The 133,506-nt window shown below is 48.6% G+C and overlaps 48 protein-coding genes across 48 annotated transcripts; 26 read left to right on the top strand and 22 right to left on the bottom strand.

The window, feature by feature from the left end:
- Positions 1-134: 134 nt before the first annotated feature.
- TRV_00712 (uncharacterized protein) lies at positions 135-4,371 on the top strand (the record flags this gene model as incomplete). The annotated part of the gene is made up of 3 exons (XM_003025008.1): positions 135-192; positions 237-4,205; positions 4,268-4,371. Coding segments are annotated over 3 exons (4,131 nt in total), but the record flags the coding sequence as incomplete, so codon positions are not given.
- Positions 4,372-5,228: 857 nt separating this feature from the next.
- TRV_00713 (uncharacterized protein) lies at positions 5,229-5,812 on the bottom strand (the record flags this gene model as incomplete). Its single annotated transcript, XM_003025009.1, has 3 exons — positions 5,229-5,263; positions 5,368-5,557; positions 5,627-5,812. The coding sequence occupies 3 exons, from the start codon at positions 5,810-5,812 to the stop codon at positions 5,229-5,231; spliced, it is 411 nt and encodes a 136-aa protein (XP_003025055.1).
- Positions 5,813-6,173: 361 nt separating this feature from the next.
- On the bottom strand, positions 6,174-7,743 carry TRV_00714 (uncharacterized protein; the record flags this gene model as incomplete). Its single annotated transcript, XM_003025010.1, has 2 exons — positions 6,174-7,681; positions 7,731-7,743. The coding sequence occupies 2 exons, from the start codon at positions 7,741-7,743 to the stop codon at positions 6,174-6,176; spliced, it is 1,521 nt and encodes a 506-aa protein (XP_003025056.1).
- A 357-nt stretch (positions 7,744-8,100) lies between these two features.
- TRV_00715 (small nuclear ribonucleoprotein SmF, putative) lies at positions 8,101-8,441 on the top strand (the record flags this gene model as incomplete). The annotated part of the gene is made up of 2 exons (XM_003025011.1): positions 8,101-8,206; positions 8,287-8,441. The coding sequence occupies 2 exons, from the start codon at positions 8,101-8,103 to the stop codon at positions 8,439-8,441; spliced, it is 261 nt and encodes an 86-aa protein (XP_003025057.1).
- A 703-nt stretch (positions 8,442-9,144) lies between these two features.
- On the top strand, positions 9,145-11,000 carry TRV_00716 (uncharacterized protein; the record flags this gene model as incomplete). The annotated part of the gene is made up of 4 exons (XM_003025012.1): positions 9,145-9,641; positions 9,725-10,336; positions 10,394-10,524; positions 10,684-11,000. 4 exons carry the CDS (start codon positions 9,145-9,147, stop codon positions 10,998-11,000), a joined length of 1,557 nt encoding a protein of 518 aa, XP_003025058.1.
- Positions 11,001-11,298: 298 nt separating this feature from the next.
- Positions 11,299-12,589, bottom strand: TRV_00717 (uncharacterized protein; the record flags this gene model as incomplete). The annotated part of the gene is made up of 3 exons (XM_003025013.1): positions 11,299-11,408; positions 11,542-11,594; positions 11,793-12,589. The coding sequence occupies 3 exons, from the start codon at positions 12,587-12,589 to the stop codon at positions 11,299-11,301; spliced, it is 960 nt and encodes a 319-aa protein (XP_003025059.1).
- A 1,910-nt stretch (positions 12,590-14,499) lies between these two features.
- On the top strand, positions 14,500-15,294 carry TRV_00718 (glutathione S-transferase, putative; the record flags this gene model as incomplete). The annotated part of the gene is made up of 2 exons (XM_003025014.1): positions 14,500-14,860; positions 14,942-15,294. 2 exons carry the CDS (start codon positions 14,500-14,502, stop codon positions 15,292-15,294), a joined length of 714 nt encoding a protein of 237 aa, XP_003025060.1.
- A 2,414-nt stretch (positions 15,295-17,708) lies between these two features.
- Positions 17,709-20,773, bottom strand: TRV_00719 (AP-3 complex subunit delta, putative; the record flags this gene model as incomplete). The annotated part of the gene is made up of 4 exons (XM_003025015.1): positions 17,709-19,837; positions 19,890-20,118; positions 20,178-20,561; positions 20,618-20,773. 4 exons carry the CDS (start codon positions 20,771-20,773, stop codon positions 17,709-17,711), a joined length of 2,898 nt encoding a protein of 965 aa, XP_003025061.1.
- A 743-nt stretch (positions 20,774-21,516) lies between these two features.
- TRV_00720 (uncharacterized protein) lies at positions 21,517-22,664 on the top strand (the record flags this gene model as incomplete). Its single annotated transcript, XM_003025016.1, has 4 exons — positions 21,517-21,900; positions 21,959-22,165; positions 22,231-22,386; positions 22,449-22,664. The coding sequence occupies 4 exons, from the start codon at positions 21,517-21,519 to the stop codon at positions 22,662-22,664; spliced, it is 963 nt and encodes a 320-aa protein (XP_003025062.1).
- Positions 22,665-23,685: 1,021 nt separating this feature from the next.
- Positions 23,686-24,120, top strand: TRV_00721 (uncharacterized protein; the record flags this gene model as incomplete). The annotated part of the gene is made up of 1 exon (XM_003025017.1): positions 23,686-24,120. The coding sequence occupies one exon, from the start codon at positions 23,686-23,688 to the stop codon at positions 24,118-24,120; it is 435 nt and encodes a 144-aa protein (XP_003025063.1).
- Positions 24,121-25,152: 1,032 nt separating this feature from the next.
- On the top strand, positions 25,153-27,498 carry TRV_00722 (uncharacterized protein; the record flags this gene model as incomplete). The annotated part of the gene is made up of 3 exons (XM_003025018.1): positions 25,153-25,157; positions 25,277-26,404; positions 26,460-27,498. The coding sequence occupies 3 exons, from the start codon at positions 25,153-25,155 to the stop codon at positions 27,496-27,498; spliced, it is 2,172 nt and encodes a 723-aa protein (XP_003025064.1).
- A 3,151-nt stretch (positions 27,499-30,649) lies between these two features.
- Positions 30,650-31,197, bottom strand: TRV_00723 (uncharacterized protein; the record flags this gene model as incomplete). The annotated part of the gene is made up of 2 exons (XM_003025019.1): positions 30,650-30,806; positions 30,965-31,197. The coding sequence occupies 2 exons, from the start codon at positions 31,195-31,197 to the stop codon at positions 30,650-30,652; spliced, it is 390 nt and encodes a 129-aa protein (XP_003025065.1).
- Positions 31,198-31,514: 317 nt separating this feature from the next.
- TRV_00724 (uncharacterized protein) lies at positions 31,515-34,873 on the top strand (the record flags this gene model as incomplete). Its single annotated transcript, XM_003025020.1, has 2 exons — positions 31,515-32,370; positions 32,439-34,873. The coding sequence occupies 2 exons, from the start codon at positions 31,515-31,517 to the stop codon at positions 34,871-34,873; spliced, it is 3,291 nt and encodes a 1,096-aa protein (XP_003025066.1).
- Positions 34,874-35,740: 867 nt separating this feature from the next.
- TRV_00725 (F-box domain and ankyrin repeat protein) lies at positions 35,741-37,117 on the bottom strand (the record flags this gene model as incomplete). The annotated part of the gene is made up of 1 exon (XM_003025021.1): positions 35,741-37,117. One exon carries the CDS (start codon positions 37,115-37,117, stop codon positions 35,741-35,743), a length of 1,377 nt encoding a protein of 458 aa, XP_003025067.1.
- Positions 37,118-39,244: 2,127 nt separating this feature from the next.
- On the top strand, positions 39,245-41,098 carry TRV_00726 (uncharacterized protein; the record flags this gene model as incomplete). Its single annotated transcript, XM_003025022.1, has 1 exon — positions 39,245-41,098. The coding sequence occupies one exon, from the start codon at positions 39,245-39,247 to the stop codon at positions 41,096-41,098; it is 1,854 nt and encodes a 617-aa protein (XP_003025068.1).
- Positions 41,099-41,882: 784 nt separating this feature from the next.
- On the bottom strand, positions 41,883-42,818 carry TRV_00727 (Diacylglycerol acyltransferase family; the record flags this gene model as incomplete). The annotated part of the gene is made up of 1 exon (XM_003025023.1): positions 41,883-42,818. One exon carries the CDS (start codon positions 42,816-42,818, stop codon positions 41,883-41,885), a length of 936 nt encoding a protein of 311 aa, XP_003025069.1.
- Positions 42,819-43,729: 911 nt separating this feature from the next.
- Positions 43,730-44,600, bottom strand: TRV_00728 (uncharacterized protein; the record flags this gene model as incomplete). Its single annotated transcript, XM_003025024.1, has 2 exons — positions 43,730-44,467; positions 44,556-44,600. The coding sequence occupies 2 exons, from the start codon at positions 44,598-44,600 to the stop codon at positions 43,730-43,732; spliced, it is 783 nt and encodes a 260-aa protein (XP_003025070.1).
- Positions 44,601-45,309: 709 nt separating this feature from the next.
- Positions 45,310-46,233, bottom strand: TRV_00729 (G-patch RNA maturation protein (Gno1), putative; the record flags this gene model as incomplete). Its single annotated transcript, XM_003025025.1, has 1 exon — positions 45,310-46,233. The coding sequence occupies one exon, from the start codon at positions 46,231-46,233 to the stop codon at positions 45,310-45,312; it is 924 nt and encodes a 307-aa protein (XP_003025071.1).
- Positions 46,234-46,918: 685 nt separating this feature from the next.
- On the top strand, positions 46,919-47,572 carry TRV_00730 (uncharacterized protein; the record flags this gene model as incomplete). The annotated part of the gene is made up of 3 exons (XM_003025026.1): positions 46,919-47,065; positions 47,168-47,286; positions 47,401-47,572. 3 exons carry the CDS (start codon positions 46,919-46,921, stop codon positions 47,570-47,572), a joined length of 438 nt encoding a protein of 145 aa, XP_003025072.1.
- Positions 47,573-48,333: 761 nt separating this feature from the next.
- Positions 48,334-52,202, top strand: TRV_00731 (uncharacterized protein; the record flags this gene model as incomplete). The annotated part of the gene is made up of 7 exons (XM_003025027.1): positions 48,334-48,695; positions 48,749-48,928; positions 49,001-50,648; positions 50,708-51,007; positions 51,061-51,170; positions 51,228-51,553; positions 51,619-52,202. The coding sequence occupies 7 exons, from the start codon at positions 48,334-48,336 to the stop codon at positions 52,200-52,202; spliced, it is 3,510 nt and encodes a 1,169-aa protein (XP_003025073.1).
- Positions 52,203-52,817: 615 nt separating this feature from the next.
- On the bottom strand, positions 52,818-54,104 carry TRV_00732 (uncharacterized protein; the record flags this gene model as incomplete). The annotated part of the gene is made up of 2 exons (XM_003025028.1): positions 52,818-53,839; positions 53,906-54,104. The coding sequence occupies 2 exons, from the start codon at positions 54,102-54,104 to the stop codon at positions 52,818-52,820; spliced, it is 1,221 nt and encodes a 406-aa protein (XP_003025074.1).
- Positions 54,105-54,586: 482 nt separating this feature from the next.
- On the top strand, positions 54,587-55,366 carry TRV_00733 (uncharacterized protein; the record flags this gene model as incomplete). Its single annotated transcript, XM_003025029.1, has 1 exon — positions 54,587-55,366. One exon carries the CDS (start codon positions 54,587-54,589, stop codon positions 55,364-55,366), a length of 780 nt encoding a protein of 259 aa, XP_003025075.1.
- Positions 55,367-55,793: 427 nt separating this feature from the next.
- TRV_00734 (uncharacterized protein) lies at positions 55,794-57,585 on the bottom strand (the record flags this gene model as incomplete). The annotated part of the gene is made up of 4 exons (XM_003025030.1): positions 55,794-55,865; positions 55,926-56,993; positions 57,063-57,260; positions 57,340-57,585. The coding sequence occupies 4 exons, from the start codon at positions 57,583-57,585 to the stop codon at positions 55,794-55,796; spliced, it is 1,584 nt and encodes a 527-aa protein (XP_003025076.1).
- Positions 57,586-58,409: 824 nt separating this feature from the next.
- Positions 58,410-60,733, bottom strand: TRV_00735 (uncharacterized protein; the record flags this gene model as incomplete). The annotated part of the gene is made up of 4 exons (XM_003025031.1): positions 58,410-59,079; positions 59,272-59,402; positions 59,467-60,059; positions 60,130-60,733. The coding sequence occupies 4 exons, from the start codon at positions 60,731-60,733 to the stop codon at positions 58,410-58,412; spliced, it is 1,998 nt and encodes a 665-aa protein (XP_003025077.1).
- Positions 60,734-61,969: 1,236 nt separating this feature from the next.
- TRV_00736 (uncharacterized protein) lies at positions 61,970-68,378 on the top strand (the record flags this gene model as incomplete). Its single annotated transcript, XM_003025032.1, has 10 exons — positions 61,970-61,990; positions 62,105-63,715; positions 63,782-64,879; positions 64,937-65,045; positions 65,103-65,652; positions 65,706-66,077; positions 66,133-66,388; positions 66,444-66,650; positions 66,706-66,993; positions 67,044-68,378. 10 exons carry the CDS (start codon positions 61,970-61,972, stop codon positions 68,376-68,378), a joined length of 5,847 nt encoding a protein of 1,948 aa, XP_003025078.1.
- Positions 68,379-69,351: 973 nt separating this feature from the next.
- TRV_00737 (uncharacterized protein) lies at positions 69,352-69,840 on the top strand (the record flags this gene model as incomplete). Its single annotated transcript, XM_003025033.1, has 1 exon — positions 69,352-69,840. The coding sequence occupies one exon, from the start codon at positions 69,352-69,354 to the stop codon at positions 69,838-69,840; it is 489 nt and encodes a 162-aa protein (XP_003025079.1).
- A 938-nt stretch (positions 69,841-70,778) lies between these two features.
- On the bottom strand, positions 70,779-71,329 carry TRV_00738 (uncharacterized protein; the record flags this gene model as incomplete). The annotated part of the gene is made up of 2 exons (XM_003025034.1): positions 70,779-70,896; positions 70,950-71,329. The coding sequence occupies 2 exons, from the start codon at positions 71,327-71,329 to the stop codon at positions 70,779-70,781; spliced, it is 498 nt and encodes a 165-aa protein (XP_003025080.1).
- Positions 71,330-72,705: 1,376 nt separating this feature from the next.
- TRV_00739 (uncharacterized protein) lies at positions 72,706-73,857 on the bottom strand (the record flags this gene model as incomplete). Its single annotated transcript, XM_003025035.1, has 2 exons — positions 72,706-73,112; positions 73,266-73,857. The coding sequence occupies 2 exons, from the start codon at positions 73,855-73,857 to the stop codon at positions 72,706-72,708; spliced, it is 999 nt and encodes a 332-aa protein (XP_003025081.1).
- A 1,393-nt stretch (positions 73,858-75,250) lies between these two features.
- On the bottom strand, positions 75,251-78,951 carry TRV_00740 (uncharacterized protein; the record flags this gene model as incomplete). The annotated part of the gene is made up of 3 exons (XM_003025036.1): positions 75,251-78,583; positions 78,691-78,824; positions 78,882-78,951. 3 exons carry the CDS (start codon positions 78,949-78,951, stop codon positions 75,251-75,253), a joined length of 3,537 nt encoding a protein of 1,178 aa, XP_003025082.1.
- A 3,979-nt stretch (positions 78,952-82,930) lies between these two features.
- Positions 82,931-83,550, top strand: TRV_00741 (uncharacterized protein; the record flags this gene model as incomplete). Its single annotated transcript, XM_003025037.1, has 2 exons — positions 82,931-83,210; positions 83,306-83,550. The coding sequence occupies 2 exons, from the start codon at positions 82,931-82,933 to the stop codon at positions 83,548-83,550; spliced, it is 525 nt and encodes a 174-aa protein (XP_003025083.1).
- Positions 83,551-85,748: 2,198 nt separating this feature from the next.
- TRV_00742 (Pfs, NACHT, and Ankyrin domain protein) lies at positions 85,749-87,364 on the bottom strand (the record flags this gene model as incomplete). The annotated part of the gene is made up of 3 exons (XM_003025038.1): positions 85,749-86,221; positions 86,297-86,798; positions 86,891-87,364. 3 exons carry the CDS (start codon positions 87,362-87,364, stop codon positions 85,749-85,751), a joined length of 1,449 nt encoding a protein of 482 aa, XP_003025084.1.
- Positions 87,365-87,435: 71 nt separating this feature from the next.
- TRV_00743 (uncharacterized protein) lies at positions 87,436-88,537 on the top strand (the record flags this gene model as incomplete). The annotated part of the gene is made up of 4 exons (XM_003025039.1): positions 87,436-87,515; positions 87,581-87,919; positions 88,043-88,368; positions 88,443-88,537. The coding sequence occupies 4 exons, from the start codon at positions 87,436-87,438 to the stop codon at positions 88,535-88,537; spliced, it is 840 nt and encodes a 279-aa protein (XP_003025085.1).
- A 2,428-nt stretch (positions 88,538-90,965) lies between these two features.
- TRV_00744 (C6 finger domain protein, putative) lies at positions 90,966-92,472 on the top strand (the record flags this gene model as incomplete). Its single annotated transcript, XM_003025040.1, has 2 exons — positions 90,966-91,631; positions 91,708-92,472. The coding sequence occupies 2 exons, from the start codon at positions 90,966-90,968 to the stop codon at positions 92,470-92,472; spliced, it is 1,431 nt and encodes a 476-aa protein (XP_003025086.1).
- A 2,534-nt stretch (positions 92,473-95,006) lies between these two features.
- TRV_00745 (uncharacterized protein) lies at positions 95,007-97,021 on the top strand (the record flags this gene model as incomplete). Its single annotated transcript, XM_003025041.1, has 3 exons — positions 95,007-95,406; positions 95,477-95,894; positions 95,950-97,021. The coding sequence occupies 3 exons, from the start codon at positions 95,007-95,009 to the stop codon at positions 97,019-97,021; spliced, it is 1,890 nt and encodes a 629-aa protein (XP_003025087.1).
- A 248-nt stretch (positions 97,022-97,269) lies between these two features.
- On the bottom strand, positions 97,270-98,922 carry TRV_00746 (uncharacterized protein; the record flags this gene model as incomplete). Its single annotated transcript, XM_003025042.1, has 3 exons — positions 97,270-98,138; positions 98,241-98,579; positions 98,646-98,922. The coding sequence occupies 3 exons, from the start codon at positions 98,920-98,922 to the stop codon at positions 97,270-97,272; spliced, it is 1,485 nt and encodes a 494-aa protein (XP_003025088.1).
- Positions 98,923-100,369: 1,447 nt separating this feature from the next.
- On the top strand, positions 100,370-100,750 carry TRV_00747 (uncharacterized protein; the record flags this gene model as incomplete). The annotated part of the gene is made up of 1 exon (XM_003025043.1): positions 100,370-100,750. One exon carries the CDS (start codon positions 100,370-100,372, stop codon positions 100,748-100,750), a length of 381 nt encoding a protein of 126 aa, XP_003025089.1.
- A 1,247-nt stretch (positions 100,751-101,997) lies between these two features.
- TRV_00748 (uncharacterized protein) lies at positions 101,998-104,939 on the top strand (the record flags this gene model as incomplete). The annotated part of the gene is made up of 5 exons (XM_003025044.1): positions 101,998-102,243; positions 102,295-103,495; positions 103,561-103,659; positions 103,723-103,941; positions 103,993-104,939. The coding sequence occupies 5 exons, from the start codon at positions 101,998-102,000 to the stop codon at positions 104,937-104,939; spliced, it is 2,712 nt and encodes a 903-aa protein (XP_003025090.1).
- A 532-nt stretch (positions 104,940-105,471) lies between these two features.
- TRV_00749 (RTA1 domain protein, putative) lies at positions 105,472-106,650 on the bottom strand (the record flags this gene model as incomplete). Its single annotated transcript, XM_003025045.1, has 3 exons — positions 105,472-105,808; positions 105,944-106,450; positions 106,532-106,650. The coding sequence occupies 3 exons, from the start codon at positions 106,648-106,650 to the stop codon at positions 105,472-105,474; spliced, it is 963 nt and encodes a 320-aa protein (XP_003025091.1).
- A 619-nt stretch (positions 106,651-107,269) lies between these two features.
- On the bottom strand, positions 107,270-109,295 carry TRV_00750 (uncharacterized protein; the record flags this gene model as incomplete). The annotated part of the gene is made up of 3 exons (XM_003025046.1): positions 107,270-108,870; positions 108,944-109,174; positions 109,244-109,295. The coding sequence occupies 3 exons, from the start codon at positions 109,293-109,295 to the stop codon at positions 107,270-107,272; spliced, it is 1,884 nt and encodes a 627-aa protein (XP_003025092.1).
- Positions 109,296-110,206: 911 nt separating this feature from the next.
- TRV_00751 (uncharacterized protein) lies at positions 110,207-111,843 on the top strand (the record flags this gene model as incomplete). Its single annotated transcript, XM_003025047.1, has 2 exons — positions 110,207-110,687; positions 110,744-111,843. 2 exons carry the CDS (start codon positions 110,207-110,209, stop codon positions 111,841-111,843), a joined length of 1,581 nt encoding a protein of 526 aa, XP_003025093.1.
- A 769-nt stretch (positions 111,844-112,612) lies between these two features.
- TRV_00752 (uncharacterized protein) lies at positions 112,613-113,299 on the top strand (the record flags this gene model as incomplete). The annotated part of the gene is made up of 1 exon (XM_003025048.1): positions 112,613-113,299. One exon carries the CDS (start codon positions 112,613-112,615, stop codon positions 113,297-113,299), a length of 687 nt encoding a protein of 228 aa, XP_003025094.1.
- Positions 113,300-114,172: 873 nt separating this feature from the next.
- TRV_00753 (Ste20-like serine/threonine protein kinase, putative) lies at positions 114,173-116,472 on the top strand (the record flags this gene model as incomplete). Its single annotated transcript, XM_003025049.1, has 3 exons — positions 114,173-114,279; positions 114,400-114,716; positions 114,776-116,472. The coding sequence occupies 3 exons, from the start codon at positions 114,173-114,175 to the stop codon at positions 116,470-116,472; spliced, it is 2,121 nt and encodes a 706-aa protein (XP_003025095.1).
- A 521-nt stretch (positions 116,473-116,993) lies between these two features.
- Positions 116,994-119,016, top strand: TRV_00754 (uncharacterized protein; the record flags this gene model as incomplete). Its single annotated transcript, XM_003025050.1, has 4 exons — positions 116,994-117,742; positions 117,827-118,019; positions 118,083-118,674; positions 118,733-119,016. 4 exons carry the CDS (start codon positions 116,994-116,996, stop codon positions 119,014-119,016), a joined length of 1,818 nt encoding a protein of 605 aa, XP_003025096.1.
- Positions 119,017-119,341: 325 nt separating this feature from the next.
- On the bottom strand, positions 119,342-122,010 carry TRV_00755 (C6 transcription factor, putative; the record flags this gene model as incomplete). The annotated part of the gene is made up of 6 exons (XM_003025051.1): positions 119,342-120,245; positions 120,297-120,964; positions 121,024-121,273; positions 121,346-121,700; positions 121,872-121,896; positions 121,978-122,010. 6 exons carry the CDS (start codon positions 122,008-122,010, stop codon positions 119,342-119,344), a joined length of 2,235 nt encoding a protein of 744 aa, XP_003025097.1.
- A 2,971-nt stretch (positions 122,011-124,981) lies between these two features.
- On the top strand, positions 124,982-126,424 carry TRV_00756 (uncharacterized protein; the record flags this gene model as incomplete). Its single annotated transcript, XM_003025052.1, has 2 exons — positions 124,982-125,345; positions 125,514-126,424. 2 exons carry the CDS (start codon positions 124,982-124,984, stop codon positions 126,422-126,424), a joined length of 1,275 nt encoding a protein of 424 aa, XP_003025098.1.
- A 334-nt stretch (positions 126,425-126,758) lies between these two features.
- Positions 126,759-128,700, bottom strand: TRV_00757 (beta-lactamase, putative; the record flags this gene model as incomplete). Its single annotated transcript, XM_003025053.1, has 4 exons — positions 126,759-127,644; positions 127,697-127,955; positions 128,005-128,100; positions 128,181-128,700. 4 exons carry the CDS (start codon positions 128,698-128,700, stop codon positions 126,759-126,761), a joined length of 1,761 nt encoding a protein of 586 aa, XP_003025099.1.
- A 49-nt stretch (positions 128,701-128,749) lies between these two features.
- Positions 128,750-130,175, top strand: TRV_00758 (oxidoreductase, short-chain dehydrogenase/reductase family, putative; the record flags this gene model as incomplete). The annotated part of the gene is made up of 5 exons (XM_003025054.1): positions 128,750-129,085; positions 129,113-129,188; positions 129,354-129,597; positions 129,653-130,070; positions 130,137-130,175. The coding sequence occupies 5 exons, from the start codon at positions 128,750-128,752 to the stop codon at positions 130,173-130,175; spliced, it is 1,113 nt and encodes a 370-aa protein (XP_003025100.1).
- Positions 130,176-130,703: 528 nt separating this feature from the next.
- Positions 130,704-131,804, bottom strand: TRV_00759 (uncharacterized protein; the record flags this gene model as incomplete). The annotated part of the gene is made up of 1 exon (XM_003025055.1): positions 130,704-131,804. The coding sequence occupies one exon, from the start codon at positions 131,802-131,804 to the stop codon at positions 130,704-130,706; it is 1,101 nt and encodes a 366-aa protein (XP_003025101.1).
- Between the last annotated feature and the right edge of the window lie 1,702 nt (positions 131,805-133,506).

Here is a 133,506-nt window from a genome sequence, read left to right on the forward strand (position 1 = left end):
TTTTTTATTCTTCTCTTCTCGTCTCTGGGCCCGGCCGGCGTGCTTCTATCTCTCGAGACTCCCCCAAACCTGCGCCTCGCCACAGCCAGACCACCGCGTCCAGGAGGACACTGAAGATAAGGATTAACAAATAGAAGAACGACGGCGAGGACACTGCATGGCTCTATGAGAAGGCTGCCGTGCTCAAGGATGGTGCTTGCTCGCCCTCGCCCGTCTCTCTCAGGCTCCTAGGCCAGCGTCTTCGTCTTCTGCTCGATACATATCTCTGCCTCCCATCATGTCACGCGCCTCCGCCGGCTTTGCAGACTTCTTCCCAACGGCGCCCTCGGTCCTGCAGAAGAAGCGCAGCAGCAAGGCCGCTGCCGGCCAGGACGCGGGCAGCAGGCTCAAGGGCAGGTCGGCCGCCGCAGACTTCTTCGCGGAGGAGCATCATCATCATCATCACGACGACGGCGGCCAGCTTCTGGACGACGAGGAGCATGCTGCGGGAGGGGAGGCCTCATCAGCATCCTCCTCTTCCACCGCAGAGCAGACGGAGACAGCTACGCCCATCGATCCCTACTCTGCTGGTTCTGCTGGTTCTACTGCTGCTGCTGCTGCTGCGAATGGCGGCGCCGTTGCGAGAGTAGGCTCCTCCAGCTCGACGGCCACAGAGTCCTCCTCCTCGGCCGCGGCCACCACGACGCTCAACGGCATGTCCGCCTGCGCCCTCACGCCCCTGACAAACACCGACTCCTCGCCGCCGCGCAAGTCCGGCAGCCCCATGCTCTCTTCCTCGCGGCTGGCCGACTCTGAGCAGTCTTCCATCTCCACCGCTACCTCTGCCTCTGCCTCTGCCTCCGCCGTGGAATATGAGAAATACCACCATCACCAGGACCATGACCACCATGCCAAGGCCGTCGTTGCTAGCAGTAGGCTGCCTCCTCCCAGGGGCTACAAGCTCGTCTACGACCCGGACCTGGACAAGAGGCCTCCTGCGTCCAGGGACAAGCGCCGGAAACCTCAGTACGTCGCCTTCGGTGAAGGTGAGCCCGCCTCAGACGCTGCCGTGGCCGCCGCTGCTGAACCCGAGTTGGGCCAGAACCTTGACCCGGTATCACCAGTAGTAGTATCAGACCCCCGGAGAGCTATCCCAAACTACACCCGCGGCGCCGCCAGCAAGCAAAAGACAAAGTACAGACCGGCTCCCTACACCCTCAAGCCATGGGCCTACGATCCAGCTACCTCTATAGGACCCGGACCGCCCACCCAGATCGTCGTCACCGGCTACGACCCCCTCACCACCGTGGCCCCCATCAGCGCCCTCTTCTCTAGCTTCGGCGAGATCGCGGAGATAGACAACAGAACGGATCCCACCACGGGCCGCTTCCTCGGTGTCTGCTCCATCACCTACAAGGACACCAGGTCTCTGCGTGGCGGCTCCCCGCTCACAGCTGCCCAGTCAGCCCGGAGAGCGTACCTCGAGTGCAAGAAGGAACAGCGCATCGGTACTCGGCGCATCAGAGTAGAGCTCGACCGGAACTCCGCTGCTTGCAACCGTATCGTCGCAAAGCTCATTGCTCTGCAGAAGCAGGAACAGCTGGCTGTCTTTGAACAACAGAACAGTGATGCTGCTGCGTCTAAGAAATCCGACATTCCCCCTCCTCCTCCACCTCTACCTCTATTACCTACCGGGCCTAAAGCAGAAACCGAACCATCATCTCAATCACAATCACAACCAAAGGATAATGTACCGCCCCCTACAGCCCCCAAGGGACCATCTGGTAAATCCTCTCTACACCCGGCCCTACAGCTCCAACCACCAGACGGACCTCGCGCGGCACCAAAACCGCCCTCTCTCGTCGAAGAGACCCCCATCTTAGACCAGATCAAACGAGACCCTTACATCTTCATTGCACACTGCTACGTTCCCGTCCTCAGCACCACCGTACCCCATCTAGAACGACGCCTGAAGCTATACGACTGGAAGTCCGTCCGATGCGACAACACAGGTTACTATGTCTTGTTCGAAAACTCCCGTCGAGGAGAGCTCGAGTGCGAACGCTGCTTTCGGGGCTGCCACATGACTGCTCTGTTCACCTATGTCATGAACATGGAGTGCCAGCAGTACGGCAACCCATCCTACGAACGAAGTCCCAGCCCCGAACGAGTCAAGGCCGAGCAGCGCGAGAAATCCGAAAAGGCACGGCTCAAGCGGGAGACCGAGCTGGACGTGGAAGAGGAGAAGCGTCTACGGGCTGAAAACGTCGATCCAACCACTGAGGTCGTTGCCATTGCCATCCGTGAGCTCAGGGATAAGCTTCTGGAAGATATCAAGACTCGCATTGCAGCTCCGGCACTATACGACTTTCTGGATCCGGACCGGCACCGCGCAAAGAGACAGAAGCTAGGCATCGCTGACCCGCAGGGCATCAAGAAGCCGGCTTTCTACCTCGATACCGGGCTGGGAGAAAGCACCACGGACTCACGAAACAGTCCTGCACCGCCTGGTGCGCAGTCGAAGAACGTCCTCGCCTTACCGCGTATCAGAAAAGCGCGAGACTTTGAACGCAACAACTCCGCCTTTGTCGACGAACGCAGACGCCGTCCCACTGTGCGCAGGAGGGAGTTCAGACCGCTCTATCACCGGCTTCAACAGCTTCATGACGAAGATGACTCCGACGACGAGCACCAGACTTCCTTCACCCGCGATACCGAAGACCAGGAGTCTCGGCCGCTCTCCCGCCTGTCCAGTGAGGCAGACAACGACGACGACGAGAATCTACGGGGCTCCCTTGTGCCCAGCGTGTCTGGCTTTGGAGACTCCGGTCTCGACTCGGCTGGTATCAAGGATGAGCTGGATGACCTCGACCGTGAATTGCTCGGAGAACCAGGTGACTATGAACGTGTCTCGAAGAAACGGAAACGACTCAGCCTGGAGCTGCTGGAGATGGAGAAGCGGCGGAAGACAGTGGACGAACTATTCGGTGTCGATACGTCTCATCTCGGCCAGGAACCAGACGACGACCTGTCTGCTCTCGTTGACTCGCAGGCCCAACGACTCGGCAAAGAAAAGGGCAAGAAACCGAAGAAGAAGACCAAGAAGCAGCTCCTCGAGGAGAAGAAGGCTCTGAAACTTGCTGAGCTCCAGGCTGCTGCGGACCAGGGCCTGATTCCCAAAGTTGACGATCTCGATCTCGCCGTCACGCCTATTGAAGGGGAACTTGACATCGAGGCCAAGGAGGAAGAGTATGAGGAAGAAGAGGAGGAAGACGGATACGTCAAGCCAGAGGTTGAATGGGGATTGTCAACTACCGAACCCAAGCCCACGGTCGAAGACGACGAAGGCATCGTTCTCGATCTCGACGGATGGCAGAACATAGTCAAGGACACAGAAGACCTTCGATTCCTCCGAGAAGCTCTAGAATCCACCTCGCTCCAATCCGAACCCGACACCCCCATCATCACCAACGTCACAGCCTGGGCCTGGAACCAGAAACAAATCAAGGCCATCAACAGCCACGGCGCCCGCGGTCCCGTCCACTCCGAAATAAAGATAGACGGCTACTACGTCCCCAACCCAAGTGGTTCCGCCCGCACCGACGGCCGCAAACGTATCCTCGAGTCCGAAAAATCCAAATACCTCCCTCACCGCATCAAGGTCCAAAAGGCCCGAGAAGAACGCGAAGCCCTAGCCAAAAGCGATCCTACCGCCGCCGCAGACGCAGCTCGAGTCATCGCCGCCAAAACCCTCTCCAAATCAACCCTTACCTCCTCCCGCTCCAACCGCGTCAACAACCGCCGTCTAATAGCCGACATCAATGCGCAGAAACAAGCTCTGCCCACCCAAAGCGGCGAGGGAGACGTGCTGCGCTTCAACCAGCTGAAGAAACGCAAGAAGCCCGTCCGTTTCGCTCGCTCGGCAATCCACAATTGGGGTCTGTATGCCGAGGAAAATATCACTGCGAACGACATGATTATCGAATACGTTGGTGAGAAGGTCCGGCAGCAGGTGGCTGATATGCGTGAGCGACGGTACCTCAAGTCCGGCATTGGAAGCAGTTACTTGTTTCGCATTGATGAGAATACCGTCATCGACGCTACGAAGCATGGTGGCATTGCGCGCTTTATCAATCATAGCTGCACGCCCAACTGCACGGCGAAGATCATCAAGGTCGACGGAAGTAAGCGTATCGTCATTTATGCCCTTAGGGACATTGAGAGAGGTGAGTTGTTCCATTCAAAGCTATTGTTGTTTAATTATTATAGATTGCTGACTTCTGCGTAGATGAGGAATTGACGTACGACTACAAGTTCGAGCGAGAGTGGGATAGCGATGACCGTATCCCGTGTCTCTGCGGCTCGACGGGCTGCAAGGGATTCCTCAATTAAGCCATTACCATTAATATTGGTTGTGATACTGAAGCACCAACGTTGTCACCGGCGTTGTTACTGGTGTTGAATACCCCTGACTCTTCTACCCGCGCTCGCAAGCACATCACAAAATGCATGCTCTTGTGCGCCGCCGCCTTCAACAAAAGCACCCGACCAGAACTCTGGGCATCTCATCCCTACAAAGCTATAGATATACAGTGTATAGCCATGGGAATAATATCAACTACTTTAAAACAGGGAAGGGCGTTTGATTACACTGACTTCTCCCTTTTACCCTTTAACGATTGGCGTTCCTTGACTTCTTTCTCATCAGTATATTTCTTCCCATACTGCATTTCCTTTCATCCCACTTACTTGCTGCAATTAATGCTTTTTAAGAAAAAAACCAACCCCATCCTTTCTTCGCCCTGTAATAATTCCCATCTTTCTCCTTCTCTGCCTCCTATTATCTGTCTGTCTGCTTCTATTACATGTGTATATTAGCTGGATGGTTTGCTTCTGCTTGCTTGCTTGCCTGGTTGGATGGGATAGATATGGGTCTGTTTGCTCTGCCATGTTCTCTTTTATGCCGCGCTGTGTTTTTTTTTCTTTCCTTTCATGCCGGGAGCAAATGTATCATGGCGCTGACCAAGTGTTTGTTTGTTGGTTGGTCGGGGAGGGGAAAAGGCTGATAAATAGTTTAAAGAAATCAATACATGATGAGAAGCTTTATCTTTCATTCAGTTTTGGCCGCTGATGGGCGTGTTTTGTACCTTTCTCCGGTATGAGCCCTTTGTTAAAGGCAAGGGAGCTAGTTATAAGTTTGAAAAGCGTAGGGTTGTTATATTGCTATAACAAACACCCCTACAGCCTGGTTAGAACCAGGTGCTGGTATCCCGGGTATATCCATCTATCTCCATCCATCAACCAAATTTCAACCCCACATCAATCATACTGCAAATCACCCCGTTAGCGTTTGAAACATTCAAGCATATCCTCAAAAACCCAACATACCAAGATGACTCGGGAGCAAGAAATTCGCAATCCCTTCTTTTATCTTATACTCGTGCCCGCAGTTCCCACACACCAGCTCCCCTTCCACCACATGCGTTTCAAGTAACAACTTATGCAGATCCCGCAGCAATTGCTCATTATTCAACTCTTCGCCTTCAGGCTTCGACTCGCTTATCGATGGGAACCCAAGCTACACCCGTTGCAAAGACCCAATTAGCGTCTGCGCACTACTCAACGGTACAGAGATGGCCTAACTCACTTCACTAGCACTTATTTTGAGAGCAACCCAGTCTATCCGGGGCAGAATATTTCGGATAAAATCAGGCTGGAAGTCGAGTTCTTCTTCCTCGAGCTCTGCGTTGCGGAAGTGTAGTGGGTATGAGGCGGAGGAGGATTTGCATGCCTTGACGGCGCAGGTGACGAAGTTTGAGGCAAGGATTTTCATTCTTGGGAAGTGTATTTATTCCTGTATAGCTTTAATGGTTTCGTAGATGTCGTTTGTATTCGTTGTGAGCCTTGTTAATGGTATGTCAAGTTGATCGATTTGCGGTCGTGGAATGATTTTTAGCTCCAGTAAGTAGAAAAAAATTGCTTATCGCGGGGAGGGAAGAAGCTTATCGATAAGAGATCGACCCCCTATAGTAGGCGTATTATAACCAGCTAGTTAGACTACGCCGTGAGTAAGAGACGGGCAGTGATAGAAGACGGAGAATCTTATGAGATAGTTCTATCTGAATGTCTACTTTTGACAAAAAGTACCGAGTATTAGGGTTACTGTGTAAAAGCCTGCCGCTGCCAATAGCTAGTTATTTCATGATAACATCAATACAATCCATGTCGTCAATATCATTATCCTCAATCAAAGTGTCTGGATCCAACTTATCTCCATCAAAATAGAGCGAAACAGAAATGTGCTCTGGTATCTCCTTCACCTGCCGGAACTTCTTCAAGATATTGCCAATCTGCGTTGAGGGGCGTACTTTGATCCTAAAATCATCTAGATCCGGGTTCTTGAGGGTAATCCGAACCAGGTCCGTGTCAGCTGGCTCTCGAGCCTTTGGCTGTTCGTCCTCACTCTCTTCCTCACTGTTATCCTGCTGGGCGGTGGTTGCTGCTCTGCGTCTTTCTTCCAACATCTCCTCTGTCATGGCCTCCATGTGGACGCCGGCATTGCCTTCTTCCATGTCAAAGGGGGAAGAGTCAAACACCGAGTTGTCGTTGGTGTCAGTATCGTTGATACCCAGGCTCTTGCATGTGGTTACGTCGAATAGCCGTCTTCCTTTCCAGGTCAAGATGATATTATCCGAGGTCTCTTCGTCGTATTTCTGGTGGTTGCACCATGCCTTTCGTACCTCTCCTAGGTTCTGTGACAGTAAGCGACGGACTAGGAGCGACTTGGTGTTTTGAATATTAGATGTAATAAGGATATTCACAACTGTGTCCTTTTTCTTTGGTGATGGATTAGAAGCAGCCTTGGGGGAAGCCGATGGGGTTCCGGTCGTCTTCCTGATGGTGTTATCCTTGCCATTGGGAGATGCCGGCTTGTTCTCCTCCCGCACCTGGTTATTACGTGCCCTTTCTCGAGCTCGTTTGATCAATGCTGCGCAGTCCTCATCGGACTCTTCGTCGTTGTCTCCATCATTGTCCAAGTCAGAGTCAATCTGTATTACCGACTTTGGAGGAACTCGGGATGCCGGAGGAGGAGGAGATTCCGAGTTAAGACGAATGATAGTGCCTGGTGGTGAGGCTCCTATCAGTTGTGATTTCCTTGGACTGCTCCGTTGTGAGCCGGGCTTCCTGGGACTCGACCGAGCAGAACGTGGAGACCTTGGAGGTGTTTTGCTGGTCCCGGCTTCTTCCAGCTTGAGAGGGGTATCCCTATTAAGTGTGTCACTTCCACTTGCAATCTCCTGGGGTGGTGATTTGATTCTGGACTGAAGCGTTGAAGTGGTCTCGCCCTCGTCTTCGTTGGATATGCGGCGTCTCTTGGGCTCATTAGGTGCACAAGGAGACTCTTTAGCTGTAACGGCCTCGTCATCAGTCTCATCTTCGTCTTGAGTCGTGGCCACAAAGTCCGAATACACCTGGTTAGAGCGCCGGAAGAAGTCCTGCGGCTTTGCAGGAGTGGATGCCTGCGCCCAAGTTGGTTTCTTGAAGAACGACGCCATGGCGCTCTGGTATCCAGTTATAGAGTGAGCGTATATCTCATTTGCTGGTCGGTTAGCTGTGTACTGTCTTTGTGTGGAAGTGGGATGAAGCTGCGAGGAATTGGCCCTCGAGGCTGGCGCTTCTTTATAGCTGGCAAGCTCGGTTGCTGTGTTGCTGGATGAATGACGCAGTTGATTAGTTGAATAGACACAAACTTCCACGGGCCATTGACGCCAGCAGCCAAAACAGCTATTCAGCCTTTCTCTGTCGCTGCTGCAAGCTCTCCTGGTATCCAATCCTGCTCTCTCAGCCGTCTTTCTCGTCTTTCTCTTCTTCCTTTTCGCTGCTTGAAACTTGCTCGCGTCGCGTTTTCAATTTAACCAACCCGGTCAGTCACGTGAGCGATTCTTGTGTTGTTGAAGTTGAAGAATCGAAGAATCGAAGTCGAAGATAAAGACAAAAGAGACCAGGACGGTTTGATGAAGCTGAGCTGATCTTCGCTGGTTTACAGAGATAGAACTGCTTGTTGGCCTGACTCGAGGAGGCTCTAGGGTTGCTGCTTGCACTATCTGACTTACAATTACAATGGAGGCCACTTCTGCTTCCGAGGGCAAAGATCCCTCTGCTTTCCTGGGAGAGATCACCGGTGCTCCAGTCACCGTCAAGCTGAATTCCGGCGTCGTCTACAAAGGTATGTTCTCTTCCTGTTGCTATAGACCGCATGTTATGGCGGTTGTTGTCAGGAAAATAAGGTCTAATTCTTCGGTATAGGCGAGCTACAGTCCGTTGACGGCTACATGAACATTGCGCTGGAGAAGACCGAAGAATACGTCAACGGTAAAATGAGACGGAGCTACGGCGATGCATTCGTACGAGGGAACAATGGTATGCTTGGGCTATGTCTTCTTGAGAGGATCCCAGACTGACCCGATTGATAGTGCTCTACATATCAGCGGACTAGAAGCTCTCCTTGCACATCTGAACACGCATGCGACACTATAATGATCCAACTCCAGAACGTCTTTTGGGCTTTACCTTGTTCGGTACACTCTGCAGGCGAAATCTGAATGAATTAGGGTTATGGACTATGGGCGTTTAGGGAGTCAGCTTGGATGAGATTGAACGACACCCGCCGTGCCAAGGGGCCGTAAGCAGCATGGCTTTGCATCCAGGGACTTGAGATGAAGCAGTCGATGATACTAGGGAGCTTTTCCCTGAGCATTCCATCGCTGTTATAGCTTAAGCTGCTATGATCCTCCTGTAGATCTACGAGCATCTGTACTTCCGCCTTTCGCCGATGAAATCGGTCTTCAAGTAGAAAAACGTCATCTTGCCAGATAGAGCTCTGCGAATGATTTCTTGTATTCACTACTTCACCGACTTTAGTCCGTGGTGATGGCCCTATAACCGTACTGGCTCTATACATGCCGATTAAAATTTTATATCCGGCGGTTTGCCCCTCCCCCACCCGTTACCAGCTTACGATTCTCTCCCGCAGCCAGCTACAGCTGAAGAATAACCACCTTCGCGCCTATCCGCTCACGATAAGGAGACATAGATCAGCCTGCGAAGGGGCCGTCGTCAGGATAGCCCGCCATGTCTCTCCAATCTATCCGGTACAAGCGCGGGATGCTGCAGGTCCTGGATCAGCTCCAGGTTCCTCACGTCGAGCGATACATCCCCGTTTCAACGGCAAAGGAAGGATGGCATGTTATAAAGGAGATGCATGTCCGAGGGGCACCAGCTATCGCTATCGTTGCCGTCCTCTCCCTCTCGATCGAGCTGACGGAGCTGATGGACCATGACAAGCTGTCCGCCGAAGCAAACGAGGTCGAAGCGTTCATACTAGAGAAGCTAGACTACTTGGTTACCAGTCGGCCTACGGCGGTGAACCTGAGCGATGCGGCTATCAAGCTGAAGGCGCTGGTGCAGAAGAGGAAGCAGATCGGAGATCCCAAGGGGAAAGACCTGGCAGAGGCCTATGTCGAGGCTGCGGAGAAGATGCTGATTGACGATGCCATGGATAACCACCGACTGGGAGATTTCGGCGCTGCATGGATCATGAATAACACACCTGTTGGCAAGGACGGCAAGAAAGTCGGTGTCTTGACACATTGCAACACGGGGTACGCTGGCCAATATCAAACCAGAGAGAGAATAATAGAAATGCAAGGCATGGGCAAGGCAGGCTAATTGGTTTATTATCTAGATCTCTTGCAACAGCCGGGTATGGAACAGCACTGGGAGTCATCCGCTCCCTCCATGCTTCAGACAAGCTCGAGCACGCCTACTGTACCGAAACACGGCCGTACAACCAAGGCGCCAGACTCACGGCCTTTGAGCTGGTCCACGACAAGATCCCCGCCACCCTGATCACAGATTCCATGGCCGCCTCGCTACTCGCTCAGAAGGGGACAGGTCTTGCCGCCATCGTGGTGGGAGCAGACCGAGTCGTCGCAAACGGAGACACCGCCAACAAGATCGGAACCTACCAATTGGCCGTGCTCGCCAAATATCATGGCGTAAAGTTCATCGTCGCTGCGCCCCGAACGACCATCGACCTGCGTACCAAGGAAGGAGAGGATATCATAATCGAGGAACGAGCAAAGTCCGAAGTCACCAGAATCACAGGGCCACGTATCAGTGATCTCGGCAGGAATGAGGAGAACATCACCCTTGAGACCGTCAACATTGCTGCTCCCGGGATTGATGTCTGGAATCCCGCTTTCGACGTCACGCCCTATGACCTGATCGATGCCATTGTAACGGAAGTCGGAGTCGCAGAGAAGAACGCAGATGGGCTCTTCGAGCTGGAGAAACTGTTTGGTTTCCAATAGTTTTATCTTTCATTGCTTATCCCCCTTCTGTTGCTCGTCAGACCCATTCTCTTCTTCTTCTTCTTGCTTCTTCTCCTGCTTCTCCTTGTCGTCGTCTTTGGCTACTTCGTCTCCGTCTTCCTTTTCCGCTTCAACAGATCCAAGAAGACGATCTATCTCCTGCTCTATGCGCGTAAGATGGTTCTCAATAGCTTGCGCTGTCTGCTCGCCTCTATATAGACACAAGATGTTAGATATGGATTCTCGCGCTTATAGATATATATAACGGTCCAAAAATGCGGCCTGGTGCCACTTACTTAGCTATGTCTTGAAATGCCTATGATAATACTAGAAGTTAGCAATGCTGTCACTCTTAACGGTGCGGGGTCTGGGCTAGGAATCGTGGAAGCTATACCTTCGCCAGGTGCGACTCGGCGCTCTCGTTCTCATTATATCCGCCCATCGTATTTATATATCTTTCTCTCTTTGACCAGGATGTCTCCTTGGAGTCTCAACGGTTGGTTGTTTTACTTGGTTGCCGGCTTCTTTTTAGCCAGAAACAAGCTTGGAGGAACCTCAACGAAGTTGATCAGCCACGTGACTGAATCTTGTTCCAGCCATGACTTTGAAAGAGAAATGCATTTCGCTTCCCCTTTAGAGCTGTGGTGAAAAAGCCATTGGTCGGATGAATTTGACAGTTATTGGTCATATTTTTGGCTATTTTTATGATATATTGCCAGGTGGTAGGTTTTCTTTTATCTGATTATATATTCTATGTTGTAGAGACTACTAGAAAGTCTAGATTAGGATGAGATTTCCTAGGAGATGCTGCATAAAATATAACATCCCTAAACAAAGCTGAAGTGTATTGATGCTCTCTATAACAATATCTCCAAGCAGGGTTTCGGTATCTTGATGTGGTGCTGGTTTCGGTGATGCTTTCTCTCAAACATATTAATCCAACGCTCTATAACAAGGCGACCAATGGGTATTCAATATCCTTCACCCAATTGTCCAATTCCAGGGCAATCACATATCGAGTCAAAATCGTCAAAGACAAAGAGGGGACCACATGGCCTAAAAACCTGAATGGGCTTTATCACAAGGTGAATCGGGATTTGTTTCCAGGTTCCATTGACTCCATACCCGTCCTCCAAGGTTTAAACCCTGCGGCCAACGAAGAAAAAAATCCTGTTGTATATATACATACCGTTGCATATCATATAGCTGATAGCACGGGTATCCTGTTCCAATGGGGTTTGCCTGTCCAGACTGATGTACGCTTGTATGTAATACAAGAATACGTAGTGCAGCTGGTGCCAACTATGCGACTTGAGGATGCATGCATTGCTTTGCTACAAGTGCAGCCGAAACAAGAAAGATAAATGTAGATAGCCCAGAGATGAAGCTAGAAAATATGGGTTAGCTAAGTGCAGAGCAGTTAGCCACGGCAATACGTACGTATGATTCCCGTGATATTTGGAGCCCTGCACCTCGGTTCCGTCATTGAGCCCAGGCTGAATTTGTTGAAGATCTTCGATGACTTCCTTGGTATCATTGTACTTGTCGGTCCAGCATTTCTGTATAATGTCGCCTAGGAGCAGACCGGTGGTATCTGGAAATAAACCCTTCAGGTAGAGTTTCTCTACCTCACTATCTCCTTTGTCATGATATGGCTTGTAGATCGTTGACATTTCATATAGCACGGTGCCTATGGAGAAGAGCTCCGTCTTCACAGTGGGTTCAAGGGGCATGGGACCTTTGGTGCGTATTAGACACGGATGAGTAGAGCGCGTCTCTGGCAAAACCTCGACTTTGCCATCGTCAATCAGCGAGCCTGAAAAGTCAGACAGCTTTACATTGTTGTCAAAGTCAAGCAGAATATTATGGCAGCCAATGTCGAACTGATATACCGAATGCGAATGAAGATGTTGGAAACCACGCAGAATTTGCATTGCCCATCTCAGTATTTCGTCTCTGTGAGGGGGGGGACCTCCATCTTCTTGGAGATTCAAGAGGTGTTTACGAAGCGGATACCGTAATCTTTCGAGGATGAGGCCATTTCCTTCCGGGCGTATGTATTTGACAACGCAGTCGTGGTCTCCGAGCCGCTCGAAAATTCTCCTCTCGGTAAGGACAGCATCGTGATACTCTGGGATCAAGGGAAGTTTATGCGCGGTGTGGTCATCGAGTGCGATGACAGCACTCATCATCCCAAGACCAAGGAGTTTATCCGAGAATTCTGCGGGTTTTGCCATCTTTTTGCTTGATGGTGGACTCTTGAACTGGAGAAAGCAGCAGTATTTTAAACATTTAGATTACCCTGAGTCCAGCCCAGGCTCCACTACTTACTTAACTTTGGAACCTTGACTAAAACCTCCATCCACGTGACTTGTATTATACCTAAAAATGGTTCCATCTGCTACGAGCTCACTGCCTAAGTAAGGGCTTTGTAGGGGAGCTTCAAAATTACCCTTCCATGGGTGCACTCAATAAAATAACCTCTCACGACAGGCCCCAACGCCCTTTGATTACTTTAGTTAACTAAGATGGAGTAGCAAGGGGCTTGATAAACTAAGTTAACCAGTTAACAATCTAATAATTTCGTGGTAACTAAATGTGGGTTCTCCACGTCTGAGAGGCAGATAGGCATAACCTAGTGATTAGGTAGTTACATATATAAAATGCCCCAAGGCACTTCAAGATGAACCCCGGTGTGGAACGGTAGCGTAAGCTTGTGGCCGTGTTTGGTAGTGGGCCTAACTCCGGAAGACAACGGCAGCAATCTCGCGGTTGAGGTAGTACTGGACAGACAGATATAACGTTAACTTGGCTGCCCGTAACTAAGTAAGTCACAAATGGGTTACTTGAGCCTTACCGCAACAGAAACGTTGTTCGGGTTCAAGCAGGTAGCACAGTCTCGTGGCGCTCGAGAAGAACCCAACAAAATATTACTTCCCGGAGAAGCGTAGGCATTCGAGCAGTGACGATACGTTCCCAGCGCCTGGGGATTATCACAGAGGTCGTAGTACCGGATCGTGACAACGTGCTTTGGGTCCTGGCTGCAGAGCTCAGGCAAAATCGGAGCATCAAAGTATCTGCACATATTGCTGGATGGATAGGATTGAAACTAAGATATCTTTCTTTGTTGCTTGTCACCAAATGAGGACACCAAAGGACGACTGAGTAGGTGGTTCCGACTGTGATTCTAAGTTGTCTCTGGCACTATGAACTGTGCCCCTCATGCATCGTGGATTGCTGCCTGTTCGCCCATGTTTAGTCTGCATGCCCCCCTGCCTCTCGGAGTTAACTAGCAGCATTGGCTGGACTCCTGATTAGTTATTGAATGGCCTAGTTAATCGCTCGGATGCCAGCGTTTGAAGACCGAGTTGCTGAAATAACACCGTAATCACCTAACATTCTTCTCAGGATATAGTTGAGTCTCTGTTTTATCTATATCTTAAGCCATACTCCCTTTCTGCTGCAACTCCTATACAATCTAGTGACACTTAGATAGGGTAGGTTTAGGCCTTAGGGAAGTCAAGGGATTAGAAGAGTAAGTATTCCATTTGGTTCTAGACACAAGGTCAATTCAATACTTCATCTTGGATTACGAATATCTCAGAAACAACCATCGTGTGGGGCCAGACAGACGTTTTGTTTCAATAACTAGTTAGTTAAGCTTAAATGGGAGCAAATGCTCCGCAGAGATATCAGAAAGGGCGAAAATAGTAGATCTCTCCGAAAGGTAAATAGGATAGAGTAAGATATGGCTTGACATACACAATAGGAAGAGGAATGCTTCACTCTATGTTGTTATAATTGTGATATAGGTGGATGTAATGGAATTTCAGCCATCCGTATATCGAAGAGTCATATCTGAGAGATTATTAAACAGTCTGCCTTGATTTCGGACCTCGCGCTCTATAATCCGCGGCGCTAATCATATGTATGATCGCAATGTATCCAATCGTGGGTTTGGCCGTGAAGGGCCGCTGTGGGGAGACAGCTGGCTGGGCGTTGCGGGAATGGAGGGGCTGCGAGCTTCGTCGGCATGTATAAATAAGACGGCATGCTGGACTCTGGCATCAAGTTCCTAACCATCCAATCCATCTTCTTTCCAAGTAACAATCGATAGACAGTATACCTCTATACATCTACGCTGACAATGGCTCCCCGAGACATCAAGCCGTTGGTTCTCTACGGCATCTACCCCACAGCCAACCCCGTCAAGGTGGCCATCATCCTCGAGATCCTGAACATCCCCTATGAGCTCAAGTCTACCGACTTCAGACAGTGCAAGGAGCCCGAGTACCTCGCCATAAACCCCAATGGCCGCTGTCCTGCTATCCACGACCCTAACACTGGCCTCTATCTCTGGGAGTCTGGTGCCATTGTAGAGTACCTTGTTGACGAATACGACAAGGAGAACACCATCTCTTTCTCTTCGCTGCACGAGAAATACCACTTGAGACAGTGGCTGCATTTCCAAGTCAGTGGTCAAGGCCCATATATCGGCCAATTCTCATGTACGTTCACCAGATCATGATCCTCGTTAATTCTTTAGGGCAAGGTGACGGGCTAGCTAACCAAGTCACTCATGTTATCAGGGTTCAAATGGTATCACGTCGAGAAGTTCCCGTCTGCTGTTGACAGATATGCTAAGGAGACCCGTCGTGTTATGGGTGTCGTCGACTTGGGATTGAAAGACAAGGAGTGGCTTGTTGGTGGTAAGATGACCTACGCCGACATTTGCTTGGTTCCATGGTTCTTCTGGGCAAAGAGAATCGGCGGAGACGAGTGGTATGCCGAACAAGTTTCCGAGCTTCCCAACTTCCAGAAGTGGTGGAACAAGATTATCGAAGTTCCAAAGATCAAGGAGTTCTGCGCTGGCATTGCACAGTTCGACCCATCATATGTCCCGAAGGATGTTCTGGACAGACTGAACAACGAGACTGCCTAATTTTGGTTCCGGGGGTGGTGAGAGATGTTGATTAAAAAGGGATTTTCTCCTATGGCTTTGCTTTTAACTAGGTAGAGTCATAATGGTATGCTTGTCATCGAGAAGCTAGCTGTAAATAGCAGTTTAATATCAAGGCAATTTCACGCTCGCTCGCAATCAGTCAGGGCTAGTTGATGGACTGGTAGTAAATACATGTGGATAGTAAGAAACAATCATAAGTTAAGGACTGCTGCAGTTCTGCCTTGACCCTGCTCAATCCAAATCAGTACCACCATTCAGGATAAAGGGTATGAGCTGTAATCGAGCGGGTAATAGTTATCATCTCGCTTGAACGGGAGGGAACCAAGCTTGTATTATGATACGCGGCGCGTGCTGGTCGTAATTTGTCCGAGCAGAAGGTGTATGAAGACCCTCTTCTGTTTGATTTCTTCAATCGTAGAATTTCCCAGAAATCATATACTCGAAATTGTAACTCCGATACTCCGGTTGGAGGTCAGACTTTTCGTCGGTCCAATATGCCCGTAAAATTCAATTGATATGACACTGACTCGGCTCTAAAGGCCATCAGTTGCACGACAAATATAAAGAAGATTTCATTCTCCCAGAATAATCAATTGTTTGGCGCTTGCGCGGGTTTTCCTAATGACTCGGAAATAAGTATGAATAAATGGGAGAAAACGGAGAGATTGCATACCGTTTCCACTGCCGCTGCGGTGAATTATATCTTCCCGCTCTAGTTTATTCCATGCCCAATAAGCAGCTTGATAGCAGACCAAGGAGCCTATGAATATCTTTACAAAGGGGCGGCCAAAGTTCTTGTATACCATGACCTAAATGTACAGATTAGTGAGCTTGTTCCTGGAGGTCGGGACTCATCTGGTGTACCTACATGAGGCGAGGGTGGCTTGGAGTTGCTGCTATAGCTCCGTCGGCAAACGTAGGTCATTTTGTATGAAATATCAAACGGTACCAGGTCAGTACTCTGTGTAAAGGGGTTCGATGTCAAGCTTTCAAGCTGAACCTGCTGGAGATTGGAATGTTTGTATCTTCGTCTCCTCGTCATCTTTAACTTTAATCACAGAAAAAGCAAAAGGCTTGGCGAGATAACGTAATCATGCAGATGACATAAGCGACTGACATCATGAAAGATGCTCTCGTGTTCACTTTCGATATTCGAACGCACATCAATGATCACCGACGAGATAAACGGCCAGCAGCGCTCTTTATGACTCAATTCGCTCGAAGGACCTCCAGATACGCTCGATTTTTGTTTTAAAGCCTATCACTACCTTTATTTCACCCACACTCCACCCAGGATTGGTGCCTCAATTAGAGGACAGTTGGCCAGTTGACCACCCTCGCCCAACACTGTGATACATATACACATCCAGTTCAGAACTGGGCGATACCCTTCGATACATACTCTTTCACATCCCACTAAGTCCCTACTTGGGCGATTCTTGAAAGCTCTTGCGCCAATAAGCGACAACCGTCCACCCCCTTGATTCTATTATCTATATTAACCTCCCAGGTCTATAACAAAAAATGGTATGCCAGCTATGAAGTTTCCTTATAATTAGCTGCTTTTTGAATCAATCAATCTAACTTGTTTGCTTACAATCATTAGGCTCCACAAACTCCCCAACAGCGAAGGGCCAACGAGAGATTTGCCAAAAAGGAGGCATCCAAGCGCGGAAAGCCAGAAGCGGCGGTTAAGACGAAACCAAAGGCCAAGTCTCCCATATCTATGGGCTGGGTTGGTATGTGATATTATATAGTGGCCAGCATATACTGCGATCTTTATTTCTCCGTGTTTTCGGATATCAAATACAGCTGCTAACTTGTCTCCTACCGCCAGTCCTACTACTTTTTGTCCTATGCGGCGGTCTCGTTTTCGAACTACTTAGAGTTGTCCCTGCCATATTGGGTCATTTCTCTAGTTTCATCACCAAATGGACCAGCTAAGAGATACACCTTTACAATCTTTTTATCATCCACCTTATACCTTCAACCTAGCATTGCCTCGTTCCATTGTTGATATTCTGCTTTAATTTTCATTCTTTCAAAGCGCCATTATTTGTGGCGTATTCTCTAGCTTTTGTATTTTAAGAATTTAAGACCTATTATCATCCCTGCGGTAAAAAAGGGGGGTTCGGTTTTGACGGAATCAATACCTTTCTGATAGCTTGAAGTAACCATACATACAAAATTCCTGATAAATATTCCTTTAGTTATGTAAACTATGCAATACTTTTTCAACTCTAAAAATATGTCATATCTATCATGCATATCCACAAAGTTAGCCATCACTTCGTTGAGATAGGTGCATATTACCCGCTTATGCAAATAAAAATCCAAAAAAGCTTCCTAGGTCGAATGAACCGAACTCCCCCTAGTTGTATAGTATGGACAAACTACTCCTGACCTTCCGTTTGCACGGGCGTCTCCTTCTGAGATGCAACGACTTTCTTCTTCTTCTTTTTCTTTACCACAGGAGCTCCAGCTTCCTCATCTGCAGCCTTCTCCTGAGGCTGAGAGGATTCACCCTCTGCTTCCTGGGAAGCAGACTTGGTTTTCTTAGAAGATACAACCTTCTTCTTCTTTTTCCTCTTGATCAGCTTGCCTTCAGCAGGAACCTCCTTGCTGCCGTGAATGGCTTCTGCTTCCCGTTGCATTTCTAGACGCAATCTTTGGATTTCTGCCATTGCCTTCATCATTTCTGCATCCTCTGCTTCTTTTCTTGCTATATCACCAACACCAGGTGTTAGGCCGCTATCTTCCTCAAGAGACAGCTGCCCTAGTCCGCTAGAATCAACTTCCAGCAACGATTTCTTGGGTCTTGTTGCTCCGGGTCCTGTTGGCGCAGAAGCGGGTCGAACAGTAGGTGAGGACGGGTTTTCAAATTCAAGTGTTTCATCTCCTATGATTTCAACTTTCTTAGGCTTCGTTTTGCGTTTTGGTTTGCGTGGCTTTTGGATATCTGGGTTTCCTGAGTTCTGTTGACCAATTGCTAGATCAATGATGGGAATTGAGTCAAGATCTAGGTCTTCTTCATTGGCACCACGTAGCGCCTGGTTGAACGGTGTAGCTGAATCTGATGATTCCCCTTCACCTTGTCCGAGGCCGATATAGAAAGGATCATCCTTATTGCGCTCTCTCCTTGCCATACGCCGTTTGGCGACGGCATCTGCAGGTTCAGATAACATCCCTTCGGAAAGATTCTGATAAGAAGTTGGTTGGATAGGAGTGGGGGAAAGGATCTCCTTTTGTGGCTTGGTGACAAAGGATGTCGAGTCTGGTATGTGGTAGAATTGATAGCATTCATCGTGGGTAGAGGAATCAAGCCAACCATTGCTTGATTCACGTTGGATGTGGATATACCGAGGATTTATTGGTTGATCTAGGTCAAGATCACTTGGAATCGGGACTTTCTTCTGCGCGCCGGCTGCTACAGGATTAAGGTCTAGGCCAGTAAATAAGCTTGGTATAGCCGAGGAAACAAGAAGAGGTACATTCCCCGATTCAATGTCTGATGTTGATACCGCCTCCTTTGTTAAGCGTAAAAGTTCTAAGAACTCGATAGCCCGTTCCTGCACGTCCAACTCTGGGTGGGAGGAAAGCTTCTCCAAGAAATCGGTGATCCGTGCAAGCAAGAGCGATACCTCTCCCTGTCTGTCTATGTTCCAGTCATAGAATTGAGATGTAAGTTGAACAAAGACTTTGGGAATGGCTTGAATATATCCTGAAAGAACCTTTGGAGAAAGACTCAGATTGGATGAATGTATAAGGGATGAAAGCGATTGGTCGGGGAAGTTAAGATACTCGGCATATTCACCCACTATCCAGGCAATGGGCTCTAGTAGGTTTGTGCTTGAAGTACCAGAGGAGGGAAACAGAGCGGCTCGATTATCTATGAGCACCAGTGTTTCGGCTGCGCGAGTTGCTTCAGGGCGGACGCTCCTGACTCTCACAGCCACATTGCGGAGCTCAGAGCCAATTCGATTGGATATATCTGCTCTCTGGTCATGGGCGTCCCTGGAAGAATGCTCATCGTTTGTTTTGGAGGCACTGACCGGTGGAATTAGCCGGACCAACTGCACTAGGACATCGACATACCACTCGAAGTCGGTGAGGTTGGAATATGTATCCCGCGAACAGATGTCTAAGATTCGGTGGAGAACTTCCAGACGATATTCGTTCGGGAGTGGGGGTGGAGCCATCCTATCCTGTCTAGCGAGCTCCAGGTGAGATTCCGGGTCTTCATCGTCCTGGTCTGCAGCCGGGGTAATGTGTGCAAGTAGAGAAGTAGTGGCAGTAGGACCGTCTGAAACAGCAGAGGACGTCTGCAGCTGGGTAATTAGATGATTGACTACAGACTGCAGCGAGTCACTAGCGACCATCCCCGAAACCAGTTCAAGGGCCTGAAGTCTGATAGAAATATCGTTGTCGTCAAGACATCCCATGATTACATCCTGATGCGCTGAGACTAGCATGGGATGAGTCGTCACGATCCTGTTGAATGCGAGGAGCGCAACATATTTCACTGAGAATATGTTAGTGTTAAACCATCGTGCTTCCAACGAGGGTGAGCTTACAATTGGGATCCTCTTCCAACACAAGCATGCCTCGGAGCTTATCTACACATAATTGTGCAATGACCTCTCCTTCACGGATCCCTTCTACACCATCGAGAATGCCACCCTGGATGATACCGTTGATGCATTCATATAATAAAGACATAGCAGACGTCGTTTGAATGATGTTAGTTAGAGGCCGTATGAGCTTCTTAACTAATCTTGGTTCAAGCGGAGTTAACGAAGCAAACTGATTCCCCCTGTTAGCTGCTATATATCTCTTGGTTAACTTGAGAAGGGCAAACTTACAAGCTTGATTATTTTTATGGCCATCCAATTATTCCCTCCGTCAACCAGTAGTTCAAATAAACGTGGTGCCAGAGGTAGAAAGTCCTGTGGCCTCCTCCAGCCTAGTTCACAGACGACATTGATAACGGCTGCTGTGACACTCCCGTCTTCTTCTGTATCCATTAATCTATCCTTTATCTTTGGCCACGCTATGCGGAATGCCTCCGGATATACCAACGACAGCCGGTAGAGGTTAACCACGGTTTTCTTCCTTACTACTGAATGTGAGTGTGTCAAGCGAGGTAACAGGTCTGAGAGCAGTGACAATGCAAGAGAGGGCGAGATGATATGCGGAAGTGTGATGAGAGGCAGGGACATCGTAGGAACCTGAGCAGATACAATATCCTGTATGATATCAGCAACCGTAGCTTGTAAAACGGAGTGTACTGTGGTATGCGAACCTTTTTCAAAAGATTGGTAGCCAACATGAGGACTTCAGTATCAACACGGAAGCTCTGCACGGCTCCAAGGTATCCAACGCGCTTCTGGTGGAATTTCGGCGAAGACATGACCTCGAGGACATGGAAGGAGGCCCAGGACATATCGTAGCCGAACATCTCGAGATATATAAGTTTTAACAGCGAAGTGGCCTTTTTATCTGCCGGAATGTCAGCTTCCACACGCCGGTACGTTTGAGGAGTTTCGGCAAGACTGCCAGCAAAGAGGCAGCTGCACTAACCCATATCCTGAGACTTGATCTCTGCACGGCATTCCTTCAAGCTGTTCTGTATATATTCGCCCTCGCTTCCCTTGTGGTTCCGCAGACCTCGGATGAGGTCATACAGCGACTTTTCGAACCTGCACAACACATTAGTAGCTGCAGCTGTAGAAATCTGGGAGTATGAGGCAGTTTACATGGCGATAGATGGCCTCCGCAGTATTACCGACTGTCGATATAGAGGGCGGTCGATGGGGCTGTCTGAGTATCCCGCCGGGCTGAGCAAGCTGTGGTGGGATGGCAGAGGGCGGGTTCTATTTCATATTTAGCTCTGCAGGGTCTGTAATAAATCTCCGGCTGGGAAGAGCATGCAACAGCTCAGGCCGTACGCCGTATCTGCAGTTGTTCGTCTCTCTTGATGGTCCCAGGGTTGGCGTTCAGAGCCGAAGTCTTCGCAAGGCGACGTTGTGTTGAACTCATCGCGCGGACTTCTTAGCGCTCTTCCGACGTCACTCGCCGCCGATTTGCTTTTGGCTGGATCGCAACTACAACTCCGGAGTTTAACTGCGTGGGTGTTAAGTGACCGCAACACCACCCCCAACGACTCGACAATTGGATGCGGCTACTGATATAATATTTACGATGTCTACGTCTCTCCTGCACACACAGCTCGGGCTAAGCTCGTCCGACCCCCAGGCCTCGCTGCGCCTGTCCCAGCAAGCTCCCTCATTCCTGCAGACGCAGCCCTCCCGCTTCCCTTCATTCCCTTTCTCGATCTTCACCCAGCGCGAAACACCGGAGCTATGGACGAGCTACGAGCAGCTTCTGGCTGCCTGTCTACGGACGGGAGATGACAAGTCTGCGCGGGAGTGCCTGGATAGATTGTCGAGTCGGTTTGGAAAGGACAACGAGCGGGTTATGGGGCTGCAAGGGCTATATGATGAGGCTACTGCGCCGGACGAGGCGGCGCTGAAGAAGGTGTTGGAGAAGTACGACGGTATTCTAAAGGAGAATCCAGTCAATGTTGTGAGTAATGAGACATTTCTGAAGCTGTCCGGACATGGTTTGCTAACTATGTGTGTAGCCGGTGTTGAAGCGACGGGTTGCTGTTCTACGGTCTCTAGGCAGAGCTGGTGAGGCTATATCCAGCATGGTAGAGTTCCTGGATGCATTCCCAACTGATGCAGAGGCATGGTGTGAGCTGTCGGACCTGTATCACAGCCAGGGTCTCTCTTCACAGTCTATCTTCTGTCTCGAAGAAGCTCTCCTCATCCTGCCAAATGCATGGAACGTACGTTTTTGTCCTCGTCTACTGGAATTTGAGCTGAAATTGGACATTGGCTGATGAGTGAATAGTTGCATGCACGGCTAGGAGAGTTGCTGTATATATCAACACACTCCCCCGAGTCCGCAGAAACGACGCTAAAACCCCTGGCGGAGTCTGTACGACGCTTCTGCCGAAGCATCGAGCTCTGCGACGATTATCTGCGCGGGTACTACGGGCTGAACCTGGTATGCACTTACTCCTTTATTGTACTACTCCTCTATGAGCGGCTAGGCTTACGTGGTCGTAGAGTACCGCTCGGCTGCTGGAGAGGCTAGGCCCCAAGTCGAGACGAGACGAGACGCTGCCAACAGCCGAGACGACACAGAAGCTCAATGAGCTGTCCGTGCAGAAGTTGCGAGAGATTGTAACGGAGAGATGCAAGGATGGACGGAGCCCGGAGTTCAATGAGAGCGAGCTCATCGCAGCCCAGGCGCTGCTTGACCGGCTGTCCAAGTCAAGCTGATGGGACAGTACATACGTGCATGCACCATCTTCCATCGTCGTCGATCTTCTGTCGGTATCCGAGTCTAAGTATGGAGTAGCTGAGGGTGTGCGCGAGAAACAGCTCCAGAGTTCGTCGATCTACTTAGCATAGCACTCCAAAAAATATGCTTATGGCCATGCTTGATGCACATAGCTCTCCCTCTCTCTCTCTCTCTATAGACAGGCATACAAGCAGTAGATCGACGGGATCTTTCTTGAGTGAACTATTCTCCTAACTTCCATCGTCTGTCTCCCACCAGTAAGCAAGCCTACCAAATAACGAGCACCCAAGCAGGCACGCCGCCACGCGCAAAGCAAGCAAGCAAGTACGAAGACAGCATGACGTGGCACCACAAGCAGGAAGCCGGTAGGAATGAGTAAGGGAGAAGCAGTGGTGAAGGAGGAAAAGGAGGCGTCCTTTGGTCAGGGGTAGGGGGGCAGGTTCCCGGTCAGCAGTCAGTCAGTCAATCCGTCGAGTATCCGTCCGAGGGGAAGTAAAAAAGCGTCTTAAGTTAGCTCTTCACTTCGGTCTATTCAATTGACTATGGGGAATATCGAATATTGACGTAATAGCGAGGACTTTAAGGCCTTTTCTTTTCTTTTCCCTTGCGTCGTTTCTTTTGGCGCTCAGTCAATATATCAACTGTCTGCTTATTTAGTTCTCTACTTCTGGCTCGTATTTGATATTGACATCGACACCGATGAATCGACCAGTCAACCATACCAGCAGCAACAGGTCAGTCGTCGTCAATGAATAACAGCCAGTAAATGAGTGAGTGAGCTGAAGGCTGCCTGAGATGCAGTCAGTCATGGCCGCCAGCAGGCCTCCTCTAGGCAGCAGAATAGACTCGAAGTACCGACGCCTCACTCTGGCCGCCTCACTGCAGGCGGTGACTTTCCCTCTGCCTGTCTCTGTCTGCCTGTCTCTGCCTCTGCTCATGTATCTGTATCTGTATCTGTATCTGTATCATGTATCTATGTATCTGTCTGTGTATCACTCTATGTATCTGCATGTCTATCAGATCTATGCCGAGTCTGTATATCGATCTATGTATAACCTGTATAAACCTACCGTTCCTCGACCTGCTTTTTCTTCTCCTTTCCTTTATCTCACCCTCTTCATCTTTATCTTCATCTTTATATCTTTTTATCTTTATCTTTCTGCCTTCGTCGTCGCCAAAAACTGTGCAGACCACATGACCTTTTCCCGATCAGGCAAAAGTAAACATCAACTCCTCGACTTCAACTTCAACTTCGACTTTTCGCTTCTTCTTCTCGTCTTCCTCTCTTCGTCTTTTCGTCTTCTTCCTCCTCCTCTTCTCTCCGTCAAATCCTCTTTGCTGCCGCGTCGTTCTTCTTGTCCAGCGTCTCCGCCGGCTCCAACCCTGGCTGGGTACCCATCAGGTCGTCTCCGCCGTTGGGTTGGGCGAACCTAACTACGTCTGCCCTACCAGCATCCCCCGCCAACAGCAGCGCAAACCAGCAGCCCAGCAGGCCGCCAGCCCATCTAGATCGATCTCACGGTCAGTCGCTGAGTTATGTCCGTCACTCGCTCTGCCATCACTCACATAATGCATGTCCTCGTCCCCTGAGCCTCTGCTTAGCCGCCTTTGTTTGCGTGGTGCTGCTGCTGCTCCTCGTCTGAGGGGGGGGCTTGTTCCCGAGTATCGACAGCCTGCCTGCAGCGTCATGATACAGATTGGGCAGCAAAGAACACCAGGCCATAGAGAGCGAAGCAGAACGAGCAGAAAAGAAGAAGAAGAAAAGAAAAAACAAGCAGACAAGCAGGCCAAACTCCCCACCTGTGCATCTCTCACCCTGGCCTGGCCCGCCTTGCCCTTTCGCCCTCTTTTTCTTTTTTCCTTTCGGTTTTATTTAAATTGGTTACCTCCCGCCGCCCGCCGTCCGTTGCTTTTGCTTCCTGCTAATGCTCCGTTATTCCTCTTTATATACCCCGTTGTCTCGTCTCTCCGTTAGTTGTTACTGACTGCATAGCATAGCGTACAGGTTAGCCTTCTTTTTGTTGTTCTCGTTTGGCTCTTAGTCCGTCGTGATACCAACCAGCTCCGCTGTTTTGTCGAACAGCCAAGGCCGCCCTTTTTCGATTCAGTTTATATAGACACAAACACAGCTCGCCTCCAGAAAGAAAGAAAGAAAGAAAAAGCCGCCCCTAGCTGGATTCATGTTCTGTTCGCATACCCCAGGAATACCGGATATACTATACACGTTGACTTGCGACGAGACTCCCTGTTTCAGCGGTGACTCGACCTTGGACATCCGAGTCTCACACGGTTTTACACGGCTTCTGCAGTTCCAAGATTCGACACCAACTTCCACGACACCAGCATCGACACCAACTCGCCTCAATTATCCTGCCGTTGGCTCTTAGTTGAGGATATATTCTCCCAGATCGTTCCGTTCCCTGGAGAGATCTGGCCGGATACTTCCTCTTCCGCCGCAATCGTCCCATGCCGTAAGTCTTGTTGTTTATTTACTTTCTGTGTGTATATGATCAAGACCGATGTAACGGAATGCATGCTAACGGCTCAGATTGAACCGTCGCGTGGCTCCCGCCTCTGATCATTCATACAGCGACGACGACTCGTCTGGCACAGGTGTACAGGTCTCTCCGCCTTCCACCTCGAGCCACGAATACCAGGACTACGGAGTTGGAGGTCCTTGGTCTCATCTCCAGTACCCTGACGAACTAAAGCCATCAGACTCCGCCTCGCGACCTCGCACCTCAAACAGACTGCGCGAACCCGTCGATCCTCGGCCATCTCGCCATCGTTCTTCGAGGCGGCACCATCATCACCAGCAACCCCGTGCGCATACACACGCGCACCAACATCCTCACCCCCAGGTCCAACAAGTCCACGCGGTGCCTTCCCACAGGTCAAGACGACCTCTCGCCCGAGCGGCGCCTCCACAGCCGCCTCCGGTCCCCGTATCTCCTGAACCAGACTCCTCCGAAGAGGAAGAGGAGGACGAAGAGGAGGACGAAGAAGACGACGAAGAGGAGGACGAGGACGACTATCTAGACTACGCTCCAAATCCGGCAGACAGACGCTTCTGGCCAACTCCACCAACCCAGGGTCCAGCCTCGTCTGCTCCGTCGTTCAACCCTTATCCTCCGCACCAGCACCCTCCAGCACCCCCATCCTTCCCCCAGCCGCAACATGCTAATGCTGCTCATCCTGGAGTACCTTCAAATCAGCTTGTTCAATTGGGATCTATGGGACATCAGAACCCTATAGGAGGACACATGGGTCAATACTCGCATCAGCAATACCCCTACGGGGGGCACTATCCGCCTCCCCCGCAGGGACACCATCAACAACTACCTCACGGATACTACACTGGTCCAGATGGACTGCCACACCCACACCATCCGCATGCCGGTCAGCGCATGCCACTTCATCACCCACACCACCCACCGCATCACCCGCATGCTCACCTTCCCCGGCACCGTTCACGCAGCGGCTCCCCAGACGATGAAGAGGACTCGCCAAAGCCCACCATGGCTCACCCGGTCATGAGCCACCCACCGTCTTTTCCCGGCACACCGCCTTATATGTCTCCGGAAATGGTACCGTACGGCTATCCACACGCTCTTCCCCACCACCCCATGCTACCCGGAGCCGGACACCCACATGCTCAGGCCCAGGCTCAAGCACAGGCTGCTGCGGCGGCGGCTGCTTACTACCAATATATCCAGCGGTACCCTCATATACCTCCGTCTATGTTCCCGCCTCCGCCATTCTTCCAAATCCAGGGTCGCGAACCGAGCCCGGCTAAGAAAGAGAAGAGTCGGAGTCCATCTCCGCCCAAGTCGCCACCTCCTCCTCCGCCGCCTCCAGCTCCCGCTGAGCCCCCCACCCCCGGATCCAAAGGATGAAGCAATCGCTCGACTTGAGAAGTTAATCATTGAAGAACGAAAGGAACGGGAAGAGCGCGATGCTGCTCGCGAAGCTGCCATCAAGAAAGCAGCCGCTGACAAAGCAGCAGCTGAAGCTCTAGCCGCCAAAGAGAAGAAAATTGCTGCCGATGCTGCCGCTGCCGCCACTGCTGCTGCAAAGGAAGAAGCCAGAATCGAAGCAGAAAAGGCCGCTGCCGCTGCCGCCGCTAAAGCTAAAAAGGATGCTGAAGAAGCTGCTGCTGCTGCAAAGAAAGAGGCTGAGGAGGCTGCTGCCATTGCGCTGGCGGAGGCTACAGCCGCTGCCGCTGCGGCGGGGGATGCCAAGGCTGCAGAAGCAGCTGCAGCAGCAACAGAGGCTGCCCTGAAAAAGCCACCGCCGCCAAAGAAGCCCGTTCAATTCAAAGATGCTATAGGCAGGAAATTCAAGTTCCCCTTTGCCCTCTGCAAAACATGGCAGGGTATGGAAGAACTCATCCGCCAGGCCTTCCTGCATGTTGACTTGATCGGTGAACATGTCCTGAATGGACACTACGACCTAGTCGGTCCCAACGGAGACATTATCCTCCCACAAGTCTGGGACACTGTTGTCGAGCCCGACTGGTCAGTTAGCATGCATATGTGGCCTATACCCGAGAAACCCAAGGAGCCGGAACCCGCACCACCACCTCCTCCCCCCCCAGAGGAAGAACCCCCCGTTGCGGTGGTGGATGTTCCAGCTCCTCCACCGCCTCCACCTGCACCGAAGAAGGTGGTACGTCCTGGCGCACCAGGAGGGTTCGCCAAATGGATGACAGGAGGAAAAGTCAAGCCTAGACCAAACCCGAAGGCTGCTAAGAAGGCTGATGCTGGTGGTACGCCTCCTCCACCTCCACCACCGCCTCCTCCTCCACCATAGACAATGATTTGCACTCCCTCAACAATCACAACATCTGCTCTGATACCACAATGTCAGATCATCCAACGGGGATAGCAACATAAAACCAAGAAAAAGAAAAAAACATCATCACTGGCGGTGGCATTTTGCTTTTTATTTCATTGACATCTCATCTTTTCATTTACACTCATTTTTTGGCCCCTTCTGATTAAGTTTATTGAGCGTGTTGATATTTGACTTCTGTGCCTGTTCCTGACCCTGATTTCAAACCATTTATTAGCCTTTTTGCTTTTGATTTTACCTTTTACAACGCCTTTTCTTCTCCTTTCCTTTGATATCCGGCGGCTTGATGCGAAAAACGACATATAGATCTCTGGTTGTTCGACACTTCTCTTTTTCCCCTTTTTGATTATGCCCTTCGCTTCGCTTACTTTTACCCATCCCCAACACTCTTTTATCACCCCCCGATCCGAGGTTTCAGGTTCATGTTGAGGATGGCATGTATGATTAATGGCGGGAGTTGTGTGCAGACTGAGAGCGTGGTAGGAGGAGCAGGAGGAAGAGGAGGAAGCGGAAATCCACGACATGACGATGAATGATAATGACGGTGGACGCAAGGAGACGAGAAGAAGGTGGGAATGGAAGCAGACATGCGAGGAGAGGTGAGAGATGGGTGGGCTGGTTTCTGTTCTTCAATTCTCCCTTGTGCCTGGGGATGCCACTCGCTCACCTTGCCTCCTATTTACTTTTGATTTCCCGCCAGATGTAATACCCATACCCATACCCATACCTATATTCTTATATGCATTTTATTTCTCAAGTAACTAATTGATTATCTTCTTGACTTTAACAACCTCTACTTACTCAGTACTGCTTCCAAGTTTTTCTCTAAATCACATCCCACATGCGAGACGAAAGCTCGTCACTTACCTAGGCCCCCTGGTGCTGAAATCTTAACCTTACGCGCTCCCTTGCCAGTTTTGTCCTTGTCTTGCCCTGGCAGATCCCGACAGACTTGTTATGAAGCTCATCTGCCTAACCTTCCCTGGCATGTCCTGCCCTGTTCTGCTTAGGTTCTAGCCCTGGAGGAAGAGAGCAAGATTAGCAGCAGGCAGGGTTGGAACAGGGAGTGTTGCAACCAGATGGCATGAAGTGTCTCGCCTATATATATCAGTGACCAGCGTGACGACCGGGATATACAAGTATCAAGCAAGCAAACAAGCCGCTAGCTGCTCATCATGTGTTCGGCTCTTTCGTATGCGCATACGAAGCTGGGAACCCGTTGAATGAGCGCCGGAGTGTAAGTATATCCCATGCGGAACATGGTTAAGTCTACCATGAAACGCCAACACAACTCAATTAGCTTGTGGTTGTCGACCATGTATAAACTCTTCGACCGAATTGGCCATGCATAAGCGCATAAATAAGCATCCTTCCACCCAGTCAATCTGTAATAGCCGACATCTGCCTGTAGATACCCGACTCACATCCACCCCCTAGCCACCACACTCCACAAATCAACATCTTCACATGGGACCTCTCCGCCTGCTCAGCCTTACCTTTTACGCAAAGGTTCGTCCCGCCCGTTCATTTCCGATGGCAGAGAGGCGATGGCAAAAGGGTGTATGGAGCCGTCCGTATAAGAAGTATCAATTGGCACGCCTGGTGTGGATGGCTCGACCCGTCTGATCCAACGGTCTCAGAGGCACAAACTTGGCAGCGAATCGAAGACTCGCCCTCGCCCGTCCCATCCATGCCCTTACACTCTGCTCCCGGCGCTATATCGCAAACCCCGTCCGTATTTCGTCGTCGCTTGCCCTCCTCCTCGCCGTCCCTTTTTTTGGTAAGTAAAGTAACGCTTTTTAATCTTTTGATATTTCTTTTTCTGCGTTTTTACCCCTGACAGCTTTACATAAGCATCCACGTGACCATGTTGATATTTTTCCGCTTTTGGCATTTCGCGACTTCAGCCCATCGACTCTTCAGCTTCAGCGACGCTCAACAGCCGCTGGACACGCTGAATCTGCGCTGGCCTGGCGAGATCAGACGATCGCGGCCGGAGTTCGCGCAAGTATCCGTCCTCCCAAGCTCCATCTGATGGCCCCATGCTGACTTTTACATCTGCTCGCTCTCCCCACACCGGCCAATCAGCTCCGCAAGGCCCGAGGATCGCAAGGGAATTACAAGCCACTAAGAATTTTTCCCGCCCCTTAAGAAACAAGCCAAAGCAGCTGCTCGATGGGCTTGCTCTCAGGCAGCTTTATTTTAGTCTTCACACAAGCCGCAGCAGTAGCCCTGCAGGCACGCTCTGTGTTGTGCTGGTAACCAGCGAGGCCAGGCCACTCAGCGTGCATCTGCATCCGTATATACTCCGTACATAGACAGGAGCGGCAGAAGGATTACTTACGGTAGTTAGTTTGGCCTCCCAGGGAGACCGAGCAGACCGAACCTAGCACCGCCCCCTGCCCCGAACGCAACCACTCGACCTGTCGGATCCCCGTCCTTGGTCCCCATCATCTGTGTGCCTATGCACGCTGTCACGGCTGTGAGTCCCGTCGTTGCGCCTCCTGGCTCTTTGTACGCTTCTGGCGACGGCCGTGGTTGGGTAGTATGTGCTCGATAAGACCTTGAGGGACCAGGACTGGAAGAGGTGTGTGTGGCCAGACGCTTTTTAAGCTCGCACGCCTGCATGCTTTTAAATAAATCAACTAAGATTCGATATTTCCTGCTCACTGGTTCTTGGGGATCAGATATTTTTTTCTTCTGCTTCCCTTCTTCTTGGTGTCTGTTTTTCGTTTCGTGTTTTCGCTCCCCCATTATTTGATCGAAGTGTTCTGGGTCTCTCTCTCTTTTTTTTTTTTTTTTCAACCTTGTCCGTTTCTGTTTACCCCCTTCTCTAAAGTCCCCGCTCTCCCTATCATCTTTGATTCTCTCTCTGCCCCTTTTTTTAGCGCTTCTTAGGAATATCGCACCCCATTATCGTCTTCAGCCTGCTCGCAATCCATCTTTTGCATCGGCGTGTTATTATTTTGGGTCGTTGCGTCCCTTAATGTGTTTTGTTTATATGTTAATTGAATCGACGGAGTGATATACTGCGTCGCCCACTGCACGGCTCCTCCACCCGCCTCACTCGACTTTTCGCCTCCTCCCAGTCCCAGACTCTTATCCGATTCTAAGAAAAGAACGGCAAACAAGCACGACTCGACACATTGACGGCCATCTGTATGTAAGCTTGTTTCAGATTATTGCTCTTTTTCTCCCATTCTTCGAGGTCTAGCTGTGGTGATATACATATATCATGTTTATGTGCATTGATATATAATGCCCGGCTACTCCCTTGCGGGCGAGTCTCTACATATGTGCAAGGCGAACGGCCGACATCCTAGAGGAAACCTTGGTTCCCTTACCGCCCGGCCACCCCTGCGCAGGTCTCTGTAACTGATGCCCAAAGATTACACAGCGTTCTCCGGCAGGCCCCCCGGCTCACCTTTCGACACATCTCTTTACTGCTGCTGCTGCTGCTGCTGCTGCGTCTACGGAGTATTCCTGCAGCTGTTGTTTCTGCTTGCTTGCGTGCGTGCGTGCCTGGGAGCTGGCTGGCTGGCTGGCTGTTCGTTCCGGCCTGCTGTCTCCGTCACCCTTTTCCTGCTTGGGGGGGTTTTCCGGTGATCCCTCCCATTCCATGCGCCTATACTGGCCTCCTCGCATTGTCCGCTGCATGCCATTTATCGTCCCTGTCGCACAAAATCTCGAAGATGTCTCATGCAAGTCGTGAAGCATAGTGCAACCGGCCCATAGCACAATCCCAAATCCACGCGCAACATCTCATATTACACCCTGATAGACGTCGTCATACCATCCCTCACTCAACCGAAAGAAAGATTGAGTGAAGGGGAAAGAGACGAACAGCGCTGTCTAGCCGAATTCTCGCTATCTTTGTCGTCGCTCATAGCCATTCTAACCCCATCTTTGATCATCTCTGGCAGATATTTGGGTGAGGTTATGGTTATATTCGTTGCTCCCTCCAGATTGCAAACATGACTTCGACAATACCGCAACCGACTCGGTTGCCTTCTAACCCACCTCCTCGAAGCCCTCCGAGATCAGCCCTTCCTCCGATACCAGCTTCGAAAACCAGGAAAAGCATGCCAGGGCCCGGCGACTCGGTTAAGCTATACGCAACTTCCCCCCTTCCTTCAAAATTACGAACTCCCTCCGCCGTCCAGACCAAGTCTGCGGTTCCATCTAATCTCGGAATATCGTCGCTTTCACCGAGTAAAAGCTCGTTCAGATCCCCCTCGGTATGCCTTACCCCTGGAAGCCCAGACAAAGCCGTACGCCGGACCGTGAGCATTGCTTCATTCCCCCAACCCCCCAAGGCCAGTCGACCCTCTCTCTCCACTCAATCTTCTTTCTCAGGAAATCCCCCCGATAGCCCAAGGTCAGTGCCGAATCCCAGGACGAAGAAAAAGGCTCCGCGCATAGATACTGGCGCGGGGTCGCAACTGAAGAACTCAAAAACACCAAGTCTGCTCAACGGTAGCGGGGATGGTAAATCGATACCCAACTCTCGTAACTCGGGAGGCCACGCTAGTATAGTATCGCCCACCCAAAGTCGGTGCTCATCCGCCCAGGACTCGTATTCGACCAGTGCCACCACGTATGATGATGAAGAAGGCACACGGCGAGGGCGAGATGGTGTTGATGACTCGACAGGCGGTTCGAATCGAAGTCCCAAGGGCAGAGAGGGCAAAGGAAATGTCCTGGTAAGTGTGCGAGTTCGACCAGACCTGTCGTCCGGAGAGGGCAAAAACTCTGAAGGAGAATGGTTGGTCGACGGTAGAAGGAGTTTGGTGTCGTATAGAGGAAAAGAAGGCGGCGATTATTTTTACGGTAATTATCAATCTTTACACTCGACCTTTTCGACACAAACATGGCGGGATGAATTAACTGTTCGATAGATAATGTTTTTACCACGCATGATAATAATGCTAAGGTGTACGATGCATCTGCGAAACGACTTGTCCGCCGTGTCATGGAAGGTTACCATGGCACGGTTTTTGCTTATGGAATGACCGGCACTGGAAAGACGTTCTCTATGCAGGGAACCGCTACATCTCCCGGTGTCATTCCCCTTGCGATCACAGATATCTTCTCATATATCAGAGAAACACCCCATCGCGAATTCTTGCTCAGAGTTAGTTATCTGGAAATATACAACGAGAAAATCCACGATCTGTTATCCATGTCCGCATCGGGGCAAGGAAATGGAACTGGGGCCCAAGGCCAGCAACAAGAAGAGATCAAGCTTCGCGAGGATAGCAAGCGAGGAGTTTACGCTACGCCACTCAAGGAGGAAATAGTCCAAAGCCCAACCCAATTGCTACGTGTTATCGCCAGAGGAGACCATTCCAGGAGAACGTCCAGTACGCAGTTCAACTCACGAAGTTCTCGAAGTCATGCTGTCGTCCAGATTGTTGTGGAAAGCAGAGAGCGAGCTCCTGTAGCTGGGCATGAGAAGCGGGCTGCAATTGCTCCCGGTGGAGTCCGTGTATCAACCCTCAGCCTGATCGATCTCGCTGGTTCCGAGCGTGCTGCCGAAAGCAAGGAACGCAGGGCAGAAGGTGCCCATATTAACAAGAGTTTGCTTACCCTTGGAACAGTCATTGCTCGTCTAAGCGTTGAGAAGGAGGGCAAAAATGGAGACAAGGAAGGAAAACATTTACCCTACAGAGACAGCAAGCTCACTCGATTGCTACAGCCCGCACTCTCGGGTAACTCCCTTGTCAGTATTCTATGTACGATCCAGGTTGGGTCTGGCGGAACCGCTGCATCTTCCCAGTCACATACGAACGAAACCATGAACACGCTCAAGTTCGCTGCACGAGCAAAGAATAACATCGTCAGCCACGCAAAACGAGCCGAGGAGTCTTTGGGCAGTGGTACAGGCGATGCAGGCAGCAGGGTCTTGCTTGAGAGGTACAGAATGGAGATCCAGTCTCTACGTCGTCAATTGGAGAATCAAGCCAAAGCGGAGACACCAACCACCACCTCCGAGACAGAATCAAAAGAAGAAGAGCGTGCCAGAGAAAAAGAAGCCGCGCTTCGTCACGAAGAACAAATGCTGGAGATGCAGCTTGCTCGTACCGCGCTGAAAGAACGAATTGAGCACTTAAACAGGTTGATCCTATGTTCAAAATCAACTGGCGTCAATGCAAGTCTAGCTAGGTTCTCCTCCCAAACCAGCCCAGGCTCCGTGGATATTCGATCACTACGATCCTCCGTTTCTCATTCTACACTGGGTGCCGGTACAGCATTGAATCGCTCTACATCTCTTGCCTCAATGAAGAGCAGTGCAAGTGCTGGCCATGCCAACGCAGTTGCCCCCTTTGCCCATCACCAAGATGACGACGATGAGATGATCGGTGAATTCGCGGACGGCATGGCAAGCTTGCAGGTCCAAGTAAATGCACTCCAGGCCGACCTTGCAGACAAAAACAGATACATCTCAACGCTTGAGCGTCGACTACTTCAAGCCCGTCGATCAAGTCATTCTCGTGTTTCCATGGGCCTGAACCATCACCACCATCTCAAATCGTGTAGCACGACATCTTCAAATAATGATTCGGACCTTGCCTCTCTTTTGCGGGAGAAGGACATGGAAATCGCAGACTTACGATTACAGTTGGACGACAAAGATCGAATGGTGGCCGCACTGAGATCGGCAGCGAGGCAAAGGGACATGGCACACCTGACTGGCGGGAGCACAAACGCAACTAATCGAGCAGATGCTGCGCCTACACCTCCACCGCTTCACCCACCGCCACCTGTGGGAGCAGATTACAAGATCATGGGCATCAACAACGCCATATTACCCCATCACAACAGCCACAGCCACAACAACCATCACAGCGAGACGAACTCATTATTTAGCAATAGTGGCGTTGGCTCTGGCTCGGTATTGGGACGGGTCAGCCCCAACCTTCTTCCGCCGGTGAAGTTAAGCGCCGAAGATAGAGATAGGAAGCGAAAGAGCGTTGATGAAATGTCGCGCATGCTGGATGAGATGATTCAAGATCGAGTCGAGAGCGGCCATCTCATTAAGACTTCCAAGGGTCATATGCGAGTTTCCAGTGCTGGTGTATCCCCAAAGAGCAACGATGGAACTCCGCAAAAAAATAGCAGGATGTCAAGAATGTCAACTGGCACAGTTGCAGACCTGTCGTCCAGCAATGGCCTCTTCTCGGACGTCACCTACAGCCATTCTCGCACCAAAGACTCCATTTCCACCAATTCCGACAATCAGCTTCGGCGTGATGAAGAACCCTCGGAGCAAAATGCAACGAACATGGATACCTCCGTTGACAAACCGGCTCCGAGGCCTATGTCATCGTAGTCATCCCTACACTACTTGCCCGTCCAAGTAATGCTGGTCACGATTCTCTCGATTTAATTCCATATACAGTTTACCAGTTAACCTTGGTTGCTTTTACCTAGAGCTTGATACATTTCTCTACTACGCCTTTTTACCATTTATTACCTACTTATTTTTATGCCTTGGTCATGCACGTTTTTCTTGCGAAAAGGGTCTTTCGATTTCATCTTATCTTTCCTTTTTCCTCTCCACAATTTCCCGCCATACCATCTTCGCTTGCTTTTCCCCGCCGGCAGCCTGCGTACTCCGTACATTGTGCTATTTCTACTTCTTTGTACAAGTTGGATATCCTGATTTTTCTCGTTACTTGTTTGTTTGGCCTTGGTGGTCAACCTTAATTCGCTGGTGTTTTGATCAGTCAAAAGCCAGATACGATTGGTTTGCCGCATTTTTCCTTGCTTGTTTCTTCTTTTTCAGACATGTCAGTTATATATCCCCATTCTCCTCTTTTGCGTATCTTATGACTACTTTTGTCGCGGTCTCCCTAATTTTTTTTTTTTTATACGAGCTTTGCTCTTTGTTCCCAATCATTAGTGAGCGGAGAATTGAAATGAAGTACTTATACAGCATGATGTATGAATAGAATACTATTCGTTCTCATCTCTTTCCGACGTCTTTACTGTTTCCCGTTCCAACCTAAGATAGAGCAATCGATGTACTTGTATATAGCGATACTATTTATAGCGCTGCAAGTTCCTGGGTATCTTTAAGGAAATCGAAATATGCCACTAATTTTTATAAGATAACTAATCCATCGAAAAGGAAAGAGAAGAACGAAAGAAAGCTGGGCATAGTAGTTGACCAATATACTCAATAAGAGAACCCGTATTACCCAGCATTAGTTGTGCTTTCTGTATCAATGGCGTCATTGGCATCATGATCATGAATTGCTCCATTTTCTATCAACACAGCACGTAGCTTGTCATTCTTGGATGCAATAGCGACTAACAGTGGAGTTCGGCCAAATTCATCACTGACATTTACAGAGGCTCCACGCGCAATTAAACGGTTTATCAGGTCCATATGCCCAAAAGTCGCCGCTGTAAATAACGGTGTGTGCTCACTATCATTCCGAGTCTCTATATTCGCTCCACGATCAAGAAGCAGAGTGGCGGATTCAAGGAACCCTTTTCTTGTAGCTGATGATAAGGGGGTATCTCCGGCTGAGTCTTTAGCTTCTATATTTGCTCCATGTTCAAGAAGCAATTTGGCAAATTCAGTATTCCTAAGACCAGCGGCCACATGAAGCGGGGTGCTACCTGTGTCATCTTGTAGGTCTATGTTAGCCCCCTTCTTAAGCAGGAGTTCGAAGGCTGACATTTGATTTTCCTCCATTGCAATAGCTAAACAGCAGCTACCGTTGCTGTCCAGAAAATCGATGTCAGCCCCATTATCAATCAGCAGTTCCATGATGTCCACATGCCCGTATTCGGTAGCTCCACCTAAAGGGGTCATGCCATCCTCATTCACAATGTCGATGGAGGCTCCTTTATGTATCAAGAGCTTGGCAATCCCCAGATATCCATTTTCAACTGCTAGGGACAAGGCAGTGCGATTTTCCTCATTCATATGATCTAGATCAATATCTTTCTCAAGTAGGAGTCTGACAATCTCTTCGTTTCCATGTTCTGCAGCAATTGTTAATGCAGTATCACCGTGCGGTACATCAGTCTCGAATTTTGCTCCATGATCAAGCAGCCATTTTACTTTTTTAGTGCTGCCTTCCTCTATGGATTCAGAAAATGGGGTATTGCCTTCATCATCACCCAGATTGATATCCGCCCCTGCGTTAAGTAACAGGGCTGCTAACTCTTCATTTCCCTTCACGATCGCCCAAAAGAATGCTGAATAATGACTACCAGGATCCCGGATGTTTATATTCAGATCAGGGCATCGCTTTATCAGCAGCTCGGCGACATTATAATGACCGCGAGTTGCTGCTAGGATCAGGGGTGGGCCGGAAGACGCAGCGTTAGGGTCGGCCCCGTGATCTAGAAATTTTCCAACTGCGGCAGCGTTGCCGGTGTCTGACGCGCGATACATTCCGCTTCCTCCAGAGTATCGAATACTATATTGATACAGGAAGGTATTCAGCCCCTGGTAAAAGCGCCGGCAGGTTCGGGCAAGGGTATTGATATCGTGTGCATTTCGTGACGCTTTGGCAATAGCTATTACCAACTCAAGAGGTAGTTCAGCCAGTCCCATGTTTGTTTTTTATGCTGCTCTTTATCTTGTCTTCTTCTTGCTCATTTCTTCTCGTCTTTTTGGCTTTGATACCGCGAAAAGGAGAACCTTTCAACCTTTTTGGGAATTGGGAACCTAAAGCTGATATCACGTGCCTCGGCTGCTGAGTCATCACAGAGCCTCAACTTCTCCTTTTTTTTTCTTTTATCTCAACATCAAAAAGGCAAAAAAAACGGACGAAGCGGAAGAAAAAGGCGGGACAAGATAGTTTGCGGCTACGCGATCACAGGTAATTTTGCTAAGGGACGCTGAGCGGTTTCAGGAGAGAGTTGACGCGGGGTGTTTGCTAGCTCGGACCCTCGTTGGCTACCATCGAATCCAATAGTTGGCACTGTGTACTCCGTACAGAAGCTTGTCGGAAACGGAGTATTTCCTACGGAGTCAAGGTACTTCGAAGCAATGGGACGTTGAGTATCAGGATTGTCAGCGTGCATGGAGGTTATTAATATCCTGCAGAATTATTCACCATCGCACGTAGCCACCAACGGCGACAGAACGCTCCGTCCTTAGTCAGGCCAGTCTGAGAGCAGTGCAGCCTTTCGTCTGCCGTTCCCATGCCGGTTCTGAAACACTGGCGGCTCCACCACCGAGGGCCATAGTTCGGCTATCACGAATCACTAATCGCGACACTTTCATGTCACGGTGCGGGCTGGGATGCTCTCCCTCGCTGCAGAGTCTTCAAACGGGCGAATCGCCCCAGGACCATGTCCAATCAGCTCCTGTCAGGGCACTTTTTCGCTGTTGTCCCTGTACGGAGTACCTGGAACCTGAAGCTTGAAACGCGAGATGAAGTGGAACATGAGGGATTGGTTTTTGTCTGTCTGCGAAGAGGAGGGTGTCTCTTCCTTAGCCACTCAGGATGGACATATCAATTATTTGATATACGGAGTATGGATCATCGATGAGAAAAAAAGAGTGCTGTCCGACCTCCAGCCGTGGCACCAGAGGAGACCCATCTATGGATCGTCTCCCAACTCGTCCACCACATCGTTCGGATTCCCACTCCCCCCCTTGCTGTTTGACGTCACTCCTGGCCGCCTGTCAAGGTGATACGCTGCTGCGAAGGTGCTATGGAGTAACATGGGTCCCGGTTATGATTAGGATCCGCGGTCTCAACCTCTTTTCCCCATATTTGGTGTCCTCCGTCCCGCTGGTCTCCTGGGTTGGATACGGTACCTCGTACGCGGGCTTTATCGCTCTCTCTTAGTGGCGAAAATCGCTCTTCTTTTTCCCTAAATAATAACCAGGTCAGCTTCGTCTCACGCGATTCTCTCATCCTTGTGTGTGCATGTTTGATATAGATACAGATATCCAGGAGATATATTTCCACCAGATAGGGTGCTGGCCTGCCCAAGAATAGATATCTCTTACCGCGCTTATGGCTCCTTGATCCAGGGGCTGCCTCTCATTACATACATACTCTCTTCTTGTCTTTCTGTTTTTCCTTCTTCTCTCCTGGATCTTCCTTTTCTTCCGCCTTTGGGAGATTTACAAGAACTATATACTTAGTGATCGACTGGCATCGGTTTAGCCTTCCACTCGTTGTGCATCGTGTCTTTTTCATATAGATAGCCGGGTTCCACCGCGGTTACATATATGCTTCAATCCATATATGTACGCTGACCCCTTGGAGGCCCTTTTGCTCTTGTGCCCCGTGCCCCCGCAGTGCCTTTGCTAGCCTTAACTGCCGTTCCTTTTAAATATTTCGCTCTGGGGTCGTTTTCCCTTTGTCTCTCCCTCTCCGCCCAAGACTGTGTTGGAGCACACGCTCGACCATATTTTCCTCTGGCCGGCCTGGTGGAAGATGCCCTCTCTGAGCCTTTAGTCACTCCTTTATTTGCACGTCTGTTACCGGTCTTTTTTCCTTTTGGAAGGGAAAACGTCTCTCCTTAGCCGATATATTGCAGTCGTTTTAACGAAGGCTCAACGTGGAATCTGGATTGATACTTTACCCATTATTGGCATCAACCATATTTGGTGCACTGAAGGAGCAACGAAGCTGGGCAACAAAAGTCGCGGCCTGACTGTTTCGCGACGCCATCCATCTTCCAAAGAAAAAAGACACTCCCTTATCCTGTGATCTTCAACATGATTATCGCATCTCGACGAAATTTGCATGACATGAGTATGCGCAGAGCACCGGCTACCTTATCCAGTGGCAGTCTGCGGGTTCCCTTACTCGACTCTCCACTACCGTCTCCAAGTCTTCCCGCTGCCGTACCTCGACAGGGTAAAAAGCCATTGCCAAGATGGTTGATACGGCTCCGGAGGCTTGCTCTGTGGATTGGGTGCTTGGTTGGAATATTCTTTTGCATACAATCTACCCCTTGGTTCGCTCATCTTGACCCAGTCACGCCGGTAGGAGCTACTGGAAGCTATGAGATTGTTGAGAGTGATACATTGCCAGAAGTAGCTGGTCCAATTCTAGTGGACGACGAGCGTGGAAGGGCAAGGTGGACTATTTCCTTACCAGAGAATCTCGATTATCCCCTCTCTCCTGCAGAATACTCGAAAATATGCAAGGACGCCGAGGCAATGTCACTCCATCTAGCCGATGGAAAAGAACATAGTGGATATTACCACGTGGATAAGAATTATATCGATATTGACGAGGCGAAGCGGCGAGATATCATCCCATCAAAACTCAATGGACGCATTCCCAGAAATGTTGCAGATAACGTCGTTGGTGGAGAGAAATATCTCAAGATGCGGGATACCATGCCTGTCTGTAAGAAGAGCTTGACATTTGTGATGCAGACGGAAGATGCAGGCCTGGGGGCTACCTTGATGGGTTTATGGATGAGCTATGGCCTGGCAAAGAAAGAAGGACGTTCATTTTTCATCGACGACAAGAACTGGTCTTATGGTCGATATACCAATTATTTCAAGCAACCTCCGTTGCCAGACTGCCAGCCTCCCCCAGTTTCGCATAGAACTCCATTCCCTCACCACGCACGCCATCTTCTCGTATCATCGGCCACTACTCAGTGGACTTTCGGAACCAAATTCAACGAGCGGTTTGAAAGCTCACGAAAAACAGGCGCTGACAGGCAAAAGGAGATGTTCAAATTCCTCCGCGCGGGATACGAAGCACTCTTCCATATCGACAGCGACGATGCAAAGTACATTGAGCAACGAATGGCTGAGATACGCAGCTCTATTCCAAAGGGCGGTGGCCCTCTAATCAGCATCCATGTCCGCCGTGGTGACCGCCATCCATTCGAGTTCCAGTACGAGAAGTCCTACATCCCGCTTGATATATATGTCGATGCGGCAAACGAACTCGTCACCTCCTTTTACAACCAGAGGTCTATATTCTCCTACAACATCAACGGCAGTAGTAGCAAGAAGGCCTCCGAAGCCCAGTACAGAGCTACATCGAGCATGATTCTCGCCTCTGATGACCCAGAGACTTATACTTCTCCTGAGATGAAAGGCATCGTCAAGGCGCAGTCAAACCTTGTGTCAAGTGGTGACGGACCTCTGGACGGCTCTCGAGATCTCCCTGAGGAACCCAGTGGTAAATCCGCTAAAATTGTTGCTAAGAAGCCCCAAAAGGACCCCAAAATTGACTGGGACGGTGGCTTTTTCAACAGCATTTTCTGGTCTCTTGGGGATACCTCGCTTATCCCTTCGGCGGAAGGCAGCCCTTCCGCGTCTCAGGGGACGTCTTCCGTATTCCCCCCACATCGCGTTGTCCGCGAATCGGAATACGAGAGACTTCGTTTCAACCCATCTCCCGAGGCTCTCCGGTTGCGCGAGCTTGTTGCTAAAACATACCTTAACGACCTATCACTTCTAGCTGAGGGAGATGGTGTTGTTTGTGCTGTGAGTAGTACTACATGCCGGCTATTAGCCGTCATGCTGGGATGGAATAAGGCAATTACCCATGGAGCTTGGAAGAACGTTGATGGGAAGATAGACTGGATGGGAATTGTTTGATCAACGGGTCATGCCCTTCTTATTTTCCTATGATGGAATACACGGCTAACGGTCTGTTCTGGAAGAAATTCCTGGCGTTTTGTCTTTATTTTTGGTTGGGCTATTCCACTGAGCGCTTGCAGCGACTTTTGAACTCATCTTGTTTTCTTCATTCGTTTACATATCTTCTTCTTCCTCTTTTTATTGTTCTTTTCTTTTTCTCCCCTTTTTTCGTTTTAAAGCAACATGATACCCTACATATCAGATGTCTGTCACCCACATATGTTGCTGGCCACAAATGTCATAGAATATTTTATTTCTGGGTTTCACAGGCGACACCACACGGTTTGTGTACCGTACCTGGAATGGTTTACCATTTCCCAGCGGATATTGATATCCGTCCGGAATGCAGTATTACGATCTACCCCCGCTATGACACTACCGCGAAACAAATAGACAGTGAGGTAGATGAATCAGGAATACATATGCTTCCGACAGGTTCAAGTTCGAGTTACTTTCATTTCGTGTAGTAGCATGATTATTACTCCGTATTCCCGTAGTAAAGATTAAAAAGTAGCAAAAATGTTGTTGTGAACTAATATTTAACTAGCAACTGAACGCCAACGGGCCCTCCCCCAAAGAAAAGAGAATAAAAGGTTGTGGTATGATACCTAGAATATCCGCGCCATCTCCCATCCATCGATTGAAACGGCTTCCAAAGTTAGAGCCAATACAAAGAAAAGTAAGAAAGCTAAAGAGAGGCCAAGCGAGGGAGGCAGCATTGTAGTGTATTTGAAAAGAGTTTTCAAGAAGCGATCTCGAGTTCGGAGATACGGCCAGGCGCAAAAGTATCCTTCCATTCATCCCACATCTTTTCCAATTCTTGAATGTATTTTTCATGCAGTTCATCGATATATGAGTCTTCGACCTTGCTCCTATCAGTCTGCTGGATGACTGGAATTGGCCTACCAACAACTATATTCAATGGTCTGCGATATGGCATCAAGCCAACATCATAATTGAAGACACCCCGAGCATGGAAAAGTGGGATAGTGAAACCCATAGAGCTTTTAAGCAGCATCTGGAATCTATGTATGAGCGGATGCTGGTCTGACTTCACCTGCTCATACAGCTCGTTTTCGCCAAATGCGAGTACAGGAACAAGGTCTGCGCCAGTGCGGATTGCAAGCTTGACAAACCCCTTTCGTCGGCGCAGGATCAGTCGGAGGGTATGTGGCTGGGCATCAAGAGATTCTCGCGCACCGCCTATCACAATGGTAATTGCACGGCCCATGCCTTCTTTATTCATTCCACCCTTTGAAAGGATATTTTCGCAGGATTCACGGGATACGCTACCTAATCCCATTGCTAATGCCCAGTCTCGGTAGAAAGGAAGTCGGAAATTGGAGTCCAGGGTAAGCAGGGTATTTGTGATTCCCGGGAAGAGCTTTGAAAAGCCCAGCCCTTCAGTAGCGAAGGCTGCGAATGCTCCATGAGAAATAATCCCGTGTGGGTGGTAGCCAAAAATATACTTCCTAGTTGGTGGGAGAGGGACTGTTCGGTGAAGGCGAGCCGGGAAGTACGAGCCAAAAAGCTTCCATATGGGCAGGGACCGAATGAAGTTACTTCTCCTTGAAAGCCTACCATCTGTCGCAGCCTTGGAGAATAGTGATATATAAACCACGTATGGAAATAGGATGGGCCAGAATAAGGGGATGGCACAGCAGAAAAAGAAAGACATCAAGCAAAATGCGATCGAAATGGTATGAAGGAGGACGACGAGGGTCTGAAGCCGCCGTTTAAGGCTGATATTCAACGGAGCCCATCGAATTCTATCGTAACAAAAAAGAACTATCTGTTAGTTTCGCTATATTCCCTGCGGTTTGACCCGAACAAACGTACCCCATACGCTGAGTATAGTCGCTCTCAGAGTGAGGTAAGAGGGTTGTCGTAGTATTCGGCTTGAATGGGTCTGACCTCGTCCTGACCAGACCATGGCTTCTTCGAGCCGGCAGAGAGCTAGGCATAGCGTTTGCTACGCTACTCGTGGAAGAGGAGTCATTGAATAGCGACTCCGGAGCCGAGTTTACTAGGCTGCGGAACTGTCGCATGGAGCCCGAATAGTTTTCCCCCGCTTCGCCCTTCATTTCAGCGAACACTCTATCAATGTCGGGCATGGGGACACGGTGACGTAGAGGCGTTTATTTGGGCCGGTGGATCGAGTGCGGTGCTTCCGTGATGTCTTGTGTGGGTGTTTCAGGATCGCAGCTGGGGGGCGCGAGGTTGGAAAGTCGTCTCCTTGGGCTCAGAGATATATGTGAGCGTCCCCGAGCCGCAGGTGAAGATTAAAGTGACTCAAGAACAAAAGATAGACCATCGCCTGGCTACTGCTAGGTGAAGATGCGTAGAAGGGATGGCGTTGGTGAAGGCGAAGCGGCTCTTGGTTTCTAACTACGAGGTTGGGCTTTGCTCTTGTGGTGACGTAATAGCTTGACTTCATATCGCGGCTATCGAACTTAAGTTACTCGCGTCTATTTAAAATATTCACATGCATGAGCCTCCTTAAGTTTTTCCTTTTACTCCTTTTTGGTTTGACCCCTTTCGATAGGTTTAAGAGGAAGAAATAGATACTGAAATAGACAAATCCTTCCTTCACTCTAGCCCGAAGTTTGTGATCCAGGTGCGGCGGTACTCTTGAATGACTAGCTCGATGAATCGGCAGGTAGACTCATGGATATCAATTGGTCCATCGACCAAGAGGGAGTTGTAGTTCCTCAGCATGTTGCGCAGATGAGTACGGAACCTAGCAATCATGATAACATAGTATGTGTGTAAGGGATCGTTGACCTTCCAATTAGCAGGCGGAGGGGAAGTCGGCTTTCTGACGGTGTGTTGCAGTGCCTGAACAGCGATTGCACAGTTGGGAGTGTTGATGGTAGTTCTAAACCCATCAATCGAGCCAAACGGGGAGTAATGCCATCTAGAGCGGATGTTGTTGAAAATGCTGACATAGTGATGTTGACATTCTTCAATAAATGTGTCCTGTTGGTAGCGGCCTAGGCTTTGGAGCTTCTCGCGGAAACAGACAGTAAATTGGTCAAGTATCGAAGAATAGAAGATGGGGCATTTTTGGCTAGGTAGCCAGCCAGCTGGTGGTGGTTGTTCAGGTAGCTTTACTGCCTCCTGGAGTGCGCGTGCAGCAATGGCAAAGAAGTACCGTTCGGTATTGTTTTTGAACTCAAACCCTGGCGGAGTGGGAGGCGGCGGGGTTAAAGGCGACGGCAGGGAGGGCATTGCTGGTGATTCCGGCAATGTTGGCGAAGATGATACCGTGCTGGGAGTAACAGGTTCAGATGGAGTAGTTGGAGTAAGGATGATCCCTGGAAGCCCCTATTGCTCAAAGTGAGTATATTAAGGCCTTGCGCGTCTATGTGGCCCAAATACTCGAGAAAAAAACAAAAGCTAGCAGAGTAGATACCTTGTTTGCATCACCAGAGAAGAGAACAGCCGGGACGCGGATCATGCCGTCGCTGTCAACAACGTAGAGGCCAACGCTAGTATATTGGAGTCTTTCGCCCAGGGTGCCTTCAATTCGAGAGCAGGAGTCAAGTGCGCAGCATCCTCCATAGTCAGCTCAGACAACGCTGCCTCAATCCAGCTCAAGCTAGCTCTTTGAGGGTCAATCATGGTCAAGAACCAAGTGCAGGAGAATGGTTGCTGCACAAAGAGCCTAGCAACAGGGCAAGTGCTGACGTCACTCTCAATTTCCACTCTCAGAATGAAGCAGTGATATATAGGCTAATTCTTTAAAAACCCATTCATTAAAAACCTGGCCTGAATTTAGGAATTTGGTAGGCAGCAAAGAAAGGAGGGTGAATATATCCAAAGCCCATGTTAGACTCTGACAGGGATGTCATGGCAAAGTACTGTGAAGGGTAACGATATTTTATAGACGCTTCTTCTCAGGTCCAAAATGCATCTGTAAAAATGATTCCAGGCTTTTCAAAGAATATTGAATATAGGTATAGATAAATAGAGATTGAGATACCAAAAAGTAAATTTTCAAAAATAAAGTAGAATTATAGCGCTTCATGGGTATATAAGATCATCTAATCACTTTTCAGTTGGATCTATTATAGAGAATATTGAAAAAGGAACCTGTCCATGTGGGAGAGATATGGGCAAAGTAGATGGTATCAACTTGTGGTCATAAATATCTGTCTTTTTGTCAGCTAGGAGGTCTTGATGTGACAGGTAGCAAGAGATAATACCTCGTTCAATGACTTGGAGTCCATAACTGCTCGTCTCTTTTGCTGTATATACCGCCCTCGGAGAAGCTGTCGAGAAATAGGGATAACCCTTTCCTTGACAGCAATAGGTGCTGCTGGTGTTGATGGAGAAGTCTCCACTCTCTTGGTGTCCTTTGTATCTTCTTCACTAGGTGTTGATGAAGTTTCAGCCTTATCAGCCTGTGCTTCTTCTTTTCGTTTCCGCTTTTTCGATTTCTTCTTATCCTTCGACTTTCGTTTCTCGCTCTTCGAATCAGTCTCGGCATCGTCAGAGGTCTCCGCTCTTGAAGCGGGAGCAGATATCTCCGTTGCAAATCCGCTATCTGCAATTTCCTCGGACTCTTGCGTTTCCCTTTTCCGCTTCTTCTTCTCCTTGGATTTCTCTTTCTTCTCTTTTCGTTCCTTTTTCTCCTTCTTTTCTCGTTTCCTCTTTTCCTTCGTGTCTATATCTTCTTCCGCTGATCCGTCAGCAGGCTTAGCATCTGCAGGGCTCTCCACGTTCTTATTTTCTTCTTCATTTGGTATCTTATTGGCTTTGTCTGGTACCAGGAGTCCGCCACCGATGAAGTTCATGCAACCCCATCTCCGCTCAATATATGTCATGGCTTTGATATCCCGTTTAACCTTCATTTCCTTTTCTATTTCAACTTCACTCCTTCCATTGAGTCGTCCCAGTAGGCCTTGGAATGCGTCTAATCCGGTGGGCTCATCGCCTATCAGTGGCCGGCGGGGTTTAGCTCCCAGCCCTAGGTTATCGTCTTTGAGGGATACTCGGATGTGGCCAAAGCTGGCAGCGGTATATGTATCGGTCCGGTTACTGTTTGCTGCACCCAAAAAGTCACCAGGCGCCCAGCCCTGGGAGGTCATGATTTTGTGTCCATAGCCGGACGTTGATCGAGTCCACGTTGTGTTATTCGGGTCATTTGAAATTTTGGTCCTCCTGACAAACAGTTAAATTGGCACCATGGCATTAATCAACAGTTACAGTCTGCGGACTTACTTCTTAGGAGCGGCTAGACCCATTGTGACGGCCTGAGGACTGCGTCTACTGGACAAGAGCTATGGACTTTCGAAATTGTTTTTATTTTATTTTTTATTTCCTCAAAAAAAAGTCGAAGTTTGATAAGATATTACTGTGCCGCCGCTTTAAGCAGGGTTCGTAGGTGAGAAGTTGTGGCCTCCTCTCACATCCACCAACAACGTTTATTCCCCGAAAATATTGCAAAATAGAGCACAAATGTCCGAGCTATGTGTGTCAAGCCGATATATCTTCCATGCCGTCGTCCGCGAGGATACCAATATCGCTGTTTATCTTCCAAGCAGAAAATGACGCCGCAATAACATGATTACTTAATGTGACATGCGGAATAACTTAAAACCGAGCTCCGCTTTTGTCCCTTTTGGGTAATCCTGGACTTCCCACCACTATTCAAAGTCTTCAACGTCCAGCAAGTTTGACAGACTCAAAGGAATTCAAAGGAGTCCAAAGGCAGTTCAAAGAAGATTACATACGCTGTTGTGTCCTTGAAACCAGTCGTCAGAGGGGTAAAGCATGGCTGCGAGACAATCACAAAAACGGAGACAAGCAAACGCCCGCCCCAGAAGCAACCGGAGGGCAAACACGGCGGAGAGCGAGAGCGGGCTATCTGCCAATTCAGGCGCAGAAATGACCAATTTACTCAAGAAACTAAACAATTCTGTGAGCAGCAAATGCTGTTATTAGCGCTGCTTATTTCGTTGATGTCTGCGAAGACGATAACTGGCTTCCAGCGTATTAACCAATGTATCTTCGCCTCTCTAGGTAGCAGGAAGGAAGTCAGCTAATGACGGGCGCAAGAAGTTTCAAGCCCAACACAAAGCGAGTGTCAGGAAGATTGAAGACAGGTTCAAGGAGGTCTCTCGATCGAATAAGCAAGCCATGTAGGTGCTGTACTTGAATTTAGATTGCTAACTCTAGTATTGTGCCCGGTTTTGGTACCCAACAACTCCCACTCAAAGACACAATTATCGCTGGTTTATTGACATGTCAAATAGTCTGGAATATCGTAAGACTCAGCTGGACCGGCTCCAGGAACTGGCAAAGAGAAAACTCGAGATTGAAAATGAGATAACTAAGCGTGTGCTATTGCTGGAGAAGGAGTACAAGGAAGCAAATCGAACTGTGCAGGCCATGCTCCAAGAAAAGATCAAAACTCTCCAGGAGTGAGAAGAATGGCGGAGCATCGATCTTTATTGTTGCATTGTTCATCTAAGGAATAAAATAGAACATGCAGGAAGAGGAGAAACAATAGTGTTTGTTTCTACAGCCATCAACTGACTGACTGACTGATTGATTGCTATCTTTTATTGTCAAACAACCGTCTGAAGGGTCATCTTTGACCAGATGTGTCTGCTTTCTTATAGATTATAATACACCTCAAATCAATACAGCTGCTGCAGTGTTGTGTGTCTCTTGTTACTATTATTGACCGCGTATAAAGTGAACTGGAACTCTCCATCTTCCTATCTGAACACTTCCTTTAAGACTAAATAAAGGAAAGCTGCCAGTCTTCAGCTATATCATGTTTAAATTGCTTCCTTTAAGCCCTTTTCTTTTCACTTTTGCCCAACAGAAAAACTAACAAATCTTATAACTATCAAAACCCAGCTGGAACTCTGGAAGCAGCATCCTACTTTTTGACCTAAATAAAGATATATAAACCTACAGCCGTCACTTACACCTTCCTGTGATATTCGTCACCTGCTAGAGGAAAGCAAAATAGCAGGAAAATAAAAGGGAAATTCACTTGCGACTCACTCTGGCGTTTCTGATGCCGCGGATGGGTGAAGGAAAAACATGCAACCTCTGGACACAGCCGTCTGCGCAACAGGATATGCAGCTATACCTCTGCTGAACAGACAGTCCATGCGCTCGCAGTATTCGCTATAACCGCTATACTCCAGCCCAAAAAAAAACTACCTCACGCGATGGCTGTGCGAGTCCTCTGCAAGGATGCGCCGGACCGCACAGTTGTCCTCGTGGCAAATGGCTACGCCCTCACCATGCGCCATCACCAGTCAAGCGAAGAAGTATCCGGGAACGTACAGGTTCTGAGCATTCCAAAATGTATTGTCGAGTTTACTACGGCCGATTCGATACCCCTGGCTGAGTATCGCACGTTGGGAACTGGACTTGGAACGCTCGGTCTGATCGCGCTCGCCGCTGGTGAGGTTTTTATATGCATCGTCAACCAAGCAACCAATGTCGCCAGCGTGAGGCCCGGAGAAACAGTCCAAAGGATAGACAGTGTTGACTTCTGTACGAAATCTTCAGTCTCCTACTTCTTGCGGTATTCCATTGATTGGATGAGGCTGACAGATATAACATAGATTGCTTGAATAGAGCTGATTATGACCTGGTCCAGGATCCTGAGTCTGATACGTATAATAACCCTTATGGAAGAGGTTACCAAGGATACGAATCTCCAGCAGAAAATCCATCTCTAGCATTGAAAAAGCTTCTGAGTGACGGAAGCTTCTATTACAGCTCTGACTTTAATCTGACCGAACGCATTCAGGACAGGTAAGATCACGTATACTCAACGGACTGAACTTGACGTCGGCTAATTTCATTTTTTTTCTCTCTCTTCACAAGAATTGATGACCCCGTTGCTTACGACGTTGAGAGCCTGGATGAAGATTTCCTGTGGAATTCATTCATGATCAAGCCTTTACTACAGCTCAGAAGTGGACTGAGTCTGAATGATAGGCAGAGTCTAGACTCATCTCAGCTTCTTATATCCGTCATTAGGGGCTTCGCTCAGTCCTTAACCATACCTGCTTCGTCACCTCTGTTCCCACACATTGAATCTAATATGCCCTCGAGCTTAACAGTAATATCGCGCCTTTCCTCTCGCCGTGCCGGAACTAGATTCAACGCCAGAGGTATCGACGACAATGGAAACGTTGCCAACTTTGTTGAGACTGAAACTATTCTATGGATACCTCCTGCCTTGTGTTTTTCTTATACCCAGATTCGAGGCTCTGTACCTATATTCTGGGAACAGGAAGCTGGTTATATACCTGGACAGCAGAAAATCGCCATCGGCCGCTCTGCAGGCGCTACGCAACCCGCATTTGACAAACACTTCGAGGCTTTAGCTGAGAAATATGGGGCTGTACATGCAATTAACCTGCTTGCTAAAGCAAAGTCTGGAGAAGCGGAGCTGTCACAAAGATATATGTATCATGTTCGGGGCAGTCCCTTGCGCCAGAATCGTGATATAAAGTCAAACTCAGAGCATGATATATTGAAACTAACAGAATATGACTTCCATGCTGAAACGAAAACAACGGGGTATGAGGCTGCCCGTTCCATTCAGGATGTGATAGCAGACTCTGTTGAAGGATTTGCCTATTTCCTATCCGAGGCACCTCAGGGCAATGAAATGGATCTCTCAGCGGCAGAACTCAGACTTCTCAGACAAAAGAACATTGTACTACAACAAGAAGGTGTCTTTCGAACAAATTGTCTGGACTGCTTGGACAGGACTAACCTGGTCCAAACCATGATTAGTAGCATGGCAATTGACATGTTTTTTGCGCAGTGGAATGGCCATGCGTCACCGGATTTCTGGATGAAGCACTCGACTCTATGGGCTGATAGCGGAGATATGTTGTCAAGAATATATGCTGGAACTGGAGCCTTGAAGTCTTCGTTTACTAGGCATGGAGCAATGTCAGTCGCTGGTTCCTTCGCAGACATAAGGAAGAGTGCCACTCGTCTTTTTGTTAACAACTTTACCGACCCTGCGAAACAAATCACTATAGATACCCTACTAGGCCTTTCGACTAACCAGGAGTCGGTGTATCTGTTTGATCCAGTGAAAGATGCGGTGAATGCTGAGCTTACTCGGAGAGTAAACGAGTTTACCTCGTCTGAAAAGACTTATATATGGGTTGGAACGTTTAACATCAACGGACGCCGTGAAGGAGCTACTGAAGGACTGGGCCCATGGTTGCATGGCTCTCTTAACCAGCTTCCTGAGGATCCTACGATAGTTGCTGTTGGATTCCAAGAGATTGTTGAGCTTAGCCCCCAGCAGATTATGTCCACTGACCCAAGCACGCGCAAGATTTGGGAGCACGCAGTTATATCATCACTCAATGCCAGGACCACGAAGAGAAAAACGACCGAGTATGTTTTGCTGAGGAGTGGCCAGCTAGTAGGCGCAGCACTCCTGCTGTTTGTAAAAAAGGACGTTATAAATAAGATAAAGAATGTGGAAGGCAGCTTGAAGAAGGTATTCATCCTGTGAATATATATCTCTTGGGAGACAGGGCTAACTGGACCGAATAATAGACTGGCTTATCTGGAATGGGAGGGAATAAGGGTGCTGTTGCCATCCGCTTGGACTATAGCAATACGTCGATATGCTTTATCACCGCTCATTTAGCTGCCGGCTTCTCGAACTACGAAGAAAGAAACAGAGACTACCACACCATAGCTCGGGGTCTTAGGTTCCAACGAAACAGACCTATTGTCGGACATGATGCAACCATCTGGTTCGGTGATTTCAACTATAGGATTGGCCTTAGCAATGAGCGCGTGAGGCCTCTAATTGAATCGGGAGATATAGATGTACTATATCAGCATGACCAGGTATTTTTCTTGATGTGCGAATATATGCCCTGATCACTACTAACTTTCAATAGCTTAACCTCCAAATGGTTGCTGGCCTTGCATTCCAGTATTATATGGAAGGGCCTGTCACATTCCCTCCAACATATAGATACGACAATGGCACAGATGAATATGACACCTCGTAAGTTTGAGAGGCAGTCCATCCGTTTGGATCCTTAAATACTGATAATGTTTCCAGAGAAAAGCAAAGAATCCCCGCCTGGTGCGACAGGATCCTTTGGAGAGGAAGAATTCTACGTCAGCTAGCCTATAAGACTGCACCCCTGAAATTTTCGGACCATCGACCCGTATATGCAACATTCGAGTGCGACATATCGACGGTAGATGAGAAGCGAAAGGAAGAAATAAGCCATCAGCTTTATGAAAAACTGAAGCAACAACCTGCCACCGCAACTACAAACCCGTTGTCTGATGATGAGGAAGATGAGAATGAGCCTATGTACCCGATAAACCCAGGCCTTCCACCTCCTAGCTCCGAAAAGCGCAAGTGGTGGCTTGATCACGGTGAGTGTATTTATTTGACTTAGTCGACTGTTAGCGTTGATATGTTAGAGCTAACAATTTTATAGGCCTTCCTGCTCGATCAACTATTACTCCACCCCTTGGTGCTGTGAGCAATGTCCGGCGAAGTGCCAATCCTTTTTCATTTTCTCGGGGGTCTGATTGGATTAATGTCGGAAGAGATGATGCTTTGAGCGAAATGAGCGAGCAGGACCTACGAGAGTCGAAAAAGGCATCCTCCACAAACAGAGAGCCATTTAGATCTGTGGGAGAAGTTATAGGCGGCCCTGAATCGCTTGCCACAGACATGCCTCAAACCTCTAAGGTTGCCGTCAGCAGCAAAACAGTAAAATCGGTAAAAATACCGCCTCCGATACCTAGGAAACCAGCAAAATTGAGACGACATTCATCCGGCGAAAGCGATCGGAAACCCGCCTCAAGTAATGGTGTCTCTAGTGGATACGAAATGGTCAACCCATCCACTCTTCACCATATCAAGGGTCGCCAAGAACAAGCATATACTGGTAAGGCTGGCGGAGCCACTACCTCGTCAGTATCACAAGCTACGAAATCACTACCAACGAACGAGCTCATGGACTCCGATGCAGGAACAAGAGTACCTTCGTGGGAGCCGCTTCAACCGAAAAAGTGACCGGATGGTCAGGTGGTTTACAGCTAGTCATAGGTTTATGTTGGAAAGCGATAACTCCCATAGAATTACATTGAAACCATATCATCAACGTCTCTATGCATGGCACGCTCAAGGCCAATTCTATCAGATTATATATGATGCCAAGTACACAATGAACCCTGCAGCACTGAGGGGAATTAGGTGTTATCGAGTAGTATGCTGCTTTTTGAAGTTCAACCCATTACTTTAAGGCAGCCTTCAAATTAGGCGATATTCCCTTTTCTTTGATAGATCAGTCAAGGCCAAGCAACTCCACCTGATTTGTGACCATCAGGGAACTACCTGGCTCTTGAAAGCATATAGTTACCTATATCTGCTTCCTGAGTGCGGTATCGGGGGGGTTCTACTTGCGTCTCCTCCGTATCTGTAAGGCTGCGGCTGGTTAACAAAGTGGGCTCTTATTGTGGCCGGTGGTGCTCGCACAGCACTGGATCCCCAAACAGGATCAGTTCGGAATGTTGAGCATCACTTTTCCTGTATCATATATTTGTGGGTATGCGATATCTGCTCGTTTTCTAACCACGGAGGCGAGAATCTGTGGGTATTATATCCCGGTCCAAGGAAAGTCGGATCCCCTCACTTCTTCATAGCTCCAAAATCAAGTTGACGGGACACTCCTTTAAACTTTGACTCGTCAATCTCACCAACTCGTCTGCCCATATCGTTGCCCATTTTCTTTTCTCCCCCTGCCTTCCTAGGCAAGTCCTCGTTCTTAGTTGGTTTAGGCTCAGCAAGCCACCACTGATGCTGCAAGACTTGAGTGGCCGTAATTCGTTTCCTTGGGTCAAGTTTTAACATAGAGGCGAGTAGGTCGGCCCCCAAAGGTCCAGCTGTCGGAAACTGGCGGAGGAAAAATTCCCGGCCTTGTAGGGGTATGACATGGTTTTCCTCAATTGGGACGTAGTTGGGTAGCTTTGTCACTCCAGGCCAGTTTTCTTCCGTAGGTGCCCCAAATGCAGCACAAATTTTAGATATTTGGTCCATATCTGTGTTTCCAGCGGCGAAAGGGACGCGCAGAATAAGCTCGGCGAACACCATTCCCATAGACCATATGTCGACTGCACCGGAATATTGTCTGGCGCCGAAGAGTAGTTCTAATGGCCTGTACCATCGTGTGATGACTTGATGTGTCATGTTGAGGTATGGATCAGCAAATGATCTGGCAAGACCAAAATCCGCCAATTTAACTTCTCCATCCGATGCAATTAACAAGTTGTTAGGTTTAATATCACGGTGTAGAATGAAATTCTTATGACAGAACCAAACTCCACGTGCAAGCATGCTTATCCATGCTTTAATATCGGCCACACCGTACTGGATAGAGTTGTCTTTGATCAACATTTCAAGATCTCCAAGGGGTAAAAATTCAAGAACGAGATTTAGATTTTGGTCTTTGGAGGAGAAAACGTCATGCAATGCAATGACGTTCGGATGAGACAGCTCCTGAAGGTATTTTACTTCACGGATGGCGTCCATGGATAGCCCGTCCTTGTACTCGGCGTTTAGTTTTATTTTCTTTATTGCAACGAGCGAAGTGGGATCGTCTCGTAGATGGCCTAGGTAAACAACTGCATATGTACCTTCACCGAGCTTCTTATCTTTCAAAATAACCAAATGTTAGCATTATGAGAATCCCAATGGTTGAGGTATATGTGCCCGCCCACCTTTGACATATTTCCGTCGCACATCAGCGTTTAACTGCTCTGCCAGCTCTGGTTCAGGCATGGAAGGCTTAGAAGCTGCAGAATCACCACTAGGTGCTGTTCGAGGCTCTTGAGAAGCAATATTTCTCATAGCTAGCGATTTTGGAGCACCTGTAGTAGTGATGGGAGGGAATTGAGAGGGGAGCGGCGATACTGCCATAATGTCAAGAGAAATTGGATTCCACCAATTTCGGGAGACAAAGGATAAGGTAGTACAAAACTGAGACACTGATCCGAACAGTTCTCCTGATATTTAATCAATACACCTTTGTCTGTTAGCAAAATATATATCGTCGGCTTTCATCTTTGTATGTTGCGATGGAAGCTTTGGTTGGCCCGAGCTCAAACCGGAGGTCGGCGTTTTGTTGATCCGAGCTAAGTGTCCCCGTCGGGCAATTCAAAATTTTGGTGCAAAATCTTGAACGAAGACGAAGAACCAGTTGAACGTCTTCTATACAGCGCCATTGAGCATTGGATTGACTCGCCTTGAGACCCTTACCGGTTTACCTACGCCCTTGGCGTTGTGCCTGTTTTCGCTCTCGTCACACCCGCCGATGGTGCTCTTACACCACGAGCTAAATTAAAATCCTCACCCCCGAGACCTCGACATTGAACAGTTTGATATAAGGCGATATAACCGCCATGGCTGCGGCGCGTATACCAGGCTTTAATGCCAGAACATCCCTTCCACTGCGGCTTTTCACCTCCGTCACGAACCCTCCTTACCAACCTTGCGTACGATACCTTCACCATTCTCGAAAACCCGCAACAGTGCCATCACCTACTCCATTCGTGCCTGATGTCGAAACATTCCTACGCCTAATTGGGCGAAACATGTCTAGATATTCCAGCAAAATCACGGGATGGAAGCAATTGTTTACAGCGGACTCGGCTGAGCTTCGAGAATTGGGCATAGAAATGACAAGAGACAGACGATACATACTGCGGTGGAGAGAGAAATTCAGACAGCAGGACTACGGCCCAGGAGGTGATTTCGAAAACGTTGTTGACGGTGTTGCTGAGCTGAGAGCTGTTGAAGTCCCCGTCGAAAAGTCAAAGAGTGCAAAAACTACAAACACCGATGGAGAGTCCCTAGATGTCAACACAATGGGCACCGCTACCCTTACGCCTGGAATGCGTTATGCGATTGTCAATCTACCGCCAGGCGAAACAGAGCTCAAGGATACTTCTAAGCCGCTCAAAAAGTTTGCCCATTATAAATTGCATCACGGCAATATGATCAAGGGGCCGTATGCTCAGATTATTCCAAACACATGGAGTACCGCGGTCAAGGTTCAGGTTACTGATGGCATGTGGGAGCATAAGCGTGGCAGAAAGATTGATGGTGGTCAGAGAAGACAGAAGGAGATCAGAGCGAAGAGAGCGCTGGCGGAGAGAAGGAATGCTCAGGCAGCTGCTTAGGCGTTTCGTAGCGTCGGAGTTGAAAGGGGAGCACGAGATTAACGACGTTGCTGGCTGGTTACTTCCTGATGTTACTGGCTTGGATATCGCTGTTTAGATGCTAGATTATCCCAGCTACGGGAAGATGTACTATTTCCAATGTATATTACCATTTTTTTTTGTACCAAAGCTAACGGAGTAACTGCAACTCTCCTGTTCACCTAGAGAGTATTGTAATAAACGATTGTATTAGATTAATACTGTTATCTACACCCCCATCTTCGAAGCATGGTCAAAAGAAAGATTTTATTACATATGCTCTATCCGAAATCCTATTTGCATGACCATAAAGTGCAAATATGGCTCGGTGTATAAACGTAAGAAAAAGAGAAGAAATAAATGAGAAAGAAGCAAGAAATTAACATGATTCAATCCGCAATCGTGATTATCATTTCTGAGAAGGCTGCTTTCGTTTCTCCCACGAGACCATGGGGTTGCCAAGGGGCTTCGAGAAGAGGGACTATTGATTATAAGTTAGTAAAATCGAGCGACATAAAGGAGCGTAATATGCCAAACTTACCGAATAGTCAGTTGGCGGCACCACATCTTTGGTGCCTTCAACTTGCTTCCATTTCATTAGTCTGGCTAGCGTGGCTGTTACGGTTCCAAGCTGAACATATGCAAATTGTTCACCGATGCATCTGTGTCTGCCTGAGCCGAATGGGAGATAAGGACTGTTGGCACCCTTGCTAACCAAACCATATCCGTAATCTGTCTTTTCTTCACTGGCCTCGACTACGGTGACACCGGCGTTGTTCTCCCATCGGTGAGGGTTCCAGACCAGGGGGTCAGGGAAGTACTGAGGGTCTCGTGATGGAACACCGGGAGCAGCAAGGAGGTTGTGAGAGGTTGGGACAACATAGTTGGTTCCTTCAACGGGCATAGGGGATTTGACAGCACGGAGGATGGAGTGAATTGGAGCGTGAAGGCGGAGAGTCTCCTTGATTACATTGTTGTGAAGGTCGAGTTTCTGAAGAGCTTCGTAGGTGAGTGGTGGAAGATCCTCGCCGAGAACACGTTTCTGTTCCTCGTAGAGCTCCTCGAGAATATCTGGACGGCTAGCAAGGCGGAGAACGATCCAGGAGCCAGTGGAGGAAGAAGAGTGCTGGCCAGCCATAAGTAGAGCAATCATCATGTGGGCAACCTCGATATCTGGAATTGGGGTTCCATTCTTGTACACGGACGACATCAGGTTCCATACCATGTCCTCGGAGTCTTTCTCTCCACCAGCCTCACGTCGCTGACGGATGATGTCGGTGTAAACCTGGGCCATCTTCCGTTGAGCACGGTCACGCTTGCGGTTGTGTGGGAAAGGGAACCATGGGAACATGAAGTTGATGGCGGCGAAGCCCATGTCGAGATCGGAGTAGAGTTCCGCAAAGCTGGAATCGAACTTTCCGCGCACCTCTTTACCCTGTAGAGATCGAGAGGCGGTGTAGATGGTGATTTCAGCCATGACCTTGCTGACATTGAAAAGTCCGGAGTCGCCCTTGAAGATGGGAGAGGACTCGAAGAACTGCTCGACTTCTTTGGTGATCAGGGTGACATAGGATCGGAGAGCTTCAGAGGTGAGGCCGAACTTGACGAACTAGCAGGCGGTTAAATTAGCAATGGATAGCCAGGAGATTGAGACGGGAAAATAAATTGCTGTACACACCTTCTTCTGCTCCATGAGCTTGGAGTTTGGGCAATCGTACACCACATGTCGTCCGAACACTGGGGTGGTGAGAGGGGAGTAGACATCCTCCGCGCAAACATCCTTGAGCTTTCCGTTCAAAATGAAATCATTTCCCTTTGTACCAAGGAAAACAGTCGTCTTCTTGCCCAGGAGTATGAATGTGAAGATATCTCCATACTAGAATACCGAAATTATTTATACGTTAGCTTTGCGCATTCTTCTGGTATAGCTAGCTAGTTGAATTCCGCCAACTAACCTTCTCCTTGCAGTCGTCAAAGAACTTGTATGGGTCAATTCCATAGGAGATCGTGCTTCCAATGATCGGAACCCAGTGGAAGACCACCGGAGGCTTTGTAGGGTCCTTGAACAGGAGCTGCTGCAGGACGTTGATAACAATGGAGAGGACGATAAAAGCCGATACGGCACTTGCGACGAGCGCGGCGGTGGACAGGGTCGAGCAGTTCTCGCAGAAACGAGAGACAATGTCGGCTAAGAGGCCCATGGTGACTGGTTCGTCTTCTTATCCTCCTGCTTCAGCCTCTTCTTCTGCTTCCGCTCGAGACTTGTTCGTTGTTTTGGTATGCCTGAAGCTGCGGACGAAGCAAGGAAAAAAAATGTCGACCTTGAGATCGAACTCGCATTTTATGCAAGGGGCGTACGGTACTGTAAGATAATGCATTGTTCCTGGTATTTTACGTGGTTTTAATTGGTTTACGGCTGTATCTCCAATACCAAAATTACCGCAGCTCCTCCCACCCCCCTTTTCTCCCTTGCGGTGCGCAGGCCAACGGCCGTCGAGATGATTACATTTTGAGCACGCGACAGGCGGAGACGGCCTTGGACAGGTGTTCCTGCAGGGCGTCACCTTGTTCGCGGATTCTCTGCTGCCTGAGAGCGACCTGACGGTGGGCGCATCAGGCCATCGCGGCTTCAGGGAGGCCGGCCGGCTTAGTCATGGCAGCTTAAGCTATTAACGGCTTTCAATATCAAAGCCATTATTGTTATTATTATTGTCCGATGAGTGAGAAGAGACTGTAATTACATTGCCCAGTGGACGCTATTGTACCCATTAGTTATATCGCACAAAATGGAATCCTTAAACACGAGAATCGCCGTCGTCTCCAAGGCAGTGACCAAGCCAGTTTTGCTTTTCGGTTAGTTGGCCCCCTTTCACCTTTCAACCAGGGGGTATAGTCAAAGAAAAAAAAATTAAGAAAAAACCACAATATAAACGGAAAAGGTATGAAAAAAAAGAGAGTTGAAAACAAAAGTCCGGAATAGCAGGGTGGTGGCTAGTGGTATCATCCCGAGACGGATGGGCTTCTGCTACCTCTTGCTTCCTCGTGGAGTCTTGTCTGCGTCGTCCTGATGGACAACCGGCTTCCGTGCCTCACTCTCAAGCTCCAGTGAATCGTCAGACTGCTCATCGAATAACACCTGGTCTCCACTTCCACCGAGTTCCATGAACTCCTTTGAATTCCGATTGCCAGCCGGTTTGGGTTCCTGGGCTTGAGGCACGGGGTGATTCTGGTATATAGTTATGTTCTGGGAGGAAGGGTCGTCTTCCTTTGTCTTCACCACTTGCTTAACCGTGACTTCATGTATGTCACTCAGCAGCCTGCGGACCATAGTTGGTCTACGTTCTTTTGACACCCTGAGGCCCCCGATAGCCCCGGCTAGGTCATCGGTGCTGTCTGCGACCCTAGGCTCATCGGGGTCGATGCCAGTGATCCATGGGTGCTCGAGACATTCATCAACTTTCAAACGCTCCTTCACGTCGACTTCAATCATAGAGTCAATAAGGTCCATGGCGTTATAGTCGATTGAGTCCCAGTACGGGGAAGGATACTTGAAGTATCCGAGCTGGATCTGCTCTTTCTGAGTGTATGGGTACTCTCTTGGGTGGTACAGCTCATCTGAAAAAGGAGGGAATCCGCACAGGCAGATGTAGAGCACCACTCCGAGTGACCAGATGTCGACGGCCCGGGTGTACATCCTGGCCACAGCGTTTTCTGCCAGTATCTCAGGAGCAACATCTGATAAGAATTGTTAGATGCAATTTTGCTGAATTAATACACCAGGGTTAACAGAACAATAGGGAAACTTACAGCCAGGTGTTCCACATCTAGGTTTATGATCTCTTAGTAAAATTGACCCCAATTTGGACGGCAAAAGATGGTGAACTTACAGCGTGGTGGTGAAGGAGTGTTCACCGACAATCTTTGCGAGGCCGAAGTCTGCTAATTTTACGGTAAGATCTTTATCAACAACCAGAATGTTCTCTGGCTTTATGTCACGGTGAATGATATTTCGCTCATGCTACGATAGCCGTTAGCCATATACATAGTCACAAGTATGGTTGAACGAAAAGCGAACGACATACCAGGTATTTCAAGCCTTCAAAAAGCTGAATGAACACTTTTCGTGTCTCATCCTCGCTGAGTTTCTGATGCCTAATGATCCAGTTGAACAGTTCACCCTCTGGCGCAAGTTCAAGAATCAGGTAAACACCGTCACTCTCGTCAAAAGTATCTTTTAGACACAGCATATTCGGATGGTTGACACTCATCAACATCGAAATCTCTTGCTGTAGTGCCTCGCGGTCTAGCCTCTGAACAGCGCCGGGGCGTTTCTCGAAATGTTTGACGGCATACTTCACCCCAGTAGAACGTTCAGCGCATAGATAAACCGAGGCAAAGTGTCCCCTGCCCAGCATGTCGAAGAGCTTATACTGCTGTCGGAACTTGCTTGTGTTCCGACTCCGCGGGTAGTTGAAGATGAATCTGGATTCTTGCAAGATGGTAATCTCGTCGCCATTTTCGAGCTCCCGGCGTTTGTTCCTGCCGATGATGGCGTCGTTGATGAAAGTGCCATTGATAGAGAGATCTTCTACAATTGCAACAAAGTCTCCTCCCCTGTTTTCGTGGAATATCAGACAATGGCGGTTGGATATCGTGGGGAGCTTGATCCTGAAATCTACAGTACCAGATGATTAGCAATTGGATCGTCACTACACGGCGGGGAGTATGCGATGGGTAAAACATACCGCACTCTGCGTGCCGGCCTATAAGATATCCAGCGCGGTTTATCTCTCTAGTTCCACGCTTCGAGGTGGTGCTTTCCGGCGTTGATATGTCTGATGCCGCTCCAATTACCGGTGTAGTATTTGTGCTGTCCCGCTTCTTCAGAACCAATTGGCCTCCAAAATTGTTATCTAGCGGAGTAAGATATCCCCATATGCCCTGGGCCGCCTCATCTTCCACATCGTCAATGGATTGGATTGGGGGATACTGAGAGAAACCCTGGGTGGGACATGAAGACTCGTCTGGCGATTGACCTCGAGGCGCCTCCTTTCGGCGGCCTTCTGGGGGAGAAACTGTAGCAACTTCACGCTTTTCTTCTGAAATTACCTCATTGACTAGGGGAGAAGGTAGATATCCGGCATCCTGCTGCAATTGAGATGAGATTCGAGGAGATCTCCGTGGCTTCTTTGATTCATGATCCGGAATTGCGTTGCCCTGCAAGTTTGGCAAAGGAGTTAGCAGCAGCCTGAAGATATTTTTTTTTCCCCCTGAGAAACCAATGGCTATAACGTGTCCGTATCTTACCCTTTCTCTCTTCAGATTGCTTCTCTCCCTCTGTGGAGGCATGTTTGGTCCGATGTGAAGAAGTTGACGGTAGTGACGAATACCCCGGATGGACTGCCAATGGCCTCACAACGCCTCAACCCCAAGTTGATGGCAGGCAAAATCAGGTTCGAACACACTCTGCCGTGGTAGTAAGGTCTAACAGTGCCGCTATCGAAGGTGGTAGAAGCAGCCGAGGAGGCGAGGCCAGCGTGAGTGTACCTGCTACCCCGTACTATATCCCAACTATGAGACAGCCGCCGAGGTAGTTAGTTCACTAGGTGTGCGGAGACGAAATAAATATCTTTCGGCTCTCTCAGTTCCAGGCCGGACAAGCCCAGGCCAAGCTGCAGCAAGCCCCCAAGCAAGAGAACGACGGCGCTTAGAGTCAATGGCAGGCCAGGCTGAGCGATCTTCTTGCTCGACCTTTTTTTTTTCTTTCGAAACATGCGAAGTCGCTCTTTATATAAGGTTGGCCGCCCGTTAGAGCCGCATCCCGCAGTTTTTTATCCTTTATTTATTTTTTTGACTTCTTTACTTGCAACTCCTGCTTGGATGCGAATATCCAGCCATCTTGTAAAAACATTTCCGTATCATAACTAGCCTAAGGCGTAAAAGTCGATATCGAGGCTTTTCTCGCGCAGACTGTTTTTCAATGCTGGCGTGCATGTAAGTTAGCGGGTTTCACGCACCCAACACGCCGGGAGACAGAGACAGGCCCAGAGGCGCAAAAGAAAACCCGGTAGAGGAAGAGTGGCTTGTTCGGAGCAAGTCAACGAGTTCGTAACCCTGGCTGTGCTCCCCTTCCCCCCCCGTATCGAGTGTATCAAATGCATCTCGCTTTGCCGTCTTGCTGTCCAGTCGTTTCTCTGCCCCGGCGTCACTAAACACTCGGCTTGGCGGGTTGATCCGCTCAGCGGCTCGCATCTCCAGCAGGCAGAGCACTTCTGATACACTTCACCACCACCCCCAAAACCCACGACTGCACGCTCGCTGCATCCCTGGAACCACAAAAAAGAAAAGGCCTCCTGGATGACGGCGAGGCTGGTTGACCGGATATGTAGGTGTTCTCGCCCTGTGTTGGTGCTACGTTGGGCGCAGACGTTGCTAACTAACCGCCGGGGGAGAGCTTCAGGCATCATTCACCGTCGTATATCCGGCGTGCGGCGCTCGAGAAACTTGCGATACTAGCCACAAAACACCCCGGGCAGGACGGTGATCAGGGCAATTCAGACGTCGAGAGGCTCATAAGTGCCTGTAATGGCTCTAAGGCGGCTCCCGGTGGCTCCCAGGCTCGCTGCGCCTCGAGTGTACTGCCCCCTTTACTGCCTCATACCTACACTCCCCCCTCCTTCAATGGCGTCTGCGTGGGAAAGTGGCTAATTAGGAAGATAGGGGGTTCGAGAACTTGACGTCCTGCTTGCTCTGTGCAAGGCAGCTGGCTCTGTTCAGCGTGGTGACCATGCTGCAAAACTCGTCTCTCTGCTGGCTGGGTACCTACCTACGCTCCATACACTCCGCATCCATTCGTCTCCCTTCCTACATATTTACAAACCCTCGCCGTGGGAAACCCTGACCCATGATGTTGTTACGGCGCTGCTTTCATTGGGCTCTAGGCACAAGTCGCTGCAGGATGACGTCCACGAAGCCATTGACGAGTACTTGGAAAATTGTCACCAGGCAACAGACCGCCTGCCGGCCGTTTTTGATGCAGATGGGACAGGGATACAGGTCGAGAGCCATGAATCTACGGATGTGACTACTCTAATGGTATCGCTAGTGGGATTTCTCCGGGCCTCGTCCGAGTTCCCCCATTTTTGGGCACCACTGGATCGCCTTGCTATTGTAAAGCAGTTACACATCATTCTATCAGAGAGGTTCCTGGTAGCTGTGGAGACCATCTCTTCCGGCATACGGAACTCTCGCTCTCCAGATCCTCTGCTACACGACTGGAGACGGTACACCCGCCAGTATGCGGCTGACGGACGGCCCCTTGGCTCCATGCTGCTACAACAGGCTTTCATGGGCTTTCTAAAGTCCTGCACATCTCCTGTTGAAAATGATAAAACCCCACCGCTGCCAGATGATACCCTTCTCTCCCGATATGCAGACAGTAGCTATGTAGCTAAAGCTTCAGACCGCGGGATGATGAGTCTGGTAAAATACGCCACAGAAATCGCGGGTGACCAGATCAATCTCCTCGAAGAAGGGTCGGATTACCTACAAGTTAGCTCCACTTGGCAACAACGCCTTGCATTCTTGGTCAAGGCTTTGTCAATAATGTGCTCTATCAACTGCATCATGGTTGACCAGGATTCTGTGGATCTAGACCTGCTCTTCACATCCCTAGACAATACCATTTCAGATCCAGACCAAATGATGAACAAGGACCTAGCTACTGTTGTTCTTAAGGCTGCTGTAATTCTAGCAAGGCTATCCCGAGGCAGTGCAAACGGGCTAACCCGCTCTCTTCTTCGCTTCATTGTCCAAAATGGCCAAAGCAGCCCTGTTGTCGCACTGGCTGCCCAATGTTTGGCCCAGAACCTCCGGCTTCTTTCTCAAGATACCGTCATAGGCACCCTATATTCTCTCGGAAACGTCCTTAGCTCTGGGTCGGCAGCTGACAAGGCTGCCACTGCTCTAACTGCCGAGTCAGGCACTGGCTATTCTCATTCGATAGAGACTCGTGCTCCCCCCACGAATGAGAGCTTCTTATCCCTTGCTATTGATGGAGAGGGTGATACCTCCGTCACAGCTAGAAATGTGGTACATGCCATTGTAACAATCGCCACTTATAGTGAAGATAGCAAGATCGTCGCCCTTGCACAGTCTATTCTGGTGCAGAAGATTGGCAAGGCGAATGTCGTAGTCGATGCATACATCATCCAGGAGACTGCGGCTCTTTCATTGAAGAGTGAGCCTGCGGAGTTCCGTCTCTTGCTGAAGTTCTACTCTCGTCTACTGCGAGATACTGTTGCTCAGGGGAATAACCTCATGCTGGAAGCGGTATGTACCAAGCTCCTTTCATCTAGCTGTTTAACTTTATTTTATGGATTTCTAATATATCAATAGATACACAAAGCAAGGAATTACCTTGCAGCAAATCTCGACCGAAACAGTGAAGTGTTCAAGATCTATCTTGTGTTCCTCCTTGAGAGCCTAGTTAACCAGGGAGCTGCTGTCGAACGTGAAAAGGTCCATCCAGAGGATCTTGAGGCAACTGCTAAACAAATTGCCCCAATATTGAAACCCCTTGCTATACTACTAGCTAGGGCAGGTCGTCTAGATCAATTAGCCTCTGGAGTGTGTGACAATGATGATATCACAGACATGCTCCGGGATGCGTGGTTCAACATTGCAGCCCATGATATATCACTTCACTCAGAGCTTGGAAAGGCGAACTACGAACAGCTACGTATCCTCGCCGAACACTCTCCTCCGCTTGTCTCCGAGAACCGCGCTGAACTGCTCGAGAGTGACATTGAGTTGAATACAATTCTAAGGCGTGGCCAGAGCCCTCAGACAACCGTTGAAAAGAAAAAGAACCTAACTGCCGAGCTGCCGGCACAAGAACATGATATCCGACGCCTGAACTACCCCAAGGCACTCTTCCTCAATGCAACGCTACTCATAGAAACTCTCCGTGCTAACTCTGGAGATTGCACCAAAGTGTTCACTTACTTCCTCGATCCGACCTTGGGTGCCTCGGAAATGGGCAATTGCATGAGAGCAATTGCGGACAAAGTTGTGACCGTCTACCTTGAGAAAACTCTCCGAAGCACATCCGTGAAATTCTCGGCCCCTTATATCGCCAAACAGCTAGCTGATACTTTTACTGCTTGTTGCCATCGTATCGTCCAAGTCCAACAAACTGCTACATTGGCTGCAAATAAGATAATCATGCAATGCCCGTCAGCCCTTTGCCAGAAGCTCTCATTGTTTACTCTGCTTGACTTAATTACATTGCTCTGGTCATCGTGCATGGACGAGGAAATGGATGAGTTTGCATGGAACTCTACTTTCACGTCAAGCAGGCGGACGGTCCAGGTTGTTTTATCAGACAATTATGATTTCAGGAGGCGCACCTTGAAGAATCTTCATAACTCAGCACGCACTTGGATCTCAAATGTTATGAACATCGCACCTTTAGATATCAAGGGGCTACTGCAGGTGAGATATAAACCCCAAGCGACGCAACAAATTTTGCTAATATGTTTTCTCTCATAGACGTACCTTTCTGATTACGATGATGATGGCGTGTATGGCAACATAAACATGGGCCGTTCGCTAGCGCTTGAGATGGGATCAGCAATCCCCTTTGCCGACCAACGATTAGGTATATAAGTTCTTATATCAATCATTTATACTCTGAGCTTTCATTAACGGCCAATAGGATCGATTGATAACCCAGGCGGCACTGTTCTCAATGTTGCTTCCGACTTCATTTCTCAGTATACTACTCGACAAGAGTACCGATACTCTGAAGCTGCCCCAGCTCGCAGAGGAAAGTCTCCTCTAGCGATATCTTATGGTATTTATTTATTTTATTTGGGCTCTGGTATCAACCTTCTAACATCTTCAATAGGTCAAAGCACCACCGCCCGGGTGACTGATTACCCTGACACTGTGCAGGAAGCTCTCGCAGCCCTCGAGCATCAAATTAGAACAGAGAAGCATATCTCGCTGGACCTTCCTCGACACATTCTTCGCCGCGCCGCTGCTCTCTTGTGTAATACGGATGATAGCCATGCGACAATTATCGCTTACCTAGTCAGCATCCCCTTCCAGATATTTACGAAAGAGTCCATCAGGATGGGAATTGCTCTGTGGCTAGGAGTTATCAATGAAAAACCATCTATGGAATCCAGAATATTGGTAGAAGTAGCGCAGGCATGGGAACGTACTATTCGTCGCAAGCAAGGAATCTTCGATCCGAACTTCAAGTAAGCTGTCTTCTCTCAGTTTCTTGAATCCTTCCCTGACTAACATTTCTTAGACATAAAAATCCTTTTATGAATAAGCTTGAATCGTCCCCGTCGGATAAAGAAGCGATCGTCCGGCGTCATAAGAAGGCTCAGAACATCATATCTCCTCATTTCCTGGCTTTGCAGTTCCTAGAAAGCCATTTCAGCGCAAGCAGGCTGGGCAGCTTGAATACCCAGCAGGTGTTCAGACGCCTGGTCAGCGAGACATTGATTGCCTTGAGAGATTCTACAGGCCACCCACTAGCTCGCGAGATTCACTTCCACATCATCCTTTTTAGTCTCAAGGTGCTCCATTCATTCTCTGGGCAGAGTAACGTTAGTTCCTGGAAACTGAAAGATCAAATTCTCTCTGCTGCACTGAGCTGGTTCAGCCACTCTCCAAGGTAAGTTATTATTTTAATCTCACTTCCTAGGGCGATACTAACTAAATATTTCTAGGTGGTCGTTTGGAGGAAATCGCTTGCAGCTCAAAGCTGAAGATCAGGTCCTCCACGATATAGAGTCTATGTTGGAGACGGTATCTTGGAAAGAGGTAGTGGACTCAAAGTCACATAAATCACTGCAAGCAAAGCACGATCTACTCCTCATTCTGATTGGAAATGAACGCTCTCGACTTAAAGTCTGGCTTTCTCCACTCGACCTAGAAAAGAAATCATACTTCTTCTATGGAACTGGTAACAAGACCGTTACTGAGGTAAGCTCCTTACTTTACCACCTCAGATTAGCCAATTGCTAATTATTTGCTTTAGGAGACTGTCGCGGGACTTCTTCGATTGGCATGGAATGAAAACCCAAGCTTAGCACTCCAGCTAGGATCACGGTTCCCATCCGCTAAACTGCGAACTGATATCCGATGGCTTCTACTTAACTTCCCTGAAAAGGCACTTAAGGAACCAAACGCTTTGGAAATTCTACTTGGGTCAGCTCTTCCGGAGGATGTCTCATTCCAGCTCAAGGTAAATTCGAACTTCCCCTCCCCAGGTGTGTGCACACTTCCTAACGGTAATTCAGTACCTCCTCTATTGGGAGCCGATCGATCCAATCTCAGCTGTCACTTATCTGTTGCCAGCGTATGGAAACCATCCGTTTATTTTGCAATATGCCCTTCGATCCCTCGAGAGCTTCCCCGTCGATGTTGGCCTTTTCTATGTTCCACAGCTCGTGCAGGCTCTTCGCTATGATGCACTGGGGTATATAGAACGCTACCTTTCAAATACAGCCCAGCTGTCCCAGATGTTCGCCCACCAAGTCATCTGGAATATGAAGGCGAACGCCTACAAGGATGAAGACTCTCAGATTGTAAGTACCTCAAACAGTGTTATGGATATCCAAAGCTAACGAACAAATAGCCTGATCCACTCAAACCGGTACTGGATCGATTCATGGACCCTGTTATTGCTAGCTTCACGGACGAAGACAAAGAATTCTATGAAAGAGAATTCGCATTCTTCAACGAGATCACCGGTATTTCAGGCAAACTACGGCCATACATCAAACGTACCAAACAAGAGAAGAAAGAGAAGATCACAGAGGAGCTGCGAAAGATCAAGGTTGAGGTTGGCGTGTACCTGCCAAGTAACCCAGATGGGGTTGTTGTCGGCATCGATCGAAAGTCCGGAAAGCCCTTGCAGAGTCACGCAAAGGCGCCTTACATGGCAACGTTCCGAATCAAGAAGACGAGGAATATCGAAGAAGGCAGCAACGCTGTTACTCCCGCCGAAGAGGCTGACCATGAGGAAGCGAATTTGCAGCTGTCCCAGGTTAAAGAATCCACTGTACAAAGCAAACGTGAGAGCCTAGCTGCGTCTCAGGCGGGGACATATGAGGTATGGCAGTCTGCCATATTCAAGGTCGGAGACGACTGCCGTCAAGACGTCCTCGCGCTTCAAATGATTGCTGCTTTCCGTGAAATATTCGCCAGCGTTGGATTGGACGTCTTTGTCTTCCCGTACCGTGTTGTGGCCACCGCCCCTGGATGCGGCGTGATCGATGTCTTACCCAACTCGATATCTCGAGACATGCTCGGCCGTGAAGCTGTCAACGGTCTGTACGACTACTTCGTATCGAAGTACGGAGGGGAGCAGTCAATCAAATTCCAAGAAGCCCGAAGCAACTTTGTGAAAAGCATGGCTGCATATTCAGTCATTTCATACTTGCTGCAGTTCAAAGACCGACATAACGGCAACATTATGATTGATGACGCAGGCCATATCATCCACATCGACTTTGGGTTCTGCTTTGATATTGCACCTGGCGGTGTGCGGTTCGAGCGTGCTCCGTTCAAACTGACCACGGAGATGATTGCTGTCATGGGGGGATACCATCCGTCTTCGTCAACGGCTGCCTCAGCCACAGCTTCTACAGCCACTACATCCACCTCTCACTCCGCATCGTACAACAACTCTCAATCATACCGTTGGTTTGAATCACTTGTGGTTAAAGCTTTCCTTGCTTCAAGACCTTATACGATGAAGCTTTCAAACATCGTAACCCTCATGCTGGACAGCGGTCTTCCATGCTTCACGCCCCATACGCTGACCAACTTCCGCGACCGATTTGTCCTAGAGAAGAGTGAACAAGAGGCAGCGCAATATATGAGAGAGCTCATCAGGAAGAGTTACGCCAGCATGTCGACCAAGGGCTATGATCAGTTCCAACTCATGACGAACAACATCCCCTATTGATTGCCATCCCGCTTGGCATAACCAGTCTGTTTCCAGTTCTACTATCCTTTGTTCTATATCTTCAGCTTTCTGCCATTTGGGCAGCTTGATAGACTTTATTTGATATTTAATATAGAATATTTTATTTCATAGCATTCGCATCTTTGAGTCATTACCACGATCAATCCCCAAGTGGTCAAATGGTATCCACTGATGTTTCCACCTGCGACGACCAATTCCGTAGCCCCGAGAGCCTTTCGGGGACGCTATGTACGCCGTCACACTCCGAGCCTAACAGCGAAGAGGCCAAATGACCTACATAGCAGTCTTCCCGGAGCGTATTGGCCACGCATTGTGTGTGGACAGCGCTGTGGCTTCGCTTTTTGCCGCTCGTTCGAACCTTCGTCTGTCTACTTCATTTTTGCCCGTCCGCCTTTCTCTCGGACCTTTAGTACGTAGTTAACTATAATTCCGGTTCAGGGGTTTATATCTCCTGTTCTTTGTGATTAGCGTGCTAGTTATAACTAGCCAACTGTCGAACGAGCCTTTCTAGAGTCGCCCTCGTCCGTCGTACCTAGGTACCAGTTGCTAGAGGGCTGGACAGGATGGGCCACATCTCAGGTCCATATAACTTGATGGATGGACCCATTCCATCCAATTGCAAAACTATCCAATAGGGAGGTTAGGTACCTGAGGTACAGGTACCTTAGGTACCTAGGTACCTAAGGTGAGGTTGGGCCGGGCCGACGAACTCCCGAATTCCCCAGGTGGAACCTTGGTTACCTGGTCGGTGGTATCCAGATCTCAACTACTTAATATTTCTCTTCAGAACTTGGGCTTCTCATCAGCCAGATATGCAAGTATAATGTGTTTGAGAGCTTCCCAATCATTTGTTGGCCATCTAGGGCGCTACACTCTTGAATCTTGTGTTTCTCCAGCCGTCAGTCACGTCTGGACTGCAAAATCTTATGACGGCCGAAGGCAAGTTTAATTTATGCCCCAATTTGAAGCCATTCAGCTAATATATGCCTTAACTATTACTAGAGTGATCGTTAAGTTCCGAAAAGAAGTAGAGGATGACTGCCTGTTAAATCGTGAAAAGGAGAACCTACTAAGATTCCGTTCTCCTTATATCAGGGCCCTCGTTGATACGCCGGCAGATGAACACAATGGGCCCCCTTTCCTAGTTTTGGAGCATATGGATGATTCACTGCCTGACATGTGGAAACGCCGACAAGAACCGCCTTTCAAAGAAATGATTACTTCTCTTCTTCACGCCTTGAATGTGATACACACAAGAAACTACGTCCATACTGGTATAACACGTCTTTTCAGTTTTCTATTAGTAAAGCAGTTCGCTAACGTTGTTTTATTTCAAGACATCGAGCCCAGGAACATTCTACTTTCCAAAGTAGGGACTCCCAATATGGAAGTTAAACTAGCTGATTTCGAGAATGGTATTTTACAATTCTACAATGACTGAAACTTTAATAGTAACGACTAACGATTCAATTAGTTTTTGAAGCTCCAGATAACTTTCCTATTCAACCTCTCGCAGTGCGTTCTCCTGAAGTTTGGCTTGGGCTTCCCTGGGGACCATCTGCAGATATTTGGAATCTGGGTCTTTTGGTAAGCATGTTAAAGGGCTAATATTGCGATTGGTATATTCTAACTCATATCATGCAGTTTGTCAGAATACGGTTTCAAGCTCTGCTCCTCGATCTAAAAAGCCCTGATATCGATGAATTCCGGCGCAAAATAATGTACTTGACTAAAATGAAACGCCTTTTTGGTCTCAACAATCCATGGCCTGACGCTTTCCTTAAATCAGATTGTGCTGATGACCTTGAACTTGTCGACTCGCTTGTGGCTCGGACCAAAACACCCTCATTGGCATCTTTCCTAGCATCACGTAACGGATCCGAAGTAGAGATTGATTTCGCTACTCGAATGCTGCAAATTGATCCTGCTAAGCGTTGGACAGCTGATCAGCTGCTAAACCACCGCTGGGCGACTGGCTAAATACTTCTAATTAAAGCCTCATGTGTGAAGCATTAGATAGGAGAAACAATGTACAAAGCACTTTTTTGAGTATGACTTTTTAATATCCAAGTTGGCTAACTATTAGTTAACTAGTCAACCAATAAACTTAGAGTTAGTTCCAGACAAGTAGTAAAATTATTGCCCGATATCTCTACAAGATGTACTTAAACTTATGCTCTATTGAATAGAACAACCAATTCAGCAAAGGCATTGAAAGGTAAACTTATAACTAGTACAGCAGACTCCAGATTAAACCAAAATTGCTTCCTAATTATCATCAAACCCAGCTACTACTCCTACCCCCCCTCAAAACTCGCCAGTAGTTTATCCAAGGAACACGTTAGCGTTGTGGCAGTATATCCTCTGTTCAAGGTTATTTTATTTCTGTTTGGCGGGGTCCCTAGCAATGTGTTTCCTGGTAACATGTTCGCCGTTTCCATTTCCGTTCACGGTAATATGTTCGACGGGATCCTCAGGACTGGGATGGAATACTTCTCTAATGTAATTAATTAGTAAATGGAATATACATTGTAGATCGAGATTACCTACTGAATTTCGATCTCATCAATAACCCCCAGCTGTTGAGGCCCAAAGAGTTTTCCGGATTCACTCTCTTGCTTAACTCTGTTCGCCATCTCGGCCTTCAAAGTGTCTGGGACAATGTCCACGGCGCGTACCCATCCGGGTCCACGGCTTGCGAGCACAATGTTCATGAACTTTTTAGTGACATAGTTGTAGGCTCGACCGATGACTTGGCCAGACATCGTGACGGAGTGGAATTGTAGGGCGTTCGGTATTTGGTATATGCTTGATATCAAAGTAGAATAGGATGTGATTTGCTTGCTATTGTGACAAAAGGTATGGAATAAGAATGAGTCAAAGAGGGAGAGAAGGGGGTATTTATATTCCAACGTGAGGCTATCCTTCATCGCCCATAAGAACAGTTCCTGAACTTCTAAGCCCGAGCGATGTTTGTTTTTCTGTTGCCTTGGACTTGCCGTAACCAACAGACCAGGGGGGAATGCTGGTGACAAGGTGTTGAGATTCGCTCATTGGCTGGTATGGAGTTGGTATACGCCGCAATGTTTTTTTAGATACTGGCGCTTAAACACTGGCTATGCAAATCGGGCCACCTTATCCAATGATGAAGATGTTACGATGTAGTTATGGAACAGAATGGCCCCCATTTTACATCAGACGGGCAGTGGAAGGTGCCGAGTTCGCCCAATTGTAGGCAATCTCTTCGCGCCGGGAATTTACTTCTTGACCACATCTGCTATGCCCGAAACATCATTGAATGAAAGAGAAGTTAGTAGGGTGAGACCAACATGCTTGCGGCGACTCAATATTGCTAACATGCGCACTTTACATGTTAGCATACACATAAAGCAGCAGCATCGCTAGGTAGTCACCACCACCACTTGGAACATGATTGTTCTGGTGGTTGTATCAACACCTGCATATAAACACCTTCCCCATCAGGCAGGTTATACCGGACCAGAGTAAAGAGATCTACATGTTGAGCCGCATGCTTAGTCAGCCTTCCTTCTTTGGACACCGCCCTTTTCAGTGCATTCAACGGTGCTTTTTACCAGCGAAGAGGCCATCTAACATACATACGATTACCTTGAGTAATTGAGATAATGGACCTTAGTCCAACTTCGCTTTTTGCCCCTGGTTCGAATCAGGTGGAAGGTTTTTTACTTGTATATTCTTTATATTTTTGGTATTGCTAAGAGGGTCTTATAACTACTAGGACAAGATGTTTCGACGACTGGTTCAGTGATGTTGTTCGTGTTGATAGCCAGCTAACTAGATAACTAATATTCACACCAGAAAGAAAAAACTGAGTCCAGAGCTTGCTTGCAAGGCTTGCTTCAAATATAAGAAATAGACATGCTGATAAGAAGGCCAAAGAGGTGTGATGATAGGGGCATAGGTTTACACGGTAAGATGTTCCAGCCGTATAGTCGGTGCGTATGCAGCATAGAAAAAGGACGCCAAAGAAAAGGAGGTAAACATAAAAGGAAAAAGAAAAAATAGAGAGGAAGAGTTCAACTTCACTCCGGTACCAATATTCGAATATCCCACCACCGCCTTACTTGTTGATATCTGATTCGATGACCGATCTGCTTCCATGCCTGACAAACTCCCATCATTCCAAATAACACATGAGAAATATGAGAAATAAACACGGTTCCTTGAGATATGGTGGCTAGATGTGAGAAAAGAAAAAAAAAGAAAAGAAAGGAGAAGAGAAGAGAAGAGAATATAAAATCGGTAAGAAGGTCCTACTCAGCTATAGTCAATCCATGAAATCGGCACGCAAGATCTTCTCCTGGAAGTAATCCGGCTTGGGTCGTGGCTTGGGCTGCTGCTGCGGAGGCTTCTGCTGCTGCGAAGGTGGTGGAGGGGAAGAGGGGTGACGCTCTAGTAGCTCCTTTGGTGGCGGCTTGTACGCCTCCATAGTAGCAACGGAAGCCGATCGGTGATGTTTGCCTGGAAACGAGGCCGATGAGAAGGAAGATGAGAGCGATGGGGACGAGGAAGGGGAAGTGTTGGACGTCGAAGAGCCAGAGACAGAGGACGGGTGTTGCTGCCCCTGCCCATGCCCCTGCCCTTGCTGCTGCTGATGCATGGAGAAGCTTCCGGCCAGGGACGGAGCTCGCTCTGCTCTGGATCGAAGAGCTTCTGGCCAGTTGAAGCCTTCGCCTGTTGGTAGAGTCATGTTAGCATATAGACTTTCTTCTCGGATAAAATGTTAAAGTATGCGGGGTATTGAGATAAATCTTTCAGAAAATCGCCGCTATGACTTTTGTGGTATCAAAACGCGGCTGGTGCTCAGTTGACGAAAAAGGCTCCTACCAAGGCTACCACCCCTGCAATAAATGCTAGGGGTGATAATGAGTTGTTTGAATGAGGGAATTGAGTGCTTATCCGGAATGGAAAGGGATTGATATATACCATTTAAACTGGCGGCCCGGTCCCGGAAGCTGAAGGATACCCGTCTTGCAAATGGGGGTGGAGATGTTGGCATCGGTGTGTCTTCTTCGTCCTCTTCCTCGACAACTGCCTGGTCCCGTGTTGGAGAACTCGAGAGAATCGAGCTGGAAACACTTCCTCGTCGGCGTCGGCCATTGGGAGGAGGTACCGTGGTTCCAGCTGCTGCCGTCGGCGTGGCTGTCGCCGCAGTCTGTCCAAAGGGAGCAGACTGGTTAGTGGGGGAACCAGATAGTCCAAGCGTGGTGATCGACATTCGCCGACGATGTGGTTGTTGTTGAGCGTTTGATGCCGCTGCAGTAAAGAGAGGGGCGGTAGTACTCGAGGTATTGGTGTTCAATGGTGGGGGTGCAGCGTTCCCGGGCCGAGCAAACATCTCTGTGATCGAGGCACGACGGCCTCGAGGTGCAATGGGTGTAGTAGGGGGTGAGTTTGACATATGAGCGCCGTTCGACATGATGGTGGGCGTTTGTAGTATGGTTGAGAAGCGGTGTACGTTAGCGTTTCAAGTAGAACTGTTGAACAGCCGTTGAAAAACGGCGGATTCGTTACGATATCAACCAGTAGTTGAAATCGCAGAAAACGGCGGTTTGAAGCAGTGAGAACAGCGAAGAATCCGGTTCTGTGTTCTCGAAGGCCGTTCTTGTATCAAACAGCCGGTTTGTCGTTCAAGATGACGTGGATCTGCAGATCTTCAACCAGGCACTCAAGCGAACCTCAAGCGATGGAGCACAGAGTATGGGGTTATGAGGTAGACCACAGTCGTCGTCAAGCAGTGAGTGAGCGGAGTAAAGGGAAAATGAGTCAATGATATCTCTCTCCAATGGAAGAAGAGAGGCGAGAGGGAGTGAGGGGGGGAGGTCCCAAGGTGCCCGTTCACTGGTAGGAGCTGGAACGGAACTGTGGGGAGCTTCGGGTGGCAAGCAGAGGTGCCTGATCACTTCGCAACTAGCGGCTACTCCAAACCACACGGTTATCGCGGTGAATTCCAGGCTGCAACGTCGTCTGCAACGCCCGTCACTGAGTGAGAAACGAGAGATGAAGTCGAGGTCGAGAGAAAGGAGGTCGAGGAGGAAGATAAAGAAACAGAGAGGTTCGCTTATGTCAGCCAGCCCCCACAAAGACCACGCCACTCTCCAGCCAATCAGCGTTGGGAGTTTACTCTTCAGTCACATGCTAATTACGGTTACCTTACGATACCGCTGATACGCACCCGTTTAGCGTGTGAAGGGCCAGGCCGATACACCCCATTTCATACATCGCTAGCGGTAATTTACCCCGGATTTCCATGACTAAGCTTTGCTGACTAACGACCGCTATGGCGGATTACCGATGATCCGGTTACAGGTCCGCCACGTGACTGTTCATTACGTCATTAGGTAAGCTGCACAGCGAACAACGGCCCTTAAGGCATATCAGAAGAAGTATCTTGATAGGTAAGGGCGGTTGCTTAGATTCCCTAGTTCCCAGGCTAGATAGAGTGGATATTTCCTTTTCGAGGGCCGCTGGACTAGTGATATGGTGAAGGAGAGTAGAAGACCTTACGCTTAAGAGATAACGCCCAGCACAGACACACCTTACAGATTAAGGAGAAGAAAGGAATGATGAAGGGTAAGAATATATATTATTGGTAACTAATTTATACAGGTGAATTGAACAAAAAGTTAGGATAAGGAAAAGGGTAACAATATAGAATGACAGTTTAGTCAAACACCACACAAAAAAGAACAAAAAGCACCGTCATTTCTGGTATAAACAGCATAATCATCAATCAGGCATCCCATGAAGTTATTGATCTGGAAAAGAAAAGATAAAGATAAAGAGAAGAGAAAGGCAAAGGGCAATTTCAGTTATGGTGTAAACGCCGACACCTTTCCTGCAAATCGAGCTCCGGCACTGCCTCGCTTGTGAAGTCTCTCTCGTTCTTTGCTGTCGACCGCCGGCATGGACGAACCGTTACCTTCAAGTCCGCGGATAGTAGGTAGAGCACTCAGGGTATCCCCGGTGCTACTACCCCCACCGTCAAGACGAGAGGATCGAACGTTTCGTTGGGTGAGATAAAGCTGCGCGGATTCAGAGAGGGGAGAAGTTGGCAATTTTGATGGCATGATGGCTCCGTTCTGGACAAGGAGTTCGGCAATAGGGAATGGCTTAGCTATGGCGCTAGCACTGGAAGAACGGCTCGGGATAAATGGTCTTTGGCGGCCCAAGCTAGGGCTCGCTGGAGGAGAAATAGCTGGTGCTGGATCTGCTGAATCCAAGGCAGCAGTCAGAGCGTTGGTTTTGCGGTTGGTATCAATAGCATTAACATTGACTCCTAAGGCAATGGCATAGAGTACACCTTGGATGTCGTTCATTTCGATGGCGTTGAAGAGTGTTTCGACAGGAGAGTTGTATTCAGGTGATTCGGGTGAGACTACACGAACGAAGGCACGCTCGCTATATTTTGCGGTGATGAATTTTAGGCGTTGCTCTCTGGTCGCTGTTGGACCGGGCTTGACGCCTGGGGATAGCTGTGCTTCCCAGACCATGTTGCTGATTCGGTTACCTACTTGGAGTAGGATTTCCACAATGTCGTTGGAGAAGGAGTGAATGTCGAGTGTGAGAGATCGGACTTTGGAGATGTGTGTTCCGAGGGATCGATGGATTCCGCTGCATTCAATGCAGAGGACTATGCCGAGGTTGATGGAAACCCATTCAACCTTTGATGTTGAGCAGCAATCGGCACACCAGGTGTTGCCTTCATCAGCTGCGCGTATGGTTTGAAGTAATTTGGCGGGATCGTCATCGTAGCCATGGCTGCCACTTCTCATGTAGCCGGGCCGTGCGCCAACCGTTGTTCGACGTCCCATGTTGTTTGAGTTAGATGGAGACACGGATTTGCCAGTCAGGGCGGATCCTATTGTGCGTCCAGATAATTTTTCCTTTGGTGTAGTTTGTTTGGTACGTGGGGTGGAGACTCGTCCTTCTACAGCGCTCTGTAGGGCGTTGTTGATGGCTGTGATCCAGTTTCCCATGTCCTGCTCAGAAGTGGCTTGGTAGATTCGCTTGAACTGTGGCGTGATAACCTCAAAGCAGAAACGTCTTTCCGCATTGCGCGCTTCACGTACAGAGGCCATTCGCAAATCGATCGGATCCATGTGCAAGTCCAGCTTTTGCTTCCAGTTGCTGTATTCTGAAAGCTTGCCTTGGTCGAGCACGATCCAGAATCTATCAATGGCGTTAGAAATCCTAAAGATAGGAACGTTAAAAAAAGGGGAGAAAGAGACATACTTGTGCCACGCTTGTTTGTTGATCCCTTTCGGGTCCATATGCGACCCAGGGCGTGATAAAGCCCACAACAACCCCTCCTTCTTTTGCTGTCCGTTTGCGCCCTCTGTGGCCGCCTTACTAGTGCTATCGCGCTCTTCCAAGTCACGAAACCCTTTGAAACGGTTTTGTGTGGAAGAGACAGGCCCGGTGTTGGAGCCGGTAGGAACCGTCGCTCCTCCGTTGGGTGAATTCGATCGCCCCGAAGTATTGCCAGAATAGCCACGAAAAGTCGAGTTAGTGCCATCTGCATGGCCAAGGTCGGAATCGGACGTGTAGGAGGTCGCGTTGTTATTTGTAGTGCTGTTGCCACCTGGAGTAGGTGGAGATGGGCCGGGGTTTTGGGCTGTGTCGGGTTCGATGTATTTCTTGCTGCTATTCTCGAGAAGTCTTCGCTTTTCTTCGCGTTCGGTACGTTGAGTTTTAAACTCTTTATCGACCTTGTTGACTTCATCGACGAGAGCATCAAGATGAGGTAGGAAGGCTTCGACCCCCCGTGAAGTTGAGATATGGGCATTTGCCTGACAAACGGCAAATTGGGTGAGGCTGGCGAGCAACTCCTGTTCACGTTTTCCGCCAGTTAAATCCTGCATGAAAGAGGAATAGTCGAATCGGCTTAGTTCGAATTTGCGTCTTTTCATTTGGTATTTTGAGTCACTCTCGACTCGTTTCTTTTCCTTGAGGGAATCTTGTCGTTGACCGAGGTATTTGCTAGCGTATGCGTAGTAGTCTCTACTCTCGTCATCGAATTCTTTCTTCTTGGCATCGGCTTGCTTCATGTCAACGTGGTAAAATCGCGATAGAGGTTTGACGACGAATTCATGCATGTATTCGGCGTCTAGTCGTTCGGCTGCGAGGAGCTCACGCCCCGCACGGTTAAAGTAATGGTCAAGCGCAGGCTGTATAGCTGGCGCGTTGGCCTTTGCAGTATCTCCGAGAGTTTTGATAAAGTTGTAAATTGCATCATGGCAACTAATACGAGCGTGGTAAGCTACTTCGGCCTTTTTGAGCAGCTTCTTCATTCTCGTGCGTAGATTTCCAGTCTTTTGTTCGAGGGATTTCATGGTGGCCCGGAATAGGGGACCGTCGTCGACCGCGCACATATCCTCGCCAGGATGGTGACAGGTGACATCCACCTTGGGACCTCCCAGCGCACTGGTGGATGGTTGCACGTTTTGGACGGCATTGTTGCTGTTGTGCGCTGTGAATCTCCGAAAGCAATCCTGGTATTCGACAGTGGGTGCCGCGGGGGCAAGTTCGTCGTTTGACTCATTTGGGTCACTTGTTCTAGAGACGTTCGAGTGGGATGAGACCTGTCGGTTGCGCTGTGGCACCGCGAGCTCAAAACCGGTCGACTCGAAACTTGGGCTTGTTGAGGGTCTGGGGGGTCCTTGAACCCAGTATTGGAACCAGGCCAGGGTGTTCAATCTGTTGGACCTCTCGTCGTAGTCGAGAAAACTGCAGCAATTGCGCCATCCGCCGCATTTCTCTTCAATTTTGACTGGTGGCTTCCATTTCCACGACCAGTCGAATTGCACCGATGGCGACCCTCCAGTGTTGAAGGTGCCAATGTGGCGAACGTTTTCGTTGTTGTTTTGGATATTCGGGTCCGCGTGAAATTCATGCGTGACCAGATTGTCAAGGTCCTTTGCATTTGCAGCGTATGCAAAAGTGAGACTCTTGACCGTGTTGTCGATGCCCGATGGGAGGGCACTAGAGACGCCATTGACAGTGGTTGGCTTGGGGGCGGCTGTGCCCTTTTCTTGTCGAATGACGAAAGTAAAGCAGAAGTGGAGCTCGTCCTCGTTGGTTAGCCGCAAGATGAAGGACGGGCCCTGGCTGTTGTTGAGTGGGTTGAAGGGAGGATCAGGGTCCTAGATGTAGATATCATGGTATCAGTGCAGTTCTTTGATAAGGGAACGCAGCCATAGTTGCGTGCGGCGCATGCCAGAGTCCGGAACCAGAGTGCTAACAAACGCACCTGAATGAATTCAATAGGGGTGTTATCACCAGCATCTCTCTTAGCAGATATCTGCGATGCTGGGTAGCCATTTGGTGAGATCACCAAGAGAACAGCTCCACTCCGGTTGGTGACAACCAGAGAGGAGATGCTGACTATAAGGATAAGCCCAGTTAGTAACCGTAGCCATTAGAGAGACAAAGATAGCTTACATTTTCTTTGATCCCTCAGGTAGAGGGCAGAAGGAATGGAGGACTTGCAATGGGACTGAACGTTTCCCATTATGAAAGATCTGCGAAGAGCAGAGAAAAAACCAGTTGCAGAAGCAAGAGAAGACGTAGAAGTAGCGTAAGAAACGCGGTCTTATAATATCAATAGAATCTCGCAAAAAAGAGCCTGATGAAGGCTGAGAGCGACTGCTCCCTCGAGCAGAGAGCAGTCAAAAAGCGTTCTATTGGGCTGGTTTTTTTTGTTGGTTTTTTTTTTTTTTTTTTCTTTGAAAGAAGAACGAACGACGTTTAGCAGTTGTTTCAGACGATAGCGAAGCGGTTGAAGCGAAGGACTTGTCGAAACGAAGGTGGTGAGGTGAAGCGAAAGAGGGTGAGGAGGAGAAGAGAAGAGAAGATGGAGAGGACGAGGACGAGGAGGGGGATAATATCTCTGAGCTGCTGGCGGCGGCTGGGGGGCGGCGGCGGCGGCGCTTTTGCAGTGTCGTCAGCGACGCTGCGAATCCGTGGTTATCGTGATAAGGAACCGCGGGTTGAGCAGCGCCAGCAGCAACGCGAAGTCGTAATGAAGTCGCATCTGACGTCGCTGGCGAAGGCGCGAGAAGAAAACGAGGCGACAGACGGCAGTTGACGGCGGCCGGAGGGCGATGATGGTCGGCCGGTGGTCGTTGTTGCGGTCGTCGCTGGTATTTCGCTCGTTGTGGTTATTTTTTCGACGGAGATGAGATGACGATGCGGCGATACGAGGTGCGGTTATTATTAGGTTGGCGGGCGAGCTAGCCTGGCTAGCTAAGATCGATACGCAGCAAAGGGCAACGCAGCGCTGGGCTCGAGACCGGCCACGGACAGGGCGACGGGGGTGCAGAGCAGTGGTAATTAAGGTGTTTGTGCGGCCTGCTGTCTGCGGTGGACGTCGAGGATGTCGAGGATGTCGTGGTTGTTGCGTCTTCAGCCTCATGCAGGGCGAAGATCGCTCCCTGGCTTGACCCCTGACATGTTACATATACATAACACTCCCATGTGTACAGTCCAGCTGCCGTCTGCTGCTACAATCTACAATTTACATCTACATCTGCACCCTGAGAGTACATAAATAGCAGCCTGTCCTCACGCACTCATATACTCAGCTAGATATCGTGAATACGACTACACACTGACGAGGCATGTGGCGGTGCTCGCGCTCACATGGCACACCCGGCAACTCGCTCCCCCACCAGCCGTGGAGACAGAGGCTCTTCCGTCACTGACAGCTCCGTCTCGCTCTTCTCACCACCCCGGATGACGCGCACAGGGCTCTCTCCCTCGCCAGATTGGCTGCTGCTGGCTTATTCGGGGGGCTGGGGGGCGTAAACAATCAGGGTCGAGCCTTGGTAACGGCCGGTGGCGAACGTAAACCAGCCCAAGCAACGGAACCGCGGTTGACGCGACTATCCGTCAAATCAGCTTCTATCCCACTGTTTACGCCGATATCGACTTCCCCAGCCTCCTCTTTTTCCTCGATATGCTCCCCAGCCTCTTTTTTTTTTTCAGCCTCACCTTCCCCCAACGATGACCCCGTCCTCACGATGTGACTGCCCCAACTGACGGACTTATAGACCGCCACGGCCCAGTCTCCCAGGCAACTTTGGAAGCATGCCGTCACCAGGCCTTGACGTTTACCAGGCTGTGGGCGTCATACTTGCCTATCCTCCGTCGTATACCTTCCTTTCCTGTCTCAAATGGTGGCCACATACTGTGCCGTAATTCCGTGATGTGATGCACGATAGCTGGTAACAGCGGCGACTTGCGAAGCAGCAGAAAGGCATACGTAAGATGCGAATATTCCCTCATTTTTCCTCACTCTTCCACAGCTGAAGAAAGTATCAACGACGTCGATACATGGATGCACATTTTCGCCGTCGCAAGGTAGTAGATGGCGATGTTACTATGCCATCACAGACGTCCGCAAAGAATAGAATGGAATGAAATGGAATGGAAGAGAAGAGAAGAGAAGAGAAATCTGATAATATGACGTTGTTCTTGGACATCGTCATATTCATATTGAAGTGGTTGGAAGTTGTAGGAGGCATCTATAGCCGTCAGTGGAGAGACGACGTCAGTGGTCTTCCCGAGGTGGAAGCGAAGGGTATGATGGGAGTGCTGTGTCAGCCAGTACGTCGAAACTACAGTATATCTGCCTTGTAGTCATGAGAAACGAACTTGCTGCATTCCCTATAGGAAACATCCTGGTGTACAAGTTATCAGTAAAGAGCTTCTATATAGTCGAAGCGCCAGGCGGGCGGCGCGCGCGTTAAATACCCGCTGCAAGCGATGAGGCTCTGCGGTCACATGGGAGCTAGCATCAAAGTTATTCCGTAACCGATCACATGACAGAGTGAGTACGTAATTGCAACCAATGGAAATACGTATTCAATATTATTCAAAAGCAGTGATTGGTTGATTATTCACTGTGGACATATTGACTATTTAACCAATCGTCGATCACCTCCAACCTCGACTTCAACTTCAACTCTTACAACCTCCATGACGTTGAACACTGTTACTACAAGAACTCATGCGAGGCTTCAAGCCCTGCTTTTCAAGGCCACGAGCATGTTTAAACGCCCCGAGACCCCTAAAAATATGACCAACGCTGGCCTGCTCATTTGTTTGGACCTGGAATGTTAGCAGCCTCTATCTTCGACATGGTCTCCCGCATCCCCTCTTTGACTGACCAGCAAGGCATCCATTTGCCTTCCCAGCATGATGACTGGGAAATGCAATTTGGCAGGCCTACAGGCTTTTCACTACAGATTTTAAAGAAGGATGTAACTACGCCGCCTTGTACCTTGATGGCACAGCCAGAGGACACAACTGAATGAAACATTACCTCCCGCAAAATACATATACCCACAGCATTACCTGGGGCTATCATTAGGATGGCCTTGAGGTAATATAAGTTTTCCATGGTATATACATGGCCATATCTACGCGCTCATAGACCCTAGAGGTCTCCGTGGTGGCCGCCTGGGTTCCACTCGTTATTGTAGGTATTGGCTCAAGGGGAGCTTGAGCAGCTTAGGTTGCTACTGGACCAAACAACCCACACAAATCGGGAGCGTCCACTCGCTATCACAGCTTTGATTTGGACGACTGGTCTGTCAGCGTTGACATACAGATGACTAATAAGATAAGCATGCTGGATTGGTCTGGACCTTGCGCAAGGGAGAGGTCCGTTCCCTGTTGGAGGTCCATTTGGAGGTGCTGTCGCAGCTTGTGACGCCGACAAGGTGAAGTTATTATTATACAACGCAGCATATTGAAACAATAGGCAACAGCACGATGGCTTCCAACAACACAGAAAGAGTTACAGCTGCGGCATGTCCATCCTCGTTTCTCCCCACAGGTTATCGGTATATTCCGGAACGTGATTGCTTCTCAACAGCATCAAGATCCAAGAAGACCATGAGACCCTGGAGACCATCGAAGCAGGCACATGGATAGAGGTTTCCAATGCACATCGAGATATGATATCCGGACCCACTTCCCCCAGCGGTCTCGCCAATCGATACGCTCAAGTCCCATACGCATTCCCTCCTAGTTAAGGGAATCGCTCGTCTTTATAATATACTACGCACTATTATACCCAATAGAGATTATTTATTTATATCTTACTTCTGACGCTGCCTTACTATTGTCCTCGGCTACAATCACCGCCTGAGCACGATAGCTCATCCGCAAACTACAGACTGAGCGCCAGAATAGAGCGATAGAAGTTTACTTACGTGCCTTCTCTAATTATCTCCAGGATAACTAGATAGACCTCTTGCCCCTGGCCGAGTTTACCTTTAACAACACTATACACTCTGCTACAAACAACACGCCTTTCTTCATCAATTATGGACGCCATCCACTCATGCCGCAACTTTCAGATCTACCGCTGCCAGAGTCTGACCCAACTGCTACCGATCTCGCAGCCACCATCAAGGCCATCAACGCCTACAACTACTCGGGCAACGTGTCGACGCCCTAGGCTTTCCACAGTCCCTAACGAAATGAAAGCTATAGTCGAACTACAATTTCCGAAGATCCTGAAACAACTAGAAACGTATCTCGGTATGACTGGTGCGTTACGACAGTATATCCATCGGTATGCAGCCAAGGCTGAACCACTACAGTTACGGGAAAAGATGCTCTTAAAAGAAGCCCCTGTGAAAGGAGCCCCACGGAAGCGACAAGCCGACAGAACAACACTGCAACTGATCAAGGACGAGCTCCAGGCCTTCGCCAAAAATGGCAGTCAAACGTCGCCGCAGGTCAACTATATCCTCTGGTGTTGGGAGTTGGAGAGCCTCCGATAAGTTAATTGCCGCGAGAGAGAGTCTCTTGTCTGGCCCACGCCTGAAGCGCCCTGGCGCATCCACCCCCAGTTATCTCCGTTGCCCACCTTGAGCCTTGCACCGCCGACCCTGCGAACTTCCCATCAGACGACGCCAAGCCACCACCAGTTCGTGTCGGAGACCACGACGAATGGGAGATTAAAAAGCTGATCCGCCTCCACGAAGACAACATCCTTGTCAAGTGGAAAGGATATTGCGACTGCACTTGGCAGCCTGTCTCGACTATCAAGGAGGATGTTCCTGACCTTTGGCAGGCCTTTGAAAACGTAGGCTGAGGCGTCAATGAATCGTCACCCAAGCAACGTCGTCTCGCTTTTCTTTGTCATCCCGCACAATATTGAGACTCGTTCCTCTCACATCGCCTGGCTAGCCTCCACTTTACCGTGGTTATATTGGTGGTAATACCATGGAGACGATTGGGTACTTATAAAATTCACAAAATTTTGAGGCCCGATTGCGGCAGGCGCTCACTATCGACACAAGACTGGATATCCATGAGACATGCCTACTGCAGATGGTTGGGCTGCATACCTTTTATGCAAATGAGGAGAGGCTTTGCTACCACAGATGGAGAAAAGCCTATTGATGACATATATTACCTTTTCTGTCTTGGGGGTTCGACTTCTTGGAAGAAGAAACGAAGAAGAAAACCAACGGTTGTACTGTTGTCAGAAGGCCCTCCTGTGCTTGGTGCCGGGAAGACCTCTGGGTACTTCAACAAACGCCTCTAGTCCTTCATCGAATGGAAACAAGCTGCCTTCAAAGCTGAACAGCATCTACAAATGGCGGACACTCTTTTCAACCAACGAAAACGTAATGCCCGACCCACTAGAGTGCGTTTCATCTCATTCTCAGTCAACGAACTCCAAAGTCCCTTGAAACCCAAACATCACAAACGATGAATATTGGCGTGGTAGCGGGAGCTAGGCCTACCAAAAGCAGCAGGTGAACTAGAAACGAATAACTAGTGATATGTAAGACAGCAGGTAAGCGGGTGGGCAGTTAGAACAATTCCCATCTAGTTATGTATTTATAAAATTGGTCTAGTTGCAGACGCTATAATGTATAATTGCAAAATAAACATCACCAATGCACTTTATCTTCAATCATCTTCTTCCCTGTGTAAAGATTTATATGTGCAAGTCACATCGTCCACCGTCGAACCTTGTAGGGGGTAGGAATAGCCAATGCCGTTGATATGCCCTTTTAGGACTAGCGTGGGGATCTGCCCACTGGGCTGTCTCACGTGATATTTTTTGCTTTTCCCGAACGTCGAAACGAACGAAGAAGCCAAAAGCAACGCAAGTCGACGAGATATCACGAAGCCTGCAAGTCGACGAGATATCACGAAGCCTGCAAGTCGACCGGATCTTTTAGCTCGTCGAAGGAAGACGGGTTTTTCGTGAATAGATACCCATTCTCCAGCTTCTAGGCTAGTTGCTTGTTGAAATACCCACGACATATCCACACGTCATCATGGCATCACAGCTTCTCCCACTAGGTGGGCTACCTCCTTGTTTATGAAGATATCCTTGTACCGCTGTTTCAGAGGGAATACTTACGATGTATTGTTGTGTCATTGTAGAGTTGATTGACAAGTGCGTTGGGTCCAAGATATGGATTGTTATGAAGGGCGATAAAGGTACGTTTGACCTGGTTTTCTTTAAGCTATGGTGATACGACTTGCTAATTTTATGGAATAGAATTCTGCGGAACACTGCTTGGATTCGATGATTATGTTAGTAAGTATTTACTTGTCTTGTTGTGGAGACGGACTAATTGGCTAACGCTGAATGTAGACATGGTACTTGAGGATGTGACTGAATTGTAGGTTGATACATGCTACCTATTAGAGGCACTTAATGATTCAGTGTGCACTAACTTCTATAGTGACTACTCTGGCGGCCAAACGAAGCTTTCTAAGATACTTTTGAACGGAAATAACGTATGCATGGTGAGTTCCCCGTACAGCTCTTTCAGTTGGGTATCTAGCTAACGAGCATAGTTAATACCCGGGGGCGAAGGGCCGGTCAGCGCAGCTCCTTAGAATTCTTTACTCAACGGGAATATACAACCACGCAATGATGATACTTAATAACAAATGAATATCATTTCATAAATTTCGTTAAAAAAATTTAATCTAAGTCATCCCGTAAGGTATTATACTAATAAATAATGGAATCGACGGAGCCCACAAAAAAAAACGGTCGTCAGGGCAAGGGGAAAACGTAGACAAAATGAGAACAAGGCTTGTCCAGCTGGGACCCAAAGCCAGAATGCAGCGTGCATGGAAATGTAAACATGATCAAAAACCCATCCAGTAAGGTAAGTTAGTAGTTAGTAGTAGAACCAGTAAAAGACCATATATAAATTTTCGCCGGTATAAACTCCTGTTTGTTCCTGCTCACGCCGTTATTTGACCTTTTGTCAAGGGGCAAGTTCTTTCTCTTTTTTTTAAAATATAAAAAAGAAGTTATAGCGAAGAAGGGGAAAATTGATGTAGCTTGAAATTCTCAATGGTGTGCAGAATCAGCCTGGATTCTATGGTGTGTTTCTCGAGTAGGATGTCGATTGCGGTGCGGCCCTTGTTGTCGAGCGAATCGATTGGCACTCCCATGTCCAGCAGCACCTGCGCTGCCTTTTCGGGACATTCGCCGGGAGTGCAGGCGGGGGAGTTCGAGGCTAGTATGTGCAGAGCTGTTTGACCGAGATGATCTAAAGCCGTGATGTCGGATCCGGCTTTGAGAAGCCGTCTAAGGAGGACTACGGAGGCGCTGCCTTGGGGGTCATGCGGGTTTCCTTGCTGGTAGGGACAGTGTAGCGCAGATACTGCTCTTAGCAGTGGTGTTTCACCGTTTGTGTTTCTGGCCGAGAGGTCTGCGCCGGCATCTAGGAGGAGCCGAACAACTCTTTCATCCGGCTGGGAAGTAGAGACGTGCAGATGTACTGTTTGTATTTGTTAAAATAAAGATAAAGAAAAAAAAAAAACCCGGTATGCAAAGACCAAAGAATTATACGTACGTGGGGTATTGAGCCTATCATCCAGGGAATTTACGCTGGCACCTTGGCTGAGCAGGAACTTGACGAGTTCTGGAGAAGGCTGGTCGGTAAAGCAAGCAGCATGAAGAGGAGATTGGTATCCAAGGGCACAGTCACCGTCAATGCTCATGTTGGAATCCAGCAGCATCTCAACCACCTTGAGATGGCCCGAGGCCGCGGCAGCACTGATGGCCCTGCTGGACTTCCTGATGATCTCCGGGTCTGCGTTCTCCAGCAGCAGCTTGACGACCGAGAGGTTGCCGGTCGAGGCAGCACTGACCAGGACGGAGCTGGGGCTGCCGTCTGTAGGATTATCCAGCACCGCACCATTGTCGAGGAGAAACTTGACGGTCTCGTAGTCCGTGAACCCGGCAGCATGGCCGAGGAGAGACGGGTCCTTGGGAGACGGCGGGTTTATGGATCCTCCGTGGTCGAGCAGGAACTTGATGAGATACTGGTCGCGAGAGAGGACAGCCTCGAATAGCTTGTTTCAAGGCCTTCGTTAGGATCCAGACAAAACAAAAAGAGAAAGAAAAGAAGAGAAAGAAATGAGCAGCATGATGATAAGAAGCATACCATGCCGGACTCGTCGACCGAGAAGCCATGGTCGAGCAGAACCTGGATGGTCTCCATCTGCTTTGGCTCGACCTTGCGCGGCGAGAGCGAGTAGTAGAGCACCATCCCCAGCGCATTCCGCCCGTCGAAGCCCTTCCGGCTCTTCTCAGCGCCCCTGTCCAGCAGCAGCTTCACGATGTCCGCGCGGTCCCTGTTGGCCGCCCAGTGCAAGGGGTACGAGTTTCCCGCGCGGTCTCGGTCGAGGATGTTGACCTCCGCGCCGTGGTCGAGCAGGAAGCGGACCACCTCGACGTCGCCGTTGTGGAAGCACGCGAGGTGCAGGGCCGACATGCCCTCAAACCCGTCCCCTTGCAGCGCATTGATATCGATCTCGCTCGTGTACGCTGCCCGTATCTCGTCGACGGTGCCCTGCCGCGCTGCGTCGAAGAAGGCCGTGTAAGAGGGGCTGTCTGGCGGTGCCCATGTCGCCTCCATCGCTATGCCGGGCAGACGAGAGACGCCTATCCTGATCCCTCTTGCATGAAAGGTGCTGGAGAGGAGCGGGCATGGACGAGCATGAACAGAAGGGAGAAGGGAGAGGAACCGCCGGCGAAGAGCAAACGAGGCGTGAGGCTGGTTCGTTTGCGTATGTTTTATTTTTTATTCTTTTTTTTTTTTCTTGCTTCCCTTTTAAAGGGGGGGCCGCCGCAGCTCGCGATGTTGTTTTTTTTTTTTTGCTTCCTTTTTTTTTTTCTTTGTTGGAGGTGAAGAAGCGCCAAGGCGAGTGTCTATCCAGGCCGCTGGACGAACAGACAAGCAGAAGACAGAGAGACAGGCAGAGACGGCGGCGAGGGCTCATAAAGGAAGAGAGGCAAAGAGGTATCTGGCAAAAGGGCTGCGTTTCCTGGCTGGTTTCCTGGCTGCGTCGTCCAACGAGGAGCTGCATGAGGGCGGCCAGGTTGGGCCACACTGGGTGCGCGCGCAGGTGCAGCGAGCCAAGGGACAACAAGCTCATCCTGTTTGTTTGTTTACTGCTGGGCTAACTAGCTAGTTAGCTGGCCAGCTGGTGGGAGGCCGCTGGCTGACGGCCGCTGGCTGATCGGCGAGCAGGTGTTGCTGTCGTGGTGGCTGTCGACGGAGGACAGACAGCATGGATGGCATGGCATGAGCCAGCGGACGACGAGATGGCAGGATATACGAATACATTGGGCGGGCTCTTGACGAGACGGACAGCATGAAACGACAGTCTACTACGGGTGCTCGAGATGAAGGCCGGCCTACGGAGTTGTCTGCTCTGCGGACTCTATATATATACAGACAGACAAGCAGTCGCCACTTAACTGCTCAACGGCCGCAAGAGGCAAAGCAAAAGGGCACAAGGAAGCATATATATAAGCTTAACCAAGGTACACACGCCTTTGTGGATCGAGCCGGCCCTCTCTCTTGGCTGTCTTCTTCCGTGGTTCATCGGGATCTTCATCATGTTGATCGAGATGGTGGTTAGATTTCAGATACCGCGGCCGATATCTGTGCTACACTGAGCCTTGTCTGGCCCAATAACAGTACTCCGTAGATGGTACCATTTTATACCGGCCTTTGGACCAAGGACTGGGGAATAAGAAAGACGAAGAAGGCGACGAAGACGGAAACCTGCTTGAGAAACGATAAACAGAGCAGATTCAGCATCTAGTCGGCTCAAGCCGGGCCATTGCTAGGGAAAACTTCTATCATCAAGCTGGTTACTGGCGGAATTCATAGCCGGAGATGCCTTTATTACTTCTCCCGATGAGTCCTGCCCTTGACTTCGTGATAGTGGATGTTCACAGTCCGACTTCATCTCCACATCTGGCATTATCTGATCCTACTATCCAGAAATTCGCTTGACTGGAACGTCTGTGTCTCGCATGGCAGGTAGGGATTGCCGGGCCAGCCTTGTGACGGACCGTTTCCTATGTGGAGAGACTTGGATATGCTCCTGTCTCGCTATTCCAGTCCTGATGAGCTGTTTCCCTTAACTCTGACGGTTTGAGATCAAGGAGAGAGAGCCTTGCCTAAGCTTCGAACTGCATCAACCACTGAACCAAGGATAAAAAGCAACGAGTGCGAAGAAGACGAATAGTTCAAGACAATGTCCAGCCCCGGAGATCGCCGTGAGTGATACTGTTGAACGATGCCAGTGGCTAACCAATTACTTGTTTCCTGGCGTTGGTCTTTGTGCATTCGGGCTTTGGGGGTAAAGTGACTTGGAAGAAGAAACGACGGAGTACGGCCCGAAGGGAAACATCAACAGCTCGATTACTGCCTGAAGCTCCGTCTTCTCTGCGGCTTCGTAATGCTTCGGTGCAGCGGAAGCCGGTCGAATAGCTACTACCTCGTTGCCTCACACTGTTTTTCTCCTGCAAGGCTTCATCAAAGTTCAAGTAGCATCAAAGCCAACCCTACTCCGCAAGTATCAGACGCTACTTATGCAACGTTGCTTCCAGGTGCCTGATGCAGGGATGCACGCCGTATGCATAACTAGCTAGCCAAATGTGTCTCGAAACACAACACCGCTGCACTGGATGCTGGGTGGAAAGCATGTTCATCAGTGAAGGATCAATGGTGAAGGTCAAGCCTGAAACCCGCATCTCACGGTAAGATGTGTACATGAATTGTGTTCTTTGGCCCAAGGCTGCAGGGTCAGGGATGAGTATATCAGTCGATTTTGCTCAACAGTTAATATCTGGCCGTGATGTATAATTAGTTCAGCTCGGCTGGGCTGCCATGAATTACCACCCTCTTCCTACCAGCCACCTTCTCAAGGCAGAAACGGCCGAAGAGATGATGATGTCCGGTGATATCTATCTTCGCCCCGTCCAGACAGTAATCGAAACTAATGCCATGTAACACGTAACGTAACTGCGGTGGCTCCGGACAAGATACGACCAAATTTGGCCCCGAAACTAGTTTCGACCAAGATGCAGACGAAGCCACCAACTTATGCATAAAGGACATGGACTGTCTTATTGGTCTTCAACTTCTTAACTAGAATAATCTTACTAGCCAACTGGCTGGTCAGCTCCTGTCAGCCGGAGTAGTTAGATCAGCAGAGTCCACAGTCCACTCTGTCGTCTCCATCCCAGCCTCATCACCCCAGCTTCTCCACTGGGCCCTGATGCTGACGACGAAGCTCTTCTCCTTCTCCCATCATCAGTTAATAATAGGAGTCAATAATCCTCCAGTGGCTTCAGATTCCTCCTGCTCGGCAGCCAGTTGTATCTGTTCACCACATACAAAGCCCCAACAGAATCAACCTTGCCATGATCAACCCTCGGCGTCACTCTGGCCAACCAACCAGCCTGGCCCCCAGGGGTATGTATCATGCTGCTTTCACAGCATACCGGGAATGCGCGGGTTGAAGATATCCACACCAACCATGCAGACAGGACCTTTTTGACCCCTACCCCAAGTCAAAATAAGCCCATGTTCGCCACGAGGATCGCTAAAGGCTAGCCTCGTGAAGAAGAAACGAAGAAGCGGGTGCAGTCTTCACTTCTCCATACAAATTGACTAGCGGGCTACTTGTCTGCGCCTGAGAGGTGACGAAACGACATGGAAACATTCACTGCCCCATGCATATCCCCGGCCCCGGACAAATACTTGTACACCTGGTGGAGATAATGCGTGCCAGTCATAACAATTATCCCCGTCTTAATGGATATACTCTGCTTTACCTTTCATACAAGTGGAGAGATTCCATCGGTCTTCTCGAAGGGGCCTAGAAAACACCAGCCGCCCTTGACGAAGCGTGGACTCTTACTGACTGACCGGCTGGTTGGTTGCAGTTATGCGGTGAGCCTTGTTTTGGAATTCCGTCATCAAGGGGGGGGGGCGTATACACGGAATGTCTTGCAGGCATCATGTAAAGGCACATGATGGTAATGCACGGAAATTTCCAACGGCTTATATTTATAATATACATATCCGTTGGTCGAGATATATATTATACCCCTTGACACTTTCCATCTTGATTGAATTCCATTCTGTTCTATACGCCTATTTGAAATCCCTACCCTCACCATTCAACACCCCTACTTACCTCCTCCTTAACTGAGGCATGGACTCGAGCAGTGACAATGCAAGCAAGAAACGAACAAGAAAGTGGCATCAGCGGGGGTTTTCGGGCTGCTCGACATGCAAAAAGAGACATGTCAAGTGTGACGAGACGGCACCGGCATGTTTGAACTGCACCAGACGTGGTATAGAATGTGACGGTGCCCACCAGAACGCTACATTCAAAGTATACATGCAAACACCACCTGTACCTGCCTCGAGTCAAGAAATGACAAAGGCCCACGGGCCTGCTACAGCCAACGGCAACTACATGCAATCAATCGATATGAAGGAGAACTACCTAGCCCAGAACAAAGACGGCTCGCAGAATGGAACATTGGGCTTTGATGAAGGAATATACTATTCTTACTTTGTGGAGACAGCGTCTACATTTCTCTCCAGATACGAAACACCATACCACTCGAATCCGTTCAGAAGCATGTTCCCACAATATGCATGTACGTCCAGGATACTATCCAAAGCGATGGGCGCCGTGGGGGCACTTCACCTTGCAAACACGACTGCCGGCCAGGATAGAGCCGTGCATCTCCACCATGCCATGAATGTGTATGGGGAAATTGTGCAGTCTCTCGGGCAAGCCTGGAGTAACCCTAGATGCCACTTCAAACTTGCGGATTTTGCAACTTGTTTGCTTCTATGCGTCTTCGAGGTAATTATTTCCTTTGATGGTTCGCCGTGGAGACCAGTTCATTGCTTACACTTCTTGATAGATGTTAGATTCACAGGTCGAAAACTGGAAGGTGCATCTAGCTGGAGCTCGGGATATCTTCAACTCGCTTGACTCCTCAACAGCGGCACTATCACGCGGGCAAACCAATCCTCTGGACCAACCATTCAATGATTTCCTAGTCTCTCTGATGGAGTATCTTGAAGTTGTGGGTGCGATATCCACAAATGAAGGAATGACACAGCGAGTCCCTTACCGTGAAGTCTATGGCAACGGACAGCAAATCCCTTTTGAATCCCCAACAATTAACTCAGGGCGTTATGCCCTCTCCAACAATATACGCCACGCCTGGACTGAATTATTAGGTATCAAAGCAGATATCAATTCGTTCCACGGCGCAAAGAGCCATGGCATGTTAGCAAGAGACGAAGACAGTATCCGCCGAGGCTTGGAAACCAGACTAGCATCATGGGAAGCAGCCTTCTGGTTCAAGGGTATATCCGATATTCATGAGAATGACAGCTTGCCGGAAATCATAGCATTTGTCAAAGCTCATGAACAAGCAACGATAATCTACTTGCACAGGGTTAACGCCAGCGGACGCCAGAGAACACACCACTCACCTGCACATGTGCGAACCGCAGTGCGCCGCATCTTATCACTGGCAAAGAGGAATGCAAGGGGAATTGGAAGACTAGCCATGCATTGGTCCATGTACATGGCTAGCCTAGAAGCTGTGGATGAACATGATCAAGCCTTTATAAAAGAATGGTATGAGGAAACCACCTCCTTTGGGTTCAGAGTTCGTCACTTCATCATATAACGCTATCTGCTCCAGGAAGACAGTAAATGCTAACAGGTTGATAGGTTACGGACAAGGCATTGGTGATGCTAGGGCATGTTTAGAGTGCTTCCAACACGGATAAATACACGAATAGCATATTTTCCATAATTATGGGCTTATTGACGAGGGCATAGAGCAAAGCATTTTAGAATCTCAAAACCAAGTGCTGGTCGAATAAGGGCAAGGGATGTACAAATACGTGATAGATTTCCAGCGTTTGAAAATAATGGATAATGATTTCATGACGACCTCGTGTCTTCCTTAAGAATGAAGTTCATCACCGCAGTTGATATATAAAGTGCACCAATATCAGCACAAGCAATAACTACTTCGGATCTCAAACAACGATTGGATGGAATACATTAGGTAAGCTTCGCGATGACTAAGCTGGACACCGGTAGTGGGATAATATTAATCCGCCACACCCTTCCATTTTCGGCTGCCCAATTTGGACTCCAACATCATCAGGACAACAACGACAACAACAACGACAACGAATGGACGACGGACGACGGACGACAGGTATCCAGCCACCTATGTTTCTCTAATATTTATCCTGGGTTGCAGAAGGGAGGCTGTCCATTGTCTGATTGTCGACAAGACATTAGCCTATCAGGTTTCATAAAAGATCCCGCCTATTCCAAATCATATTGACAGGCTTGGCGCGGAAGGCAGGTTTCCTACGCTTTGGCTAATGGGCCAGAATGATTCAAGTCTTGAATTCAGTGGATAATAATCCTTAATTCTCATAATGGTTGATACTGACGATACGGGTTCCTTTTGTGCTGGATAGAATTCTGTCCCTGATCGTCAGGTGTGCAGAGTTATTTATATGGGGATCCAACTCGACCATCTATAGATCTGCTTACACTAATTTTCTGATATCTGAGCAGCGTAGTCCCCGACTCGGCCGGCTGTTATTCAGTATATACGCACTGGAGAGCAGATAACAAAGTGAGGGACTCAACCGAATTTCCAGTCACCCAGGAGTTATTCGGAAGAAGACAGAGCCAAGCGCTGCCCCGCTAGATGTTTCTGTGCACAACCAGTTTACGGACAAAACAGAGTATCAAAAGCTGGTTGCTGCTCAAATATTCAGGGGTAAACACGGGGATGCCCGTGCTCTTGACAGAAAACTGGCATGAGGTTGACCCGCCATGTCCAACATTGCTGGCCTTACTTCCCTTAGACCGTATCAGGGCTTCATAACAGGCTGACATTTTACACCGTTAATCCGGGTAGCTTGTGGGTACGCATAAAGCCCTGGGGCCCACCTTCAATTCTTCCTTTGCAGATAAGTGTGGAGGATAAATCTATGGAGAGTAGATGGCTGGCCGTTCAGGCACCTTCTATCAACTGGACAAGGCAAGCCGGGACCACCTTTAATAATAATAATAGCAGGCTTTCAGAGACAGAAAACAATGTCCAGAGCTCGTGAGGTTGAAGGGACCGTATCCACTCTACTTCGTTAGTTTGGTCAGCTCATGCAGATGTGAATACGAGCGTGGTAGGTTGCCGGTCAGGACGCCGATTCGATAAGAAACTCCCAACTGATTGACACAGGAATTGGTTGTTCTCCTCCACCATCAATCAGCATCTGCATACGGAGTACGAGAAGCAACCGAGTTCTCTCGAGAAGACAAGGTAGCCGAGCCAACAAACGGTCATCAGGATTCGCTAAGAAAGCCTCTAAACCGATTTATCCGATCCAAATGTCGAGCTCTATCCATGCACTCCTTTAAGCTTATACGAAGTTTCGCCGTTGAACTCACCAACCAGCCCCAACTGGCGAAGTCGAAGCTCACCCCTGGCACTCGCGCCTTTAGATCCCGGCCTCGTGTCTAACTTATGCTGTGCAACATGTCTACGGGAAAGAGTGAGTTTGATGCCGTGGCACTTGGAGCGAGATATAAAGAAACCATACGTCCTGGAAACTAGTCAGCCAGCTATCTAGTACTGTTCTGTGAATCATGGCTTTCATCGGCGGAACTGCCAGCGAATAAACCAGGGTATCTCCTTGTTGTTTCTCCGGTTGGCCAGCTCCTATTACAATCCCCTGGCGCTTCAGTTCGCACCTAGGGGGCGTAGCCAAAGATTATCCTACACGGCCTTGGTCCCTTCTTGGTTCTGCGACTGGGCGACGAGGGGGGGCGAACTGTCGGTTCAGCTTTAGTTCGGCCTCGTCAACCAGGGAATTAGTTTAAGAGTCTCCCTTCGCCCCCATCCGTTTTCTCTCTGGTTCCTTCTGGCGATCGTTCTTGTGTCGTTTCAAAATATAATAGGTTGTTTGCCGATAAGGCAAAAAATCCTGTTCTTCTGAATTACCTTATATCTGTTAGGCGCATCCGGACTTCTCCTCAAAGCCGGTGGTTTTGATCCATTCTCGAATCCGATATTGCTGTTAAGATAAATAAGGTCGCTGTGATGGTTTCCGTCCTGGAAGTATCGGATCAAGCCATCCATCCGTGACTGAATCAAGGCTTGCGTCTCAGCTGTCACTCCTTGCTTCCGCTATGCCGTATAGAGGCGACTTTGGCGCCCGAAGCGCATCCGTTTCTACAGCTCGTCGACCCGAGTCGACGTTTGACATAGAAGTGCCTCGTTCGCATTCCTATCCAGATTACAATCACCCTATAGGCCACTTCCCCCGCCACCTCCATGGAGTCGCTCTAGAAACGCCCCTCGTCGATGAGGAAGGACGCAGGCCAAGCGCACCGGCCACCTTTATACGGTGGTTCGTGGATGGCTTCAAGCGTGATCCTGATGCACAGCTCACCACAAGGTCATCGACAACATTCGCTGATCGGAAAGCCTTCGATATTGCTGGCGCTGCCGCGGCGACGGCAAATTCGCCTTTGAAACGCCGATTACATGGCAGGCATCTGCAAATGATCGCTATCGGAGGTTCTATAGGTATGTGGTACTTCACTTTATTTAGGCAATGCACTGCATATTTGAAATGCTTATTCCCTTGAGCTTACAGGGACTGGATTATTCGTGGGTTCGGGTAAATCACTGGCCACAGGTGGCCCTGCTTCGGTGCTGATTGCTTTCTTGCTCGTTGGGGTGATGATCTACTCCACCGTCCACGCACTGGGAGAGATGGCCGTTCTCTTTCCAGTAGCTGGCTCATTTTCAGCCTACTCTACTCGCTTTTTAGACCCTGCATGGGGGTTTGCGATGGGGTGGAACTATGCTCTGCAATGGCTTGTTGTATTTCCGCTGGAGATAGTGGCCGCTTCCGTTACGGTGTCATATTGGTCGACCTCCCTCTCACCGGCTCTTTGGGTGACCATTTTCTACGTTCTGATCTTTGTGATTAATCTGTTTGGTGTGCGAGGATATGGTGAAGCGGAGTTTATTTTCTCGATTGTCAAAGTCATTTCTGTAGTGGGTTATATGTGAGTAAACCCGCTCGAACGGAACCTTCGACTTATAGCTAACTAACTCATTTAGAATACTCGGCATTGTGCTTAATGTTGCTGGTGGGCCGGATGGGAGCTATATTGGCGGCAAGTACTGGCATGATCCGGGGGCTTTTCACCATGGCCTCAAAGGACTATGCAGCTGTTTTGTGAATGCTGCATTTGCCTTCACGGGCACTGAATTAGTCGGACTCGCTGCTGCTGAAGCTACAAATCCCCGAAAATCTCTACCTACTGCCGTCAAACAGGTCTTTTGGCGGATTGCGCTCTTCTACATCATAGCCTTAACGATGGTTGGTCTTCTCGTTCCATATACCGATAAACGCCTTCTGAGACCCGGGTCCGAGGCAACCTCCACGCAAACCAAAGCTTCTCCGTTTGTCATATCCATTAGAAATGCCGGTATTACTGGCTTGGACTCAGTAATGAATGCTGTTATTATGATATCAGTTCTCAGCGTCGGAAACTCAGCAATATACGGATCTTCACGTACCTTGGCGGCGCTCGCGGAACAGAAGCAAGCGCCCCGTTTCCTGGCATATATTGATCGCCGAGGACGGCCTATATTTGCAGTTGGAGTTGCATTTGCAGCTGGGATGCTGTCTTTCCTTGCCGGATCTAGCCATCGTGATGAAGCATTTACCTGGATGATTGCCATCTCTGGCCTTTCCGCTATCATGACCTGGTCTTCTATCTGTCTGGCACATATCCGATTTCGCCGTGGATGGCATGTGCAAGGCCATTCTCTAAACGAGCTTACTTTCCGCTCTCAACCCGGTCTAATAGGCTCTTACATTGGCTTAGTTTTTAATATGCTAGTCCTTATCGCCCAATTCTGGGTTGGGCTTTTTCCTATTGACTTGAAGGATAAGTCTGTCAAGGGACATGTGCAGAATTGGTTCTCCGTGTATCTTGCCGCTCCTATCGTACTGGTTTTCTATGTTCCTTATAAGTTATGGTTCAGGACCTCCATTGTGAGGTCGAAAGATATGGATCTAAAAACTGGACGGAGGGACCTGGATATCAGCGACCTCATCGCTGAGGAAAGACGGTATAGGGAGCAGTGGCCGGCTTGGAAGAAGATTTACAAGATATTCTGCTGACCTTTGGGTGCGCACGATATAATATGCTTAATGTTTATCTCATTTGGCGGTTGGTGTTTGGCGGTCTAAACTGGATGTAATGATGGATTGGGTTGGGATAGAGGATTCCTGTCTGTGGCTATTGACCCACCCGACATATATGACACGATATGCTAGCTTGTATATATATTCTACCCTAATGAGACATGACGCTTTTAATTCTCTATCGTTATCGTACAGAATAGTGTTCCATGCCATCACCTAAAGCCCTATACGTCACTGTCTTTCCGCGTAACCAGATTCTCAGGCTGGCATTGATCAAAGGGCCACATGGTTCGAAGTTCCTGACGGGACTCATCATCTTCCAGATTGTCCATAAGTGTCTCGTAGAAACCTTGATGCGTCTTCTTTACCTCCTCCCATCGCTCTGCAGGCACCCAACCGTCTTCCTCAACCGCCAAGACTTCAAACATATCACGTCTAAACTCCAACATTCCGTCATATATCTCAAGCTGTTTCTCATAAAATTTCCTTTCTTCTGGACCCATGGCTGGAATGGGACATTCTTTCTCAAATCCAAGCTTTTCCCACGAATCCCTTAACCTCATCAGTTCATGAGTAAATGGGACAAAGCCGTCCCGCCAGGTGCGATGGCAATAGCGGAATGGTCGGAGGAGTGCCTCATCAATTTTTCTAGTTGCTCCTAGACGAGGAGCTAGTAGAGCCAATCCTACTTCATATGCCTGATACCAAAGTGACTCTTCTGCAGAATCTGATATCCCTTCGGCAGGAATTTTGGCAAAATCAGGTACCTCATCAGCATAATAGAATGCTGGCTCAATGCTCGCACCTTGCCAATCAATGATTCCAGTCACAATTGTAGGATCGTCTTGAGAGATGAAGATATTCCTCTTGTGAAGGTCTGGGTGGAAAAGGGTGGGTGCTGAATTAGCTTGAATCTCTGGATGTTGGACAAGATGAGGAAAAACTTTTTCGCCTGTTTTGAGCAATTCTACATGTCTGTCAATGGAACCTTGGTATGAAGCCTGCTGTTGGATGGATAGAGGTTGATTGGCGGGTGGCAGTCGGGCAAATCCAGAGTCGATTAGAGCAGAAGCGTATGAGGAGAGATCATGCCCTAATAAAGTAATCAGCGAGAGTCGGGAGGCAAACGGCATGAGTAAGAGCTACTTACACGGTCCTCTGTTTGGTGGTTTGAGTGTGTAGTACCTTGACTCACCAACATTGTTATTCCAGTAGGTACTACTTCTGCAATGGGGTCCAATGCAAAATTTATCGTTGTTGCTCAATTTATGTTTGAATTCATCGTCAAGAAACGGTGCATTGGCAAAGTAAAGGCTACCATAGGCCGAAAAATCAAGTTTAGTTATTGGAAGAATGCTTGTGCATATTGCCCCAATACATTTTACTTTCTTATCTGATGGTATTTTTGCCCAAGCCTCTTGAAGTAGGATGCCATTAGCATGTTCCATAATGATGTAGGCTGAGCCGATAGGATTGGTAGGGTCATCACTCCAATCTAAGATGTTTGGGATCGGAATATTTGTATTTTGTTGCACTGTATGTACGTACATACATGTCAGCAAGCACCAGGATATTTATCGAACCCCAAGTCAGTTCTTACAGTAAGTAATTGTTGCAACTTCAGAGTTCGTTATATGCTGGGGTGATCCAGCAACAGATGTAGGAAATTTGACGACATTTTTTTTGCCGTTGTCAGTTTCAAGTATAAATACTTTGCTGAACCCGCCCTCTATCTTCTGAAAGCTCCTAATAGAGGTAGCAGAGGGACAGAGTGAGAGTACTTTTTCACACAAGCGGTCATAGTTAAATTCGACGAATCGGGCATCGCGTTGCTGTTTGTCAAGATGCAACCACCGACCAGCAGTGTATGCGAACATTGCTATTGTTGGGTCAGAATATATATATTACTATCCAAACGTTAGACCAGAACTTACACTCTGTCAATTTCTCTCTCAACATTCTTTCTTGGGATAATTTTCTGGTAGAAATTCGAGGACGCAGCACCGAGATCGAGGGTCTCAAGACTGTCGATGGAGGCTGGCTAAAGAAATTATTTGGGCCCGGTCGTCTGAGGAGAGAAAAGAACGAGCTACCGCACCTTCTCTCCATTATTTCTATGAAAGAGCAAGGTGATCAATCCTCGTCGTCAACATCGAACCCGAAGACTCAATTGATACGACGAACGATGTGTTTCGCTACGCGCTTGGAGCACTGGGGTTATGGGGCCAAAAGTCACGTGCAACCAGTCATGTAACGGGGTAACTAGTTAGTTAGTTGGATAAACTACCTGAACTCCTTATGCAGGCGGAATCACACGACAAAATGCCGTGACAGCCGACAGGATTCCAAACACCAACAGATACTTACTTGACTGTACGCTTCCTGCTCTGATACCACCGTCACAGAATACCCAACTAGTTACCAGGTTGCTGCTCTGACTGTACTCCCACGCGTTTCCTATACCTTAAACGAGACTCCTATACCCCCGTATACCCGCGTGCAATAACCCAGACGTCCTGTACTGGAACTGAATGACGGTGTTTGTCTTCCCGACGTAGAGATGCTTAGTGTACTACTAGTAACTGGTCTCCACAAAATGTTGATGAAGATCTAGCCCTAGAGCGATTCGAGCACATGCACGCGTACACTCAAACGGCGACGAGTATTACGTTGTCTTATACAACAACAGGGGGCTAGTTACTTAACGGTTGGCTGTACTTCACCCTTAACTAATAACAACACAGGGTTCAATATGCAGTTACGCGCCACCTTCACTAGGATAGGCATACCCTATATTTATCCTCCAATGCTCGATACATCCAACACCATGGTTTGTTGATGGCTCGGTAGGCACGCATTAATGATTGAGCTCGGGGGTTCACTTCGCCCATCAAACTACCCCCCCGTTGGTCAATGCATAGCCGCCCAGTTATGCCGCCTCTGGCTGACGCAAGCTGAAGCAAACCCATGCAGGATACATCTTGTCCATGAAGCGCCTTTGTTTCATTTGTATACCCATAACCGCTTTCTAGTCGCTGATTCTCACCCAATCACTTAGTCTTTACCGGGGGGATATCAAACCGACGAGACAGCTCGGGCATTCGATTCTTGCAGGTTACGCTTGCTTTTCTGGCCCCAGTCAACGAGGTTCTACTATGGTAGCCACCCATAAAACAACATATAAGGGTGATAAATTCCCCAAAATAAAATGTATCCTTACGGCCCCATCCTCAACATACAATCCTCAAAGAATTGATCTTTCAACTCCCCATCAGAACCTCAAAACAAGCGCACTCACTCTTCTACCTACCAATACCTACAATCATGTCCAAGACAATCGACGCCACCAAAACGTTGTTCAAGAATATAAAAAATGGTGCTGCTAAGTTCTCCGCATTTATCACCGAAGGCGCTCGTATTATCCCATCCAAGAACAAGGACCACCTTTCGCCACTACGTATCGACGCTGGAAAGTACGACCCCGTCACCAAGATGCTGAACGTCGTTTTGCAAGTCAACGCGAATCCCAAAAGCAAGGGTCTTGAAGCATGGCTGAAAAAGTATTCCACCCACGCAAAGCTAGCCACCGCCAAGTTCAATACTGCAGCCGAAGACCAGCAGGCAGAATACCACCGGGTCCTGGACGAACTTACCGATAAGGGGAAGCGCAATCTCAAAGATATGAAGACTGCTGATGATGAGTGAATACTGAAGTTGGGAACAATGATGGAGGAGTTTCAATGGTGAATTGCGGTTGTCGAGTCTAATCATATGTTTCTTCCAACTTTCTGGCTATCTACTGGTTGGCCGTATTTTTCTGTTATTTAGCCACGTCAAGCATTAACACTATTTTTTCTTTCCACAATTGTTTTGACTTACACATGACTTCCCAGGTTAAACTTGGTAATCTACTTCCAATGATGAGGTACGAAGGTAGATATAGTATCCATTAGCCTTTCCATAGACAAATAAGGAAGCACCAATGCATTTAGACAGTACTCCGTACAGTATCGCTGTACCAAAGATCTGTGGAGTCTGTTGGAAATATGTTGCTGTGTCGTTCAGCTAGTTATTTTATGTTCTGGAAGTCTCTGACTCCTCAACTTGTGTTGTACTTCCCTAATCATTTAAAGATGTTAATGAGTCGTCATCGGATTCCTCCACAGGTGTCTTACGAAACATTGACTTGTGCCGGATTAAAACAACACGATGTGAGGTTGATGAACTCACTTTATGTTGCTGTTGCTTCCGGGGTTTGCGGCTAAAGTTTGCCCCTTTTTCCGCCGTGAGACCTCCCAAGTCGAGACGCTCAACACCAAATCCTGTTTTAGACCTGGATCTGGATCAAGGGGCGCGGGAACTCTTTGGCAACCAAGCCAAACAAGCCCGGGCGGTTGAGCTGTCGTTGATTCTTGACAAGCGCCTGCAAAGCCACAAGTTTCTAATTATAATCCGCGTGTTTCTAAAAAAGGAAACTTAGCCGTGCCGGAAAAACTCTCGGAGAAACACCGGATAAACTTCTCAATACACTAAGCCGCATCAGGCTAGGGCGACTGTTACTCAGCCGTTTGAATTCACCACGTGACGCTTACCTCAGCACCTACGTAAGATACAAGCCTCCTTCGCCTTCTCCTCGAGCTTCAACCCGACTTCACGCAATCCTTCAGCTTTCTCTTCCTTCACCTTTTGCGCCGTCGACAGCTCCGTCTCTCGTTCGTGTCATTTTTACTGCCTGTCCTTTTATTTTCTGTTCTTTGGGCTAGCTGGATCTGCTCTCTGACCGCCGTTCCTGACGCATTTTCGGGCGCTCCTCCACCCTGCTTCCAACTTTCCGCCAGCTCACGCGCCAACGGCCGAGCAAGGTATCGCAAACGAATCGGACCTTCGCACCACGCCTCGTCAGGCTCTGATATATTTTAACAAGTTGACGTTCCTTTCCCTATTCTGCAGCGATGAACACTGCCGTGGCAGTGCCGGGGTTCGCGGACTCCTTCTGGACTCCCGATTATGCTACTGGGATTCATACCCTGTTCACAAAACTCCACCAGGGCATCGTGGAGAACCAACAGATTCTCACGATGGCCCAGATGCGTGCTGAAGCAGAGCGTGTATACGCCGCACAACTTGGTGCGATTGCTCCAGCTATTGCTCGGAAGACCGGTGGCTTCGATCGTGACGATGGTGCCAGTGTTCGCAAGGTTAGTTCCTGCTCCGGGAAACGTTGGCCCAACATTACGTCTGACATTTAGCAGGCTTTTGATTGTATGCAGAAGCAGATGGTCGAGGAGCAAGCCATCCACCAGAAAATATCGAGTAGCATTCAACAACTCGTCATCCAAGAGTTTAGTCGATGGGCAAGCGAGCATGAAGCCCGAGTCGTCACCTGCGAAAAGGCCCTCAATTTGCGACTGAAAGAATATGCCAAACAATGTGATGAGGTGAGCAGTCTTAATGAGAAGTATCTTAGCAAGTGCCGGCAGATCCACGACCGGGAACAGCAGGAGCTGTTCGCCTTCCAGGAACCCGAGAGTGCCACAGCCAGCCCGAAGCATAAACAACTAAAGGCCCCCACCATCGTGCTGCCCGATCCACTAGATGAAGACCCGGAGCCAGTGGAGTTGGGCGACATTGTCTACTCACCAGAGCAATTGAAGCAGTTACTGAAGAACATGCTGGAAACCATTCCAATGGGAGAGGTGAAAGTTCGCTTACTTGGGACGTATCTCAACACATCACTTGGATCGGACATCGTTGAATATCTCCAGAAACACTTGGGTGCCTCATCCCTCAGCTATGCGGAACGAATTGGCCAGGATATGGCCGATAATGGTTTTATTACTTCGATCGGCGCCATGGGCCCGAACCCACTCGTCAATACTACATTTACCGGTAGCTCTAGGTCTACATACCAGTGGGACAAGCGTGTTTTCCAGATGACCGGAGTACCGGAGAAGAAAAAACCACTTACTCGCTCTGGGACTACATTGAGCCGCACCAGCACTGGAACAGGAAGCGATGACAGTCCAGTCGACTCGCCTACCTTGACGGAACGTTTTGCTGCATGGAACCCCCTTAGAAATCAGCTTACTGATGAAACGCCTATGGAAATACTCAAGCGCCAGGCAGATGAGGCCAATGAACGCTACAAACATGCCGTCAAACACCTGGATGCTATCCGCTGCAAGCTCGAAGAGGAAATGTTCCACACTATGAAATTTATGCAGCAGTGTGAGCTACACCGTCTGGAGGGTATCAAAACAGTCGTTATCGATTTTTCGAGCACGATCAGCAATGTCATTCCATCTCTACAGAGCACCATGGATAGAATTGTCCTTCACCATGAGGCAATGCAGCCACAGGGTGACCTGCGTTATATGCTGGAGAATTACCGCACTGGCTCGTTTTGTCCCAAAGTGGCCGTCTACGAAAGCGGTTCAAAATCTACAGAAGGTGAGCTGCTTTATTTGCTTGTCTCCTCTTTTGAAACTCCCGTAAGGCTAACTGACATTTGGCAGAACAAACCTTTGGTGTTGATCTAGAAACATTAACAGCGGCAGAGGGCAAAAAGCGAGTTCCGGTCCTTGTTACTGGTATTCTGACATACCTTGATAGGCGTAAGTAGCCCCTGGTTCATGATGCAATCATTCAAAACGAGATTGTGGACTAAGTATTATTAGATTATCTTGACCTGGAAGGAGATGATGCCCGGCGAGCAATTTGGCTTCGAGATGTCCCTTTGACGGAAACTCATAAGCTGCGTGCTAAACTCAACAGAGGCCGTTCGGGACCAATTGTAAAGATCGACGATGAGGTGGAAGCTATTGGTGAAAAGTTACAAGAATTCGAAATGCCTGTCGTTGCGAGCGTTTTGAGACTCTACCTCTTGGAACTCCCTGGTAAATTTTACATCTCACATTTCGAGAATGATTCCTGCTAACCTTACCTAGATTCGATCGTCTCCTCTAAGCTGTACGAAATTTTCCGCACAATTTACACAACGACACGAGATACCTCCGATGAAAATCGTATCAGAGTACTTCAGAGCACTCTGGGCCAACTTCCTCTCCCCTACATTGCTACCCTAGATGCTATCACCACTCACTTCTGGCGACTCGTCGATCTTACCATTCCTGAGAACGACCAATTTTCTACCCGTGAGGAGATCTACATATCTGCCCTTGCATCGACACTGGCTCCATGCATCCTCCGTCCGCGCGTGCAGAATCATCTGTCTATGGACGAAAAGCATAGCCATCGTCTTGTCCGTGACCTCATTGTGAACCAGAAACAAATCTTCGGGGAACTTAGACGACTCTCAAGCAAGTCAAGCAGCACCGCGTCTCGACCTCGTGCTATCAGTACCGACGAAAGCAATCGACGAGCAAACATGGAAGAAAGGAACCGTGCGATTGCTAGCAGGGCTAGAGCCACGAGTCCTGCTCCGTCCCCTCGTCATCGCCGGGACCGATCTGTTGGAAGCTCTGGAAGCACCAGATTCCCGGTTAGCGTTTCCGGAGCTACTACTTCTGAACGAAAGCCGGTCCGTCAATCCCTAGAAGTACCGGATTCGTCACCAGCTCCGGTGGATACTGCACATAGTACCACTAATGGCTCAAGCGAGGGCACGCCAGCGACGGCTGAAGACACAAACACTTCTGCCGATGCTCCAACTGCTGATCGGGCATCAACACCACCATCCGCCACAACTACAACCGCCGCTTCCGCAGTACCATCATCTGTCACTAATGAAGTTAAGAAAACAGGCTCACTCTCTCGCTCTTCCCGATACAGCCATATTACCGGCATAAAGCGAGATGAAGGTGATAATTCAGGATCCGATGTTCCTCCGAAGCCTGTGGGTGTAACATTAGAGGACAAACCAATTGATGACTAGGTTTAGCCCGATCTTAGCTACCCACAGTCACCATTGACTTTCCCCTTTCTCCGTTCTCTTATCCCCGTTTCCTACCTTCTGTTTTTGTCATGATATTATGCCAAGAGCAACCGATTTAACGATATCCCAAGCAATTTTTTTACCTTCTCAACCTCAACCATTTACTTTAGCCTTAGATATGTCTTTTTGTACGATGTCTCTTTAAGATTTATATGTTTTGCGAACTTCTCACATTCTCTTTCTTGCCCCTAATGAGGCTCCATTCTAGCGGTTGATTCATCTTAGAGGCAGATCTTCCGGTAATTGCGTATGATACCCAGGAATTAACGGAACGGATCCTGTTGGCTAAATGCTACGAAAGAACGTCGTTGCTGCATCGTACAGGCTTATTACAATTGTCAATGTGGTCAACATTACTCAGCAGTAAATATATAATTATTATTATATGATATCATATACCTCTATATATTGTGATACAAAATACAAAATACCCACGGCCAAACACCAGAGCCAACCCAGCAATGAATATTCACTAGCGGAACTCCTCGCGCTGCCTATTTTCCAGCATTATCATACTTTCAGACATATTCTCGTCATCACCACCCAACGGTCTCTGCTGATAAGGTTTTAGCTGCTGCTTTTTCCTAAACAGGCCTTTAATATCCAAAGGATCAAGGATCTTCATCTTCAAAGGCCGAGTGTCCTCAAGAGTACCTTCGGGACTATCATCCTCTGCTTCCATACCGTCTGCAAGCAAATAGACGTGAGGATTACTCGGCAGAAGAACTCCTGGGTGGATCACATTGAACATGGCCGCATTGATGAACATCACAAGGGCTTCCAGACACAGGAAAGGTGCTTCTGTAGATCTAAGTGGGTGATCGATCGGAAGAAAGCTCTCTTGGGACAATTGTCAGAATACCTATCTTATGGTTTGGGGTTTGAAGAACTCGCCTGCAATATGATACCCGGACCTCGCAGCAATTAAAAGGGAAGACGCATACAAAGTGTATATGACCTTAACCCATCCGGGAGTACCCCCGGACTGCTGGTGGCTTGCTCTCCAAAATCCCCGGCTGGTGGCCCGTATCTGGAACAGTAACACAACGGCAACGAAACATGCGAACAGTGCTAGTTGTATAATAACAGCCGCCCGCACGAGGTTAACACCCAGCTTTGCTCTTGCGCTGTTGGGATCTTTGCTGTCATTTATACCAGCTCCTACCCATACCCCAATTTCTGCTAGGAAGTCGAAGAAAATAAAGGTCCTGACCGTTCGGAGTGGGGATATCGGTGCTGCATATCGAACGTAACTGAATATACGGCCACATACGAAGTAGTCTGCACCTGCATAGGTCGGGCCGGCGCCGATAGTGAACATGGTGGATATTCTCCATAGTGTGCGCGGGTCTCCTATCTTGAGAGCGCTTAGCGATCGAGTGACAAAGCCGATACTTGAAAATGTTGTGCCGAGGACAAACGGCATGGTGAATTTCTGTGGTCGGGTGGCTCTTGGAATTGTAACGTTAGTATTGCTTCAGTGTTATGATTGGAGATAGAAAAGTCGACGATGGGAACTTTCGTGAACCCACTTGTACTGATATTCATGGAGGAAAGACGATGCAATGTATAGAATTGCAAATATGATAGCGGCCGGCTTGCTGGGGAGGTAGTGGTATAGCTCTCTCAGTGTGTCTTCCTTGCTCGACATGATGATAATCTTGTGTTTGTTTTTATAGTTGAGTATTGGCAGGCAACTGTATGAGTAGGACGATTTGGCTCGAGATCTGTAGATCAATAAATGAATTCTATCATGTATATTCGAATAAATTGATGGACAAACCAAGTATACTTAGATACACTACTCAGAGCCGCGGATAAAACTGGGGCGGCGGAAGCTTATTTGAAAGCCTTGGCCAGCGAAACTTCCTAAAGGGGAAATTTCGCGGGAGCTTAACTTTAAATATATCACGTGATATTGCATCGAAAAACACAGCCTCATGGCACTTTTCTAGTCTCAAGCGCTTTGTTCATGGGTTTGTATGTAAAGCAGATGGCTATGAATTACCTAAAAGAGAGAATAATACGAAATGGCTTAGAATAAAACCTGCAGAGTTTATATAAAACTAACTTTTCGATTCACACTTTGAGTACTCCACAGGCCAGGGATTGAATGTACAGGATTGACGCTGAAAACAAAGAATAGGTAAGATACAAGACCAAAACCCCTACCGAACGCCAATGCTAGAGAAAATACTCCGTATTAACACATGCATCGCCATAAATAACCATGACGTGGATAATTATACATTAATAATGATTAAAATTCTTCAATACTCGTCGGTGGCCAGCAAGGCTTTGAGAATGGCCTCGCCAGGCCCAGAGATTTGACTTTGAACCTCTTTTTCTCCGACGAGGCACACAAGACCACTGTCATCTGTCCTTGCCATGTTCTTCACTGTGGCTGGTCTTCCACGGCCGGATTTAGATGGGGTGGAGAAGAGGCCGGACACTCCTGCTGTAGGAGAGCCGGTTCCACGGCCACGAGCATCAACTTCTCCGACTAAGCCCATGGTTTCTAGGCTGCTGATAACGTCTCTAAACTCAGTGGCGGTGAGTGGCTGGAGAACATTATCGCGCCGACAAAGTCCAGAATAGGTTTCAAACAGCTCTCTGCTGGTTGGTGCAGTAGATCGTGGCGATTTGGAGGGTGTTTTATAAACAGTGTTGGCAGTTTGCTGTTTCTTGCCAAAGGAAATCAGCGCACAAAGTGCGGCCTTTTGTTGCAGGTTCAGGTCCTGGAGTCTTTCGGTTGTGCCATTACCGAAAGTAGAGGATGTGACGCGAGCAACGTGAGCTACAGTTGCTCGTGGTGCGGTGGCAGCGGTATATTCCGTGGCAGAGGGGCTGGGGAGAGAGGTTGATGCTAGATTCTTGTTTTCCAGCAAAGGTAGCTTGGACGGACTGGTGCTAGAAGCGGAAGCGGTCTTTTGTTGGGTCTCACGCTCCAAAAGAGAGATGGTTCGGTAAACGATATCGAAGGCTTTCCTCAAGTCACCAGACTGGGAGGCAACCTTGCGAGAACAGAGCTGTATGGCAGCTGGGTGCAGGAAAGGGACCTGGCTTGCACCATCTTGGGCTTCTTTGGGTAGCAAAGAGCGAAGGCGAGTAGTGATAACATCAGCAATTTGTGTTGGGGTATATGGAAGGAATGGAAGTAGATGAGGTTTCAGATTCTTTGCCTTTAGGCGAGGTAGGAGTCGATCTGTCAAGTCAAGTGCGTTCGCAATTCCAATCAGGATAAGACGCGAGGACTTGTGCAGAGACCACTCGAAAAGCTTGTACAGGATCTCGATGTCTCCCGACAAGAGATGGTCGATTTCATCCAGAATGACTAGGTAGAGAGGACCAGCTGACTTCTTCGAGATGAACATTGCTTCTAGGCGCTCCACCTCACTCTTTTTGAACACACTGGTGTTCTCAGACAAGTCTTCTATGAGATTGCCGTAGATATCTCGTGCAGAGGTTAGGCTGGCACAGTTGACATTGGCAATCTTGATTCCGTCGACAGACTTCTCGAGATCCCGCGAAACTTCGTCGATGAGAGCAGTTTTCCCCGTTCCAGGTGGTCCGCTTACGTAGATGCACCCGCCTTTTCTCGAGTCTACCGACCCTTGAATAAAGCTTTTCATCTCCCTGGTCTCATTTTCTCGTCCAACAAGCTGGCCTGGGTTGGCACTTCTGGTGAAAAGCTGTTTGGCAGTGGTGAAGACGGAACGAGTGGTCTTTGGTGTGGATGGAGTACGAGGAGTTCGAGGAGTCAAGGGCTTCCCCCCGACCAGCACCCTGTGTTTTGGAGTAACTGGAAGAAAAACATTTTTATATCTCTGGGTTGTTGGAGTGCTGAACTCGACAGGTTGAACATTTTCGTCTGCCAACAAAATTAGCCAGGCGCTTCCACCAGGGACCACAGGCAATGGAAGACTAGAAAGAAGTTAACTCACCATTATCGTCGTGAACTGCTGTCCTGCTGGTCGTCTTGTCACCGTCAATACGTTTCGTCCGTACGTTACGGCTTGGAGTGTTTGCATCGCTGGGGCGCTTGCGGGTGATGGGCGACCGGGAGCTGGAGCGTTTTTGGCTTGTCGACGTTATAAAGGGGTCCTCCTCATCTGTATAGATCTTCTTGCTTGCCCTTGCCAGACGTTTGCTCGGAGATCGTAAAGAAGGTGCATCTACAGTAGGAAATTCGCGTTAGATATGGAGGAAGAAGCGCTTTGAGGCCAGAGCCGGCATGCAATTACCTGGCGACTCGAGAGCAGTCCTCTGTCGTTTCCCTAGAACAGCAGAAGCCATGGCTAAGCTAGGAGCGAGGGTGGTGTAGGAAGCGAGAGGTGCGTGGACGAGAGGTCTGGTTGCTGAATTGGCAAAGCAGCAGGAGAGAGCGTGGTGACGGGAGAAGTACTGGTGGAGTGCGAGCAGAGGTACCTGCACAAGTACCTTTTCATCAAGGCGGAAGTCACTTTTTTCTTGGGACGCGGTTGCGGGAAGCGCGCGCGCCGAAGCCTTAAAGTGGCAAGAAGGCGCGACTCTCGAGCGCGACGCGATGGCGACGGAAAGAGAAGGTGAGCCGAGTCAGTCTTGGCAGGCACACTCCCGAAGAGGAAAGCAGTAGGCGGAGGGGCCATTCTTCCGCTCCGGAACTAATCAGGAAATCCCGGAACTGAATGGCGGACTGCAGAGACCAGAGACGCAGCTTTTGTGCACAATTTTATGCGGCTCTTGGCAATAGTGATGACTAATGAAAGCCACGTGACTAATGAGCTCTGACTAAGCTGAACCTTGGCGCTAACGGGGCGGAATATCTTAAGCGCGGCCCGCTTGACGCTCCCGGCCTTGGCGCGCTTCTTCCCTTTTGCGAGTGATGCTTGTTTTTCTTTTCTTCGGCTTATCAAAATCATCGGAAGAGAGGCTAAACACGCAGACTAGTTGGTGCCTGGCGGTTTTCCTTATTGACATAAATTACACCCAGGGAATCCCAGGTTGTTATCCTGAGCAGCAGACATCTTATCTTTCCGTCCTTGAGAGTGCAATTTGCCAACCTCCCCTCCCCGATCGTTAATATTACCCCACGCTTCATACCTACCGATCTACCTTACGAGCACCTTTCCATCGAAGCTGATATACAGAGTTGGGTCATTTCGGTTTTACGCTATCTCATCTATACCTTACTTGCGCCCTGCCCGGAACGGGCCGCCGACGTCATCATGGCCGACACGACCGTGGCCCAGTTCGTAGAGATTACGGGAGCCTCTCCGGAGGTCGCTGCCCAGTACCTACAACTGGCAGATAGCAATATTGAGAGCGCCATGCAGCTTTATTTTGAGAACGGGGGCAACCCTATCGAACCTACTGCGGCCTCATCCGCTCCACAGTCATCGACAAGGCCTGGACGATCAACCGGTTACCAAGATGGGGATGGAGTGATACACCTAGATTCTGACGATGAGAATAGTGGAGGTGTTCCTGTGGGCCAAGAGGGAGCTGCCCAGGCGGCTGGTGACACCTTTGATGCAGACCTGGAGATGGCGAGAAGATTACAGCAAGAGTTTTACACTGGTGGTGACCCGACAGATAATGTTCGGGCGCCGATAGAGAGAAGGACGGAGACCCTCGTAGGACCAGAGCTTGATGATGGATTCCAGCCAGATATAATGGAGCATCTACACTCAAGAGCGGCTCGTAGAGGTAGGTTAACATCCTGGTATTTCTTGATCCGTGGGCATGGCTAACGGCTGGAACAGCAGGTCGACCCGGAATCTTTAACCAGAGAGATGTTGATCGCTCCATCTGGACCGAAGATGCGGATGGGTCAAGCTCAAACATCCTTGCACGCGCAACCGGAGGCGCTTCTGAGGCGTCGTCCAAGGCCAACATGCTTGCTGAGATGTACCGCCCTCCTTTTGAACTCATGTCCCGCCTACCTTGGGACCTTGCACGAGACGAAGGCCGGGAAAAGATGAAGTGGCTGCTGGTCAATATCCAAGACTCGTCGATTTTTGACTGCCAACTATTAAATCGAGATCTGTGGAAGAACGAGGGTGTCAAGGAGACGATAAGAGCACACTTCTTGTTTATGCAATATTCCAAAGATGACCCGCGCGGCGCCCAGTATATTCAGTACTATTTCCCCGGCCACGACGTAGCCGACAACTACCCGCACATTGCCATCGTCGACCCACGGACCGGCGAGCAGGTGAAGACTTGGAGTGGCCCACCCGTAGTCAAGGCCCCCGACTTTTTGATGCAGCTACACGAGTTTCTCGATAGATACAGTCTCGACCATAACGTCCGCAACCCAGTCGCAAAACGGAAGCCAGAAGTCACTCCTCAGTCAAAGATAGACACGATGACTGAGGAAGAAATGCTAGACATGGCATTAAAGAACAGTCTTGTGGGCCAGGAACCAACCAAAGCAGAAGACCCAGACGATCTGACTCGAAGTATCGGGGATATCAAGGGCAAAGGCAAGGCTACTGATACTGGCGAAACGGGTGATGCGGACATGTTTAACGGACAGGATGATGAGGAGCCATCATCCTCAGATTCACCATTTTTCAAGATACCCTCTGACAAGCCACATACTGAACCAGCTGCAGATCCAGCAACTACCACTAGAATCCAGTTCCGCCACTCGTCAGGCCGTGTAATTCGACGGTTTGCACTCTCAGACCCTGTCCAGCGGCTCTACGAATGGCTCAAAGCATCGCCTTTGGAAGACAAGCATGGCGTGGAGTTTGAACTTGTATCCATGGGCCAGAATCTAATATCCTTACTTGACAAGACCATCGAAGAGGCCGGTCTTAAAAACGGAACAGTCATGGTTGGCTTTATTGAAGACTAGATAGGATATTCCTTTTGACGCCCGTTATTATTCCTTTCTCCTGATGCAAGATGATACGTATACACCTGATGATACCACGGCTGAACACTATACCTCACAGTTTATAACCCCGTCTTCACTTGCAAGCATCATCCGCAGATATATTCTTAAGCGGTCTAATTCAACTTATGGGCTTTACTTCTTCTCTATCCACCAGATGGTCCTTGGTATGTCCGGTGGGTTGATGATGATATGTACGGGAGAACTGCATATTTGTGCTCTCTCTCCCCCTTCCTGCCGCCCCTTTCTTCCATCAAAGCATTATGATATCCATAGGTAGATAAAAGGAAGCAATAAAGACATTCATTCCAGTTGAAGCTGATTCTGCCAGTAGCACAAATACAAATGGGCAGCTGGCTGTGTGAGTGTTGGGTCTTCGAGCTTGCCTTGTTTTCTGTGGCAGGTAAACATCGGAGAATCCCCTTTTCTCCCTGTCTGCACATCTGCCCCTCTTCTCCTCTGCCTCTTTTCAACCTCACTTCTGACATCTCACCACCCAACGCGAGATTATCTCTGTCACTAAAAGCTATTAGGAAACTGCTGTGCGTGAGTGTACTCCATGCCCATTGTGTGTTGAGTGTTATCAACCCCATTACCGCGCCCTTTAGCTAATTATACTAACCAGCGCTTAGAACGCGTCTTTCTCATAGATAGGCAAAGAGAACACAGAGCTCCTGTGAAAGCAATCCTTCATCATATATACCTCTGTATACCAGTCCAGCAGACATCAATGCCTGGAGACAACGGCTTAGCCATGAGCAGGACAGCATCTTCCTCCAGCATCCAGGTGGCGGATCTCTCAGGGCCACCACCAACACCAGCCTTAGTTCCTCCAGCAAAGGCAAAGAGCGTGTCTCCAGCTCCCGATGTATCCCCAAAGCCTTTGCCGGCCGAAGGAGCTGGAGCCGGAGAAGCAGAAGACGGGCCAGGTGCTGAGAAGTTCATCATGCATCCCACCAGCGTATATATTGTCATCTCAGAGCCCAAACACCAGAGTGAGAAGTTCCACTGGGGTATCATTGTGGCCCGCGGCCAACAGGAAGGCGTTCTCTACCACCTCGTCTTCGATGGCAGCCGGTGGGAGCTGAAAATCGAAGAGAACAAGGATATCTCTGCGGACAAGGCCGTCATCCTCTTACTGAAAGTTGGAGACGTGCCTGAAGTCTCTCGGCAATGGATCGAAGCTATTCAGGAGTGCATCACCACTGCAAATGTCCCCCGAGCCACCATGGGAGATATTTCCTGCCGTACCTTTGCCCTGGCTGCCACCTACGAGCTGGGCAATGGCGGCTTCATCAAGATATACCCGAACTGGAACAAAGTGAAGGGTATCGAGAGAGAGGCGTATCAGTTTGCCTGGCATGCCGGCAACCTTGGACGCCGTCTGGTAGTTGCTAGCCAATGGAGTGGCCTTTGAGTGGTCTATATGGTGATGACCTTAACGGTATAACTATAAAGAGGCCGCAGTGCAGGGGCTGATATGCAGCATCAGCCACATATAACTATATGACTTACGATAGATATATACATTACCAGAGCTGCTAGAAGGGATAAAGGGGGTTTATAAAGGGATGGACAATGGTCAAACAGCTGGCTATGAGGATGGTGTTTTTCTTACTGTTAGCTATTCACAGTGTTATCTAGTTATTAGCCAGCTATCTGCGGCATGAAGACGACTCTATTTATTCTTATCTCAACGTCAGTCTATCGGCCTCACTTCAATACCAAGCAGTATCCTGCTATCTGCACCTCCATCCACACCTATATCTGCCTTATGTATCAACCCAACAGCCTCTATGGCAGCTCTATATCCTGGCTCTGCAGACTGATTGGCCGGTCCTGTTGCTGGGCCGGCCAGCGAGCAGCGCCTTTTCCCGCGAAAAGATGCGGCTTCGAGGAAAAACAACAACAACAACAACAAAACAACCAACCAAACATTCGTCCTGCGACCAAACACACCCGCCTTTACCACCTTTGCCCTGTTCGTGGCATAGAATTGACCGTCTAGGCGGCCGACACGTCGCTCTCTAGCTTTTCGACGAGCCGCCATCGTCCTCCTTTCTACCGGTTGGGCGTTGTTTTGGTGGTGCCGCTCCCCCCACACTCCACTCGCGCTGCACGATAATCGGATAAAAACACCAAAATTACTCGAAGAATCCGGGAGATAGAAAGGAAAAGAAGAAAAAGAAAGAACCGAGAGAAGCAAGAATACCTTTCCACGCACGCCGTTGTGATAGCTGTCGACGGCTCTACCACATCTTCTCGCAGCCTGGAGTGAGCGTCCGTCATGATGGAGGGCGCCCTCGACCCTGAAACACTCTACACAAAGCAGAACTGCATCGGTATATCCCCCCTCTCTCAGAACCCGGAATCCGTTTGCAGAGACGGCTATCTAACGTATCCTTCTTTTCGTTAGGCGGAGGAAGCTTTGGGAGGGTTTACAAGGGGTATGGTTCCCTGTGCGCTTGTCTATTGAGATACCGGACAATATAACTGACGTGATTTGTACCCTCACAGAGTCGACAAGAGAACCGGTCAATCAGTTGCGATCAAGATCATCGACGTCGAAAATGCAGACGATGAAGTCGAGGATATCATACAGGAGATATCGATCCTGTCAGAGCTCAATTCCCCCCATGTCACGAAGTACCACGGCTCATTCCTCAAAGGATCGGACCTTTGGATCATAATGGAATTCTGCTCGGGAGGGAGCTGCTCAGATTTGATGCGTGCAGGGCGCATATCGGAGGAATATATCATGATTATCCTTAGAGAACTGCTTTTGGGGCTCGATTACTTGCATAATGACAATAAACTACACCGTGATGTTAAAGGTATGCCCGACAAAAGCTTCATATAAGTGACATTTCCTTTTGCTAACTCGCATATGTAGCTGCAAATGTGTTACTTACGGCCAGCGGACAGGTCAAGCTGGCTGACTTTGGCGTTTCCGGTCAACTTTCCGCTACAATGACCAAGAAAAACACCTTTGTTGGAACCCCCTTTTGGATGGCCCCGGAGGTCATCAAACAGTCGGGGTACGACCACAAGGCTGATATCTGGTCACTGGGTATTACGGCGATTGAATTAGCTATGGGCGAGCCACCACTTTCCGATATCCATCCCATGAAAGTCCTCTTTCTCATTCCAAAGAACGCCCCGCCCACTCTCCAAGGTGCTTTCAGCAAATCATTCAAGGACTTTGTTGATCTTTGTTTACGACGTGACCCAAGAGAACGGCCGAGCGCAAAGGAGTTACTTAGGCATCCGTTCGTGAAACGAGCAAAGAAGACGACGTATTTGACCGAACTCATAGAGCGGTATGAACGGTGGTTTGCAAAGAATGGCAATCGACTTCCAGATGATGACGAAGACGATGCATATCACCAGCAAGAGCAAAACCAACCTGCCATGGCTGGAGGTGATGATGATTTATGGGATTTTGGCACCGTACGCCCTGCTGGAGGAAATAGAGCTGCGGGACTGCGTGCCATGAATGAAGCTGCAGCAAACGCAAGAGCACAAGTTCCCAACATGCACTCTCGTGCTCAGTCAAGCAGCGGCTGTCTTCCTACATCTCAGGAAAACATACCCAGAAAGATGTCGAAAGAAACTGTCAAGAATCCCCCGTCACCGCAAAGACGGAATTTCCCCTCAGAAACACCCCCGGCAACGCCAAATAGTCAAGTATCTCGGGTACCTCTGCCAACGCCCCAGGTTCCTCAGACACAAACACCGAGACAGTCATCTTACCATGATCAAGTAAAGACACCCCTAGGTTTCGGGAAACCACAACCTCCGTTGCCAGCGCAAGAGGAGGAAAGCTCAAGTACACATGATTACGATCGAGCCCTCCAACGGTCACTGGCACAGGATCTTAATTTCTTGAAGCTGGCAGAGTCTCCCAACAACACACCTACACAACCTCCCCCGAAACCTCCGGCCCCAGAACAAATTCATAGGAAGCCCGCCCCGATGCAACTACCAGAAATACCACCTTTTAAGGGAGCATCGAGTTCGCCAACACCTCAAGCTTCCAAGCCTCCGGGGCAATACCCTGCAGCGCCTCTCTCGGCCCATCCTTCATCTACTCCTTCATCATACCAACAACAGCAACACCCGCTTCCCTCTACCCGTCCCCAGCCACCAGTCCCGTCAACACCAGAACGCAGTCCTACTCATCAAAGTTCGCGCGACTCGCTAGACTCCGTCTCCTCTCAATCCACCGTTCATTTCTCTTCTCAAGATCAACCCAATCCTAATGAACCGATTACCGCGCTAAATGGTGTTATACTACCAGCTTTAGAAGCTGCTCTCCATCGCCGAACCTATGCCCTCAATTCCATGTGTCGAGTTCAACCAGGTACCCCAGTCAGCCAACGACCATCTACAGAGCAAGTACAACGCCAAGTATACGCCCACGAAAAGCTCAAGAGGCTGGTAATCAAAGCTGCAGGCATCTTAAAGGAGATTGAACGATGGGATAACGAAGCACCACTGGGCATGGGTGGGGACATCAATGCCTTCCTTGAAGGATTTTTAGAAGAAGTCCTCGTCCGCGTTGAGCCGGAGGAAGACCCCTCTGAATGATCGATTCGACATCGCCATATTTCTTTCTCATTTCCTTGGGTGTGAGGTGTTTTACCTATTTTCTGCCTGGGAGTTTGGTTATTTCCCTGGCTGCTTCCTGGCTCTTTTGCTCTACGACGTTCCCTGCGTATTTTGGTTTCCTTTCCCCACCAGCTTTCGTGAGTGTTTTATGCGAGCATGAAATAGCCTGATCCTGATATGTGCTTATGTTTTTAGCTATGCTTATGATTCAGATATGATAAACGAAGAAAGAAATATATCACCCGTTCATACACTTTTTGCACAGAGTCCATCAAGCACACCAGTCGAGTTTATTACTTTTTTTGGATACGGGATCAGCAACAAGCCTCGTTTTTCTGGCGGGAGCTAATGCAGAATTAACTTGGCTTGATAAAGTTACTCGTAAGACTATACGAGACATACCCTAAACAGGCACATTTTCGCAAAGAAGCTCCCTCAACGAGGCCGTGAGTGTTTTCATACTTATGGACGAGCAATTTCAACTGGCCCTCCTTATGAAAATGAAGGCCAATGTTTCACTCTTAGACCTCATTACATTTCCACGTCATGGTGGCTCAGCGAAAGTTAATTTAACCATCAAGTCATCTCTCCCATGGTGTGTCTTAAATACCTCGAGTGATAGCTCAGGAATGGTACTCAACCTACAAGGCCGTCTACTTATACCCTACTTTTTACTATCTGCTTTCTGGCGACCAAATCGGCTGGAAATGTCCCTATCGGCTCTCAGCCTCCTGGCTATTTTTGCTTTCCATGCCCTAGGTGATACTCCTCCCCAATTCACCAGGAGCTTTCCGCCAGTCGACTTGGGATATGCGATCCATAAACCCACATATATCAATATCACTACTTCTGGTCTTGCGGTTGCAAAATACAATAATATCCGCTATGCCCAGCCACCAGTAGGTGAGCTTCGGTTCCGCAAGCCAAAGACACCCCCGCCACAGGCGGACGGTATACAAGACGGCACTCAATACCCTTCTACGGACTGTGTCAGCAGTGCCTATCCTGGAGTTCCGTTTCCAGGGCGAAATGGGACTACCTGGGGCCAGGAAGATTGCTTGTTCTTGAACGTGCAGGTACCAGAAGGTGTTAAGGAAGGTGATCGGGTTCCCGTCCTGCACTGGATTCACGGAAGTGGATATGCATTCGGAAGCAAGGATACCATAGGTATTACCGTGGACCCAGAGGGCCTGTTTGATAAATTGCAGAGAGATGGCGAGAAGTTCGTTTTCGTTACGAGTAACTACCGGTATGTTTTTCTTATGATGAGCCCTCGAAAAGGGATAACCTCTAACGGTATTTATAGTCTCGGTCTTTACGGGTGGATGTCCAGTCCTGAAGAGGATATGACCGCCAACATTGGGCTGCACGATAGCCTTGCTGCGGTGCAATGGACAAAGGAACACATATCAAAATTCGGTGGTGATTCTGACAGGGTTACAGTCATTGGACAGAGTGCAGGAGCCGGTATAATTAACCTTATGTTGACTTCCTATGGCGGGAAGGGTGACCTTCCGTTTTCCCAGGTACGTCTGATACCTTTGTAATGTGCGTTTTATACATTTGTTAACATGACCTAAAAATGATAGGCGGTTGTCCAATCTCCAGCAATTATGCCCCGGAGAGATGTAGCTTCCCGCAGACAAGACGTTTACAACCAGGTTCTCAAATCCACGAATTGTACCAACCCTACCTGTCTTAGAGCCGCTTCACCGGAAGTTCTTAAAGCAGCAAACCACCATCTGATAGTTGAAGTGCCAACCGGAACCGGAGGGGCCTCGTTCGGTCCTGGTGTTGGGTTCTCTCCCCTAGTTGATGGAGATATTGTCCCGGATGAACCTATGATCCTCCTCGAACAGGGAAGATACCATAAGGAAGTAAAGCGAGTCATAGCCGCAAATACCGCGTTCGAGGGAAATGGTCTTAGTTCTGATACCAATATGCCTGACGGATTCCCCGACTACGTTCGAATAAACTTTCCTACTGCAAGTAATGAGACCGTCCAGCGAATTCAAAACCTATTCCCCTATCCACCTGGCAAGCCCGAAATGCTAGCATGGGACTGGATCACCTCTGTTGTGTTTGCATGCCATTCGACCAGTATTGCAAAGGCATACGGATCTAAAGCTTACCGATATGTGATGCGTATTCCTCCGGCAACTCATGCCTTAGATCTACTCTGTAGGTTTTATGGAAATTCCATATTCTTTTCATGATACTGATAATATCTCGCCTCTAGATTTCTTCTTCGTCGATAATACAACAACTCCAGTTTTAAGTGAGGTTACGGCAAGGCAAGCTCAAGGATATCTAGGCCAATTCATTCATGGCAAAGATCAGAAGAATGGTTCACTTCCTTCGCTTGGCCATGAACCCACACCAGCATGGGTACCTTACGGCTCACGATTTCACACCATGGACATTGTTGAACACGGATTTGAGCTCAAAACCGACCCTTGGGAAACAAACGGAATTTGTCGAACCTTACTTGATATCATTAAAGATCCCAGGAATGGCAATTAGCTTCAACAGGGGTACATATGATGGTGTTATCTTCTATGGAGGGGTACTAGGTTCATAATGGCCTATTCTTATATTTGAAAGCCAACGGAAAGCTGCTAGCAGAGGTGGGTTCTTCCAGAGGCCTTGGACGGGATTTGATATAGAGCTGAAAATTTCCAGTGGTAGGGTGAGGTTGATGCAAATGCAGAAATTAATACAACTTGATTTTGATTCATGAGCTGCGTTAACATTACAGTATGTTCAATGAGTAGAATACATATGCTGGAAACCTGGCTATCAAAAACAAATGCATTTTTGGGGGAATATCTTCATTCCAGATATTGAACTACGCGGTAGCTCTAAATAACCAATCTGTCTCCGGTGTAGGGACCATATAGTTAGTGATATTAAACTCGTTTGTTGCCTGTGCTGCAGCCGCAGCACCAGCGGCGGCAGCATTAGCCAAATCAGTCACTGATATTCCCCCGACCGTCGCAGTCACAGCAGAGGAGTTTGCCTGTGGCTGGGCAGATGGGACCGTTACTTGTTGTGCTTGATCCATTACCGCTAAGCCATTTATTGGCGGAGCAGCAGTGTTTCCTCCTCCTGGGAGAGGGATGCGTGGTACATTGAAGAAATCAAAGACATCGAGATATTCAAGTTCATGAGGGTTGAGGTTGCGCTGTGGTGCAATAGGAGTGGCATTTGTGGCTTTCGGGGTAATCAATCCGCCTACAGATGCTATGGATCCTCCAGCGACTGGTGTATGGCTAGAACTGCCAGCCCTTGGGGGTTGGTGAGATATTAAGAAGTCCAGATCAAAAGCACACCGTCTCATGTCAGCTAGAATCTTTACTGACGATGGGGCTGTACGGTTTGCATCCGCAGAACCAGATTGTTCGAACTCGTTGTATTCATCCAAGACTCGCTGTAGGATCTCGCTGTATCGTTTTGCAACTTTCCAGTACTGACCCATGCGGCGAAGTGAGTCAACGAAGAAAGTAATTGCAGGATCTAGTGTATGGGCTACAGTTGAGCCGTTAACCAGAAGGAGGCGAGCTGACACCCAGAGCGTAAATGCAAAAGGGGGGCCAAATTTGTCAAGGACGTTGTTGTCTACGACAAACCCAGCGATTGTCCGAATTCGTTCAACAGCGGCCAGACACCGCTGGATGGCGCCATATGAGGGTGTGAAAATGGGAGAGCGCGTAGTTGGATAGGCAGCCGAGGAGTGCAGCCGGATTATAGTACTGCATTAAAGTCAGTGGATACAAGAGTTAGGGACTCGACAAGACACATACGTTTGGTATGCTGCATGCAACATAATCCAGCCACAATGCACGGACCTAGACTTCGAAGGCGCCAAATATCTTGTGGACATGGCGAATGAATACTCTTTCGGTAGTTGGTATTCCCATGCAGTCAGTTCATTATCCAGCTTCCGGTAGGTGGATTGCCACTGATTAACATCCGCTATTGCACTGATATCAACGGGCTGTTTGAGAAACAAATGTATTTTTGACAAGATGCCTAGAACTTCCATGTAGAATCCGAAGGAGCCCATATATTGGCTGCGGCTTACGCACTCCAGCTGTTCATGGGTATCCAAGAACCTCGTTTCAACTGGTTGGTTTTTGACGAAATATTCGTCCTTGCATGGTAGTTTCCGGTCCACTTCCTTAATATCTAGTGCGAAATCGAAGGCCGTGGCTATTGTAGAATACCTATCTAATAGATAGGCAGCCCAGAATAGCCGCCGCCGACCCTCATCTTCCACCCAATTCCTAGAGTCAGGAAGGATGTTGGCCCTAAGTGTATATATGGATGGAAACATGGTTGCAACTAAAGATGATGTAGCTTCTACGGCTAGGCCGAGTTGGACAACAGATCTAGCGATGACTGCAAGTAATTTCCATCCTGGCGGGCCATTCGATGTTCCAACGACGTCCAGCGTCAAGATCACCAGAGCCTGTAAGGCCGTGACTGAGGAATTATCCAAGCCATATAATATAACTTCTGTTTGCACACGTCATGGTATCGTTTCTTATTTTCTTCATTGAGCCGTGTATCTTTTGAAAATCGCAGAGTCGTTGCAACTATAGCGTATAACAGCATCCTATCCTCTTCACTTAATGGCGATGGTCCAAAGAGCGTATCCAAAGTTGTTCTCCGGTGAAGTATAGGGAGCCAGCCATTAATATGCTCAAAGAAAAGGTCGACCAATGAATATAAAAGATCATAGGGCGGGAGATCGGCATTATGATCGGCAAGGGAAACACTATCTTGATTTGAAGAGTAGGTAGGAATCCTCAAGGATGATGAGTCGCTGGTGTTAAAATGAGGCTGTTACGTTTCCCCTGGTGGCGGCGGTACCTTTTGTGGAGAAAGGCCATTTTGAAGCTGAATTGGCGAAGTAGTATTGAATGACCTATCCGATGGCGTAGACGTGGTTTGCTCTTGGTTATATGTTGCTACAGCCGAGATACGGCGGTGCGCTGTAGGGAAATTTGAGGCTGTTGAATGGGGATATAGAATATCCTTTGGGCTGGGTTCGGGAGCAGCAGAGCGGTCTGACGGAGAACTATACAGTGTAGTCGTCGGTGGGCACTGGTTCGATTGGACTTCATTTCCAGGTCGCTGCTGGGCTTGTATTATATGCGTTTCTATGAGCCGTGCTTGCGCTTGGATAACTTCCTCTAAGCGGTCTAGGGAGAAGAAAAATCAGTCGTACGTCTCGGAGAATAAGGGGAAGTTTCACGCAATTCTACATAGGGGATACGTTACCTAGTCGTTGTTCGAGCTCCCTTCCATAACCAGCTCTCAATCCTGGTTTCTTTCGTTCTTTGTATTCGCATGGATGGCCGTTCCGAGCACACCAGCCACAACTGGGTTGAGAGCGATCTACCAGGTTGCGATGAGTTGTGTGTTCTATTCAGTTCGGAATTGGTCTATACGCACCACATTTCACTTTCCTCTGCTTACAAAGTTCGCATCTGGGTTGGTCAGCGACAGCATCATGAGTTGGCTCCTTAAAAGCGTGAAATCGAAAAAAACAATAGCAAGGAAGGTGGGTTGATATACGAGACCATCACCGGACGTTTCCTTTTCAATGACTGATCCGAGGACTGGGAAGTTTTTCGATCCGCTGAGCCGGCGTCATTGCCGCTATCCTGCCCCGACCAGGCGTCTTCGGGACTTTCGACTTCATCGCGATCGTCCGCCCGTCTACCGGTCTTGACCTGAGCAGCCGGAGGCGAGGTGTTGGCATTTCTGAAGCCGTGTGGAGAAGGAAAAGCATGCTCCATCGGCGCACATTAACAAGCACTCCGGAGAGCCGATCCGAAGTACGGAGTAGCGGTACGGGTTGGGTGATGCGCAGTCGGACTGCTGTCGATATGACCAAAATTCCCAGTTAACCAGGCCAGGCTAAGTTAGGGGAGAGAGCTGATGGAGAGATCTCGTCTGGCACAGTCCGGCGCCAGTCCCTAAACCAAGTCGCAGCGGCATCGTCTTGCCAAGGCCTCACCCCAAGCCATGTGAGGGAATATGCCGGGAAGAGAAAAGGCGTGCCGACTGGTTGGCGGAGTCTAAAAAGGTCTGATGGCTTCAGCCCTTGACCTGGGCCTTTGAGGGTCGAGCCCTTGACAGGCCAGTTGGTTTCCGGGGGCGTGGTGGCTGATCCCACCCGAGACCACGTCGTGATCCTGGGTGCACATGTCCTTCCATTGGCTGCACCATGGATAAAATAGGACCTGGACAAGGCTCATATCTCGACTATATTCGAGCTTTAAAAGGCTCTTTGTGATAGCTTGACAGAATTCATTATTATTCAGTCTCAGAATAACTAATCAGTTACTCCGTATGCGGTACAGAGTACGCTCATTTCTCCAGACCCCAGATGAAAATCGGAGTTTTCATATTATCATGGGAGACGCCGGAAATTACCAACCAGGCATTAGTGCTCATTCGAATTTGACGCTGTCATGGTACTAGTTAATGAACCGGAGGATATTCTCAGAAACTGTAATGTTACACCAGATTTCGATATCTGAGGGCGTACATGTCTCAGGAAAATTCGGAGCAGAAATATCATTCTCGGGAAGTATTAGCGAATTTTCCGCCGCCCCATTATTTTTTTAAGGTACGTTGAGGATGTCGCGGCGTGGGCTTGGGCTATTTTTGAAATATTATTTATCAGAAGCCCAGGATCTGGGATGAAAAGGTCTCGCTCATCGAGTCTGCCATGGCTCATCCTTGGCCGCATGAGTAGAAAGATATTCGGGGAAAACAACCTCCTTTTTCGACCGGACAACTTCGTTGGCCCGTTGCTCGCGTCAATTCTACCCGGAGGGCAATGAGCTGTCCGTCTATTTCGCTATCCATTATTATCGATTGCTGTCTCGCATGGGGTGGTCTTTCGCGTGGCTTTTTGGACTTTCGCTTCTGGAAGACAATCTGAGGACCAGCGCCAGCAGCTTCATGGCCTGGAGCCTGGCCAATTGATGCTAACACTGCTGAGATCCTTATAGCTGAGCCCATGCAGCCGAGTTAGCTGGTTATCAGGACGTTCAAACGGGGGACAACAAGCGATATCTCAATATTGCCATAGCTCGGACCTCGCGAGATCAAAGCCTTTCGCGTGCTGGACCCATGAATTGACCTTGCCCCCACTCTCTATGGCGAACCGGGCGAAATAATAGACGAAAGCTGACCCTGTCTCAGCGTTCAATCGCAGAGCTGATGGTGATGTTGAAGAGTTCGAGGTTGAAGAAAAAAAGGTTGCCGTTTACAGGTGCTTACATAACTAACTAACTACCGTCTCGAAAGGGGCAGCCAACTTTTTTTCAACCTCGAGAATTCAGCATGAGAAGAAATCAACATCTCGCTTCTTCCTTCAATTGCTGTCTATTGAGACCCAAAAACACGTCAGGACCCAGAATTCTCCGGATGTGAGATGTCAAAGTGACGCCCGCATCGAGCCTGGCCTTAACTATGGGTGGCGTTTTGTTTTCAGTGGCATCCTGGTTGGGTGCATTTTCAACCTCTAGAGGTGACAGGAGGGCTTGCTCCCAGCTAACTACTGAAGGATCGATTCAAACTCACATATCAAGCCCATATTTCTTCTTCTTCGAGGATTGATGTAGGGTACACGATCATTCATTCAGCATGACTTGGCATCGATATCACGAGTGCATTGACGAGGCATTGATACGACCACATTCCTCCAGCAGCGTTATCAGGCGAGCCTACCTATCAACTCGGGTTGTCAGTTAAGATCCAAATAAACGTGGTGATTCACGGTGGATTCGGGAGAATAGGGCGGAGAACAACCTTGATGTGCTGCATAAGCTAGCGGAAAACATTGTACGGCAATGTGGAAGCGTGATATGTCATCTTTCCAAGCTCGAGCACCATGGATACATTTGCAACCTCCCCGGATTTCACACCAATCGTCGTCTCCTTCTAGTCACCAGGAATCTGGAGAAACTCTCCACGGGGCAGGCGGAAGGCCTCCTCGGTACAACGTCCCCTCGGTGTATCTTCACCCCGAGAAGCTCTGGGGCCATGTGGAGAATGGAACCTCTAATTCACCAAAGACAACAAGTTCGTATGCTTAAGCTTGCGAAGCGGCTAAATTATCGCTACAATTGCTGTCTTCACCCCCAAAGTTCGCTAAAGCCCATGGCCATATCTGTCCAATATCTACGGGGAGCACTCTGGTTGATATGAAAATTATTAGGGTATACCCGGGCATTGCGCTATTTACTCCGATCCACCAAGGACAGGTTTCCGCCTCTCATCAGCTTTCTCGGTGAATAACACGAGTTCATACCGATACTTATCCACATGGTGAAATGTGGCTACAAATTGAGGAGTTATATATACTTCCTGAGGATTCCATTATTCGAGGACCTCCAGCAAGTCAGAAGTTCTCAGATGCATAGAATTCCAACCCTTGCTATCCAGATCTTACCAACACGCCGTCATGGCTACCATATTTCCTACTATTAAGACGGTCAACACTTTTATTATTGATGGTGTTGGTTCGGGAGGCGATTATCACAATGTATGCTGCTATCTCTTCTCAAGTGAGGTGTACTGTTTGTACATTAACATTTTATTTCAGGTGAAAGGTGGACATTGGCTCATTGACTCTCCCATTGCAACGCCGATGGCACGATGGGAGCAATACCGAAGCTCTCGAACTAGCTGGGGTATAAATGTCCTGGGGTCCTTTTGCGTTGAAATAGAAGCAACGGATGGTACCAAGGGGTTTGCAACCGGGTTTGGAGGCCCCCCAGCATGTTGGCTAGTGGCACAGCATTTTGAAAGATTCCTGATAGGTGCAGGTATGGATCGACTGATTTTATGTATTTTCTCTCTTACAGTACTGTCTCGCATCTGACAAATTTTTACACAAGACCCAAGAGATACCAACAATACATTCGAAAAGATGTACCGGGCCTCCATGTTTTATGGGCGCAAAGGCCTCACAGTCGCAGTCATATCAGTCATAGACCTAGCTATCTGGGACTTGCTGGGGAAAATCCGCAATGAACCAGTTTACAAGCTTATCGGTGGTACAACCCGATCCCGCCTGGATTTTTACTGCACTGGCCCAGAGCCGGGTTATTCAAAGGCAATGGGATTTTCCGGTGCCAAAGTAGCGCTCCCCTATGGCCCTGATGAAGGTGCAAGTGGTCTAGCTAGGAACGTGGAATATCTACAACAACAACGGGAGAAGGTCGGCCCAAACTTCCCGCTACGAGTCGACTGTTACATGTCTCTGAATGTTCCATATACAATCGAGCTGGTCAAAGCTTGTGAGGCCGCAGGTATCAACATTGACTGGTGGGAGGAATGCTTGTCCCCCGATGATGTCGACGGTCAAGCATTGCTCAAGAGGGCTCATCCAACTATCAAGTTCACCACCGGTGAACATGAGTACTCTAGATATGGCTTCCGAAAGCTTATTGAGTCCCGAAATCTAGATATTGTACAGCCAGATGTTATGTGGGTGGGAGGAATGACGGAATTGCTGAAAATATCTGCAATGGCAGCTGCTTACGATATTCCCGTTGTCCCACATGCTTCTGGCCCTTATTCTTACCATTTCGTTGTGTCTCAGCCGAATTCACCATTCCAGGAATACCTGGCTAACTCACCTGACGGAAAGACTGTACAGCCTGTATTTGGCGATTTGTTCCTGAACGAACCGATTCCTTCCAAAGGTTATCTTGATGTCAGTGCCTTGGATGAGCCTGGTTTTGGGCTTAAGTTGAATCCCGCTGCAAAGCTCATACCCGCACGTTATATCCTTACCCCTGGCCCACAGGTATCACTTCGCGACAATAGCATCGCTTCACGAAAGGATGGAAAGCATGGTAGCGAAAATTCTGTCCCAATAACCAATGGGACTGTACCATAGCACTAACTATATCGCTCCGATGGAAAGTATTGTTGGCTGTTATCTCTGCTTTTTCTCAGCGGCTACACCTATATACCTATAAATATGTAACACCTGAGAACAGTATCATACTCCGGATACCTCCGCCTTTCGATGATTTATTGTTTGCTCTTGACAATTGCAGTTCCAGGTGGAGTTCCCAGCAGATGTTAAACTTGCAAGTCCCCTTAACCAATGTAGAAAGAGGCTGTGATTAATGCATGTGTACCGTATATATTAAATAACTTCAAGGACTCAATACTTAAAAACTAGAGCCAAATTAACGACAAACAGTCGGCAATTGTTATACAAATCATCAATTCGACTTCTGAATAAACCCGCTTCGAAGGAACGGGATCTCCACGCCAACAACCCTGCCAGCCTCCTTATCAACAATAAACACGATCCTGTCCATCGGTACGCCAGCATAATATAGCCAATCCACGGTCTGCCATGACGTACAAAGAGCCTCAAGTTTTCCTAAACCCGGGAGATCAGATGCTTGTTCATTGACATTTGGAATTAAGTCAAAATTAATTCGCCAGTCCTGTTCAACGAGGCTCTTGTCGTTCGTAGCAAGCCTCTCTATGCCAGTAGGATATACCCTCATTTCCGAAGCAAGCTGGCCCACTGTAGAAAGGGTAGCAGACCAAATTTTGCGAATACCTTCAAGTATATCAGAATCGTTGCGTGAGAGGGATTCCAGCTTAATGCCCGTGCCGTTATCGATGATCGTTTTAAGCTTGATAGGGGCATTATCTGTTGCGTCTTCGTTGTCACCTTTCTGGCTCGTATATTCACCGACATACATTCCTGCCTGTTTGCGAGCCTCATCTTCAACAGCAGGAAGTATAGCACTGAGCACGGCCTCATTGATGATATATGCAGCTTTAGAATCTAATGGCCCGGCTGTAGAAAGAACAACACCAACTCCGTATTGATCAATCACGTTGATTTGGGAAATATAACCCGGTGCACCGCCACTTTTGCCATATATATCAATCGTATGAGGATATTTAGGAGTCATACCAGAAGTCCGTAGAATCTCCCAAGGTTGGCCGACGAGAGTGTTAAGTGATGAGGTAGCAGATCTTGGTTGGAGCCATCTCCTTGTAGCTTGGGGACTTTGCAGGATGGAGTAATCGAGGATTTTGGTGACAAGGGTGGATAGATCGTTCAACGAGGAGTACAAGCCGCCGCCACTTGTATACCAGTTAGCAACCTGTCAAGTTAAAAGGAAGCCACTAAACATACGGAGCATTATATCCATAATCGGCACCCCATCCCTGCTGCTCAACATTGGGGATAACCGCACGCTTATCTTCTCCAGGAGAAAAACCAGTGTTTCTTAGACTGAGTGGACGTATGACTTGTTCCTCTAGCATCTGAGCATAATCTTTACCAGTCTCATTGGCAAGTGCTAGGCTAAAAAGCGTGAACGATAGCTGGGAATAAACCGGCCGTTCGTAAGGTTCAGCAACCGGATGAGAGTCGACAAGCTCGGTAAGAAGCTCTGAGAAGTGATTAGTAGATGAAATAATAAGATCTCTGTATCTACAAACCTTCTGGTGTACACCCTTTATTCAAGTCTGCAATTCCACATGGAGGGTAATCACTCTTGTTTAGGGGTGGGAATCCAAGTGCTCGATATAGGGGTTCTAGAAAGTAAAATTGAAGTGCCCCAACTAAATAACTGTCAGTATTATAATCCATGCAATCATTCGATACGAAGACGAACTGGTATTAGCTGGAATCCCAGAAAGGTGTTCTGAAAGAGAGAGCAGGGAGATATTATCCCAATCAATCGGCGAAGATGCATTTTTGAGCTGCGGAAGGTATTTCGTGATTGGATCTTGTAGATCCACGTCCGACTTCAAAAGAAGCAAGTCAGAGAATATTTTTGATACCGATCCAATCAGATACTGCGAGTTACTGTCCAGATGCTTGGTCCCATTGACATTCTTCTCCGCAAGATGATGGTATTCCCACAGGATGCCGGTTTTTGGATCTCCGCCGTTGGGAGAGACGATAGAAACTGAGAACGACGTATTGGCGATATCCCAGCCTGCTTTTATTCTCCCTGAGACTGCATCATCCAGAGATCGAGAAAGCCTCTCAGTGGCATCTTTGATATTCTGTGACTGGTTCAGCTCTGTTGGACGCGGCAGCAATGCTCCGCTAGGTACACATCCTGGGACGGAGGCAGATAAAGTAGTTGCTGCGTATGGCAACAAAAGCCATAGAAAGCAAGCAACCATGATAGATTGTGGGTATCAAATGAAATCTGAATATAATATCTTCGTTGACATGAAGAACTTCCCTGTCTTCAACGTTCTGTTATGCCCATTTTATATCCCATATCCATACCTATCAGCCAAAGCCAAAGACGGTAATTCGTCGTTTACCAGACAGCCCACGGAATCCTATGGCCGAGACCTAGCATTTTTTCATCTCCAGCTAACGATGATCATGGAGAGTGGCTCAAGTAGTGAGTTAGCGGATGGAGAAATATGGAGAAGCGCAGTGTTTATCCTTGCCACAAAAGTCAAGAAAGCGTATTCGGCTTCTCGTATTCCAGCCGCTAGTCGACTTCTCATCCACTTTTTATATTTAGCCCTGGCTAATGAGCCTTTCTTAATTCTGGTATAAGTTTTTTGTTGCATCATCAAGACCAAAGATGGCTTCTCCAAGGCTGCTGAGCGAGAAGGTGGCTGCAATAACGGGGGGATTGACAGGCATAGGACGTGTATGTAGATCCTCTGCTCTGCCTTCCCGAGACCCTGATGTTGACCAGTGGTGGTTACATGCGTGTTTATCCCTATATTCCGGGGTTAGACATGTAACTAACCGTTCAGTGTTTCTTTGACTTAGGCTATTGCTCTAGAGTATATCAGACAGGGTGCCTATGTAGCTGTCAACCATCTCGGGCTGGACCATGAGCAGGAATTGATCTCAACGCTGAAGCAAGAGGTTGCAGATATCCTTGCTTCTGAAAGCAAGAAGATTTCATCTAGTCGAAGGCTCATCACTGTCGCCGGAGACGTTTCGTTGCCAGAGACAGGGACTGATTTCATCAGAGAGACAGTATCGGCCTTCGGTCGACTGGATATTTTCGTCAGCAATGCTGGAATATGCGAGTTTAAAGAATTCTTAGAGTATGTATAGATGGTCCTAACAAGCGGCTGAACAACTGTCTAATACGTGTGATAGGATATCGCCTACACTGTTTGACAGAACTACATCTGTCAACCTAAGTGGTGCATTCTACGTCACTCAAGCAGCTGCTCGGCAAATGGCACTATCCCAATCTCCTCCAGGAGGGTCGATAATTGGAGTTTCATCCATATCTGCCCTTGTTGGTGGTGGCCTTCAAGCCCACTATACCCCTACCAAGGCTGGTATCTTGTCATTAATGCAATCCTCTGCCGTAGCTCTGGGGAAATTTGGAGTCAGATGCAATGCCTTACTGCCCGGAACAATACGGACGGGACTCAACGAGGAGGACTTGAAGGATGACAAGAAAAGAACGTACATGGAGGATAGAGTGCCTCTTGGCCGTCTAGGTGAACCCAAGGATTTAGCTGGTCCTGCTGTGTTCCTAGCCTGTGATGAACTGAGCGGTTATGTGGTGAGTGTAATTTGGCAGATTTTCTATCATAAACTAGACTGACTTGGAACTTAGACGGGTGCACAGCTTCTAGTTGACGGAGGGATGTTTGTGAATCTTCAATAATAGTTCTGTACCACCAAGATGTCTACTCCTATCACCGGTTGAAACGACGGATCGTACGATCTTCCTCTGACGTCAATTATCCGCTCGGTGTATCTATCACCGAGACTAATCGGAAGCTTAACTTGACAGCTCAATCCAACAGGATAGCTTTATAGTAGTACGAGGATGGGAGGAGGCCTGTCAACTGGTTGGTGGACTATAATGACTTAAAGACTACCAAAGTTTTCAATAATATTTCCAAGCCCGAGATAGTAACCAAGTCATTCATTTCATATTATACATAATTCTCTCTACCTAAACCTGATTAACCTAAATAGCTTCGGCATCGTAATCTATAAGAGCTATGAAGAGCTATAACCCGACAAACAAAATTGTGTCTAAGACGCTGAACGACGTGAACGATGGAATAAGGCTCGGGAACAGCCGCGAACCAGTTAAGTATAAACCAACAGAAAAATCAAGCAAACATGAATGTCCAAACATGTCCAACGCCCTAAATTCATAAGCAGAACCATACTCGAATTCATTTCATTCCCTAAGAACCCTTGATTTGATTTCCTCGATCTCAACCACTAATTTGTTTATTTTCGCCTGCATAGCCTTGGCTTTCTTTTCGAATCCCGGGATCACAGTTCCGTCATCCCTCTTGATTGCATTAAGTTGCTTCTGGATATCCTGCCCCAGTGACTGTATTTCATAAAAATATTGGTATTCGACTTTCCCTTCGAAACATATCCCGTATCCTTCGCAGTAACAGACATGGTCCTCTGGACACAGTTCTGCAACTCCTGCAAAGACGTACTGCCATAAATATTCCCATACTCGCCCTGATAAGCTATCGGATAACGAGGTTTCGAGAATCCAGTCTCGATAATATATATAAGATTCCCGGGGTATTCGTCGGATCCGATCTGCACTGACTGCGAACTGGGCACAGCAGGGTTGTGAGAGCACCTCAGGGACGTCGGTACCGGGGAATAGCTCTAACCATGAGTTTCCTATCACAGCTGCTTCAGGAATACTTGAGAGGTCGTCACCCCCAGCAATTGGATGGATATGTTCGGGGCAACCGGGCTCTGAATGGCAACGAAGGTTCATATAGCCGTCACGAATGATTTTTTCGCTCCGAAGGCGTTTAACCATCTTTGCAGAATCCGAATCCAAGAGATCATTATTATGCCATGTAGTCAAATGAGCGTGCATAAAAATAGAAACATCAGTAAGGCTATAATATCGGTCAATGATGTACGACAAATAGACCATTACTTCGTGTCCCTTGTTTTTCATCACAGTGAGTGGAGCACTGGAGTTGTTGACAACATAAACGGCCGTCTGTAGGGTTGGATCTTCTCGTTGTAGCTCGTCGACCCAAGTTGTGTTTTCCCTCTGAACGCTCGCTATAACAAGGGTGCGAGTATAATTCTTTCCAGGCTTGACCACACCCGGAACAATAGGGCCGGCTGGTTTCATGCCCCGTTGTCGATATGACTCCAGGGTGCCGTTGAAACTTGCTCGGCCATGTCGCGCAATATTGGTGAGATAATAACCGGACGTATAAATGGCAAGGATGCTGAAGAGAGCAAGGCACGTCAAGCTCTGCAATCGATTTGGTCGCAGTGAGTGTTTCATCGCGACTCAGTATATCTAGGCAACCGAACAAAGAAGAGATATTTCCCATCTAAAATTCTTTTCGTCCTTCCCCCGAGTTATCGATGCTCTCATGTTCCGTTTCCCTCGAGGGAATCGATGGCAGTGCCCATCTCGATGAGATCTTGCGAAGGGGCTGATGCATCGCATCAGCTCCCGCTGATTTCGTAAGAAGGTCGCAAGCAGTCTCGGCTTTGGCGGCTCTTATAAGACATCTTGGCCAATTAGTAGACTGAACTTGCGTTGATCCATGTAAATATGTGGTCCCCGTATAACCAAATGGCCATCATCAACCAATGAAATGTGGGACGGGTGGATGCATCCTGATCGATTGTTGCTGGAGATCCTGCAAAGGAACAGTCTTTACTCCGCAGGTAAATGGAATCGGTGATGGCTGTGTCTTTCGATAACCGGCACATCTACCTGTTGATTCAGGTGTTTCATTCAGAGTTATTCGCATTGGCCAACTTGTAGCGTGCTGGGGAGCTGATTCAAACTCTCTCGTGAATTGTGGCGAAACCAGCAGTTTTTGTTCATGAAATGAGAACCTGAGCATTGTTGTTTTGCGATAATAGTACCTAAAAAGCGTGGAATTGAACTGATTTTGTTGAAGCTGCTTTCTACACAGGATTGGAGCGTTCGAGCTACGAAACTGTGATGTAGATACCACAAATGACGCCTCACGAACAGGGCCAGAGTCGAAAGTCCCAGAGATTGTCGTAACCAAGTGTTGGTGTCTAATGATGAGATATTAGGTAGTGTTAGAACAGTCGTGTGGGTCAAATACCTGATACTTATCAACCCGTTGGTATAAGGAACCGATCTTGAAAAACCATGGCTTTAAGCTACACTAGTATGCTCTTGCTCGTTGCTTGCTAAAGAGTGTCGTTATGACGAACCTCGGAAGAATGATTTGGGTAATAAAATCTGCTTGCTATTCTGTTAAACATAGTAAGCTTCATAGCCTACGGACCTATATGCATGTTACCTTGTCTGCAAAGTTGTAACTGTAACCCCAGAATCGAAAGAACGCCTCCGCGCATGAGCCTGTGGCCACTTCGTACTGAAAGTGACGCTGAGTACGTCTGAAGTATGCACACAACATTGTTTCTACAGGGGCCCATGGGGAATTGGAAGGTTCTTCGCTTTAATATGCCATCACAATTCGTGCACTGGGGGGAAACTATTGCTGTAACCGGTCTATCCAGAAGTATCGTAACCTAACAACTTGCTGGGGTATTCTTCTGATGGATACTCACACGGTGCTTAAGATGCCCAGCACAGCACGCAGGTGACACAAACGAAATGTGTGTTTCCAGGAAGTCGCGCGAAACACTGTGCTCTTTGTCATTGAAATCTCGGTCAACGTTATTTAGTGATCCTATCAAGAAACTGGTTCCCGCTCGCCTTTTCCGGAAAACTGGCCATAAACAGCTGAGAGATATGGCGAAAGAGGAATGATCCGGATTTCTTAATCCCGAGGGCCCGATGCGATCCCTTGTTGATTTCACCTAGGGGCAGAGTATGGAGTATGATGCTGCAGTTTGTCCAGGATAGCGGTGCGAGCCGCGAGTTCGGCTTAACACTGGTGATACGGAACTTATTCCGCTGGAGGTTCTCTGTGCGAGAAACGCTCGGACGGCTTATCACCACGATCCATGGTATAAATGAATTGGATATATCG

This window comes from Trichophyton verrucosum, assembly GCF_000151505.1.
Source record: "Trichophyton verrucosum HKI 0517 chromosome Unknown contig00080_128.r1.exp, whole genome shotgun sequence".
NCBI classification, from domain to species: Eukaryota; Fungi; Ascomycota; class Eurotiomycetes; order Onygenales; family Arthrodermataceae; genus Trichophyton; species Trichophyton verrucosum.